This window comes from Lates calcarifer, linkage group LG21, assembly GCF_001640805.2.
Source record: "Lates calcarifer isolate ASB-BC8 linkage group LG21, TLL_Latcal_v3, whole genome shotgun sequence".
Classification (NCBI taxonomy): Eukaryota; Metazoa; Chordata; class Actinopteri; family Centropomidae; genus Lates; species Lates calcarifer.
In genome coordinates, this window is record NC_066853.1 from 6,831,694 (window position 1) to 6,975,872 (window position 144,179).

The 144,179-nt window shown below is 39.0% G+C and overlaps 3 protein-coding genes and 1 pseudogene across 6 annotated transcripts; all 4 read right to left on the minus strand.

Annotated features, from left to right (window-relative positions):
• Window positions 1-9,146: 9,146 nt before the first annotated feature.
• Window positions 9,147-14,796, minus strand: LOC108886338 (acetylcholinesterase-like; annotated as a pseudogene).
• A 2,979-nt stretch (window positions 14,797-17,775) lies between these two features.
• On the minus strand, window positions 17,776-49,584 carry LOC108886337 (acetylcholinesterase). 3 transcript variants are annotated; one of them, XM_051065400.1, is made up of 10 exons: window positions 49,580-49,584; window positions 24,673-24,981; window positions 22,512-22,746; window positions 22,163-22,295; window positions 21,908-22,059; window positions 20,579-20,759; window positions 20,125-20,435; window positions 19,199-19,408; window positions 18,955-19,112; window positions 17,776-18,395 (listed from the first exon to the last, which is right to left on the minus strand). In XM_051065400.1, exons 2-10 carry the CDS (start codon window positions 24,971-24,973, stop codon window positions 18,301-18,303), a joined length of 1,776 nt encoding a protein of 591 aa, XP_050921357.1. In that variant the 5' UTR covers window positions 24,974-24,981; window positions 49,580-49,584; the 3' UTR covers window positions 17,776-18,300. The 3 variants fall into 3 exon arrangements, with proteins under 3 accessions (XP_050921357.1, XP_050921356.1, XP_018536669.1); XM_051065399.1 differs by lacking the exon at window positions 49,580-49,584 and adding an exon at window positions 40,490-40,494; XM_018681153.2 differs by lacking the exon at window positions 49,580-49,584 and adding an exon at window positions 25,983-26,309.
• On the minus strand, window positions 26,941-49,235 carry LOC108886340 (acetylcholinesterase). Of its 2 annotated transcripts, XM_018681155.2 has the most exons (10): window positions 32,894-33,048; window positions 31,583-31,882; window positions 30,787-31,009; window positions 30,490-30,622; window positions 30,232-30,383; window positions 28,867-29,050; window positions 28,199-28,509; window positions 27,566-27,775; window positions 27,298-27,455; window positions 26,945-27,206 (listed from the first exon to the last, which is right to left on the minus strand). In XM_018681155.2, the coding sequence occupies exons 2-10, from the start codon at window positions 31,872-31,874 to the stop codon at window positions 27,184-27,186; spliced, it is 1,686 nt and encodes a 561-aa protein (XP_018536671.1). In that variant the 5' UTR covers window positions 31,875-31,882; window positions 32,894-33,048; the 3' UTR covers window positions 26,945-27,183. The 2 variants fall into 2 exon arrangements, with proteins under 2 accessions (XP_050921358.1, XP_018536671.1); XM_051065401.1 differs by lacking the exons at window positions 31,583-31,882; window positions 32,894-33,048 and adding an exon at window positions 48,929-49,235 and having other exon boundaries at window positions 26,941-27,206.
• Window positions 47,514-48,560, minus strand: LOC108886339 (cholinesterase). Its single transcript, XM_018681154.2, has 3 exons — window positions 48,260-48,560; window positions 47,840-47,972; window positions 47,514-47,731 (listed from the first exon to the last, which is right to left on the minus strand). Exons 1-3 carry the CDS (start codon window positions 48,463-48,465, stop codon window positions 47,576-47,578), a joined length of 495 nt encoding a protein of 164 aa, XP_018536670.2. The 5' UTR covers window positions 48,466-48,560; the 3' UTR covers window positions 47,514-47,575.
• Window positions 49,585-144,179: the final 94,595 nt, after the last annotated feature.

Consider the following 144,179-nt stretch of genomic DNA (forward strand, 5'->3'; position numbering starts at 1 on the left):
CGCAGTTATGATGGAATTAAAAGGGCAATGCTCAAACCTCAAAACAAATGAAAACAAATGCAGAAAATGTCATGGAAATATGGCATTTATGATAGTTTCATGTACTACAGGTTAGTCTCTTTACTGGTTCAGAATAACTTGTACAGTACCCTTCTTCTCGCCTAATGTTGGGAGAGGCTCCATATCCTCTCAGCTGTGGAAAAGTAAGAAAAACATGAATATAAAATGGTTTTATCAGAGCAATGTTTTCCCAGCTTATCTTTATCCTCCCAGAGTTAAGGGGGACTGGAGCCCACCCCAGCATAGAGCAAAAAGTTGGGTTCACCCAGGGCAAGTTGATAGTACAAGGGCAGATAGACAGACAGCAGTGAGTCAAAATATTATTATTGTATTACATCATTATCAGTTGAAATATTTCCTGGCAGTTTCTTTAATTAAATTATGTGTGTTATATTGTTTTCACTCTTACCTTTTTCTCTGTAAAGACCCTTTGAGACTTTTGTGTAAAGAAGAGATAAATTACCTATTTAGAAAATGAAAAGACTAAATAAGTGAAGCAAAGAGAACTAAGGATATAATTTAAATTACTTTGGTTGAGGACATATGCTCTAATCTCTCTACAAGATCACAGAGCTAATGTGACTGCATTGTTAGGGGGAAAAAATCAAAAAGGAAAGGGATACACTTAGTAACCAGACTTCATGCTGGCAGAACGTTACTGATATTCAAGAAAGGAGAGAGGCAGATGGAGACATAGCCCGCCATCGCTTACACATATAAGCTTGGTGCTAAAATTTCTGAGCATATGAGATGAGGGAGGCAGGGGAGGTGGAATATCACAGTTACTGTACTTTATACTGTATCTACTACACTGGAGATTAACAGATTAAACATAAAAGTTTACTTTAAAAAATCTAACTGCAATCTGTCAGTTACTGAAAAGGCGGTAACATTAATCATATCATGCATTAACTTATCATGGCTCAAACCCTAAGCTCTGCTACCAGACACTAGAGGCCACAGGGCTGATTACATCACATTCCAGAATATGAACTAATGGACAAGTATGGTAAATGTGCTCAATCTTTAATCAGGAAGCTGTCCTGCATATGGCCAGTCCACTGCTAGCAAATTATAAACAACTGTAATCTTCTCTATGGAGATGTTGTATTCACCACTTCATCCTGTATATGATGATTAATTCCTCCCTCACCTTCACTTGTCATTCAGCGACAATAGACAAGGACAGTCCATCCCTTTATCAGCGTATTCATCTCCTCTCAGCAAAACACACCTCTATCTGCTCTCATTGCACCAAAGCTGCAAAAAGGAAAAGAGGAAACCTACACTCCTTCAATGTGGGCAGATGGATGATTTCCACAAATAGAATTTACACAAAGCAAACCAATTTCAGATCTATAATATGGCACATGACTCCTATCCCAGAAATGACTCATCTCATTGTAACATCTTGCAGCATCCTCTTCCTCTCCTCTACTGAGCAAGCAGTTTGTCTTGTTTTTTTAAAGATAACACCTTGTTTCGCAACACACTGGAAGATAAACATTTGTTTTATCCTTGGTTCACCTCCATTTAAAATTACCACGCAGTTTACATGCAATGAACTTTGATTTCCTCAGCAGTTTGCACAGCAGACTGCAACAATCCAACATGGTAGAGTCTCTTAGCAGAGAATCATAGCAGTGTTAACATCGTCATCTGACGTCTGATTTGCCCTAAGTCCTCCATGTCTGTCCTGCAGTGCATTGAACCCACAGCATCTGCACATAGGAAATGTGTGTGTGTGTGTGTGTGTGCACGCGTATGTGTGTGTGGGCGTGTGTATGTGTGTGTGTGTGTGGCAGGTTTTCTGTCTTGTAGTGCTGTAGCCAGGCCTGTTAGTATGGACAGACAATCCAGGTACACTGACAGCTCTGGTGGACTGACAGTCACACCTCAGCGAAAATATGTTCTATCACCAATCCTACTTATTTCTGGGGTGAGGTACCACCAATAGATTTTATGTCTAAACCACTCTTTGAACAAGAGTTATTTACACTATGGAGTGTGTGGGAAACTCATTGAGGTTTTAATCCCCTGTGTGTGTGTGTGACTTGATGACCTCCCTGACACCGAGCCCTATTTGTTTGAATCAACATCTCATAGCATAACTAGGAGTGACACTAAAGGAAAAAGTTTATACTAATACAGTATTGTTTCTTCTACACAAAGGACACATACACATATTTTAGTATTTAGTCAGCTGCCAGTTCAGCACAATCCAGCCTGTGCTCTGCCTTTTTAAACTTTCAAGAAAGCATCAACAAAAACATGAACACACAGTAACTAAGCTGGCGATAATTTCAGAAAGCCTCCCTAAGGACTGGAAGAGAAAGAGGGATTCGAATCAAATAAACAGCTCTGACTGTATGTGGTCAGTTTTTAGATGTGAGCTGTAGAAGTGACGCATCCACCTTGGCCTAGTTACTCCATCCTCCAGACTGCAGAAGTCTACACAAAGCAAGCTTGATAGCTCTATTATACTGTGTGAGTATGCAGCCCACCACAGTGCTGCGATATTGTTCTGTATTTAAATTGTGAATGTCCCCAGCTGAGAGTGAATGAGCGTGAGAAGAAAGGAGTAACTGAGGTGATGGAGAAGTAGAAGTCAGGCAAATGAGATACTTCTGCTTTCAGACAGGGTTGTGTTTATTTGGTTTTTCACACCTAAAAATTATCCCTATGCCCTGTGATAAACCACACAGTGTGTGTAAAAAAATGACTTCAAAAAACATTTCCAGGACCTTTTTCAATTTCCATGGAATGATGCTATTATATTTCTCCGCTTCCACTCATCAGTAGCCTGATGAAAGCCGTCTGCCTCTTCTTGTATCATTCAGCGTCACCAAATCCCCTCTCATTTCGAAAGTCTTCAGTCTTTCATTACCCTCTCTGTGTGTCCCTTTATCATATTTTTTTCTCTCTTTCTTTCTCTTCCCAGACTTTTGTGTTTATTTTTCATGGTCTCCAGGAAAAGCATTCATTCTCCCTCTTTTTATCAATTGCATTTTATTCCTTTATCCTCAACAGGTTCTCCCCTCACTACGTCTGTCTGTTTCTCAATGCTTCTGTGTCTGAAACCCTCTTCAACTGCTGCTGTAGTCTCAAATCCTCTTCCAACACCTGCCATCATTTTTTGCTCTCCCACATCACTGCAGCCTATGTCCATCTTTTCCTATGCCTCCCTCTTTCTTTCTCTGTTTCTCTTTAGCTGTCTGAATTTGTCCTTCCCCTAATTACCTGTCTCATTTGAATGATGGGTGTCCGCGTCTCAACTGACAGCCGAGGTCAGACTCATTCTCACTTTGCCATGGTGTTAAATAGCATTTTCTGCTTAAACTCCGGAGGATGTCTGAAATGCCTCTTGCTATGGGATTAACCAGTTGCTTGTCATAGGCATGCCAGTCATGGGCGTGGCTTCAGAGTCCTAAAGAAACTCTTGAAGGTGATTCAGCTTTTTGATGAAAGATACAGGAGATGGGAGTGAATAGCTAGTCAAAGAAAAAGTAGGTTTCCATCTGTCCTGTAGAAGCTGTTTTGTAATTGTTTGTGGGGAAAGACTTGAAGTGTTTGATTATATGATCCAAGTTTTTAATAATATATGCGTATCTTAAATTATACATGTAAAATCACTTCTTCTTGCAAATGTTTTTGTTGTACATTTGTTGAAAAAAGTGGAAGTGAAAAACTTAGCCCCTGCATCCACCATGTTTTTATTCACTTTCCATTTGAGTTTCACAGTTGAAGATAACATTTCATCATTTTGTAGTCAGTCTAGTACGTGCTGTTTTTCTTGATTATGTGTGTTATGTAACTATTATCCTTTATATAAATACATGAATAAGTACATTAATAGCTGATTCTCATTTTGTGCATCTCTGTCTCTGCTTTCATTATTTCCTTCTGTTGGACCAGAAATTATCTATCGTTCCTCAGAACCAGCACACGTAACAGTGCAAGTATGCAACATCCCAACCTCCTCCCAAGTTTCCCAGAAAGACCATTTGGGATCTTACAGAAGTAACTGTAGAAGAGTTTGAAAAGGGCTGGTCTAAAAAACAAAACAGTGATTGTTGCAGTTTCCACAACAAAGTTACAAAGTGTTTTATTAATGTACATTTTCAGCATATTTCAACATACAGGAAACATCATAGAGTAGACACTTAACAACCATAAAATCAGTGCTAAAGGAGCAAAAATTAGAATCCCTCCTAAGAGGACTGCGATAACATAATGAAAAGGTCATGAAGTATTAAACAGTTATTAAAAAAGATGATACTCATTCTGCCAGCCTCTGCTCCAGCTGAGGGGCATGAATAGCAAATGCTCAGTGACCATCCATACTTAGGCATATTTTAGGAAACCCCTAAAGGGCCTTATTGAATGCAGACCACAATCACAAAGTAAAAAAAAGTGTAACAACTTCTAAATTCTCAAAAATTATCATTAAATTAAGTAAACCAAATCACTGAATTATATCATAAATTCAATTCCACAAGGACTAAGGGAGAGGGTGAAGATAGGCCTTATATGACAATTTGATCAATCCCTCTCCTGTAATGGCATGCCACTCTGCATTTCTTGTGCCCCTCAGTGTCAAAATCAACTTTAACTAATGATTATGATGAATATTGTCATTATTGATTAATTTTCAGATGATCTCATTTTGTCGGAAAAAGGCAGCAAATAGGGAAAAAAATGAACATGAATCAGTCCAATTAAATTGAATCAACCAATCAAATTGTGTCATGGAATATTTACAGTTTTCATTTTAAGGCAATGTTAGCTGATAGTGATCAAAATTGGAATTCAAAGGACATACATTTAACCTACTTTATTTGAAGTGTAGATACATTATATGGTATAGAATATATGAAGAGGTTAACCCTAACCTAATTCTGCTGGCAACCACGTGGGTGCAATGATATTAAGAAATATTGGGAAACACGTAAAAGTAAGAGACAGAAAAGGCTTGGCTTTTCAGTAAATAGTCAATGCTATCAGTGGCATTCCATTGAGAATTTAAATCTCAAGCAATTCTTCAGATGTCACTTCGAGTGGCTACCTTTTTTTAAGGATTGCAATGTTTTTGAAAACTCCCCGCATGTTTCTGCCTCATGTGAAACAAATGTTGCTAGTCTCTCACATCAAGCATTGTCATTATTTTGACAATGTGTCCGGCCTTGGCTATGCCTGGGGGTTGGTAATAGTAATTTCACATGACACACAGTGGGAGGTGTTGTTCTCTTAATTAATGAAGCTGTCGCTGTCATGCACATTAATCACAGCTCACCCCTGACATCTGTCTCAAAGTGTCATGTCGGAGAGCTAAACTGTGGCACTGACATGAGTCAAAACAATGAACCTCCTGCGATGCAGCTGTTCATCTTTCAAAAAAAAAAAACAAAAATAGTAATTTGGTAATGAAACTATAGTTTTTTCCAGGTTATCTGAGGTGCTGAGAGAAAGAGAAACATTTAAGTAAATACAGTGAGAGTTGTTCCGAGATAACATACAGCTGAAAACCCACATACACACACTGCTGTCATAAGCTGTGAAGAAAAACAGATCAAAACCCTGAATTCCATAAACAACAAAGGATATAATAGTGACTATAGTGATAATAGTGTGGTAGAATGTGTACAGACAGTTTCACTTCATAAAGAATAAGAACACTGGATGTTCTCACCTCTGTCACTATTCACTTTGTAGATGCAGTTTATAACTGTTAGCATATACTCACTCTCAGAATAACACCTATTAGCATCTACATCGTGTCAGTTTATGTTTTTATTTTTAGCCATGCTAGCTGTGTGTCAGTCAGTGCAACACTTCAATCCAGCCTGAAATATCTCTACAACAGCGGATTGGCACAAAATTAGCATTGTTAGTTAAATACCTGCTTTCTATGTTTTTAATCACACAGGTTTAGCCTAAGCCAGCACTATCTATGGTTTGTTTTTATTATATTTGCCCTAAGCCTACATTTTTGCTACTTGACTGGATCTTTTTTATGTCTCGTGGCAGCTGTAAAATGTTACAACAAAAATATTAATACTGTGCAGTTGAACTCATGATTCACATGTCAGTGAATCACCACTCAGGATTTGTAGCTTGAAAATATTTAGATTAGGTTTATTTATATTTATTTTGGTAAACACAGTGCATTTACAGCATGTAGTATTTCTCTACCTGAGCAGAAAAAGGCACTTCTGAATTCATCTCATTCATACAGTCGCGTGCACACTCATGCAGTGATGGCTTAGCCTGATCTACTGTTCTAGCTGAGCCACAGCTTTTCCATGATAGGAATAAAACTAAACATTTTCTGTACTGTTGTCAGAGAATATTGATAAAAGTGTTTTTTTGTGATTCTGGAAAGATCCAGTTTGTACTTAATATGAAAGCCCCCACCCAAGGTTGTAATCATATTAGGTAAGCCCCAAAAAATGCTGCAGTCTCAGGACTGTCAGTGACACTTCCCCTACTCTCCTTGTCCTACTGCGGCTCATGGCAAGCCACCAAAACATATGCAGCCAGGGACAACCCCCCCCCCGTCTAAGAGTAGTTAGACATCATTGCCAGTTAAAGAGCAAATTGAGGAAGGATTAAATAGTTGTCTACTTTTTAGTTAATTTCCAGATTTTCTTGATCTCTGTGGTCCTGACAAGAGAGGTGCATCCCCTTAACATCACCTCAACTTTCTTTCTCAATCTGGAGTCATACAACTGTCACTTTAAAAGATCACATACCAAAGAGCATTCTTAACTCATTGTATGTGAATGTGCATAGCTGTGTGTGTTTGTGTGTGGGTGTATTACTGTATATACGGTGGTGGTTTTGTTAGAGAAGTATAAAGATCCAAAGAGATCATGACAAAAATAAATTGCTTGGCATTTAACAAATCAGCTGAGGGCTCCAGACTGTAACCATTTAGTCACATTTTGTAACTATTTTTGGAGACAGTGCTACTGAATTTCATAACTAGGAACAACTTGCAAATATGTCCCCTCTTCTTGTGTCAGGTCCAGTGTTTACCATACGTTTATTTAACACTGACCTCAATATATTCATCTTCTATTTTATCATTTATGGTCACGCTGCTTCTCTGTCCTCTCTGGCCAGGGCAGACACACACACATGGAGCAATCAGCTGAGTAGAGTGACTGTGGTGAACACAGTGAACCACATAAAGTTAAGATAACTTGAGCTGATGACAACTACGCTTGTTACTCTGCAACAAAAAGGCCAAGAAGAACTTCATCAAACCACCTGTCGAAAAAATATATTTTCAGCTATTCTGTCCACAGTCTTCTTGTGTGTTTTTCCACAGAGTGCTGGTTAAGTTAATAGAGAATTGTTACGAAGATGCTTAAATAAAGCTGTCTGTGTCTGGTCTAGCTAATTATCTTAGTTTGCCACAAATCTTAAAATCAAGACAAACCAGCCCCACCCCTTTGTACCAGTGGTACCTGCAGACTTTGGAGGGAGGAGGACAGATGACTGGCTGATATCGAATGATGTCTGTGTTGTTCTTAATAAACTTCACTTTGTATTTTGATATCAGGAATATTTAACTGATATTTGAGATTTTCCAGCAAGATTTTGAGTTTATAGTGACTTTGCTGTTGTGAATATTACTGTTGCTGCTCTGCAAAGAGGATTTAGTTGTATTCAAATATAAATAAATTCTAATCCTGTTCTGTAATTCTTTTTTATGGTCATTTAAAAAATCCAGTTAATGAAAAAGAACTAGTAACGGTACGCTACAGCTGGTTAGTTGCTTTGACCTGACGTTGAGAGGATGAGCAAATCACAGTTCAAATCCCCCAAATATAAGCCTTGTTTAACCAGTATTATTTTTTGATTATTAGTTTTAATGGCACACATCATCATTTACAAAAATATATAGGATTACTTTTCCCTCATATTAAAGTGCAACTTAAATCATTCATGTTGATTTTAGTAATACTTTTTCCTTTAAAATAAAACAGCACATTTTTATTTCTATAAATTGTCTATTTATTACAAAACCATTTATCAAGATTTTTTTTTAAATAAATCCATTTGCTTTGCGAATTAAGTGGTGCTCCTAAAAATTTATTTTGGGAGCACTAGGGCTACTAGTGGAAAAACTTAGTCTGGAGCCCTGCAACTTAGCAGGAGAAAAAAACAAAACTTACTGCAGATACAGAACAAGAAGTTAGAGTCACATCGCAGCTGTTTGCAACTTCTCACAAATATATAAAAATACCCCTTCTCCTTCACATACACACTTTGTACCACATGCTCAAACAATGTAATTACTTTTGCACGCAAGGATTTTAAATAGCATTCAAGGTCATCCAAACAAAACAGTTCATTTCTCTCCAACATCTCATTAGCTTTTGTATCAACACTGACCTTTGCTTGGAGACACTGTTTATTATCACATTACTGTCTTCAGTGACAGAACAAGGAACAATAACACAGTATGCTAAACTATGAAGCAATTCTGATGGCAAGAATAAATATCATTGATGTTTTTTGTTGCCTAGTGTCTTGTGTATGACGGGACTGAATGGTGATAGGTCACAGATTTTCACCCTTAAGCTAAGTGATACACTGACCACTGCACATCTCAGAAAATGTCTCTGTTAACAGAAAGTTAAATGGAGAAGAAATTACAGTAAACTGGTGATTATGCACCTTCAGGTGAACCACAGTATTTCTTTCAAAATCAGATTTTTTTTAAACTTTTTTTTTTCAAGTATGTTTTATTGAATAGGAATAACATAATGTAATATGAGAAGACACAGTGTACATTTGTTGTGTACAAAGATAAAAAAAACAAAACCAAACAGTTGTCATGGTACATAAAAGTAACTTTATTAATTTATTTAATACCACAGTGCATAGTGCATTTCTATTTTTTTCAAGCAAAATTTTTTCACGCATATATTATACACTTATAAGAGGGCACTGGTGTTACATGGTTGCCATTGTTTATATAAAATAAGATTTAACATGCAAAACATGTGATTAGTTTCTAAAATAGATGACATCCAGATTAATGCAAGATTAATATACCCAAGCTGTAACAATTATCCACCCAGTACCAACTACAATATGTAAATGCTGCACATTAGTAATAATGGTTGAGTAATATCATAAACATCTTCTACTGCTGAATTAAATATGGTAAAAATCCATTCATTTGAAAGGATGACTAACGCAGTTATCAAATAAATTGTTTACAATAGTAGTAAGACCAAGTTTTGTTCATTCATTCCACTATCCACCACTTGTTTATGTAAAATGTATGAAAGATTGGTGTCTTCGCTCTAGTAAAGCAGGAAAACAGTGACCAGTAAAATGAGCAGGAATTTGTAATCACAGCGTATAATCCAATTCGCATTTACACAAGCCTGGAGATCATCTGTGGAGAAAGAGACAGACAGAGAGACTTTTAGTTTGTTATTTTGCACTAAGGATTGTTTAATGTAAGCTGCTGTGTGTGTTTGTGTGTGTGTGTGTGTGTGTGTGTGTTTTTCAATAAAATGAATCTAAAAACATATACTGTTTTGCATGGTCAACAACAGTAGTGGACATAACTTACATGGTGCGAGGGTCATGGGTCATTGTGGATCAAGTGTATGACAAATTGTAGACAATGCTTTGTATGTTACCAATTCTACATGTGCAAATATGCAGATGTGTGGTTTGTGTGTGTGACTAATGAGCTCAGTGGAGAGGTGTATGAGTATTATTCACCCTTTCTGTGATCAGTGTTCAGTGAAGTAATGACTGACCCTCCTCTCCTCCCACTCAGACCTCCAGAACTGTGGTGGAGTGGAGGGTGAGCAAGTCTGGATACAGATCTCCTCCACAGGCTAAACAAGGCCAACTGCCTCCCTAGCAGAGCCTGACTCAATGCCTCCCACCACAGACAACTATATAACGCGTGTGTGTTAATGTGTTTGTGAGGGTTGATTGGATGAATACATAGATAGATAGATAGAGTTTGTCTGTGTCTAACCTGAGGCTTTCTGTATATTTGGTAGTAATTTGGTCCAGAGGTGACACTCATGAGCCTTCAACTTCGTCTTCTTCTCTGAAGCATTGACGCTCAGAGTCAGATACTCCTGTTTCTCAGCACTGTGCAAGGGCCATTCAACTCCTTCAATCCCCGGATTCCTGTAAAAAAGAAAAGCCAGTTGAGACAATTCAGTTGTGACATGGTACTCACACTGTTTGAGTGATTAAATTACATTTTATGATTATACGTACCCTGTTTTGGCAAAGTTGGTCCAGTGTTTGATCATCCTCTTGCTCATGGCCAGTTCATTTGCCTGGTATCCCAGGGATGGAATCAGAGGCATTCCAAAGACAAATTCAATCTCATAGCCGTGCATAACACCCATCCATTCTGGCCAAGGGTTGATGGTTGACCGATGCTCAAAGAAATAAAAGTAAAGTTTACCACCATGGTATGAGTATCTGGAAAAGAAATGGTACTGGTAATGGTAATACTGAGCATTTGCTAGAGCACAGAAGCTAGAATAGTTTAGTGCTGTGCTGCTGAAACTCCGTCATAATTCAACTAGCTCTTGTTCAGCAGTTACTGGTGCAGAAGGACACTGCAACCCCACTGACACAACCCCTTGCATTTCTTCAATGCATAGGTGTTTTAACTCTGAATGTCAAATTACAACCAGATAAAGATAACATTTTATCTTATTTTTTAAAATGATATTTTATCTGAATAAATGATCTGTTAGTTTACTACCATGATAAAAAACTTTTGGGTTTTTAACTGTTTTTTAACTTTTGTTGTCTAACCTTGTGAATATAAATGAAACCACAAAAATATGAGTTGTTCCTTACTTTTGAGCAAACTCCAGCACAGGACAGAAAAAGTACTTTCCTCCAACCACACCAGCCAGGAAATCACGGTTTTTCATGCTGTTGTTCTCATCTGCCCAATCAGTGTACAGGAAAGTGGCTGCATCTCTTGATATGTTACTTGCATCTGGCATTGAAATGGCCAATCCTTGCATATACTGATCCCTGCTGATGAGACTCTCGCCTGTGATGTTAAATCCAGGAGCTCCATACAATAGGAAGTAGGTGCCTTCATCTCTGTTTAAGCCCATCAGAATATCTTTCTTTGGGAGGTTACCCTTAATCAGCATGTCCTGCAGGAAAAAAGATGATTTGGTGTTTGAGGAGATGTTTTTCAAATGAGTGTTCATGAGTACAAGATAGGACTGCAAAATTTTTGTCTTGGGCTTAATAATGCTGCTGTAAGTACCCAGTGAGCACAGTTTTGATGAAAGTTGCAGATTGTCAGACCTCGACTCCTACAAGTTACATCATATAAATATTATGTCAACTATATTTCAGTGTATGTTTTCAAGTATGAAAGGTTTCCAAGTGGGGAAATGTACTATTTAAAAATGCTATTGTAATGGCAGGCAATCCAACTCTATATATAGAGAGTTGAGAAATCTTCTAAATTGTCTGACTCAGAGGTGAGATTGTAAAAATGTGCAAATATATAGACATACCGCAGGTAACTCTGGCACAAAGTCTCCATCAACAACAGGGACGAAGGGTGAGCCTAAGATTGAAGCCTTTGTGAAAACATAAAACTGCTGCAATACGATATCATCAGCACTAGCCTTCTGAAGACAAGCTTCCATTTCAGCTGGATCAGTGGAACACCCCACATTCTTCGCCAGTCTCTTGGCCCTGGATATTGACAAAGAAAGTGAGCAAGGCGATGAGCAAAAAACAGGATAAAGAGAGAGAGAGGGGAAGAGCAATGAGGGAGACCAATTAAAATAAGGGAGGGTGCTATTATTATTGAAGAAAGTGCTCTTCAATACTAATAGCAAGTCAAGGTATGGAAGCGAGGAATGACAGAATGATAGGACAATGGGACAGCAAGGGTCAGAGGGAGAGATGGCTGTGGATGAAAGAATGTGAGCCAGGGCAAAAGTGAACCAATATGTTTGGAATATTTGATCAAGCACAAGATTTTGGTCAAATTTAGGATATCTGTACCAAATTACTTAGCATACAATAGCTGTGAAGACATTTCACTCAAAATCACAAATGTCACCTTTGTCGTGGTGCTAGTTTGGAAGTTTCAGGGGACTGACGAAGATAGGCTACATCATCCGAGAACCTCGACATCTGTACAAATATTTGTGCCATGCAGGTTTTACAGAGACCACTGAGACTGCTCTGGTGAAACCACTGGATGCTGCTGTCAAACTGGTGCAGGTTTTCTTTTCTGTCTTTATTTCTTGAATCTATGATATAAGGCTTGCAGTGCAGTGAATATCATCAGTTTCAACTTCAATGGCTCCAGTCAACAGGGTGGAAGTGTTGTCCTTTTCATATGTATGCCTTTTGCCTTGCCTTGTTCAGCGCTGTCTTTTGTATCACTTAATTAATTGAGAAATGCAGACATGTGACTTGTCAAACTTGTCAAACCATCAACTGAAAATCTGATAAGAAATGTTCAGTATGAACGACACGTCTCTTCCTGCTCCAGGCCTCTGTGTCTTTTAAATTTAGAGGTTTCTGGACAGGTGATAGTAAGACCTGTATCTGCCTGATAAATATGAGTCATTTAGCCCTGTGTCCGCCATAAGTGAGGGATCCCTCTTGATGGCTAACTTGCATGCCACATCCAGAATATTCATCTACCATTCTGGCAAAAGCTCAAGATTTACCTAGGTTTTGAAAACAAGGGAGTCAAATCTAAATTGTGACACAGCAGACAGAACAGGTATGTTACCTGTTCTGCCTGAGGTAAGGCATGTGTACTCAGACAAGGAGTAACCAGAGTAATCAGCAGATAATCTAGGTATTGGTGACATGTAGGAAAACAAGAAAAGTAATGGCAAGAATGCTAAGGCTACTTAGCATTAAGGCTGCTAAGGCTACTTAGATGATCTGAGTAATTATATCTTTTTTTCCTTAATTTCTTTTTTCCTTGAATCTATGTGTAAAATTTAATGGCAATAAAAGTTGTTGAAATACTTGAGTCTGGACCAAGTGGAGGACAGACAGACAGACATATAAATAAGTGAAAACTCAACATGAAAAATGTATATACATGTGTACACACTACCTGGCCCAGGTCTCTTTATTGCTGATTGTGCCCCAGGGTGCATTAGGAGCTCCACTCTCCATTATAGCCCTTTGGAAATACTCCTGGCTCCCAGGGGACAGCACTTGGAAGCCCACAGATCCAGACCCAGCACTCTCCCCAAATATAGTCACCTGTAACAAAAGAAAATCAAAACCTCACAGCTTGTTTCAATTATTCGTTTTAACAATTTAAAAAATCTAAATTCCTGATTTTAGAAAGAAGACAAAAACACTTTACCTTTGAAGGATCACCTCCAAAAGCAGCAATATTTTTGGATACCCACTTGAGGGCCAACTGCTGGTCCTTTAGACCTGCATTTCCTGGGATGTTCTTGTTGTCAGGAAGGGACAAGAAACCAAAAGCTCCGAGTCTGTCAGTGTTGATCAAATGAAGGAGGAAAGATGTTGACAGCATTTAACTGAAGATAAATTCCACATTGACTTAATCTCATAGATTCAACAGTAATCTAAATGGGTAAAAAGAAGGATATTGTATATACAGCTTTCAAACCAACTACCATTTTTTTAGTTCTTACCTGTAATTCATTGACACTACAATAACATTTTCAGTTTGAGTCAGGAAGCGGCCATCATAAAGGTCCAGAGAGGCGGTTCCTCCAGTGAATCCACCTCCATAGATCCAGACCATTACAGGAAGTGGTGGATTTGTTTTATTGGCAGTTGGGGTCCAGACGTTTAGGTACAGACAGTCCTCACTCACAGGAGTGTTTGGGTCCCACATCACTGCACCCTTGAACCCTGGCAAGAATAATCGTATAAATTATTGTCAACAGAGACTGACTGGGACTGCATTCTGGCAGCACATAAATACTTTTATCCCTGTTTCTATAGATCTTCAGAGGTTAACAGAATTTCTGAGTTCTGTAATAAGTTAAATTTCAGCTTCACTGTGACAATTCATTAAGCAAGAACAGGGCATTTTGTGACCGTCTCTGAGCCTCCCTTCTGATTGGCTGACTATTTTCTAAGTGACAAACAGCTAGGCTAACTATAGGTAATGGATTTGAGCCTACTGTAGCTTGTTAAAACTCACTGGTAAATGCAAATGTTGACAGCCACTGCTGAGTAATTTTGTTATCACAAAATAAATAAATAACTGAACTGAACTCTTTTGGGCCCATATAGTCCCAGTGAGTCATCAAGTACTGGCTGACTTTTTTGCAGGAATTTAACTCTCTAACACCCACCTGAATATTTCACAGTACACTGTATATGTGGGAATGCATTTGCATGCATATATACAGTGGTAGACATTACATGCATTGTTTTCATCCATGTAAACATGTATCTTACCTGGATAGATTACATCTTTCATCTGGTAGCAGCTATTTCCAAATTTGGTGGCATTTTTCACGCCTTCCCATGCCTCTGCTGGCTCTGGAGCTCTGAATCTCAATTCTCCGACAGGTGGTTTTCCAAAAGGAATTCCAAGAAATGCCCTAACCTCACCATCTAACACTGAAATTGTCTTCCCCTTGAACTTTCCCAGTCTCAGTAGTGATTACAAGGTCATCTTGAGTGGCAGGTGATGCAGTCAGGAAATGAAGCATCAGAAGAAGAATGGTGAAGTGTCTACGTGCCGCCATTGCAAAACCTGGGGAGAGAAAAACATGTGCACACAAATGTTTTACTATTACACTCAATGTAGCTTGTTAGATCAAAACATTACATTAAAAAATTAATAATATAATAACTGAATAAGAATGGCAAAGTGTCTATGTGGAGAGCAAATCCTGGGGAGAGAAAAATGTGAACACAAATACTTTACTATTATTCTTTATGTTTTCAAATGTAGCTTGTTAGATTGAAACGGTACATTAAATAATTAATAATATAATACCTGACTTCTCTAGCAAACCACACATCCTTAACTCTGTATTATCATTGACAATTGTACCTCATAGTGGTTTTGTAATCTCAAGCTTTTACAATACAGCACTGCAGGTGCTGACATCTTCACTTCCCTTTAACTACATTAAACTCATTAGCTCATACTTTCCATTTTGTTTCTATTTTGCATTTTCTGTACATACATCTGACCTATCTTTTCCTTCAGTAAAGAATTTTAGTGCTTTCATAACCACTAATATGACTTTTATTTTGTCCCAAGTCAGTTTAGGGTGCTGTCAAAAAAGAAAAGAAAAAGATAAGTATATGACATCATGTCCTTTTTTAGGGTTCATGGACGTGGGTTCCAGCATCAGAGACCAGGATTAGTTGGTTAAATAAATTACTTTTACTGTACAAAAAATAATTAGACTCAGGAGCATTCAGGCATTCAGTTGAGGAAAGTACTAGCATGTATGTACGAGCACACCTGTGCTTCATAAGTGCCATGTTGTAAACCAGTTGGTTTTACTGCAGTCACCTGTAGCAAAGTAAATTGTGAAATCAAATCTAATATACAAAGCGATACAACAGAGAAGTGCGTGTGTGTGTGAAAGACAGAGGGAGAGATTGAGGGTCATTCCCACGACAAGTGTGTCACTTAAGAAGCGTCTTATTGTAATCCTAAGGTATTTGGAAATATTATGGTCATTACCAGTGTGACAAGCCATTGACAACTGACTTGTGAAGTTGCTTTACTTTCTAAAGACACAGAATAAACAAATCTCAAATCTTCAAGAGTCAAAGCCGTGCACAACTGAATAATGCAGAGACGCACCCGGAGATTGATGCAGTCAACTTCAAAGAATTCATGTTCTAATGTTGAATCTAACAGGATAACTTTATCTTTTTAAAAAAAAGAAAAAGAAAAAAAAACTTCCCTGGTGTCTTACCTTACAAGTTGGCGGTTTGTGTCTGTATGGAGTGGCTGAGGACACAGCAGTGATGGAGGTGAAGTGAAGGAGAGGACTCAGAATCCTTCTTTCTGCTAGGCTAGCCCTGCCCGACGCCCACTACTACTACTGCTGCCTCTGCAGTGTCTTTACTATATTGTATAGGCTTCAAGGTGTAGCCTATTAGGAAGACTATAGACAGGTCACATGATCTGCAGTATCTGTCCAGGAATGAGTGGTGGAAGACATACACAGACTTAAGCAAAATTAATTACAAGTAAATTGAGTGTACTTTCACTGTCACATTCAGTCAGTCTTACTTTTGTAGATTTTTTTTTGGTATGTTGAGTACTTAAAGTAAGAGTTCTGGAGAAAATATTCCATGCAACTGTTATTATTGTACATTACTTCTTTACATTGTTAACACTGATGCATCAAAGTGTAGAGGTATTTTGCAGCAGTGTTGTATTGGACTAGGTTAAGGTAGAACAAGTATAAACTTCTTTAACTAGTTATTTTCCCAAGAAGCTACAAGATCATGATCATGCTTTTTTCTCTGAAAAGTAACTAGTAACTATAGCCGTTGTTAAATATAGTGGAGTACAAAGTACAATATTTTCCTTTGAAGTGTATTAGAGTAGAAGAACACAGTAGCATAAAACAGAAATACTCAAGTAAAGTACCTCAAAACTGCACTTTAATTACCTTTAGTTCCAGCAATGAATTACTGAGCATTCACTGCCTCTCTCCAGGTCAACTCAGTAGGACACACAGATGACTGGCACAGAGCCAGAGACAGTCATAGTATAGCTGGTAGTCCTAGACCATTATATTCTGGTCAATAACCAAGCACAACCAAGAAAATTATGCAGAGTTGAAAACAGGGGTGCATTTTGCATCATATACAGTGATCGGTTTTAGAACAGAGATGCATGGTTTTGCAGAGACGCAGATTTGCATGTCCCACATACCAACTCTATCTCGTAGAAATTCTCCTCATACACATGCAAATCTGTATTGCAAGAAAAATATTTCAGTTTGAATTACATTTTTTAACATCATAAAAAGAAAACATATTTAATGAACACATCTCCATATCATATCACTTGACCTCAATTTCAGGAGATGCATTCTTCAGTTTATCTTTCATTCTATCACATTTCCTGTCGTATCAATAATTTAAGTTTAGGAACTTTATATTTCTGAGTGAAATAATTTGTGTTGCAGCAGCATGGTGGCACGTATGTAAAAAGTAAATTACTACCACTAAACACAACTTTCAGTCGGTATGTTTAACAGCCCATGAACCTAACTGCACGTTTACGTGATGCTTTCTGTTGCCTAGTATCGTCTGTGTGACAGGACTGACTGATGACAGGTCACAGATTTCACCTTAAGCTAAATGATAGAGCACTGACCACTGCACATCTTAGAAAATGTCTCTGTTAACAGAAAGTGAAATGAATTCCAGCAAACTGTTGATTATGGACCCTCAGTTAAAGCATAGTATTATTGTCAAAATCACATTTTTTCTTGGATTTTTCTACTGCTGATTTTTAAGAAAGATTTAATTTATTTTTAATACTCTAGATAAAAACTGAAATACCCCATTGTTATCCCCTGTTCATACAAACTAGAAATAATGAGTCCATTTGCATCATAGAAGAAGTAACAGGAAGAGTTTGTGTGTGTGTGTGTGTGTGTGTGTGTGTGTGTGTGCGCGTGTGTGTGTTTGCTTGCGTCTAACAGACAAATATAAAATCAGCTGTCATGGTACATAAAAATAACTTTATTGAATTATTTAATACCACAGTGTAAATCAACCTTATATTCACATCTTAAGTACAGTTTTGAGGGACTTGAGTATTTCCATTTTATGCTACTTTATACTTCCATTACATGTTAATGTGAAATATTTATACTTCACCATATTTACTTATAAGGGGCACTGTTACTGGTTGCTTTTTAAAATAAGATTTAACATGCAAAACATGTGATTAGTTTCTAAAATAGATGCATCAGTACAGATTAATATACCCAAGCTGTAACAATTATCCACCCAGTACCCAACTACAATATGTAAATGCTGCACATTAGTAATAATGGTTGAGTAATATAATAAACATCTTCTGCTGCTGAATTCAATATGGTAAAAATCCATTCATCTGAAAAGATGACTAATGCAGTTATCAAATAAATTGTTTACAATAGTAGTAAAGACCAAATTTAGTTCATTCGTTCCACTATCCACCACTTGTTTATGTAAAATGTATGAAAGATTGGTGTCTTCGCTCTAGTAAAGCAGGAAAACATTGACCAGTAAAATGAGCAGGAATTTGTAATCACAGCGTATAATCCAATTCGCATTTACGCAAGCCTGGAGATCATCTGTGGAGAAAGAGACAGACAGAGAGACTTTTAGTTTGTTATTTTGCACTAAGGATTGTTTTATGTAAGCTGGTGTTTGTGTATGTGTGTGTGTGTTTCAATAAACTGAATCTAAAAACATATACTATTTTACATGATCAGTCTTAATAGAGACAGCAGTAGAGGATATAAATTACATGGTATGAGGGTCATGGGTCATTGTGGATCAAGTGTATGACAAATTGTAGACAATGCTTTGTATGTTACCAATTCTACATGTGCAAATATGTAGATGTGTGGTTTGTGTGTGTGACTAATGAGCTCAGTGGAGAGGTGTATGAGTATTATTCACCCTTTCTGTGATCAGTGTTCAGTGAAGTAATGACTGACCCTCCTCTCCTCCCACTCAGACCTCCAGAACTGTGGTGGAGTGGAGGGGGAGCAAGTCTGGATACAGATCTCCTCCCTGCCTCCCTAGCAGAGCCTGACTCAATGCCTCCCACCACAGAAAGCTATGTAACATGTGTATGTGTTTGTGTGTGACAGATAGATGGATAGATGTAGTTTGTGTGTATCTAACCTGAAGCTCTCTGTAGATTTGGTAGTAATTTGGTCCAGAGATGACACTCGTGAGCCTTCAACATTGTCTTTTTTTGTGGAGGGTAGGTGTTCAGAGTGACATAGTGCTGTTGGTCAGGGGTGAATGCAGGCCAGTTGGCTCCATCAATTTTCAGATTCCTGCCAAAAAGAAAAGCCAGTCAAGATAATTAAGCGGTGTCATGACAGTCCTAACACAGTTTGAGCGACTTTCTTTTTATGCGTACCCTGTTCGGGCAAAGTTGGTCCAGTGTTTCATAATTTTCTTGGTCATGTTCACTTCACTGTTTGTGTATCCCAGGGAAGAATTCAAAGGCATTCCAAAGACAAATTCAATCTCATAGCCGTGCATAACACCCATCCATTCTGGCCAAGGGTTGACAGATGACTGATGGTCAAAGAAATATATGAAAGTCTTAGCACCATGTTGTGAGTACCTGGAAAAGAAATGGACAATATTGATCTATTTTTTTTTACTACTCTATGTATGTTTAATTAGAAAAAAATCAAACACAAGCATACTGTATGTATTGAAATATCAAAACAAAAGAAAAGAGTTGACTGCATTGACACATCAAGGGTTCTAATGCAGAGGGCTCTGGCAAAAAGAAAAAGAAAATGTTTGGTCACCTAGCAAGAACAACAGTGTGTGTGTGTGTGTGTGTGTGTGTGTGTGTCGCAAGTATGCAATGTGCAGGACAGTGCAAACTATTTCTTAAAGACAGCAAACAAGGCCAAGCATATAGAGAAGTCAGACATCCTCGACATTGTAATGGCCTGAAGAAATAAGCTTTTTCATAGTCTCTCTGTGTTGAACTTGTGGCAACTTCTGGCAGGATTTTGCTAGAGCACAGAAGGTAGTCTAGTGCTGGGGTGCTGAGGATCCTTCATAATCGCACTGGCTGTAGTTCTACACTTTCTGTTGCAGAAGAACATCACCACCCCACCGATTCAACCTCCTGCATGCCAAGTTTAACCAGATAAAAGCTAAAATTATCTTTTTTTAAAAGATCATTTATCTGAATTAATTTAATACTATAACACAAAACCTTTATAGGTTTTTAGAAAAACGAAACCCTTGATCCACTTCAAGGATTGAAACTTTTTAAGTGTAAATTAAATCACATCATTAAAATTCAGAATTGCTTTTTACCTTTGAGCAAACTCCAACACAGGACAAACAAACAGCTGGTCTCCAACCAGACTACCTAGGAAATCCCGGTTTTTCGTTGTGTTATCCTTATCTGCCCAGTCAGTGTACTGGAAAATGGCCATTTCTCTTGTGATGTTACTTGCATCTGCCATTGAAAGGGCCACTCCTTGCAGATACTGATCCCTGGTGATGAGACTCTGACCAGTGATGTTAAATCCAGGTGCTCCATACAATAGAAAGTAGGTTCCTTCATCTTTGTTTAAGCCAAGGAGCACGTCTTTCTTTGGAAGTTTACTGGAACTCAAAAGTATCTGCAGGGTAAAAAGAGATGATTTGGTGTTTATGATGCAAGGAGATATGATACTCCAGTGTATAAAAGAACAATATGAGACTGCAACAAAAACTTTTGTTTTGAGGTACCTAACGAGCAAAATGTACAAACACATACACCTACTTCAGGTTTATCTGGTAGGAAGTCCCCATCAACAACAGGGATGAACGGTATGGCTAAGATTGACTGTGATAGAACATCAAATTGCTTCAATGCGATGTCTCCAGCATTAGCCTTCTGCAGACAAGCTTCCATTTCAGCTGGATTAGTGGAACACCCCAGTGATGTCGCCAGCTTCTTGGCCCTGAATATTGACAAAGAAAGGGAGCAAGGCAATGAGCAAAAGAAGGGATAAGGAGGAATGTGAGAAAGAGGAGAACTGGAGCAAAAATTTCAGGGGACTGCTGGAATTTTAAGGATTTATTTAGAATTATCTGGGAGCCATGATGGATGTGTGAATGCAGATTTTATGGAGACCACTGAAACAACTCTGATGAAACCACTGGATGCTGCTCTCAAATTGGTGCAGGTTGTCTTTTCTGTCTTTCTTTACTGAATCTACAGCTCCAGCCAACAGTGTCCTTTTCATATGTATGCCTTTTGCCTTGCCTTGCAGAACTGTGACTTCTGTCAAACCATAAACTGAAAATGTGAACACAAATGTTGAGAATGTTCAGAAAGAACAAAGGTCTTAAGAATGACAGGCTGACTCTTTCTCTTGCTCCAGGCTTCTGTGTCTTTTAAATTTAGGAGTTTCTGGTCAGGCGATTGTCAGACTTGTATCTGCATGAAAGCAGGGAGTCAAATTTGAATTGTGACACAGCAGGTAGAACAGGTATGTTATTGAGGTAAGGTATGTGTACTCAGGCAAGGAGTAAAGCCTGGAACACACTAAAAGATTTTCTTCCTACCCAACTAAGAAAATGTGAGAGACCACACACATGATGGCAAATAATGTCAGTATAGTATGGCACACCTCACACAGATTCTGTCCACTGACAAATAGAGTCTGGACTCTAAAATCTCGAAATCAACTCTTTTTGTTATTTACTTTTAGTTTCAGAACTTCCTTAAATTAACTTACAATTACTGCAGCAATCATGGTCTTAATTTTATGCAACTGAGAAAGTGAGAGCTGTTTTTCATTAATGGCTGTATCCTTTGATGAATTAACTCACATATGTTCATTGTGCTTTTACGTATATGCTGATAAAAGAGAGTGATAATAAATAGAGGGGAGGACATCCAGGACAGCTAGCAAGATCTTGATATCCCCTGATGACTTTGATGAAATACACTGTTACTGGGGCCAACAGGGCCATCCTCTGAGGACCATGAGTATATGTGTAAAATGTGGCAAGTTGTTGAAATATTTCAGTCTGGACCAAGTGGAGGACAGACACACATATAAATAAGTGAAGTGAAGGAGAAAAATATAGCTATGCACACTACCTGGCCCAGGACTCTTTATTGCTGATTGTGCTCCAGGGTGCATTAGGAGCTCCACTCTCCATTATAGCCCTTTGGAAATAATTCTGGCTCCCAGGGGACAGCACGTGGAAGCCCACAGATCCTGACCCAGCGCTCTCCCCAAATATAGTCACCTGGAAACAAAAGAAAAAACTCCACAACTTGTTTTAATTATTTGCTTAAATAATTTTAAAAATCTCAGTTCCTGATTTTAGATAGAAGACAAAAACACTTTACCTTTGAAGGATCACCTCCAAAAGCAGCAATATTTTTGGATACCCACTTGAGGGCCAACTGCTGGTCCTTTAGACCTGCATTTCCTGGGACGTTCTTGTTGTCAGGAAGGGACAGGAAACCAAAAGCACCGAGTCTGTCAGTGTTGATCACATGACAGAGGAAAGATGTTGACAGCATTTAACTGAAGATAAATTCCACATTGACTTAATCTCATAGATTCAGCTGTAATCTAATGAGTAAAAAGAAGGTTATTGTATATACAGCTTTCAAGCCAACTACCATTTTTTATGAGTGGGCAAGAATCCACTGCTGCACATATTTTATATTTCCAGCTTACATCAGTTATTACCTGTAATTCATTGACACTACAACAACATTTTCAGTTTGAGTCAGGAAGCGGCCATCATAAAGGTCCAGAGAGGCGGTTCCTCCAGTGAATCCACCTCCATAGATCCAGACAAGGACAGGTGCCAGTGCTGAGGGCTGGGACTGAGATTTATTGGCACGCGGAGACCAGACATTTAGATACAGACAGTCCTCACTCAGAGGAGTGTTTGGATTCCACATCTCTGCACCTTTGAACCCTGGTGAGAGTAACCATATTAATCATTGTTAGAATAGATTGACTGGGACAGCATTCTAGCACTTGATGACTATGTCTACAGCAAATTAATTAAACAAATCCCTGGTTTGTTTTTCTTTTAAATGATCACTGCTTTGTCAGTCTAACATCAGTGCCTGCTTTTCGCATGTATTTGTGCCGTCATATCTATATTTGGGGTATATTTTTGGCACTTGCTCTATACACATGCCTGGCACTGACTGTAGCTGACTTCCAAACAACCTCTGACAGGTGGCTGTGTATCCGTGGTCCAGCCACACATCATGCCTTGGGTGGGGCAATAGGCCTCTATCAAATTCAGTTTGTGGGTGTAGATGTGAGTATGTGTTTGACATGGTGTTATATAACAGCCATCTCCACTGAAACACCTATCTTGAGGCAGTACATTGGCCTTTTAGGGTCATCTTTCATTCAACTTGTACTTATATGGACTCTTTTGGTGTCTTGTCATGCTTTGGTTAACTTCAAGGTCCCATAATTTACAATTTTCCCATGTTCTATTTGAAGTTTTGATATCCGTAAGAAGATATAGCTGTGGCTTTAAGTAAACCATCACAATGTAGTTTTATATCTCATTTCTCATGTTTCTCTGTGGGTCTCTACCAAGAACAGGGCATTTTGTGTCTATCTCTGAGCCTCTTCTGATTGGCTGATAGTTTTCTGAGTGACACAGCTAGGCCACCCATAGGTAATGGATTTGAGCCTACTGTAATTTGGTAAAAGTCACTTGTAAATACAAATGGCGATGGCCACTGCTGAGGAAAATGTTGTGATATATTGGTGAATTAACCATTTGTTGTTGTCTTGTGAAATTAAAGACAACAACAACAGAAAAAAAGGATGGTGGGTCAGGGTGGGCGGTGCTTGGGACATAGCTGATAGCTCAGGGCTGTGATTAAATTGTGACATCACAAAGTTACGGCAAATGACAGCTCATTTAGAGGCATTGTTTCTAACTATGGGTGGTTTACATTTCTCTGTGGATTGAGCATTTTGATACTTTCACAGTATTTATATAGCACCTAGACCTGCCTGTCTCTGTCCCCATAGATCTTTCGATGGTAACATAATTTATGAGCTCTGCAATAAGTTCTGCTTTGTTATGACACTTTTTTACAAGCAATATTTTGTGACTAGATATTAGTGGAATTAACTTATATAACTTAAATAGCTCTCAAACATTTACATAAGCAGTAAATAAATAAAGCCCTGACTTTTCTTTCAGTTATCACTGACATGCAGAAACAGTCTAGCATCGCCTACATGCCTACTGCCTACTGTTCAAATGTAACTGTGTTGTCATATCTAAATTTGGAGTATGTTTTGGTCATTTGCTCTGTATATATTCCTGACACTGGTGGTAGCTGGATTCCAAACAACCCCTGACAGGTGGCCATGTCTATAAATAGCTATGTATCCATGACCCAGCCCCAAACAGTGTCTTGGGTGTGAGAATAGGCCGGTATTAAATTCAATTTGTGTATGCATTTTTATGAATGTGTTTAAGAAGACATATCTTTGTTGACCTGCTTTATAATCAAAAATAGACAGTTTAGTACAATTAACTCATTCTGAGGTTTATGCCTGATAAAATTCTGATGACCTTTCTTACCATTCATGGCACTCACATGTTTATGCACACTGTACCACACCCTACTCTGTGCTCAGACTACACCAATATGATGAAATTGCGGTACTTGTTACTCAGTATTAAGTGATTAACAGTTACATAAGGAGTCACTTGAAGTCAAATCACTGACACCTCCGGACACCCACCTAAATATTGCACAGTACATAGTATATGTGAGGATGCATCTGCATGCATGTATACAGTGGTATACATTACATGTATATGCACTGTGTCCATCCATGTAAACATGTATCTTACCTGAATAGAATGTATCTGGGATCTGGTAGCAGCTGTTTCCAAATTTGGTGGCATTTTTCACCCCTTCCCATGCCTCTGCCGGCTCCGGAGCTCTGAATCTTAATTCTCCGACAGGTGGTTTTCCAAAAGGAATTCCAAGAAATGCCCTAACCTCACCACCCAGCACTGAAATTATCTTCCCTTGGACTTTCCCAGTCTCAGTAGTGATTACAAGGTCATCTTGAGTGGCGGGTGACGCAGTCAGGAAATGAAGCATCAGAAGAAGAACAGAGAAGTGTCTATGTGGAGAAACTGCTGCCATTGCAAATCCTGAGGAGAGAACACAAAAACACACACACTTTATCATTATTCATTATGTATTCAAATGTAGCTTGTTAATTTGAAACAGTACATTAATAGCATCAATACCTGATTTCTCTAGCACACCACACACCCTTAACTCTACTTTATCACTGAGGAGTTCTACCTCATACTGGTTTTGCAATTTCAAGCTTTTATAATACAGCACTGTGGGTGCTGACACCTTCAATTCCCTTTAACTACATTAAACTTATTGGCTTATACTTGACATTTTGTTTCTGTTGGATTTTCTGTGCATACATTTTGTTCTATCTTTTCCTTCAGTAAAGAATTTCAGTGCTTTCATAACCACTGATATGAACACGTGTTTTCAAAAGGTCAGTTTAGGGTGCTGTCTAAAAAGAACAAAGTTTACTATAAATGTATGACAGCAGTCATGTCCTTGTTCAAGCATCAGGGACCAGGATTAGTTGGTTATTTAATTTACTTTTAATGTACAAGAATCAGGAGCATTCAGGCATTCATTTGTACCAGCATGTATGTGCATGTAATACTGTGCTTCATATGTACCATACAGTGAACCAACTGGTTTTACTGCAGTCACCTATAGCAAAGCAAATTGTGAAATCAAATCCAATTTACGAAGCGATACAACAGAGTAGCGCACGCTTCTGTGTGAGAGACAGAGGGAGAGATTGATGGTCATTCCCGCGACAAGTGTGTCACTTCTGAAGCGTCTTATTATAATCTTCCGATATTTGGAAATATAACGGTCGTTACCAGTGTGACGAGCAATTGACAGCTGACTCGCGAAGGCGCTTTACATTCTAAAGACACAGACTAAACAAATCTCAAATCTTCCAGAGTCGAAGCCGTGCACAGCTGAATAATGAGACCCATGCACCCAGAGATTCATGCAAACGACTTCAAAAAAGACATGCTCTAATGCTGAATCTAACAACATAACTTTGTCCTAGAAAAAGAAAAAAAAAACTTTCCCGCCGTCTTACCTTGCAAGTTGTGTCTGTATGGAGTAGATGAGGACACAGCAGTGATGACGGTGAAGGTGAAGGAGTGGATTCAAAATCCCCCTGTCTGCTGGGCTAGCCTTGTCCGACGCCCACTACTACTACTACTACTGTTGCCGCTGCAGTGCCATACCCATGTTATATAGACTTCAAGACTTAGCGTATTAGAAAGACTATAAACAGATCACATGATCCCCAATGTCTGTCTGGGAATCAGTGGCTGAAGATAAACGCAGACATAAGCAAAAGTACTGAAATACAAGTTAACTGAGTGTACTTTCACTGTCGCATTCAAAGTCTTACTTTTGTCTGTCAAAGCGGTGCATGTTGTATGCCTACTTTCTCCTTCACATACACACTTTGTACCAGATGCTCAAACAATGTAATTACTTTTGCACCCAAGGATTTTAAATAGCATTCAAGGTCATCCAAAGCAGTTTATTTCTCTCCAACATCTCATTAGCTTTTTGTATCAACACTGACCTTTGCTTCAAGACAATGTTTATTATCGCATTACTGTCGACAGAATGAGGAACGATAACACATTATGCCAAACTGTGGAACCCTTCACATGGCAAGAATAAATATCATTCAGCAAGTACCAAAGGCAGCTATGAGATTGTTTTCCACTGACTCTACAAATAAATTACGGTTATAGGATGCTTTCTGTTGCCTAGTATTGTGTGTGTATGACAGGGCTGAGTGGTGATAACTCACATATTTTAACCCAAAGTTAAGTGATTCCAGTGAACTGCTGATTATGCACCTTCACACTTCTGTCAAAATCAGATTTTCTCTTGGATTTCTCTTTTGCTGATTTTGTGAAAATCAATTTTTTTTAATTCTCTAAATAAACACTGAAATACCCTTTTGTTATCCCCTATTCATATAAACCAGAAATAATGAGCCCATGTATAACATAGAGGCAACAAGACAACAATAATACTTAATATAACATCACTTTATTGATTCCTTTAATAACCCAGTGTAAATCAATTACTGATCAAAATAAGATAAAGTTTGATGCATCATTACAGACTAATATACCCATCAGTATTAGCAAGCTGTTGAAATTATCTACCCAACATAAAAGTACTGCTTACATGTTAATGCATTAGTAATAATGGTGAAGTAATCCAGCATCCTCAGCCACTGAACTCAATAAGGCAAAAGTCAATTTAAGTTATTGACAAGCCTGGAGATCATCTGTGGAGAAAGAGAAAGACAGAGAGACTTTTATTTTGTTATCTTCCACAAAGGATTGTTGAATTTAATCTGGAGTTTGTGTGTATCTAACCTGAGACATTCTGTACATTTGGTAGCAATTTGGTCCAGAGACGGCACTCGTGAGCCTTCAACTTCATCTTTTTCTCTGAAGCATTGACGCTCAGAGTCAGATACTCCTGTTTCTCAGCACTGTGCAAGGGCCATTCAACTCCTTCAATACCCGGATTCCTGACAAAAAGAAAGGCTAGTCAAGACAATTCGTGTCATTCCTTCAATTTGTGTCATGAGGCTCCTCACACTGTTTGAGTGATTAGATGACATTTTATGATTATGCATACCCTGTTTTGGCAAAGTTGGTCCAGTGTTTGATCATCCTCTTGCTCATGGCCAATTCATTTGCCTGGTATCCCAGGGATGGAATCAGAGGCATTCCAAAGACAAATTCAATCTCATAGCCATGCATAACACCCATCCATTCTGGCCAAGGGTTGATGGTTGACCGATGCTCAAAGAAATAAAAGTAAAGTTTACCACCATGGTATGAGTACCTGGAAAAGAAATGGACAATACTGAGCATTTGAAAGAGCACAGAAGATAGATAGATGACTTTATTCATCTCTGAAGGGAAATTCGGTAAGCTGGAATGGTCTAGTGCTGTGCTGTGCTGTGCTGTGCTCCATCATAATTCCAGTAGCTCTGGTTTTGCAAATACTGGTGCAGGAGGACAACATGACCCACTGATACAGCCCCTTGCATTTCTTTAATGCATGGGTGTTTTAACTCTGAATGACAAATTACAACCAGATAAAGATAAAATTTTGTCTTAAATTGTTTATCTAAATAAACTACCCCTTAGTTTACTACCACGATACAAGACGTTTCTGGTTTCAAGGATTGGATTTTAACTTCTGTGGTCATTCCTTTTAAGTGTAAATCAAATCACATCATTAAAATTCTGAGTTGTTCCTTACTTTTGAGCAAACTCCAGCACAGGACAGAAAAAGTACTTTCCTCCAACCACACCAGCCAGGAAATCACGGTTTTTCATGCTGTTGTTCTCATCTGCCCAATCAGTGTACTGGAAAATGGCTGCAGCTCTTGAGACATTACTCGCATCTGGCATTGAAATGGCCAATCCTTGCAAATACTGATCCCTGCTGATGAGACTCTCGCCTGTGATGTTAAATCCAGGAGCTCCATACAATAGGAAGTAGGTGCCTTCATCTCTGTTTAATCCCATCAGAATATCTTTCTTTGGGAGGTTACCCTTAATCAGCATATCCTGCAGGAAAAAAAGATGATTTGGTGTTTGAGGAGATGGTTTTCAAATTATTGTTTATAAGTAACAGATGGGACTGCAACATTTTTGTCTTGAGCTTAATAATGCTGCTGTAAGTACCCAGTGAGCACAGTTTTGATGAAAGGCTGAAACTAGGCTACAGCTGGTTGAAGTTGAAGATTGTCAGACGTCAACTTCTACAGGTTACATCATATAAATATTATGTCAACTATATTTCAATGTATGTTTTCATGTATGAAAGGTTTCAAAGTAGGGAAATGTACTAAGAGTTGAGAAGTCTCTTCTAAATTGTCTGACAAAGAGGTGAGATTGTAAAAATGTGCAAACATATAAACATACCGCAGGTAACTCTGGCACAAAGTCTCCATCAACAACAGGGACGAAGGGTGAGCCTAAGATTGAAGCCTTTGTGAAAACATAAAACTGCTGCAATACGATATCATCAGCACTAGCCTTCTGAAGACAAGCTTCCATTTCAGCTGGATCAGTGGAACACCCCACATTCTTCGCCAGCCTCGCGGCCCTGGATATTGACAAAGAAAGTGAGCAAGGCGATGAGCAAAAAACAGGATAAGGAGAGAGAGAGAGGGGAAGAGCAATGAGGGAGACCAATTAAAATAAGGGAGGGTGCTATTATTATTGAAGAAAGTGCTCTTCAATACTAATAGCAAGACAAGGTATGGAAGCGAGGAATGACAGAATGATAGGATGATGGGATAGCAAGGGTCAGAGGGAGAGATGGCTGTGAATGAAAGAATGCAAGTCATCTGTACAAATATTTGTGCCATGCAGGTTTTACAGAGACCACTGAGACTGCTCTGGTGAAACCACTGGATGCTGCTGTCAAACTGGTGCAGGTTTTCTTTTCTGTCTTTATTTCTTGAATCTATGATATAAGGCTTGCAGTGCAGTGAATATCATCAGTTTCAACTTCAATGGCTCCAGTCAACAGGGTGGAGGTGTTGTCTTTTTCTTATGCATGCCTTTTGCCTTGTCTTGTTCAGCGCTGTCTTTTGTATCACTTAATTAATTGAGAAATGCAGACATGTGACTTCTGTCAAACCATCAACTGAAAATCTGATAAGAAATGTTCAGTATGAACGACACGTCTCTTCCTGCTCCAGGCCTCTGTGTCTTTTAAATTTAGAGGTTTCTGGACAGGTGATAGTAAGACCTGTATCTGCCTGATAAATATGAGTCATTTAGCCCTGTGTCCGCCATAAGTGAGGGATCCCTCTTGATGGCTAACTTGTATGCCACATCCAGAATATTCATCTACCATTCTGGCAAAAGCTCAAGATTTACCTAGGTTTTGAAAACAGGGAGTCAAATCTAAATTGTGACACAGCAGACAGAACAGGTATGTTACCTGTTCTGTCTGAGGTAAGGCATGTGTACTCAGACAAGGAGTAACCAGAGTAATCAGCAGATAATCTAGGTATGGTGACAGGTAGGAAAACAAGAAAAGTAATTGTAAGAATGCTAAGGCTACTTAGCATTAAGGCTGCTAAGGCTACTTAGATGATCTGAGTAATTATATCTTTTTTTCCTTAATTTCTTTTTTCCTTGAATCTATGTGTAAAATTTAATGGCAATAAAAGTTGTTGAAATACTTGAGTCTGGACCAAGTGGAGGACAGACAGTCAGACATATAAATAAGTAAAGACTCAACATGAAAAATGTATATACATGTGTACACACTACCTGGCCCAGGTCTCTTTATTGCTGATTGTGCCCCAGGGTGCATTAGGAGCTCCACTCTCCATTATAGCCCTTTGGAAATACTCCTGGCTCCCAGGGGACAGCACTTGGAAGCCCACAGATCCAGACCCAGCACTCTCCCCAAATATAGTCACCTGTAACAAAAGAAAATCAAAACCTCACAGCTTGTTTCAATTATTCGTTTTAACAATTTAAAAAATCTAAATTCCTGATTTTAGAAAGAAGACAAAAACACTTTACCTTTGAAGGATCACCTCCAAAAGCAGCAATATTTTTGGATACCCACTTGAGGGCCAACTGCTGGTCCTTTAGACCTGCATTTCCTGGGACGTTCTTGTTGTCAGGAAGGGACAGGAAACCAAAAGCACCGAGTCTGTCAGTGTTGATGACATGAAAGGAAAGATGTTGACAGCATTTAACTGAAGATAAATTCCACATTGACTTAATCTCATAGATTCGACAGTAATCTAAATGGGTAAAAAGAAGGATATTGTATATACAGCTTTCAAACCAACTACCATTTTTTTTAGTTCTTACCTGTAATTCATTGACACTACAATAACATTTTCAGTTTGAGTCAGGAAGCGGCCATCATAAAGGTCCAGAGAGGCGGTTCCTCCAGTGAATCCACCTCCATAGATCCAGACCATTACAGGAAGTGGTGGATTTGTTTTATTGGCAGTTGGGGTCCAGACGTTTAGGTACAGACAGTCCTCACTCACAGGAGTGTTTGGGTCCCACATCACTGCACCCTTGAACCCTGGCAAGAATAATTGTATAAATTATTGTCAACAGAGACTGACTGGGACTGCATTCTGGCAGCACATAAATACTTTTATCCCTGTTTCTATAGATCTTCAGAGGTTAACAGAATTTCTGAGTTCTGTAATAAGTTAAATTTCAGCTTCACTGTGACAATTCATTAAGCAAGAACAGGGAGTTTTGTGACCGTCTCTGAGCCTCCCTTCTGATTGGCTGACTATTTTCTAAGTGACACACAGCTAGGCCAACTATAGGTAATGGATTTGAGCCTACTGGTAAAACTCACTGGTAAATGCAAATGTTAATGGTCACTGCTGAGTAATTTTGTTATAACAAAATAAATAAATAATTGAACTGAACTCCATACTCCATATACTCCCAGTGAGTCATCATGCACTGGCAGATTTCTTTACAGACAAAACTTAAAGAAACTTTTTTGCAGGAATTTAACTCTCTAACATCCACCTGAATATTTCACAGTACATAGTATATGTGGGAATGCATCTGCCTAAATATGTACAGTGGTAGACATTACATGCATTGTTTTCATCCATGTAAACATGTATCTTACCTGGATAGATTACATCTTTCATCTGGTAACAGCTATTTCCAAATTTGGTGGCATCTTTCACGCCTTCCCATGCCTCTGCCGGCTCTGGAGCTCTGAATCTCAATTCTCCGACAGGTGGTTTTCCAAAAGGAATTCCAAGAAATGCCCTAACCTCACCATCCAGCACTGAAATCATCTTCCCCTGAACTTTCCCAGTCTCAGTAGTGATTACAAGGTCATCTTGAGTGGCAGGTGATACAGTCAAGAAATGAAGTATGAGAAGAAGTAGGGTGTAGTGTCTATGTGCCGCCATTGCAAATCCTGAGGAGAGAACACAAAAACACAATCATTATTCTTTATGTATTCAAATTTGGCTTGTTAGATTGAAACTGTGCATTAAATAATTAATGATATAATACCTGATTTTTCCAATTCACCACACATCATTAACTCCACTTTATCACTGAGAAGTTTTATCTCATACTGGTTTTGTAGTTTCAAGCTTTTACAGTACAGCACTAACACCTTCAATTCCCTTTAACTAAATTAAAAGCATTGGCTCATACTTTCCACTTTGGTTTATGTTGCACATTCTGTACATACATTTGACCTATCTTTTGCTTCAGTTAAGTATTTTAGTGCTTTCATAACCACTAATATGAAGATTTTTTTTGGCCCAAGTCAGTTTAGGGTGCTGTCTAAAAAGAACAGTTTACTATAAATGTATGACAGCAGTCATGTCCTTTTTTAGGGTTCATGGAACTGGGTTCAAGCATCAAGGACCAGAATTAGTTGGTTAGATAAATTACTTTTACTGTACAGGAAACAATTCGAATCAGCAGCATTCAGTTGAGGAAAGTACTAGCATGTATGTACATGTAATACTGTGCTTCAAAATTACGATGTAGTAAACTAACTGGTATTGCTGCAGTCACCTGTAGCAAAGTAAATTGTGAAATCAAATCTAATATACAAGGCGATACAACAGAGAAGTGCACGCGTGTGTGAGAGACAGAGGGAGAGATTGAGGGTGATTTCCGCGACAAATGTGTCACGTTTCTTATTACAATCTCCAGATATTTGGAAATATAACGGCCGTTACCAGTGTGACGAGCAATTGACGGCCGATTCGCGAAGACACAGACTAAACAAATCAAATCTTCCAGAGTTAAATAGGAGACGCAAGCACCCAGAGACTGATGCAGCGGACTTCAAAAATATAATATATATAATATAATTATATTATATATATATATATATATATATATATATATATATATATATATATATATAAAGAAAAAAAAAGAAAAAAAAACTTCCCTGGTGTCTTACCTTACAAGTTGGCGGTTTGTGTCTGTATGGAGTGGCTGAGGACACAGCAGTGATGGAGGTGAAGTGAAGGAGAGGACTCAGAATCCTTCTTTCTGCTAGGCTAGCCCTGTCCGACGCCCACTACTACTACTACTACTATTGTTGCTTCTGCGGTGTCTTTACTATATTGCATAGGCTTTAAGACGTAGCCTATTAGGAACACTATAGACAGGTCACATGACCCGCAATGTATGTCCAGGAATGAGTGGTGGAAGATATACGACTTAAGCAAAAGTATTGAAGTACAAGTAAATTTACTTGCATTGTCGCATTCAAAGCCTTACTTTACTTTACTTTATTTTACTACTATTGTACATTACTTTCTTAGATTGTTAATACTGATGTGTCAGTGTTAAGACGTTTTCCTGCAGTGTTGTACTAGGTTTAAGCTTTTAATTTTTTTTTTTTTCCCAATGGTTACAAGATTATGAAAGGATTAATGGGGGAGGAAAAATGAAAAATGCATAGTTGAAAACAGTAGTGCGTTTTGCATTGGACACAGTGATTGGTTTATTTAGAACAGGTTTTGCAGAGATACAGGTCTGCAGGTCCCACATACCAACCATATTTATTTGCAGTTCTCCTAATACACTTGCAAATTTGTTTTGCAAGAAAAATATTTCCATCTTGGTTGTGTTTTTTAACAACATTAGTAGAAAACATTTTTGATGAATATATCTCCACATCATATCACTTGACCTGAATTTCAGGAGCTGCATTCTCCAATTAATCTTTCACTCCTTCCTATCACTAATTTTAAATTTAGGAACTTGATATTTCCAAGCAATGTGCGTTTCCTCACATTGCTCAGGAAATTGAATACTGCAGCAGCATGGTGGCATGTATGTAGAATGTTAATTACTACCACTAAATTCAACTTTCTGTCTGTATGTGAGAACAGCTCATAAAACTAAAACTACAGATGTTTTCTGTTGCCTAGTATCATGTGTGTATGACAGGACAGACTGGGTCTTTTCAACCTGAGCTAAGTGACCACTGACTACTGCACATACATCTTATAAAATTTCTCTGTTTAGATAAAATGAAATGCAGAAGAAAATTTCAGTGAACTATTTATCATGTACCTCACCAGTTAAACCACAGGATTACTATCAAAATCAGATTATGTCTTGGATGTCTCTTCTGCAGATTAAAAAAAATATACTGTCAAGTATGTTTTAATAAACTTTAAACATCAAACATTTCTTTAATGCAGTCAACATTCCCATTAAAAAAACAACACATGTACAACAAGTAATAGTTAACATAAATGAACAAAAGAGGAGAATAGACTCTTATTCAATCCTCCTTCTATCCCTATTGCTCTGTATATAACATGTGACAATAAAGGTTGCGATGGAAAAAAAAAAAAAAAACAAAAGGTGAAAAGTAATAACTGACAGTCATTTCCACAAGGAATGTCCTCTAAGGGTTTTTCCTTAGGTAACAGACAAGGGGCAGCCAAGTCCCATGAAAGTGTGACTCTCTATTCCTCAGAACAAACCTTATTTTCTCAAGAATATCAGAGAGTGCTTTAAGAAGAATTTTGTCAGGAACCTCTCTATCCTGGGACAGAGAGCAAAGCTATGGAGGAAATTTCTTACATTGCATTTGTCATGCTATGGGGTTATATCTGGAAACAACTTGTGAAGTTTTGATTTGGAGTAATCACGTCTGTTGATAACACAGGATTGAATAGACAGTGTCTTGAGTTGATAGAACAAGCATTAACCTCTTTAAGGCTCTCTTCCCAAGTCTCCTCTGGGATCTGTGTTCCAGTTCATCTTCCCATGCTGTTTTGATTGCTATCAGAGAGGGGAACAACAGATTGTAGTGAGTAATACAAGTGTGATACTTTCTATTAGACCCTGTATTCTGAAAATGCACCTGTCAAGAGCTGAGGGTGAGGCCCCTTCAAAAGAGGATGAATAGGTGCGGGCATAGTTTCTGATTTACAGAAACCTTACTCTTTGGGAGTTTATATATTTCTTGCAACTTAGCAAAAGAGGCAAAAGCTCCACTCAAGTAAAGGTCACCAAATGTGTAGATACCCAACACTTTCCATTGTAAGAGTCCATTATCAAGATGGGATGATGGGAAGGAAGGGTTCCCAGCCAAATGGATTAGGAAAGAAAATGAAATAATCCCAAAATGTATCTTAATTTGCTTCCAGATTCATACTGGACCATACTATGTATAATGACACTTCCACGATGGAAAGATTTGTCTGTATCACCATGCCCAAACTATGTGGGCAACATTGCTCCCAATCCAGCTGCGGCCACTGAGGGACCTTGGCTGAGTTATCCAACCACATTGAAATTATTGTGAGGAGAGGATGACAGAATCAAGCATTTTTTTAAAAGGATTTTGGCAAGAATACAGGGAGGCATTGGAAGAGGCACAGTCGTTGGGTACGGAATTTCATTTTAATCGTGTTAATCCTGCCAATCAAAGAAATAGCGAGCGATCTGCAAAATTGAAGAGGGAGCCACAAGAGGGCAATTGTTAGCTTTGAAAAGAGAGGAAAATTCTTTAGTGATCTGAATCCCAAGATAGTTGAATGACTAATTGGAAATTTTAAATAGTAATTGCTGTAGAGAAAGGTCCTTTAACCCCACAGGCATCAGCTCACTTTTGGTCCAGTTAACCATATAACCAAAGAAGGTTCCAAATAGGTTTATTTGATCGAAAATTATGGCTAGCCTGATAAACAACACAATCTTGTCTGTGTGCACTTTAAATGCAACTGACATGCCTGCTTTGTTATTCCTTGTTCATACAAACTGGAAATAATGAGCCCATGTAGAAGAATTAACAACAAGAGGCCATCATAATGCTTAAAATCACTTTATTGATTTGTTTAATACGCCAGTGTAAATCAATTACTGATCAAATAAAATAAAATATGATGCACCATTACAGATTAATATACCAAACAGAATTAGCAAGATGTTGAAATTATTCACCCAACATTAAAGTACTGCTTACATGTTAATTAGTAATAAGGGTTTGGTAATACAACATCTTCAGCCGCTGAATTCAATATGGGAAAAGTCAATTTTAAGCTACTGACAAGCCTGGAGATCATCTGTGGAGAAAGAGATAGACAGAGAGACTTTTATTTTGTAATCTTGCACAAAGAATTGTTGAATGTAACTTCTGTGTGTCTACATTTGTGTGTGCATTTATGTTGTTAGTTGGATTTTTTTGTCATCTTATCCTGTCACTTTTAAGTATGTTACATAGTGTTATCTGTACAGAGGAAGAGTCATTGTGGATCAAGAGAATGACAAATTGTAGACAGTGTTTTGTATGATACCACCAATTCTACATGTGCAAATGAGCAGATGCGTGGTTTGTATGTGTGTGTGTGAATAGTGAGCTCAGTGAGAGGTATATTATTCACCGTGTGTGATCAGTGTTCAGAAACAAAACCTCCTAACACATAAAACTATATAACGGGCATGTCTGTGTGTGTTTGTATGAGATAGATGGTTGGATGGATAGATAGATAGTGTTTGTGTATCTAACCTGAGACACCCTGTACATTTGGTAGCAATTTGGTCCAGAGGTGACACTCGTGAGCCTTCAGCATCTTCTTCTTCTCTGAGGGGTTGACGCTCAGAGTCAGATACTCCTGTTCATCAGCGCTGTGCAAGGGCCATTCAACTCCTTCAATCCCTGGATTCCTGGCAAAAAGAAAGGCCAGTCAAGACAATTCAGCTGTGTTATGAGGGTCCTCACACAGATTGAGAGACTGACATTTTATGATTATACGTACCCTGTTTTGGCAAAGTTGGTCCAGTGTTTGATCATCCTCTTGCTCATGGCCAGTTCCTCCTCCTGGTATCCCAGGGATGGAATCAGAGGCATTCCAAAGACAAATTCAATCTCATAGCCGTGCATAACACCCATCCATTCTGGCCAAGGGTTGATGGTTGACCGATGCTCAAAGAAATAAAAGTAAAGGTTACCACCATGGTATGAGTACCTGGAAAAGAAATGGACAATACTGAGCATTTGAAAGAGCACAGAAGCTGGAATAGTCTAGTGCTGTGGTGCTGAACATCCGTCATAATTCCAGTAGCTTTGGTTTTACAAATACTGGTGCAGGAGGACAACACAATCCTGTTGACACAACCCCTTGCATTTCTTCAATGCATGGGTGTTTTAACTCTGAATGTCAAATTACAACCAGATAAAGATTAAATTCTATCATATTTTTAAAAATGATCTTTTATCTGAATAAATTACCATGATAAAAACCTTTCTGGTTTCAAGTATTTTAACTAGGATTTTAACTATATTCCTTGTAAGTATAAATCAAATCACATCATTAAAATTCTGAGTTGTTCCTTACTTTTGAGCAAACTCCAGCACAGGACAGAAAAAGTACTTTCCTCCAACCACTCCAGCCAGGAAATCACGGTTTTTCATGCTGTTGTTCTCATCTGCCCAGTCAGTGTACTGGAAAATGGCTGTAGCTCTAGAGACGTCACTTGCATCTGGCATTGAAATGGTCACTCCTTGCATATACTGATCCCTGCTGATGAGACTCTCGCCTGTGATGTTAAATCCAGGAGCTCCATACAATAGGAAGTAGGTGCCTTCATCTCTGTTTAAGCCCATCAGAATATCTTTCTTTGGGAGGTGTCCCTTATTCAACATATCCTGCAGGAAAAAAGATGATTTGATGTTTGAGGTGATGTTTTTCAAATGAGTGTTTATGAGTACAAGATAGGACTGCAAAATTTTTGTCTTGAGCTTAATAATGTAGCCAGTGAGCACAGTTTTGATGAAAGGCTGAAACTAAGCTACAGCTGGTTGTAAGCAACTATATATAGCAAGTTGAGAAATCTTTTCTAAATTGTCTGACTCAGAGGTGAGATTGTAAAAATGTGCAAACATATAAACATACCGCAGGTAACTCTGGCACAAAGTCTCCATCAACAACAGGGACGAAGGGTGAGCCTAAGATTGAAGCCTTTGTGAAAACATAAAACTGCTGCAATACGATATCATCAGCACTAGCCTTCTGAAGACAAGCTTCCATTTCAGCTGGATCAGTGGAACACCCCACATTCTTCGCCAGCCTCGCGGCCCTGGATATTGACAAAGAAAGTGAGCAAGGCGATGAGCAAAAAACAGGATAAGGAGAAATGTGAGAGAGACAAAAGGAAGTGCTCTTCAATAATAATAGCAAAATGAGGTATGGAGCACAAGATCTATGTCAAATTTACTAGGACAAGGCTAGAGCAAACGTTTCAGGGGACTGCTGAAGTCATAAGGATAGGCTACATCATCTGGGAACCTTGAAAATTTGTGCCACGTAGATTTTACAGAGACCACTGAAACTGCTCTGATGAAAGCACTGGATGCAGCTCTCAAACTGGTGCGGGTTTTCATTTGTCTTTCTTTTTTTCTTGAATGTATGTGTAAACCTTCATGGCAGGAAAAGTTGTTGAAGTATTTCAGTCTGGACCAAGTGGTGGAAAGACAGACGGACAGACATATAACGAAGTAAAGACTCAAAGTGAAAAATACATGTGTAAACGCTACCTGGCCCAGTTCTCTTCATGGCTCATTGTGCCCCAGGGTGCGTTAGGAGCACCACTCTCCATTATAGCCCTTTGGAAATACTCCTGGCTCCCAGGGGACAAAACTTGGAAACCCACAGATCCAGACCCAGCGCTCTCCCCAAATATAGTCACCTGGAAACAAAAGCAAATCAAAACCTCACAGCTTGTTTCAATTATTTGTTTTAACCATTTAAAAAAATCTAAATTCCTGCATTTTAGATAGAAGACAACAACACTTTACCTGTGAAGGATCACCTCCAAAAGCAGCAATATTTTTGGATACCCACTTGAGGGCCAACTGCTGGTCCTTTAGACCTGCATTTCCTGGGACGTTCTTGTTGTCAGGAAGGGACAGGAAACCAAAAGCACCGATTCTGTCATTGTTGATCACATGAAAGAGGAAAGATGTTGACAGCATTTAACTGAAGATAAATTCCACATCGACTGAATCTCATTGATTCAACTGTAATCTAAAGGAGTAAAAAGAAGGTTATTGTATATACAGCGTTCAAACTAACAATCATTTTTTATGATTGGGCAAGGATCCAGTGCCAATGGATCCTAGGCTAGAGGAGAAATTCACCTTCCTGTGTTTCTAGTTACAGTTACTCTAAAAACTCATTGAGAGTATTTTATATTTTCATCTTACTTAAACTCTTACCTGTAATTCATTGACACTACAATAACATTTTCAGTTTGAGTCAGGAAGCGGCCATCATAAAGGTCCAGAGAGGCGGTTCCTCCAGTGAATCCACCTCCATAGATCCAGACCATTACAGGAAGTGGTGGATTTGTTTTATCGACAGTTGGGGTCCAAACGTTTAGGTACAGACAGTCCTCACTCACAAGAGTGTTTGGGTCCCACATCACTGCACCCTTGAACCCTGGCAAGAATAATTGTATAAATTATTGTCAACAGGGACTGACTGGGACTGCATTCTGGCAGCACATAAATACTTTTATTCCTGTTCCTATAGATGTTTAGAGGTTGACAGAATTTCTGAGTTCTGCAATAAGCTACATTTCAGCTTTGCTGTGACAATTCATTAAGCAAGGACAGGGAGTTTTGTGACTGTCTCTGAGCCTCCCTTCTGATCGGCTGACTATTTTCTAAGTGACACACAGCTAGGCCAACTATAGGTAATGGATTTGAGCCTACTGGTAAAACTCACTGGTAAATGCAAATGTTGACAGCCACTGCTGAGTAATCGTGTTTTCACAAAATAAATAAGTACTTTTCCAGTACGTAGTACATGTGTGGATGCATCTGCATACAGTGGTGTACATTTCATGTATGCCTTGTGTCTATCCATTTAAACATGTATCTTACCTGGATAGATTACATCTTTCATCTGGTAGCAGCTATTTCCAAATTCTGTGGCATCTTTCACGCCTTCCCATGCCTCTGCTGGCTCTGGAGCTCTGAATCTCAATTCTCCGACAGGTGGCTTTCCAAAAGGAATTCCAAGAAATGCCCTAACCTCACCATCCAGCACTGAAACTGTCTTCCCCTGAACTTTCCCAGTCTCAGTAGTGATTACAAGGTCATCTACAGGGGCAGGTGATGCAGTCAGGAAATGAAGCATCAGAAGAAGAATGGTGAAGTGTCTACGTGCCGCCATTGCAAATCCTGGGGAGAGGAAAAACGTGCACACAAACGTTTTACTATTATTCTCTATGCACTCAATGTAGCTTGTTAGATCGAAATATTACATTAAAAAATTAATAACATAATAACTGGTTTCCGACTTGCAGGTTGGTTTTACTGCATTTTCTTTTAGCAAAGTAAATTGTGAAGAATGGCGTGAGAGAGAGAGAGAGATAGAGCGAGGGTCACAGTCGTGCACAGCTGAATAACAAGGAGATGAACGCAACCAGAGATCCATGCAAGAGACTAAAAAAAGACATGTTCTAATGTCAAATCTATCTATCTGTATTTAAAAAAGAAAAGGAAAAAAAAATGCTGGCGTCTTACCTTGCAAGTTGGCAATTTGTGTCTGTATGGAGTAGATGAGGACACAGCAGTGATGAAGGTGAAGGAGTGGACTCAGAATCCCTCTTTCTGCTGGGCTAGCCCACCACAACTACTTCTGCTGCCACATCAGTGTGATATATATACTGTATAGGCTTTAAGACGTACCTATTGGAACAGACGATAGACAGGTCACATGATCTGCAATGTTTGTCCAGGAATCAGTGATGAAAGATGTACACAGACCTTTGACTTAAGCATATGTTCTCAACTGCAAATGAATTGAGTATATTTACATTGTGGCATACAAAATCCTACTTAAGCAGAAATACAACTGAAAGCTAAAAATAAAAGCTGCAATTTTTATTATTGTAAATTACTTCATTAGATGTTAATACTAATGCATCAAAGTATACAGGCATTTTACTACAGCATTGTACTGTACTGGGTTAAGGTGAATCAAATTCAAACTCATTCAACCAGTTGATATGTAAATGTATCAGAGTAGAAGTAAAGAGAAGTAAAGAGAACTAAAACAGAAATCCTCAAGTATAGGGTCATCTAAACTGTTCTCTAGGTACTTTCCACCTTTCTGTCTACTCATATACTATAACAAAATATGTTTTGCTAGAAAAAAAAAAGGCCATCCAAGTTAGGTTTCTTAACAATATAATGAGAAAATATTTTTAATGAACACATCACCATATCATGTAAGTTGACATCAATTTCAGGAGATGCATTCTCCAGTTATTTTTTAGCCAGGACCTCCAGTGTTTGGATCAAGTAGCTAGTAAAAAACATAATGTGACTAAGTAAGGCCACAGGCCACAGGTGTTATTTCAGTATGTCAGATACACATTTGATCTACATTTGTTAAATACAGTATAGGACCAGGACTGATCAGAATCAGGGCCAAAAAACTTCATCGGGACATAAACAAAAGCCGATTGTTGCAGCCCTCCACACACGTTCCACGTTCAGTTTAACTTAAAACAAAAACCAATTGTGGAAGCCCACCACACCTTCTACATTTCAGTTTTACTTTAAACAAAAGCCAATTGTTGCTGCTCCTCACACACCTTCCACACACCTTCCAAATTCAGTTTAACTTAAAACAAAAGCCAATTGTTGAAGCCCACCACACACCCTCCACATTTATCATTTTAAAAATGTACCAGGACCTGAGGGTAATGTGTGGAAACGTACTGCTCTGGAATTGAAATACTTTGTGTTGCACTTGTATAGCGGCATATATGTAGCATGTAAATTGCTACCACTGAACATGAGTTGGAGTCTGTATGCGTGAACAGCCCAAAAACCCACGTGTTGTATGCCCATGCCTAACCCTACCCCGACCCCCTCCCTCTGACCTTTGTGCATTATGAAAACTTTTCATTTCATTAAATAAATAAATAAATAAATAAATAAATGTTGCCATGAAACATATTTCATGCCAATCCAAGTTCCATTTCCTGGTAATCGATCTTTCTCTCTTTCTTTCTCTTATTTGTGTTATTGTGTTGCTGTGACTAAAGGTTGTTTTGGCACTGGGCTCCTGGCTGACAATGACCTGCAAATGTCGCCCAACAGTACTTCTTAACAATTAATTAAAATAATTTTTTTGTCACTTTGATGACTGTGCATATTTATCTGTAATCAATGTTGTGGCTTGACCTTTCCACTAGGTGAAGCTCCGGACCCAAGTAGGTAGCTCATGTAATTTGGCCGTGAGCATGTTACGTAGAATGTATCAGGGAGCCAGCAGCTGGTGGCTAGCGGTTTCTAAAAGTTTAATAAAGTCAAAGTTTAAAACATGTTTGTGGACAGTTTTAAAACTGCTTTCATTTAGTAATTATCACCACAATACCAATGTGAAAAACACAAAAACAATTATTGTTCTGTATGTATTTAAATGTAGCTCGTTAGATTGAATCCGTACATTAAATAATTAATAATATAATAAATTATTTCTGCAATTCACCACACATCATTAACTCCACTTTATCACTGAGAAGTTCTAACTCATACTGATTTTACAATGTCAAGCTTTTACAATACAATACTGCAGGTGCCGACACCTTCAATTCCCTACATGCTGCCATATATGAAGCTCATACATTGCGGCATTTATGTAAAATGTAAATTACTACTATGAAACACAACCCTCCGTCTGTATGTGTGAACAGCTCATAAGCCTAACTACAGATGTTTTCTGTTGCCCAGTATCACGTGTGTATGACAGGACTGACTGGTGATAGGTCTCATATTTTCAACTCTTTATCATGTACCTTCAGTTAAACCACAGGATTTTTATCAAAATCAGATTATGCCTTGGATATCTCCACTGCTGATTTTTACATTTCACATGTACAACAAGTAATAGTTAACATAAATGAACACAAGAGGAGAATACACTCTTATTAAACCCTCCTTCCATCCCTACTGCTATGTATATAATATGTGAAGGATAAAGGTTGTGATGGAAAATAAAAAACAAAAGGTGAAAAGTAATAATTGACATTCGCACAAGGAAAGTCCTCTAAGGGTTTTTCCTTAGGTAACAGACAAGGGGCAGCCAAGCCCCCTGAAACTGTGACTCTTTGTTCCTCAGAGCAAACCTTATTTTCTCAAGGCGGGAGGTGTTTACTTTGAACCATAGCTTAAAAGTGAAAGCCTCCTTCTTCCTTAATATCAAATTTAGTTTTTTGGCTGTAATTAGACTATAGGAAAGAAGTTGCCTTTGTGCTCTCCAGAGATGGAATCTGAAGGTCCCAGTACAATTAAGACAGGATCAGGTTTAATGTGGAGTTTAAGAATATCAGAGAGTACTATAAAGTGTTTTGTCAAGAACCTCCCTATCCTGGGACAGAGAGCAAAGCTATGGAGGAAATTTGCTTCTGTTGCAAATTGCATTTGTCACACTATGGGGTTATATCTGGAAACATCTTGTGAAGTTTTGATTTGAAGTAATGATGTCTTTGGATAACACAGGATTGAATAAGACAGTGTCTTGAGTTGATAGAACAAGCATTAACCTCTTCAAAGGCTCTCTTCCCAGGTCTCCTGTGGGATCTGTGTTCCAGTTCATCTTCCCATGTTGTTTTGATTGCTATCAGAGAGGGGAACAACAGATTGTAGTGAGTAATACAAGTGTGATACTTTTCTTTTAGAACCTGTATTCTGAAAATGCACCTGTCAAGAGCTGAGGGTGAGGCCCCTTCAAAAGAGGATGAATAGGTGCGGGCATAGTTTCTGATTTGCAGAAACCTTACTCTTTGAAAGTTTATATATTTCTTGCAACTTAGCAAAAGAGGCAAAGGTTCCACTCAAGTAAAGGTCACCAAATGTGTAGATACCCAACACTTTCCATTGTAAGAGTCCATTATCAAGCTGGGATGGTGGGAGGGAAGGGTTCCCATGTGACTTGTCAGTTGACCCGTCCTTTCTCCAAAATCCAAAATTTTTCCGGACCGCTGATTTACTGTCCAGAGGGGAGACAATATCATCTTTAGCTAATTTCTAGCCGCTTGCCATGACGCCACTCGTATCTTGTTTGGAGGTGTGCGTGCTCAGATGGAGAAAGACGTGCTGGGGAATTTCAAAATAATAACAAATTATTATATTGTGAGGGACTGTGATGTTATGTTAGTGTTGGGTTAGTGAAGAAATGCTGTTCAGACTGTTAAGTTGCTCTTAAGTTTGGGGTTTTTCTTTTTTTGTCAGAGTTGGCTACACAATAGCCCACAGAAGCCTGTGTTATTGCACTTAATAAAAGTTGTGATGAAACCAGGTGACGCCCCCTGCACTCTTTTGGCGAGGGACATTACAATATGTTTGAGTAATCTATGTTTCATTTGGGATTGATACTATTGGATCGTTGGTCATTGAATCGATGTATTGATAAGATAATCCTTTATTAGTCCCACAATGGGGAAATTTACATCAGTTTACATTGATGTAGATCGATGTATTGTTACACCCCTAATAGTTACCTTTTAAAAGAGGAAAGGAAAAGGAAAGTTCTTTAGTGATCTGAATTCCAAGATAGGTGAATGACTAATTGGAAAGTTTAAATGGTAATTGTTGTATTAGAGAAAGGTCCTTTTTAACCCCACAGGCATCAGCTCACTTTTGGGCCGATTAACCCTGTAACCAAAGAAGGTTCCAAACAGGTTTATTTGATCTAAAATGGAGGGTAGACTAAATTGGGGGTTGGTAATAAACAACACAACGTTGTCTGCGTACAGTTTCAAATCTAATTTTCACCCATTTTTAATACTCTAAATTAACACTGACATGCCCGCTTTGTTATCCCTTGTTCATACAAACTAGAAATAATGAGCCCATGTAGAGGAAGTAACAACAAGAGGCCATCATAATGCTTAAAATCACTTTATTGATTCATTTAATACCCCAGAGTAAATCAATTACTGATCAAATAAGATAAAATATGATGCACCATTACAGATTAACATAGCCAACAGAATTAGCAAACTGTTGAAATTATCCACCCAACATTAAAGTACTGCTTACATGTTAATGCATTAGTAACAGTTTGGTAATACAACATCTTCAGCCGCTGAATTCAATATGGGAAAAGTCCATTTTAAGTTACTGACAAGCCTGGAGATCATCTGTGGAGAAAGAGATAGACAGAGAGACTTTTATTTTGTAATCTTGTACAAGGAATTGTTGAATGTAACTTGTGTGTGTACATTTGTATGTGCATTTATGTTGTTAGTTGGATTTTTTTGTCATCTTATCCTGTCACTTTTAAGTATGTTACATAGTGTTATCTGAGTCATTGTGGATCAAGAGAATGACAAATTGTAGACAGTGTTTTGTATGATACCACCAATTCTACATGTGCAAATGTGCAGATGTGTGGTTTATATGGGTGTGTGAATAATGAGCTCAGTGGAGAGGTGTATTATTCATCCTGTGTGTGATCAGTGTTCAGAAACAAAACCTCTTAACACAAAAAACTATATAACGTGCATGTCTGTGTGTGTTTGTATGAGATAGATGGTTGGATGGATAGATAGATAGTGTTTGTGTATCTAACCTGAGACACCCTGTACATTTGGTAGCAATTTGGTCCAGAGGTGACACTCGTGAGCCTTCAGCATCTTCTTCTTCTCTGAGGGGTTGACGCTCAGAGTCAGATACTCCTGTTCATCAGCGCTGTGCAAGGGCCATTCAACTCCTTCAATCCCTGGATTCCTGGCAAAAAGAAAGGCCAGTCAAGACAATTCAGCTGTGTCATGAGGGTCCTCACACAGATTGAGAGACTGACATTTTATGATTATACGTACCCTGTTTTGGCAAAGTTGGTCCAGTGTTTGATCATCCTCTTGCTCATGGCCAGTTCCTCCTCCTGGTATCCCAGGGATGGAATCAGAGGCATTCCAAAGACAAATTCAATCTCATAGCCGTGCATAACACCCATCCATTCTGGCCAAGGGTTGATGGTTGACCGATGCTCAAAGAAATAAAAGTAAAGGTTACCACCATGGTATGAGTACCTGGAAAAGAAATGGACAATACTGAGCATTTGAAAGAGCACAGAAGCTGGAATAGTCTAGTGCTGTGGTGCTGAACATCCGTCATAATTCCAGTAGCTTTGGTTTTACAAATACTGGTGCAGGAGGACAACACAATCCTGTTGACACAACCCCTTGCATTTCTTCAATGCATGGGTGTTTTAACTCTGAATGTCAAATTACAACCAGATAAAGATTAAATTCTATCATATTTTTAAAAATGATCTCTTATCTGAATAAATTACCATGATAAAAACCTTTCTGGTTTCAAGTATTTTAACTAGGATTTTAACTATATTCCTTGTAAGTATAAATCAAATCACATCATTAAAATTCTGAGTTGTTCCTTACTTTTGAGCAAACTCCAGCACAGGACAGAAAAAGTACTTTCCTCCAACCACTCCAGCCAGGAAATCACGGTTTTTCATGCTGTTGTTCTCATCTGCCCAATCAGTGTACTGGAAAATGGCTGTAGCTCTAGAGACGTCACTTGCATCTGGCATTGAAATGGTCACTCCTTGCATATACTGATCCCTGCTGATGAGACTCTCGCCTGTGATGTTAAATCCAGGAGCTCCATACAATAGGAAGTAGGTGCCTTCATCTCTGTTTAAGCCCATCAGAATATCTTTCTTTGGGAGGTGTCCCTTATTCAGCATATCCTGCAGGAAAAAAGATGATTTGATGTTTGAGGTGATGTTTTTCAAATGAGTGTTTATGAGTACAAGATAGGACTGCAAAATTTTTGTCTTGAGCTTAATAATGTAGCCAGTGAGCACAGTTTTGATGAAAGGCTGAAACTAAGCTACAGCTGGTTGTAAGCAACTATATATAGCAAGTTGAGAAATCTTTTCTAAATTGTCTGACTCAGAGGTGAGATTGTAAAAATGTGCAAACATATAAACATACCGCAGGTAACTCTGGCACAAAGTCTCCATCAACAACAGGGACGAAGGGTGAGCCTAAGATTGAAGCCTTTGTGAAAACATAAAACTGCTGCAATAGGATATCATCAGCACTAGCCTTCTGAAGACAAGCTTCCATTTCAGCTGGATCAGTGGAACACCCCACATTCTTCGCCAGCCTCGCGGCCCTGGATATTGACAAAGAAAGTGAGCAAGGCGATGAGCAAAAAACAGGATAAGGAGAAATGTGAGAGAGACAAAAGGAAGTGCTCTTCAATAATAATAGCAAAATGAGGTATGGAGCATAAGATCTATGTCAAATTTACCAGGACAAGGCTAGAGCAAACGTTTCAGGGGACTGCTGAAGTCATAAGGATAGGCTACATCATCTGGGAACCTTGAAAATTTGTGCCACGCAGATTTTACAGAGACCACTGAAACTGCTCTGATGAAAGCACTGGATGCTGCTCTCAAACTGGTGCGGGTTTTCATTTGTCTTTCTTTTTTTCTTGAATGTATGTGTAAACCTTCATGGCAGGAAAAGTTGTTGAAGTATTTCAGTCTGGACCAAGTGGTGGAAAGACAGACGGACAGACATATAACGAAGTAAAGACTCAAAGTGAAAAATACATGTGTACACGCTACCTGGCCCAGTTCTCTTCATGGCTCATTGTGCCCCAGGGTGCGTTAGGAGCACCACTCTCCATTATAGCCCTTTGGAAATACTCCTGGCTCCCAGGGGACAACACTTGGAAACCCACAGATCCAGACCCAGCGCTCTCCCCAAATATAGTCACCTGGAAACAAAAGCAAATCAAAACCTCACAGCTTGTTTCAATTATTTGTTTTAACCATTTAAAAAAATCAAATTTCCTGATTTTAGATAGAAGACAACAACACTTTACCTGTGAAGGATCACCTCCAAAAGCAGCAATATTTTTGGATACCCACTTGAGGGCCAACTGCTGGTCCTTTAGACCTGCATTTCCTGGGACGTTCTTGTTGTCAGGAAGGGACAGGAAACCAAAAGCACCGATTCTGTCATTGTTGATCACATGAAAGAGGAAAGATGTTGACAGCATTTAACTGAAGATAAATTCCACATCGACTGAATCTCATTGATTCAACTGTAATCTAAAGGAGTAAAAAGAAGGTTATTGTATATACAGCGTTCAAACTAACAATCATTTTTTATGATTGGGCAAGGATCCAGTGCCAATGGATCCTAGGCTAGAGGAGAAATTCACCTTCCTGTGTTTCTAGTTACAGTTACTCTAAAAACTCATTGAGAGTATTTTATATTTTCATCTTACTTAAACTCTTACCTGTAATTCATTGACACTACAATAACATTTTCAGTTTGAGTCAAGAAGCGGCCATCATAAAGGTCCAGAGAGGCGGTTCCTCCAGTGAATCCACCTCCATAGATCCAGACCATTACAGGAAGTGGTGGATTTGTTTTATCGACAGTTGGGGTCCAAACGTTTAGGTACAGACAGTCCTCACTCACAAGAGTGTTTGGGTCCCACATCACTGCACCCTTGAACCCTGGCAAGAATAATTGTATAAATTATTGTCAACAGGGACTGACTGGGACTGCATTCTGGCAGCACATAAATACTTTTATTCCTGTTCCTATAGATGTTTAGAGGTTGACAGAATTTCTGAGTTCTGCAATAAGCTACATTTCAGCTTTGCTGTGACAATTCATTAAGCAAGGACAGGGAGTTTTGTGACTGTCTCTGAGCCTCCCTTCTGATCGGCTGACTATTTTCTAAGTGACACACAGCTAGGCCAACTATAGGTAATGGATTTGAGCCTACTGGTAAAACTCACTGGTAAATGCAAATGTTGACAGCCACTGCTGAGTAATCGTGTTTTCACAAAATAAATAAGTACTTTTCCAGTATGTAGTACATGTGTGGATGCATCCGCATACAGCGGTGTACATTTCATGTATGCCTTGTGTCTATCCATTTAAACATGTATCTTACCTGGATAGATTACATCTTTCATCTGGTAGCAGCTATTTCCAAATTCTGTGGCATCTTTCACGCCTTCCCATGCCTCTGCTGGCTCTGGAGCTCTGAATCTCAATTCTCCAACAGGTGGCTTTCCAAAAGGAATTCCAAGAAATGCCCTAACCTCACCATCCAGCACTGAAACTGTCTTCCCCTGAACTTTCCCAGTCTCAGTAGTGATTACAAGGTCATCTACAGGGGCAGGTGATGCAGTCAGGAAATGAAGCATCAGAAGAAGAATGGTGAAGTGTCTACGTGCCGCCATTGCAAATCCTGGGGAGAGGAAAAACATGTGCATACAAACGTTTTACTATTATTCTCTATGCACTCAATATAGCTTGTTAGACCGGAATATTACATTAAAAAATTAATAACATAATAACTGATTTCCAACTTGCAGGTTGGTTTTACTGCATTTTCTTTTAGCAAAGTAAATTGTGAAGAATGGCGTGAGAGAGAGAGAGAGATAGAGCGAGGGTCACAATCGTGCACAGCTGAATAACAAGGAGATGAACACAGGCAGAGATCCATGCAAGAGACTAAAAAAAGACATGTTCTAATGTCAAATCTAACAGGATAATGGTATTTTAAAAAGAAAAGGAAAAAAAAATACTGGCGTCTTACCTTGCAAGTTGGCAATTTGTGTCTGTATGGAGTAGATGAGGACACAGCAGTGATGAAGGTGAAGGAGTGGACTCAGAATCCCTCTTTCTGCTGGGCTAGCCCACCACAACTACTTCTGCTGCCACATCAGTGTGATATATATACTGTATAGGCTTCAAGACGTACCCTATTGGAACAGACGATAGACAGGTCACATGATCTGCAATGTTTGTCCAGGAATCAGTGATGAAAGATGTACACAGACCTTTGACTTAAGTATATGTTCTCAACTGCAAATGAATTGAGTATATTTGCATTGTGGCATTCAAAATCCTACTTAAGTAGAAATACAACTGAAAGCTAAGAATAAAAGCTGCAATTATTATTATTGTAAATTACTTCATTAGATGTTAATACTAATGCATCAAAGTATACAGGCATTTTACTACAGCATTGTACTGTACTGGGTTAAGGTGGAACAAATTCAAACTCATTCAACCAGTTGATATGTAAATGTATTAGAGTACAGAGTTGCATAAAACAGAAACCCTCAAGTATATGGGTCATCTAAACTGTTCTTTAGGTACTTTCCACCTTTCTGTCTACTCATATACTATAACAAAATATTTTTTGCCAGAAAAAAAAAATGGCCATCCTAAGTTAGGTTTCTTAACAATATAATGAGAAAATATTTTTAATGAACACATCACCATGTCATGTAAGTTGACATCAATTTCAAGAGATGCATTCTCCAGTTATTTTTTAGCCAGGACCTCCAGTGTTTGGATCAAGTAGCTAGTAAAAAACATAATGTGACTAAGTAAGGCCACAGCTGATTGTTGCGTTCAGTTTAACTTAAAACAAAAGCCAATTGTGGAAGCCCACCACACCTTCCACATCAGTTTTACTTTAAACAAAAGCCAATTGTCGCTGCTCCTCACACACCTTCCACACACCTTCCAAATTCAGTTTAACTTAAAACAAAAGCCAATTGTTGAAGCCCACCACACACCTTCTACATTCATCATTTTAAAAACGCACCGCAACCTGAGGGTAATGTGTGGAAATGTACTGCTCTGGAATTGAAATACTTTGTGTTGCACTTGTATAGCTGCATATATGTAGCATGTAAATTAGCTGCCACTGAACATGACTTGGAGTCTGTATGTGTGAACAGCCCAAAAACCCACGTGTTGTATGCCAGTGCCTACTCCGACCTACTCCCTATGACCTTTGTGCATTATGAAAACATACCATGTCATTTATTTTTCAAAAAAATGTTGCCTCAAAACAAGTTCCATTTCCTGGTAATCAATCTTTCTCTCTTTCTTTTTCTTAAAAGGTTGTTTTGGCACTGGGCTCCTGGCTGACAAATGACCTGCAAATGTCGCCCAACATAAATTATTAACAATTAATTAGAATGACTTTTTTGTTACTTTGATGACTGTGCATATTTATCTATAATCAGTGGTGCAGCGTGACCTTTCCACTTGGTGGAGCTACAGAGTAATAGGTAACTTGTGTAATTTGGCTGTGAGCATGTAACATGGAATATATCAGAGAGCCAACAGCTGATGGCTAGCGGTTTCTAAAAGTTTAATAAAGTATTTTTTTGTGGACAATTTTAAAACTGCTTTCACACAGCAATTATCACCACAATACCCCAGCGATGTATATGCATATGTTTTCGTCACCTTCAGAGGGTAAAGCTTATCTAATAAGGAATCTATCAAGGAAGTTATCTATAAAGAAAGCAGCACTAATAATAGTAATGACAATTTATGTGTTCATATATTTGTATTTGTTTATTTATTTTGGGTCAGAGAGCTCTGATGGAGCACAGGGCTGATCAGGTGCTTTAATGTGTACAGCATAACATTTTGTTAATGAAGTGTGTGTTTAGATTGTAGACTATCAGCATTTGTGGGAAATCCAGAAAGTGAATAGGCTACATGAAATCTATACCACTTATTGTGTTGAATTGTTAGATAAAGTTTTCTTGTTTCATCCATGTATCATCTGGCATCTACACCAATAGGGCCCATACAACTGGTTCCATAGTGCAGAAATCATGGCAACTATAAAGTTAATTGCAGTGCAGTCTCACGGCAGATGAAACAACAGCAACAAAGGCTTAGTCTTGAACATATACATATACAACATAATATTCAATAGTGAATAGTAAACTTCAGCAATAAAATAATTGCACACTATGTACAAAACAATTATAACACTTAAAATTATCAATATCCAACAATTAGATTTTTTTTAAGCCAGATTCTTTTTTTTTGCTAATTTTTAAAAGGACAGCATGGCAAGTGCATAAAGACATAGTTTCAGAGAAATGTTTTTATGATTTACAGGGACTTACAACGCTTGTTGGGGCTTTTCTTACACTTAGTAGTCATAGAGTTGTCAACCTGAGTGGCTCTTCCGCTCCCGTGTGCAGACACATACGTAAGAGTTTTGAATTTGTTTTCTTTGCTTTTCTTGGGAGGGTTAGAGGTCCCGTTGGCGGGGCGGGCCGCCCTGCCAAGACAATGGTAAGGAAACACTGCCTACAGAGGAAAGAGCACCCCTCGGCAGGTTGATAAGGACTGTATGCAGCACTTTTACATCACCATTTCACGTTTCTGCAGTTATATATGATTTACATGAGAGTTACAACTGAAATTTATATATACACATGTTTACAACATAACAATAACAAAATGATTTTTTAAATTTAACTTGAAGGGAAATCCAGGTTTAGTAATCGAATTTAGCAATACATTTTCTATCATGATCTCCATAGAAGTTGAAGAAGTTGATTTGGCCTGCTGACAGACACAGTCTTGTTCCTCCTCATTATACCACTTCCTGTTTCTGTCCCTTGTTTCTTTCTCACACTACTGTGTGCTTATTCTATCTATGGCTTTTCTGTCATCTTTGCTTTTCTTTTCCACTTATCTGGAGGCCAAAGCTTGAGAGAAAAGTAAACTTTTCTGTGGAATTTTTAGGGCTGTGTGAATAAATGTGTATGAGTTTGTCTGTGCTGGCTCTATGTGTGTGTGTGTGTGTGTGTGTGTGTGTGTGTATGTGAGATGCTGCAGCCTATGTATGTTTGTTTATGTGTGTGAGAAGTGTGTGAGAAGTGAATTGCTTGTGCATGTATGTGTGTTTGTGTGCATGTATTCACGTTATTTATAGTATGATAATGTGCAATTGGATTAGCAATAAACAAAGCCTTACTGGGACTCTGATGCAGTGCCTAGGAACAACACATGCAGACTGAGGCACACAGGCTGAAGTCTACCTGATTAATATTTTGTTGTGTGGTACATGCTGAGCCCAGACCATCAATGACTGCCTATAGCACTGAAAACACACACTCTAAATCTAGAATGCAGACGTTCAACACGTAAAGTATCATGTAATGAAGATGACATTTATATTACAGCAAAACATCTACTATGCTCTTATACCACAAGAAAATCAACAAGAAAACTATGCTACTAAATGTTTATATGATATGGATTCTCCCTCCACAAGTAGTTCTCCCTTATAAATACATGTAGTTGTAGTTGCACTTTACTTTAAAATCACCTATATATGTATATATGCGTGTGTTTGTGTGTGTGTGTGTGTGTGTGTGTGTGTGTGTGTGTGTGTGTGTTTGTGGGTGTGTGTGTGTGTGTGTGTGAAAGAAACCCCCTTTCCCAGGCAATAGATGTTGCCATAAATAAGTAATGTCAAAAACACAGGAAAATATTTAACCCCATTCCCTGTGCAAGGACCTGCTCTCCTTTTTCTGTCTCCTTTTTTCTGTCATTCTTTCTCTCTCTTCTCTGTGTCTCCATCTTTTGACATAGCAGCCAGCTGTGACAGGGGACATCAGCCCAAGAGAAAGGGGACCATGGGAGGGCTGACTCTTTAGAGTCACATACAGCTTTGCAGGACGGATGCACAGACAGAGGTGGGGAGACAGCACAGTCTTTGTCCTAACTGCACACCATCAGGGATTAGGCGGTTAAAGGCAGAAATGATAGGGATTTGATGGGAACCTTTGAAAGAGTGCTTCTGTCTCTTATTCCAAAACAGGCTCGGGAAAGGAATGCAACCTCCCAAACACGCACACACACGCCCACAACCACACACCCACACACGTAAACACAGACACTCAGACAAGTTAATTTCACCCATGCCCTTTTAATGTCAATCTGCTGTTATGAAGGCAGGGATAAGCAGTTAAAAAAAAGAAAAAAGAAAGGGAAAAAAGCATGTGTATAAGCTTGAAGCAATGAGATAGTAAATATCCAATCATGGTGTCACAGAGAGGGATATTGGTTTATGTCATGCTTTTTCTGTCTCTATTTTATTTGAATTAGAGTTTGTGTATGTGTGTGTGTGTGTGTTTGTGTGTGTGTGTGTGTGTGTCTGTCTGTCTGTCTGTCTGTCTGTCTCTCTGTCCAACCATCCACCCGTCCACACATTTGTGTATGGAGTTACTTGAAGCTAGAGCTTTTAGAGGTACTTAAATCTTCTACTCGAGCATCAAAGATATATTTATATGTCACAACTGACTCCTCAGTTCCCCTCGGCCCCTGAGTTCTCCCTATTTGTATCTCATTCCTACTTCCTTTGTTCCTTTCCAGAACAATAACTTGTGATGCCTCATTTCATTGTCTCTGCCTACTTTACCTGCGTTTTGACTGTCTTACCTTCCCATAAGTCTTTGTAACCCATTGAAAAAATTAAATTGCTGAACTACATCAACCCCACATCTGGCCTCTGCATTTGGGTTCTATCTCCTTTGTTTTTGTTACCCTACTAGGACCAATATTCATGTACATTATATATATATACACTATAAATGTCAAAAACAGTGCTTGGTAGTTATGCAAGAACAACAAGGCAGAGTTTAAAAACTCATTGCTGTGTATTATTATTTTTTTTTAATTCTGCACCTTATGAGCAAATAAAATGGTCACACTAGACCCTCAAAAGCTGAGAAACCAATGAAATGTAAATAAAAAAAAGAACCAGCTCAGACAATTACATTTCAGACTGTTTTTATCAAGACAGGGTTCTTGATTAGCAATGATAACAACAATAGTCGGAAACAGGAAAGTTTACTCGAAAAATCTCAAATTATAGGACTGGAATTCCTTGACTTCCTTGATCAGCACCACCACATCCTCTCTCTGATTTCTGACAGTAAATGGTTAGTTACACTGTGGTGTATATCAGACATGACATGTACAGATACATGTGAATACACACACTTAGACCAGATTGACCAGTCAAAGGCCTGGCTTCCTTTAACCTTCACAGGTAATTGAGCACTTGTCCTTCACTGACATAAGTTTCCCTAATTGGTAGAACAGAAATAGACTGAGAACAAAGACAGAGCTGGTGGAGGTGTGTTGAGGAATGTTACTTAAAAGCTGGTGAACTGAGAAACAGAGGGAGGGGGGTAATGAATGTGAGGCAGTTGGTTAACAGTTTGCAGAACACACCACTCTAACTAGATAAGTCAGTAAATGGAGTCTGGAATGAAGACTGACAAGGTCGAATTGGACAGAGTGGGACTAACAGTAAATCTACATTACCATCTCCCTGTTGGCAGTCACTCTATCTATCTTCTTTTTGGTGGCCTACCAGTATATTTTAGATATTCAGATACAGTGCAGTGGCTGGGCTCAGGATACTTAACTGTGCAATGCAAGCAGGTATTTGCAGCCAAAAATCACTGCAAAATATACATTTTTTACATTGGCCAGACAGCCAAAACATTATGCTGCTACTGGCGTAAGGATGCACATGCCTTTGCCATTGTATCAACTGGATCCATTTAGCTACAGAGCTGCTGTCAGAGTGGGCATTAAGACTTGAAGCCTAAAATGATGGTGCAGGTCTAGCTAACATGGATAAACATAGTGTTACTCAGAGCAATCAAGACTCATTGACTTGCAACTGAATTTTGTTTTACCTCTGCAATGCAAGCTACAAACAGCAAGGTTCTTAGCAATTAGTATCACATTCAATTTCCACAAAATCATCCTTTCTAAGTCCAATTAGGCAAGGTGCATACTTGGTGATGTCAGTTTCCTAATCTTAAATATGAGCTCTGTTTGGACTCCTAAACACATTCCTAGCTGTGGAAATCTTCTATCTTGACTTTTTCCTGGCTGTAGTTTTAAATCACTGAGGAAAAGCAGAGAAACCCTCTAATGTGAACCCATTATTTTAGAAAAAGAATTCCAACAGGCTCAAATAGGCTTTAACCGCCTATATGCTTTGTCAAGTTGGCTTGGTTGCATAGGACTGCTCAACTATTTCCCCTAAGAGGAGAAACTGATTGCTGAGTGCTCTGTCTTAGAAAGCTGCATTTGTGAATGATGGTTGAACCTTCTGCATTTTTAAAAATCCCTACCAACCAGTTAGAACAGGATATTTAGGTCAAATGAGTGTCCACTTAACTGTATTACTGTATGTAATATCTGGGTAATTAAGTCTTTAATACCCGAAAAATGATATACAGTCATCTCCCACTGCTACTTGAGGCTATCGTGGCCTTTCTTCTAACCAGAAGACTCTTCTTTTTTTGTCTCCATGCAATCATGCATGACATCATGTTACAAAATAATAGGTCACATTCTTGGCTAATGGCCACATCCATATTTGGGTCAGACTTGACTCCTCAGAGTGAGTCAACATGGTCCTCATGCATGTCACAGACAGATTACCAGGGATTTAGCGTGTTTATGCGACAGTATGCTGGTGGCTGAAAGGTTAGAGAAGTTTGAGTGTAACATAACTGCAGGGTAGCAAGTGGACAAGAGTTTACTCTGTGTGTGTGTGTGTGTGTGTGTGTGTGTGCGTGTGCGTGCACGTGTGTTTGTATGTGTGTGGGCATGTGCGTGAGAGGGAGAGAAAGAGGAAGAAACAGGATGATAGATTATACAACCATTTCAATGGTATAAAATTTCATTTGAAATCCTACTTCCAATTCAATCTTGATAAAACACTCAAGTGTCTTGCGACCCATTTAGTGTCCCATTGCTCCCATACCTACCCCAAACTCACTCTGTCTTTCTTACTTGCACAAATATATACACACTCTCTCACTCATGTGCACGCATGCACACACAGAAGGGTCTTATCAAGCTGCTGTGTGTCTGTAGTGCTGTTTTTATATTGCAGCCATATTTCATTTTGGCCTACTTTCTTTAAATTGCCTATGGGGTTTTGTATGGGGAGAGGAACCATCACATTTATATATGAGATTGAAGGAAAAGAAAGAGAGGTGGGAGACTTGTTTATGTTCTTATTCATTTTCTTTGCCTCCTTCTTACTCTCTGTGTGCTGTCCTTCTTTCCCATTGTGTTTCATTTCCTTTACTCCCTCTCTATTTCTCTCTATCTTTAACACATCTCCCTCTTTGCCTGTCTCTCCCCAAGCATGTGCTGTTATGCAAAGTAGCTTTAATTACAGTTAGAACTCACAGGTGAAATGGGGAATGATGCATGGGAACAGAGAAGCAAAGGGGAGGAAGAGAGAGGAAAGGGAAGATGGGGTACACTCCCTGGATGTTAAGTTTTCTATTGTATGAACATACTTTAAAGTGGAGGGCCAAGTTAAATTTAAAAGAAAAAGTCTTTGACTTAAAATTGAAAATCTGAAGAAAAAAAAAACCAGGATGTGATACATGAATAATGACTTGGTAGCTAGTATCCCCCTCTGTCTATTTCAACATGTATATTTCATAAAATGCCATTTCTTTCACTGCTGTTCATCACATTACTACTTGAGTTGTGCAGAAAGTATGAAATTGCTCCCTCCTCAACAGTCTATTTGCTTTCCTGCTCTTGCATCACAAATTTGAAAATGTTTAATGTGACTTTTGTGCTGTAACAAATGGCAACTTACTGGAAACATAGATCATGTCCACCACAGAGCGTATGTGAAAGAGAGAGACAGAAAGACAGATTCTAATCATTTTGATTCATTTTGAGGTTGACACTTTGACTTTTGATTGATTTTACTGAGAGAAAAAAAGACATTCGCACAAACACAAAGGAGTACACATATACACAGACACAGTCTGTTCCTAAAACACACAAACGCTCAAACATTCATGAACATAATGTCTCTTGCTGGTGACTTTCAATTTGTTGCAGTAAAAAAGAGTCATTTTAAAATCACTCTGGCCTTTGACACAGTAGATTGCATACAGACTGTATGTCTCTGCATGGTGTGTGTGTGTGTGTGTGTAAAATATAGTCTTTTCCATGCATGTTTATTCAAATGATGAAACCAAATTAAAACAACATACATCTCTAGTCCAAGCTAGACATCAGTGAGAACAGGCTGCAGGTTAATGCAAATCAAAGTACAGTTGTTTGGTTGTGAAATTAAAATGAAGCTGTATTCATTTCCAATCTTATCAACTCCTAATGAAAACCACTGAAGCCACAAATTGTCACATGCTCCTGACATGCCAAGCATAGTTAGTTTTGTATAGTGTGTGTGTGTGCGTGTGTGTGTGTGTGTGTGTTGTGTCTGTGTCTGTGTTTGTGTGCATAAGTGTGTGTGTGCATATGCAAGTGTGGTTATGCAAGCCATGCAACTTTTGTCACTATTAGCTGTTCCATGTTTTAATAAGATTTGTGCTTAGCTACTCAGCAACTCACCAGTGATCCAGTCCAACTAAGAATAGAATAGATCTTTATTATCACTGTTTCAAAACAATGAAACACCATTTGGCAGCTCCTGGAATGACAGCACAGATAAAATATAAAATGATATAATAATGATATAAAATAAAATAAGACAAAATTAAATACAAATAATGTATATAAAAATAGAAATTAGATTAAAATAAAATACAATAGACATTAACACTACACAATGAGGTAGTATATACAGTGGTTATAGAGCAAAAAAGTGTCCTGAGTGACTATGATTACATAGATATTGCATTATCATCAGTGCTGATGTTTTGACAATCTTGAACTCTCTCCTTTATGTTATAGCTTAAACATAAAGAATGAATTAAGATATAACAACTGACAATGTTTAATTAATAACTTTCAGAAGTCTGTTATAACAAGGTCTCGGAGAACTCTGCATAAAACCTGGCTAAATACACTCCATATTGGCTTGGAAAATGTGTTTGTCCTGCCTGTGGTTAACTGTTCAAACCATCATCTTGCCATCACAGTGATCAGTTGACAGATGTCAAGAAGGCAGGTCTTGTGTGGCATGAGCCTGTCAGAGGGGGGGCACCAAGGGAGAAAAAAGAAGACAGGAGAACAGCTTGCTGCTGATAGCAGGTAATTTTTGTGGGGACCATGGTGAATGATGAGTGATGACCCTTATCCTGGAGGTATTTGGTTTTTTCTGTCTGTTTGTTGACCTGGATGAACTGAAGCCAATGACAAGCTTAGTGCACGGTTGGCAACATAAGAGAAGGACCAAGTCGCAACTGTTGAGAGTCAGACTCTCTGGGGTTCAGGCAGACACGCATCTTTTCTTGTTCGTGGCAACCAAGGCAGGATAGGCTGTGGCCTTTTGGTAGCTGGTGTAGCCATAAAGATTTGAAAGTCAGACTGAAAGTGAGGCAGATTCTTGCCTTGTGTCATTTCCACAATTTTGCCTAATGGACCATTTGTCAGGATGTTTATTCATCCCAGTTAGCTAAAAGATCCAGTGTACTCATTATGAACTCCAGTTATTCCTGTTATTTCGCCTCTCCCCTTTTATCTCTCGTCTCTGTACATTTATGAAGCAGATCATAAAGCTCCTGGATATGCACATTTTTTTTTGCTCAAGTTGAAACATTTTTAACTTGTACAGACACATCCTCACATCAGGTTGTGCTGCCCCAGGTGAATTCAAGCCCAATCAACTTGTTTGTTTGAACATGCACTAAAGCTTTGTGGAAGTTAGTTCCCACGGACCTAACAGGCAATCATTTTATCAGTACTGCCTGACACTGTACATATTCCTGGGCATGGCATTCTAAAATGTTGAACGGCAGTGTGGTGAGATCCCCCACTTTGTTTGTTTGGAAAGTCACTGTTTTTTCATGGTCATAATTAAAAGAGACAATGCTGACTACTGGTTTGAAACATAAAACGAGAAGTTGTCTCCTGTGTTAAAGTCCAATGTTGATGACCCATCTGTCCACCCCAACCTCTTCCTACTTTGGACTTCCTATTGTCACAATTTCTACAACTACTAGAGGGCTTTGAATGTGAACATGTCATTTTAGGGCATGTGAAAAGCCAGCTGTCATAGAGATTAACAAGACACAATTATAATTTGAATATGATGACACTGGCACACCCAATCAGACACTCTCTCCTGGAGGGCATTCATAGTGTACAGTTGTAGAAACACTTTGTGTACACAAAATTGACAAACTAAGTTGTTTAAAGACTAAGAAGACTCTTGTGAGAGATGTTAAAACACTGTTTTGTCTCACCTCCACACACCTGCTGTGTTGCTGTGTGAAGTGATTGTGATTGTTGCCTTCATAAAGTTGTAGGAACACATTACACTCTGATACCACTAAATGGACAGCATTGCATTAAATGCTGACAGCGTGTGTCACCAAACACAATCAAGGGGCATTTTACTCAAGGAGGGTGCACAGACAGGCAAAGGTTTGAGAAGTTTAAACCATTAAAGGAAATATCCAACTCATTTCCAAAAACAAAGACATTCCTCTTTCAGAAGAATTAATTCTTTTTGAAGAATCTGAAGAATGTTTTCATATCTTTCTTTATTTTTCCAGTGTCCTCTTGCTATGCTAATGAGATAACAGCTTTGTAGTGGAGACAGTATTTAATAGTGTCTAATGTATGTGAATGTGTTATGTGTGTGTAGATGTAGCAGAGAAATACAAAATTTGTGTAATTCAGCCTATGTTTATGTGTGTATGTGTGTGGAAATGAATTGTGTTTGTGTTTCTTTTCCCTTTAACAGCACTGGCCCAACAGCACAGTAGTAGGGCTGGTTAAATCTGGTCACTCAGCAGGACTCTATTAATTAGACACCAGAGAGGGATCAGGGCTCACCAGTAGCTGCTAAAGCTTCAGCTGTCTGGAGGTAAATAAGTAAGAAAAAGGCAGAAAGACAGGGAGAGAAGGAATAAGAAAAAAAAATAAAAGGGAGAAAGAGATGAAGTTAAGAGAGGCAAGGAGTGTATGAGGGGTTGAGATCAAGCTGTGTGGGACATACAGTACAGTCAAATGTGACAGGGAGAGCAAAGCTAAGAAAGGGTGTAACCAGTGGAAAGACAAAAAACAACAAGAGAGGATGGAGAAGAGAAGAGGGAGCGTTCAGTGTGGATTTGGTCTGAGAAAGTTTACACAGTTTGTCAGAAAGTAAAAGTATAAAATGAAAAGCTACTTACTACATCTCAAAAAAATACATGAAAATAAGGCAACAGCAAAGTAATGTACTGAAACCTGAATACCTAAGTCCATTAAGGATTGATTAAAGTGATGTTGCCTAAGGTAAAATGATTCAGAAATATATAGCTAGTAGGATCACTTCAGGACTTGGCAAAAATGTGCATTAATGATGAGACAGATGCAGACTCAGATGGATTTATAAAACAGAGATTTATTATACATATCAGCCTTAGTTTGTAAAACAACATACCGTGGAGCTGAGAAATATAATGCTGGCTAATGAAAGTCTTGTAAAATATCAAATAGCCCTCTGAATCATACATTAAAATATAACAGTATTAAACAGAGTAGACATTCATTATGAAGTAGAGCCAATCTTAAAAAGTCCACCAGTAGAAATACAGCTTTCTCCTTAAATAGCCTCTCAGTAGCAGAGTGATATGTCTTTTCTGGTGGATTTGATAATATAATTCATCACAGGGAAGAATTATGGAAAAGTACATTTCAGGCATTTGACCACTGGTGCAAAGAAAACTGGCATTAGTATCAGACAACATGATGTGTTCTGGTCTGTTGGTTTGAAATCAATTTTAGTGGAATTAAACAACTTATCAGAGTATAAAAACAACAGTGAGCATTTTGTGAGTTCTGGCATTTAAAACTTCTCAGTTATGGTTAGAATAAGAATAATTGTAGTGATGGATGAATTAACGGCAAGATCACCCTCTGGGGTTATGGACATGATGGCCATTGTTACGAGACAGAATGTGATGGTGGTCCACCCCTATCTCCTCCCTAAAAGGCTCTGCCAACCCTACCTCCAGAGAACAACACTGATAAATACAAGGCATTGGCCTGACCATTTAGAAAAACTTGGGATTCAGTGTCTTCCCTAAATAGGACAACCACAGTGGGTTAGAAAAATCATCCAATATGACTGTAATTCCTTTAGATACTACACCAGGATGTGCAGTAGTATATTATCACACTACATATTATTTTCCTACTTAGTAAGTACAGTCATTATTTCCATTACCAAAAAATGTTACTTGTCAGGAGAATATGAACATAGGTTGTTTGAAAAAACAACCAATGTTGTCATTTTCCTGGTGAAGACAGTTTGTAAAAAGAAGTGCTAGAGCAGGAAGGTAGAATCGAGGGACATGTTGTGCCACAGACAGAGGAAATGCATTTTACACACAAGATAAGATATTTAAAAAAAGATTATTACCAATATTATTTTTTGTGCCTTCACATTGGCCCAGGTTGAATGTGCAGCTATGCACATACACATAAGTGCACACACTCACTGCCGTTTCCGAACATTTTCTTTGAGTATTTGTAAAGTCATTTGTAACTCCCCCAGTATTAGTGAGGACATGTGGAGTGAGAATCATAGGGGGAAAGCCTGTCTTGCAGTGACAGCACTTTTCAGCACAATAACAGCTCTGTGCAAGATGCCAAAATGCATGGCTATATAATGTGTCTTCATTTTAAAGTCCATAGAAATGTATATGAAGAATGGCAATATGGAAGGAGAATGTCTTTCTGGTGCAAATGAGGATTTTATTTTTTCTTATTTTGGAAGAAGGACTGCTCTGTGCAATTCTGCAAACTTGCTGCTAATTAAATTCACTGGCTGGCTCATTCCTCCTATTACATCTCCAATTTTCTGACCTTGAAATCATTGCTCTTCGTCACCTTCCTGTGACACAAATAGGAATAAAATTAACCATCCAACAGTCATACACACACATCCTTGCGCACCTATCTCTGTGGGGAAACACCATTTACATAATGCATTCCCTAATCCCTACCCTTAGCCATCACAACTACATACCTAACCCTAACCCTTACCCTAACCTAAACCTAAACCTAAAACTGATTCTGACCCTAACCCCGAAATGTCTGTGAAGATTGTCAGTCATGTGTTAGACACAGTGTGGCACTTGTGCCAGTGGGCTGAGTCTATATAGGCCAGCCCTGTTTGTTCATTCTCTCTCTCCATCCTGCTGCAGCAGCACCTTTGGTGGTGCTCTGTATTTGGCTTGTCATTTTCTCCTGGTTGTGTGCATTATTATGTTTGGTGTTTGAGCCACCAGTAACACATGGTTATCCAAGAAAAGTTGAATTGTGAGCAATTGAACTTGGTTGTAGATACTTGAAGACATTTCACTTCACATTTCGTGGTGATGGCCTCTTTCACCCCTTGTTCAAACTACCTGTCCTCCCTGTCAAAAATATGTACATTGTTGTCATCCCTTATCCTTCAGCTGTAAACTGCTGAGTCTTGACTATAGGACTTTCCCTGAGCCAGGTGTTTGTTTAATGGTTGTTGACGTTAGAGGAGTGAACGCTTCTGTGTTGTGCAATGTGCTAGAGATAACTCCTTAACCAAATCTTAACCCTCAAACACCCATTTAAACATGTGGTGTCTAGCATTTTGGTCCCTATGAAACTGTTAGAAGGAACATAAAGAAAAAAACTAAAACTAATTCTAACCGTAAGCCTTAAACGTCTGTGAAAATTCTCAGTCGTCCAACTGATCTACAACCAAGTCCAACTGGACTACAGTAGATACTTGAAGACCTCATGGTCTGACAGTGGGCTTCTGATTTTTGGATTTTGAACAGACACACATACACACACACGCACACACACACACGCACACACGCACACACACACACACACACACACACATCCTTGTGCACGTCACTGATATGATGCATTCCCTAGCCCCTTGCCTTAAACATAACAACTGAATGCCTAACCCTAACCCTTATCCTAACTGCTAATTCTGATAAACAGGACTTAAACCAGTGTAGTGCAGTTTCTTTAACTCCAATTAAATTGTCCAATCTCCCCTTCACTTCAATTCACTTCCTGAGTTCTGACTGATTCGTGGGGAGACCCATGTGTTTGAACTCTGTGGGGATCACGACCATTTATATTGTTGTGTTCAGCTTTTTACATTCAAATGAAGCTAAGTGTCTTACGTTTCCTGGGAAAGGATGGAAGGACAGCATTGTGGGTGGGGGATAGGTGGATGTCATAGACCTCCTCTGCTGAGGGATCATTTCACTACTTTGATGTTGATGGCCTCTTTCACCCCTTGTTCAAACTACCTGTTCTCCCTGTCAAAAATATGTACATTGTTGTCATCGAAGAGTGTTCCTTATCTCTCAGCTAAACTGCTGAGTCTATAGGAGTTTCCCTGAGCCAGGTGTTTGTTCAATGGTTGTTGACGTTAGAGGAGTGAACACTTCTGTGCTGAGCGATGTGTTTGGGATAACTCCTTAACCAAATCTTAACCCTCAAACACCCATATAAATATGTGGTGTCTAGCGTGTTGGTCCCTATGAAACTGTTAGAAGGAACAGAAAGAAAAAACTTAAAACTAATTCTAACCATAAGCCTTAAATGGCTGTGAAAATTCTCAGTCATCCAACTGATCTACAACCAAGTCCAACTGTACTACAAAAGATACTTGAAGACATCATGGCCTCCTTTACTCTTCTTTCAAACTACCTGTCCTCCCTATGTAAAATATGTATATTGTCATCAAAGGTGTGACTCTTATCCTTCAGCTGTGGGTAAACTGCTCAGTCTTGACTTAAGGAGTTGGCTTTCCTGTGTTGAGCTATACATATGTTTATTGTTGTTTACAGTAAAGGAGTTGGCCCTCCTGTGTTGAGCTATGTGTTTAGGCCAACTCCTAAACCATGTCCTAACCTTAACCCTGAACACAACCATTTGAACTTGTGGGATCCAGCATTTTGGTCTATGACATTGTCAGACTCCATAAGTATAGTTAAGGCTCCCCACAAATATACTGCACAGACACACACACACACACACACACACACACACACAAACAAACAATTACAAAGGTTGTATAAGATGACCCAAGAACTGATTTCTATTCTGCAGCTGAATGTGTGTGTTTCCTTGTAATATGTACATTACAAGTGTAAAACCAATAACATGCACACATACGTATTAAGTACACTCTTGATTAATTAATTTTGAATTCATGATTGATTTTGTTTAGACTGAAACTTCATTCTCTAATTGCTTCAGCAAACTCTAAAAGTCATTTCATATTTCAGGCAAATATTGAATCAACTCTATTGTTATAATTTTTTATTCATTTTTTTTATTGAGGCTTGCCTTGTTGCAAATAAAATTATCAATATGGTAACCTTGCTGTGCTCACTCGCTCAAAATATGAACTCTGCTTAAATCAATGGGAATCTTTGAAAAAAGTGTTCCTGAGTGGCAATGAAGGATAAAAAGTCTGTCTCAGACACGGACAATGAGCTGATCATTTGCATTCAAATTAATTTACATTCTCCTTATAAGTCAATTGTGATGGCAGAGTTTGTATGTCCTTGTGACACTAGGGGGTTGTTTTCAGGGAAACTGGCAAGTGAGAGGCCAGACTGAGAGGAATTCAGAGACCCTTATTCTTAGGTTTTACTGGGAAAGAATGACATCACCTGAATCAGGAAAACTAAAAGCTATTCTGACTCTGGCCTTGGAGGAGAGCTTTTGGTTGATGTTGTTGTTTGTGCTTGTGTTCATGGGGCCTAGTCATGCTCAACTAAAAGAAACAAAATGAGGCCATTGCCATGTGGGCTTACCACTTGAAATGAAAGGTGTAGGGGCCCAGGTGAAGACAGTGGCCTTGGCAGAATGACTCCTGGATTTGTATGCTGGCTATTGGGCAGTGGAATGTCACATTATTGGTGGAGAAAGAATTGAAGTTAGAGTTGGGAGTTGAGGTATGTAGGGATATTCACAATCTACTGGGTAAGTGCCACTGTCCAAGATGGATGAGGGAATGAGAGGTGACCGTTGCTTGGTAGCCGATGCAGTGTTTGCACTTGATGCAGGCTTTGTAAAGAAGGCATAGCCTAAAAGTTATCATGTCGAGTTACCTCTCAATACTGTATGTTCCAACATTTCCTGTGGTTATTAGCTGTGGGAAGAAGACTGAAGCAGTGAGGACTAGTAGCCAAAATAATCTTCCATAGGAGATTGCCTGAGTTTATCATTAGGAACACAGTGAAGAGCTCACATATCCAGAAAAAATCAGAGAACAGCTGCTTATTTGTGTTTAAAGGAGGCCTCTCAGGATGCATCCCTGTGGAGGTGTCCCAGTCACACTAAACTGGGAGGATGGAACTCTCCCATGTTTACTATATACTCTATTGGCTACATCTACAGCCAGTAAGTCTGGCTCCAGACTGAGAAATTACGTGACAGATAGAACAGTTACTTACATGTTACACAAGATAAGTTACTATTCAAAAGGAACTCATCCAATTCACCACAGATACTCTACACATCAGCAGTATCAAATAATACATATTAAACTCAGGAGTTTTCTTATGTGTGTGCTGCTGTGTGTAATTCTGCTTGAAGATGTGTGTAAGGGCTCATGTACGAGTGTATGTGTGTTAAGGCGTGTGTATATAGATCCCATTGGCAGCATTGGTACCCTGACTATGAGCTAATAGACCTATCAAGCAGCCCCCCCAGGTCATACAAGGCTGTGTAATTGAACCATTGAGGATTTTCCACTAACCTGTAACTACTATTTCTCTCTCTCTCTCTTGCTCTCGCACATACATACACACACATACATACAGCACTTTCAGCCCTGTGGCCCCAAACACACAGCCACTCCAGCTGCTTTGTGGGTAAGGGCTTTTCTTCACACATCCCATCATTCCATTTGCCAATTCTCTATCTACCCACAACCCCATGTACAATATTCCTTTAAATCCCTTAACTTTGCTCCTCCTTTCTCCTGACCTCAAATTTTGCCAACATCATTTTGAGCACATTGTCCTAATAGACACATACTTCTCTCATTGTTTCATAGCCATCTCTTGTACCATACTGTATTATCCTCACTGTTAAACACTCCCTTAATGCTTTTTTTTCTTTTATGTATTTTTATATAAAACTGGTGGCTAAATCACCATCAAAGTATACCATAATAGACTATAGGGTTTTTTCCAGCAAACTTAAAATAGTGAAACAGTGAAACTCCTCTGGTATCTAGCTGCAGTTAGGCTTACATGCTTTTAAACCACAACATTGTCACTATTTGTGAAGGAACCTCTGGGGTAGCAAAGGTTGTCATGTCTGAATAACTGCAGTGAATAGGTACCATGAGGACAACTTTTAAATAATATGTTATCTTGTATTTGCTCTTCTACATATTATGTTTTTATAATGGATTTTTAAATAAAAGAGGGAGGCAGGTATATTATTTAAATCAGACCCTGTCAGTGCATGTTATATTTACACATGACTGTGGCTATTTATATTGCTATTATCATTAATTTCACCACGTATACCTGGGTGATTGGTGAAGTTATTTTAAAGTAATATAAGAGTTCCTAAATTGTTTAACTTTTTATATTTATTTTTTGCCCATTTTCCTAATCAGTTTAGAGTATCAGTTAATTTTACTCTCAAAGCTGTTAGTTGAGTTTTATGCTATCCTAACTTTTTCAACCATACCATGCAGTTGCACTGTCCAACCAGTGAGAGTTGCTACTGCAGCAAAGAGTATAAAACTGTCCATGCTCAACCAAGTACCAAGCACTGCAGGGAATCAAACCTCACTTGCACACACACACTGAGTTTTCTATTTAAGTAATTTAAAAATAACAGATGCAAGATTAAAGATGACAGGTCACTACATGTTTAAGTGTTTTGTACTGAGTGTAATTACCCTACATCCCAATATTATCATATTTAAAACCATGATTTAAAATGTCATAATCTGCTAATCACTGACCACTTAAAATTAGCTCATAGCCAGTTATCAGCATCAGGCATACGACCCCTGCTGTATATTGTCTGTTTGTGTATGTGAGTGAATGTGCATGAAGAAGGCACACTTTGTGGCCAGACAGCACACACACATACACATACTTACAGACACAGGGACATGGCCACAGGAGTATTTTGCATATCATTGATATTCCACTTAGCTGCAGAGACAGCAGCATCCATTGCCCACTGTAGTAAATACCCAACAAAGCAATTAGTAGATAACAATAACTTCTGAAATATTTCCAGTGAGCAGGATATGATCCCCCTGGACTTAAAGTTGCAGTTGTATAATAGGAGTGCAGTGATTTGGGAAATAAAACAGTACCTCTTAATTTTATCAACACTGACTCCACAGGGGTTTCTTAACATGAGACATTACAAATTTCTACACACCAAACACTGAGCGAAATATAATTTTTACACGCCAGTATGGTGAATTGTGTGTACACTTTGGCCTATTGAGTGTCTCAAATGTTCTTTGAAGCCAAGATATTTGAACAAGTTATTATTTTTTTTTGTTTGAGCCTTTGCTTGTAGGAGTAGGGTTAGAATGCATTTGGTTCCACATGGGATATGGATCCATGCTGCTTTGGCATCTACAAATCCACTGTGTTCGTCTGCAAAGAACATCTCGCCCTCTCTTTTTTTTGGTGAAGCTGAACTCCCCCTGAGTGATGAAGTCCACTGCTGAGACCATTGGTGTTGAGCTTACACCTCCTGGCCCTCACCACCAGAACTGTCTGTAAGAGGGTGCCTACAGGCTTCAAACCAGCTTGTTAAGTTTCACTGTCTGAAACTTAACAAGCTCTGGGAATGTGCGGAGGCAGAGTGGCAAGAGCCTCTCTGTGTCAGAGCCCATATCTAGGGTTTGCAAACTTCACTAGAGTGAAGGGGAACAGTGTTGTCCAATTCCAGGGCACTGCTTGACTCTGACTGCTTGGTACCTGGTTCTGTTAAATGGTTGAGGAATAAGGGATCTACTCCCTGTGAAGGACAAGGAGTTGGTATAATGTTAGATACTAAACTATACCATACATTCTGGCAGTCCAGTGCTGCTAGGTGTTTTCCATCAACAGCAATGATATATGAGCCCCCCTTGTCAGCCAGTTTTTTTGAGTGTCCCACTTAACAATCTTAAAAAAGGCTCCCAACATGTCTGACTATTCATCTTAACCTTCTAGAGGAAGTCCAAGGACCAACCATCCATTGTTTTGCCACTGATGATAAGACACGTTCATTTAATGACTCCTACTGCAATAGGTTTCAAACCTTTAGACCTTAAACATTATATTCAAAATCAGCTCTGATACTGATTGCATAGTGCCAACAGTCAAAAACAGTAGTGATGAAGTGTGGTGTCTAGATATTTCTACCATCAGCTGTCAGATTGACAGAACAAATACCTTCTTGGTTTGTCGTGTGATGATTGACATTGCATGAATCTCACTGTGCCAGTCTTACATTTGTGGTTTGTAGTCCCAAGATTTGTCTCCTAATCTTATACAGTTATCCCCATTTTAGAGGGTAATTTCTGTTTAAAACCAACCTGGTCTGGCTTCTCAGCCCTCCTCCTAGCCTGGGTGGAAAACATGGTGGATGTTTGGTCAACAGGCATTTATAATAAGGATACAACATTGATTTAATGATGATTAAATATTTAAATATTCAACATTCTTGTATGAAAGGGGCTCATTCCTACTTCTATAAGATGAGGCCTCTACTACACGAAAGTGCAGCCCACATGGGGTTCAGTATGCTCATTGGCTGAGTACTTAAATACATAATTGAGTGATGGATGAGTACAGCCTATAGATTAGAGCAGTCACCCTGTCATTATAGATGAAGAGTTACTATGTGTAACTATGACTTAATTTAACTTGAATTTTCATCAAGTTGTACTCCCTGAGCTGTAAACTTTATGCACTCAAAATTAGTCAGCATCCCTCTACCTATTTTCATGACTCCTTCTCTATATATGCTGCAGTGTTAACTGACTTGTCCTCAGAATGACCCGTGATGTCAATATCCCTGCCGTGTCTTCACCTTTATCTGCCTTTTGGCATCCAGTTAGGCCTCACCTCATTATGACCTCCGTGACATGACCCAGGCACAGTCACCAACAGCATGCAGCTCACTTCATTATAAATGGATGTAACCCAAAATAAAAACTCATTTGGAGAGTCTAGTTCTTTTCATGCTCTGTGGCACTATTGTTTTATGGGGTCAGCTAATCTGGCACATTTAGAGATGAGCAATTATCCCATGCTCAGCCTGTGTCGAACTTGGAGGAGAAAGAGAATAAAGAGAGGGTCACAATAGGCCAAGTTATTTCTCGTGAGGTCATTGGGTCACTTGTTGACATTAAATGTGGATCAGAGAATATCTAATGTGTGAGGTGCACTCAGCTTATGACAAATGCACCAGACCACTTGTGAAAATATTGTTTCAGTTCAGATCTGTCTGATTTGTCTCTTTCTGTCAGTGTTCGGATTACAGTTTTTATGAGATGCAAGATACATATATATATATACAGTAAATGTTTCCTTCCTCACACATACTTCCATAGCCCAGTGAAGGAGAGAACTGTGTGTGTTGTGTCTGGCTTTGTGTGTGCGTGTGGCAAGTAGGAGACAGACAGGCCAATTACCCTGCAGTGGCACTCTAAGCCTGATCCCCTAGCAGATGGGTCACAGGGTGGTGGGCTAACCCAGGCTTGGCGCACACCAAGCAGGACGTAGAAGTGCTCTTTGCACTCTTGTTCTGTCACTGAAGCCCACTCTGGAACAACAAGGTCAGACACCCTGTCCTCTTAATCTGCTGTAGAGGTAACCAAGGGCGTGTCAAAACACCTTAACACATCCCACACATATACATCATCTATGGACTGATGTATGTACATGCACATGTACACACAAAGATACAGGGACACACACACATTCACACACAACCTGGGAAAAATAATTTACCTACCAGCACACACAAACAGAAACAAATCCATCTCATGGTAGCACGTCTGTAGTAAATGCCCTGTTTGTCTGTCTGTTCATTTCTTAATCTCTTCCTCTCTCTCTCTCTCTCTCTCTATTTCTCACACACAGACACTCACACACACACACACACACACACACACACACACACACACACACACACATACACAGCCCTTTGTGAGCAGCATGCTAAATTTGTCTTTTAACTTTACCATTGCCTTATATCCTTCAGCCATGTTCTCACCAGTCCACTCTCCTCCACACTTTCCCTCATTCACCTCTCTCCTTGCTCCCACTCCTTCCCTTTGTCACTCCTTCCCCCCTCATTCTTATGTGCATTTTCTCTTCCTCTTTCTGGTTCTTCCATCTCTCTTTTCTCTGGAAGCATGAGTAAGAGGAACAAATGGGAGAGGAGAGGGATACAGTCTTTGGGATTTGAATGTATGCCAGTCTACTTATCCTTTGGTTTGTGATGTGCTGTGTGAGTGTTCCTAGTTCTCAATCTATCCGTGGGTGTGTTTGCTTTTGTTTGTTACTGCCTGCCTTTACTGTTCTACGTCACTTTTGGGAGACCAGCAGGCCTAAAGCAGCTGCCTGCTGAGGCCCAGAGGCACTTTGAGCCAAACATAGAAACATGCAGAGCAACAAGGCAATCACACACCATTTGTCCCTTACTTCCCAACAAGGTTAGAGCTATTATAAAAAAATTAAATAAATAAAGACAAAGATCGCTTGCGGCCCTGTGCCCACACAAAAGGGAATGGTTTTATATTTTGTCCTTTTTTTGATTGAAAACAAGTGTGTTTCCTTGCCAAGCATTTTCTTCTGGGCAAACCCAGTGTACCAGATTGTAATTGACTATGTTGCCCTCCACTATCCCTGACTTACAGGGGCAGTAACTACCTCAGGAGTCAGTAATAGAGTCTATGACTGTGACATACTATGGATACCATGTGTCTTTCCCCTTGGCAGTTACAGTAGACTTCCTGCTAGGTTTGCCTGTACACACCTGTGTCTGCCACCTCAACAGCCGCTTCACCCTTCATTTAATCCTTAATCTACATCACAACAAAACAACTGAAACATGTGATTGCATATTTGCAGACAATCCATGGAAATGGATTGAAAAATAATTACAAGCACAGTAATGCATGTGCATTTATAGCTACATTCTTTCTCACCTGTAATTTTTGCTCCATATTTTGCAGTGGATCATGATTATTCATTCTGCACTAATCACTGGTTAACATCAGTATTCATCCACATCCATTTTCCATACGTATTTATCCTATGCAGAGCACACACTAGGCCAGAGGCAGGTTAGAAGATGGACAGGTCGCTATTCTATCACATGAATAACACATATTCAGTCAACCCTTCACTCTTGCAGGTCAATTTAGAGACTCCCAGTCACCTGGTATTCACATTTTGGACAAGTTAGAGGACAACTAGAGCACCCAGAGTGACACAGGGACTAAACGCAAAGTTTACACAGAAAAGCCCCATTCGGATTCAAAAGATCTGCTGTGGTGTGACAGTGTTAATCAGTGAACCACCATGCTGCCACATTATTATTCATATTATCCATCTTTATAAAACCTGGAGCAAAATATGCCCTCTTACTCAGATTTAGGAGTGGAGGACATACTGTACGTATTACTCATATGCATATGGTTCATACTGTACATATTACCACTTCAGATATCAGGCATGATATGTTAGATCAGGAAATGTCAAATAGAAGTCCCACCATCTCTAGATTAGAACATTCAATCAAAGAGCTGTCAAAATTGTGGCAATGTGCACATGTGTACACACGCACCAAAACATTGCAATCAGCAAACACACCAAGCATCTCTGCCCTGTCGTCTACACAAACAGAGTCTGTCTAGGCATATGTGCCACATTGAGCTGATACTATAATTAGCTACCTAATCATAATCATTGTTACATTTCTCTCGTTCACTTCCTGTGCAGGGGGAAATCTCAGTCCAATTTACATCATTAAAGTAATTGCCCAACACTTGCTAATGTACCAGTTAATGCCAACTTGTGCCAATCTAGCCTCCCTGCTAGCTCTCATTAGCCATGATTAGCTACTGATGCTAACTGAGCAAAGCAGTGGGAGACACATCAAGATTTGCATTCTAGATCATTAAAAAATATGCTCTAATACACAGCACATGTGAAACCTTATGGGTGGGTGGAATGAGGGTGGGGTGTGAGTGGTGGGGGTTGGGGGGGTCTCAGTCATCACTGATAAGTGTATTTACAGAAATCATCTTTTCTACTTTCTAGAACTCATTTGGCAATTGTTCAGAATATATTAAAGTGAAATGTCACATATCGTATCGTGAAACTCATCCCAGTTTACATTTTGTTGGTTGTTTGAGTGATACTTCATAGTGATAAACTTCAAAATCTTTATATGTTGATGACAAGGTGAATGCATGAATAGTTTTGGTCTCTTTGAGGCAACATCTTAGGGGGAGGATGTTTCAAAACACCCAGCCACTGAACTAGAGCACAACACCTGACTGCAGATTCCTGAAAGAAAAAAACAAAGCAAGGAGATGAGGGAGAGAAAGACACATCTAACAACAAAACAATGGGACATTACAGTTCTGAACAATCTACTGCATATTGACACAGTTTCAAGGTAACTGACTATCCAAGGAGTGAAGATAATTTAATGTCATGAACACTTGCAAACTGTGAGTGGACAGTGTGTGTTGCTTTAAAAAATGTACTTGAGCTCCCTAGTTATTGCTGCTAATTACTGAGTCAGGCAGTCTTTATGGCATTGTAAAGCACAAAGGTAAACTTGTATATGTCACTTAGATTCAGTAGAATTAATTACATAGCTATATATTCATAAATATACCCACTGGTATCACACCTAGTGCACACAGTCATACACATAAACCTTTACTGTTTACTGGTATAAGCAACTTCAGAAGGTGTAATCATAAATTTATGAAACGTATTCATTTCAAAATGTGCAGAGATTGAATATGAGCTCTGGACTTATGTTTTAAAGCATTTATTTCATCACAACTTTATTAGTATGTATTAAGGCTGAAGGAATTTCCTGCTAGTGACATTTCCATTGTTTTCCCCTTAAACTGAAAACTATCCTACACAGCACCAGCACACCACTTGTTTAAGCTATTTTTCCCAGTAGATACCAGAAATAACTTTGAGTAACTCCACAACAGATAGACACAGTGTTGGGTTAATAAGAGAGCTAAGGAGGTTCTCTGGGGTGGTGTCTGTCTCTCTGTGTGTCTCTCTGTTTAGAAAAAATCAGACATCGGAAAGAGACAGAACGACAGAGAGAGCTGATAATGCCATCTTGCGTAGGTCAGGGGAGAGAGTGGGAGGGAGACCCTAACCCTGAATGTCTATTTGGAGAAACAAGTGCTCCGCTTGCGGTCAATTAACCCTAAGGGCTATTATTGTGTGTGGCCAGTTGAAACACACACGCACTCTCTCACTCACTCACGCACAGAGAGAGAGAGAAAGGGAGAGGACCTCTGGAACTAGGAAGAGAGTAATTTACTGAAGACAGGCCTAACCCCTTCGCCCTCATGCTGTCATTCTGTTTAACAGCAGCTGGCAGGGAAACACAAATGCACACACACACACACACACACAACCATTCTGTCCTTCTTGGATCTTTCTTTATCTTTTCTTCTTTTGCAAACCCTAAAGAAACATGCAGACACAAATCTTGGTTTTTGTCTTCTTGAATATGATTTGACCTCAACTTGCCCTTGCAAAGATCTTACAATGACCTGCAGCATTTCAAAGTAAAAAACAAATCTAGGTGTATAGTTAGATCCCTTGTGACATATTCATGCAATGTTTTCATGAATGTAAAAAGCATAAAAATGTTCATGCATTATTCCAACATGGTTACCTTTATTGCAAGCAAAACTGTGAAATTTGAGCAGTATTTTTTAGGTATGTTGTCTTAGTGAAGTGCTGGAAAAGTACTTGATGAAAAATCAACACTTGCAGAGATATTTCACAGTGTTGGACAGACTGGCACACTCAATCACTGGCTATCATGACTAAGAGGTAGGTTCAGTGATTAAATGCAGACACTGTTCTGTTTCAGTAAGTTGTCATTTATTGAACAATTCAAAGCTATTAATGGAAATCAGAAAGGGCTATCTCCTGAACGATGCATAGATTCTTTTTTCCTTGTACCTTTATCTCCCTTTGTGTATCTACTGTCTCTCTTTGTTGCTTATTTGGATTTAGCCGTCTTTATTTAGCTACAGAGATGAAGGTGAGTTTTGTGGCTATACAGAAGTGACATAGGAGGGGAGAGCAAGAGACAGTGGTAGAAGAGTGAATGTAAAGAGAGCTCTAGAGAGAGGCATACAGTATTCATTTTCCTGCCATAACCCATTGTCTCCCCTCGCTGACCTCTGGAACAGCGACTCTCATAAAGGCTGCATATATTTACAGTATGTGAGCAGGGCCTTTTAAATGTCAGCACTCCTCCCTGATTTATGAGTTGAGGTTTTTAACCCTCACTTGCATGTGTATGTGTAGGTGTTTATTCAGGCATGCTTGTGTAATTCTATGCTTGTGTTTTTATTTACATGTATATTTTAAGTCTATGCCCGGATGCAGTGTTGCTGTGTATGTGTGTGTGTCAACTGTGACCTTGAACGGCCGGCATATCACTGTTTAAGCACGCATGGCCGTGCTCACCTTTGCTATAATCTACAGTTTTACTCTGTGTGTGGCCAGGCACAGAAGACTGGGCAGAAAATTGTACGTGTATTTCTGTGTGTGTGTGTGTGTGTGTGTGTGTGTGTGTGTGTGTGTGTGTGTGTGTGTGTGTGTGTGTGTGGGCAGCTTGGTGGACAGACTGAGAGAATAAAAAGTGTATTTATCAGATTTATTGTGTGGTACTCACTGTGTCACTGTGTAGAGCCAAGTACTCTAATACCCCCACCATAATAAAATTGTAGACATCATAAACTAGAATTTGCAATGTTCTATAAAAACCATAAATTGAACATGCAGTTCCTGTTGTCAAAATATGAACACACCTCCACAAGTGATGTTACCGCATCTGATGCCAACTCTAGTGAGATATTATGACAAACCTAAGTGTCAGGTATTGATGTAGCCTGGTGTTGCCATAGTTTGTCAATGTGTGTACAGGCAGCAGATGCTGTCTCCATGAAGATCCAAGTCTGGCTCTAATGAGCAACACACCCTAATTGATTACAATCAGCACCAATGAGACAAATCAACCCACCACAACCTCACCTCCAACCCGGTTTCCTCCCTCTGGCTGCTTTGAATCCTTTCCCAGTAAACAAAAGTAGAAAAGGGAGGCAGGAGCAGTGAGCAGGTGGAGACAATGGAGAGAGAAAGGTGCGCAGATGGAAAGAGAATGAGGGGAAAAAGCTAATGAGAAAAGGATCATCACTAGGGAAACGCACATGGTAGGATAAAGAGCAACTGGGGACAATATTTCAAGCTTGGATTACGTCGGTTTCATTTTGGCAGCCACCTCCATAAAGTATGCACAAACTGAAAAAGAAGATGACAGGCTGAGACAACAGACAAGTTCAGAAGAGGGAGGAGAGACAGATGGAGTTATCCAGTGACTGACAACAGTGCATTTAAACATAAAAAAATGTTTCAGAAATAAAGAGACATCATTAAAAGAGGAAAGAAATGTTTGCATGAGAGAGATAAAGCAAAAAGTGCAAAGGGGCTATAACAAGGCTTAGGTGTTCAACTATTGTCCCACAACATTAAACTCTGATATGGCTGCAGTGAAAATGGAGAAAAGTAACAGTGAAGCTTACCTCTTCACCCTCCTCCTTCAGTCTCCCTTTCTTCCTTGATCACCTCCTCCTCCACCTCTCTTTGATTCATTCTATTTCTGTAACTTTCCATGTCAGCGTGCTGCATGTGCTGACACATGGTTCTTTGAAAGACACTCTTCCCAGCATCCTAGTGTAAACATGATGAATGTGTGTGTGTGAGAGAGAGAAAGAGAGAGATCATTTCACCCCCCTCAGTGTAAAATGCATGGCTGCTCCTGATTTAAATGAAATGAAGACAATGACACCAGGCACACGCATGCCCCCACGCATGCACAAACACATTAGATGCGTTGTAGCTTTCAATAAAGCGAGCATCATTGGCACAGCATTTTATAAGCTGACTTAGTCATCATGTTTGTGTCAATCCTAGTCTACATTTTTTTTCTTCAAGTCTTTTCTCTGGCATGCTTATAGAGAGACTCAATAGCTGTGTTCTCATTTCCCTGAGGTGAGGAAGTGTGGGGATCCTGTGATCACAATAGAATTCAACCTGACATATTATTTTGACTCATTTGAATCATTTATCTTTTATTTTCGTACGTCTTATTAGGTTTGACAAAGCTAACCACATCCACATCCGCTAAATGCGGTTTGTCATACAAATATGTAGCTGCTTGTACATTGCTTGTAAATCTAGTTTTTCTCTGTCACGTTTAAAAAAAGCATTTCTTCCCACATATGTAATCACATTCTGCCTTCCTCATTTCCACTTTTGCCTCCACTTACCATTCTTGGGTTGTCCTCAGTGCGGCTGTAATTCCTACCTGGATCCTCAGCAGACTCCACAGAGAATCTGGGGAGAGACTTTGATGTAGTTGACAACTCAGTAATGAGGATGTTTATATTCATCTGACCTGGGACCCCATTATGAAATAAGGAAACTGTGGGTCATGTTTGTTGATATCATTCAGCTATGCCACTACTGTTGATTAATGGACAGGTTCGCTGCCAACATTTGCATTTAACATTCAAAAGGTTCAAGCTTAGAGTGGAGAAAATGATCTATATCTAATCCCCCTCCTGGCAGAACTCACTATCAGGGAGTTTTAGGACGACTTCCCATCTTCTCTAATCATCACTTTCCTTCCTTTATGGCATTCCCTCTTCTCCCCAGGTCTTTATCTGCTTGGGTTCTCTAAGTCTCTCACATAACAAATCTGATTTATGACACTCTTGCTCTTTTTCCTCTCCACAGTTTGCTTTGCCATATTTTCTCTCCCCATTGTGTTGTGTTAATAGGAGATGAGTAAACGATGTTTTGATAGTCTTGATAGCAGACTAAACAACCCCCCACATACATATGCACAAGTTCTGGTTAGGATAAGGTTGTGACGATGACGTGTTGCCTCGTGCTTTGTGTCATGTTGACAGGCACTGGCTTTAAGTCTCCCATTTCTGTCCCATATCCAATCTCGTGCATCGCCGCTACTCTATTCTGCCAGCAGAATCATAATGCACTCTGTCACCTTGTAAGTAAACTGGTCTTACCATTCGACACATTCACCAGCATACAATTTCACATTGTGTATTGTCGGAACCAAAATGTAGCAGTTGAGCGAGTTTGGGTTTGTGTGACCGTATGGCTGTTAGTGTGTATAATGAATGTGTGTAAGTCTTGCACCCCATGCTCCATAGAGATTACTTGGTATAGCACATTTTCTCTTTGAAACATATCCAGTAAGGGACATCTGTGCTGGATAAAATAAGAAGCTGAAATAAAACACTATGAGTCATGTGACAAAGTAACAAGAAAACAAGCACGGGAGGAAAAGTGGAGAAATTATATTGCAGTCTGTTTATTGTAAATGGGCAGGCAGCATTTTATGTTTTATCCTGTGTTGTCCACTCAGTTTGTGTTGAAGAAATTGAAGATATTGAGTCACTGCAGACACCACAACAGAACATACTGTATACTGTAAGAGGCCGCTTGTAGTTCACTGACTTAAGTTTACGCATTAGCATTTTTTTTTGGCTTTTTTTTTGGGGGGGGGGGCTTTTTTATATCTGTGTGCATCTTTTTACATCTTATAATTTATTTATTTTTGCTTTGCTCTAAAGCAGACAGCATAGCACACAGCCACAGTAGTTAAAAATACACAGGCCATGGTTTCACAGTTACTGTGTTTGTGCCCTCTGCTACAGACCAGATACGTACCAAATGAACTTAATTAACAAAGTTGCTATCAAACTAGAGACCTCTGGAGAGAAAGAGGCCTCCTTGGTATAGGCAAAGGTTGTTAATAATGGTACAGACTGTGGCTGTTTTTTAAAGTCAGGGAGGAAGAGCAGGCAGCTGGGTTGAGTGAAGACCCTGACTTGCTCTCTCAACAGATATAAGTTAAATTGGCCATAGAACAGAAGGAATTCATTATCATAATCACTAACATCTATGGGGTCATACTTGAACAAGAGAAGCATGCTCCAAATTATCCAACTAATTCCAAGGCAAAGAAGGCATGCTTTCAAGCAACTCAAGCAAACATGTACATACACAAACACACACAGCTGCTTGGGTTTAGCTGCTCAGCAAGATACCATAAGTACAATAAACAATATAACACTGAGCAGAAACTGCTTATCATCTTACAATAACCTGAAGGACATGAGAAGAAACATGACTACCAATTAGGTTTTTATCTCTCATGTCTGTTGCTCTTTTTTTCATCTTCCTTTTTGATCATAATAAGATGTTCAGTAATGCAAGAGTAACTTCTCAACCCCAGCTATATTAGAAGGTGCTAATTTGTGTTCTCAAATGAAAATAATACCCCTGACATGGGCAGCAAATTACTGAGAACAGCTGTTTAATCTGCACAATGTATTGAGTGTATGTTGTGCTGCTTCTGAGATCTGGAAGTCTTCTCACATTTTAAGCCATCTGTGGTTTTGCTCTAATACAATATAAAGTTTCGATCACAGATTGGTCTCTACTAATACAAGAAAATGCACCACAAAGTGTTGATATGGTCACTCAAATATGCTTTAGTAAGCAGATGGTGTTTTATTTTTAAGCTGAATTTACAATTTTGGTGATGTTGTAAGCAAAGTTACCAGATTTATCATGCATAAAGACATGTCTTGACAGGTCTGTAGAGGAGAAATACTCATACAATGTGCAGTGACACTTAATAAACCATTTATTTTGCCACTTGCTAAGCTATAATTCCTCGACCCTTTGTGGACGAAATATTGTGACAGGAACCGTTCTAGGTAGAGGGATGATTTCCAACTTGTGGCCATGCATGCTTAACTACCGCTGCTCTCGATAAGCCTGCCTGATACAACTCATAAGAAACCCAGCTGACAGTGTCACTGTATTCTTGTCACAAAGGAATCTACCAGCAATAAGAGCTTGATCATAATTAACTGGCAGTTTACCGAATGATGTCACACTGCTTTGCAGCAAAAGTTGAGCCAGGTTCTGATTTTTTTTGCTTGACTACCCTGCATTTGTTTTGCTGCAGGCCTCTGTATCCGTACTTCTGCTGTGCCAACAGGGTAGCCTCATTTAAATAATTTAACACAGTGCTGCTGTCTGTCCGAACTCAGCCTTCAGGAGGGGAACATGGTGGTTCTTGCCGCCATTCATTTCTTTAGGCCTATGGCGATTTTTCCCTAGTCTTAACCAAGAAGTTTAAGTTACCTGAACTCAGCCAGAAGTTAACCATAGAGCCAGTTTTGTCATTTAGAGATAAGAGCTTGTTTCTGTTGTATCTAATTACCACCTTAATGTTTTGCAAGTCTACAGGGATTCCATCAAACACCAAATGTTGTCATTAAAGTGATAAGTGGCTTGTGTGCAAAAACACACACTCTGATTGCTCATCACAGCTTTCACAATATATAAGAATACAGCACACAAAGTTTCATACAAATGAAGCACTAATCACCATAACAGTAGTTTCAAATATTCAATGGCAGCTATTGAATGAGGCAAGTGCCAATATGTGAAACTTTATTTGAGTTAGAATTTCTCTTCTATCTGAAGCTGGGTAAAAGAGAGACTGATGGTTGGTAAAACTGTCACAGGCATGTGGTTTATACTGTGTGACAGTTCAGGTGATGTTAATTCTATCTCTCTAAGAGCTGAATTCATTAAGAATCAATCAAGAGATGAAGGAGAAAATATATTCTTACAAGCACTTCTATCCTTTTTTTCAGTCCTCTCTCCTTTTACCTAAATCCTTCACCACATTGTGCTCTCTAGATTTTACATGGACTTTTTTTGGACAGGATTCAACACATCATATGTCTTACATCAAGTGTTCATGGGCGAAGTGTGTGCTTGTGTGTGTGCAATCGTCTCTCCCTCTGTGTGCATGTACATGGGTTATGTCTGTGTGTGTGTTTGTGCGCCCACGTCTGGAGAGGCATCTGAGAGCTCTTCACCCCTGCGAACACTCTCCATGTGTCAAAATCAAGGATGTGAGTTGTTTCCCCTCCCCGATATCCCTGGTGAGTTTGGCTCCATCATGAGGCTATCACACTGGAGAGCTTTGTAGAGAGGGGTCATTAGCACTGGCTAGCAAACATATGCATATGCCTCCTCTCACGTATTCAGTGCCATCAAATTTACATGCCATAATGAGATTCTTGATAATATGACATAGCAAGATTATTTTCCTGATGTATGAGAGGGCATGGCTGGATTTTAGTTTCAAGGACTTTGTTTTCATTACCAGTGTTTTTTGTTATGGTGTTTGATCTCAGCTACTTTAATGGAGATATTGTATCTCTGCAGTGTAGGGATGTGAATCTATATTGGGTGCTAGTATGTGCTTAAGTGTAAATCCTGTTGTGTAGTCTGAAAACAGAGACCACCTTAAAAAACGTTCTTATATACATAATTCCTATGTCAAACCTTTCTGTCTGAAGTTTTCTTTCAGCGGTCTATCTTTCTATCTTATTAAACAATTTTTTGCCATTAATAATTTTTCAAATATATTGAATTTTGAATAAATGTCTCGAGTTCTCCCTTTAGTGTCCACAAATATGTGACTACTGCAAAGATGTTTGCAAGTAGAAACGCTGACGGGAAAAGGAGAAGTTGGAGTAAAATGAATAAAAGATGGTCAGAAAGCCCAGACTGACTTCACAGAATATCCCAACTTTCACTTTAATTTAGATCAAACTATTCTTTATTTACTCAGATTTCTGCATGCCCTAAAAAGTCCACTTAATCAATTTAGTGCAACAGAGACCTTGTCTGACAAGTTTAATTCCTTTTGTACACAGATCAAAGGAATTTAAACCACAAATGCTGCAGAATGTGACTAAAGCTGGCAAGTGAGAGGTAAAAAAAAAAAAGAAAAAAAAAAAGAACTGGAATGAAAAGAAAACAGATGGGACAAGAAAGAGGACGATGAGAAGCAAATGTGATAAAATAAATCATGACCATCGTGACGTTGAAAGTGTACATCGCTCCCTTTTATTTCATAAAGTGCCAAAAATTCTATTGCTGCATTGCCTTAATCCAGATGATAATCTGTGCCAGTCATGGAGATCACACAGATGCAAGAGCACCAACATGGCCCCCAACTTCCCCACCAACCCACAAATACAAACACTGATGAAATTACCCATTTCTTACATCTGGCAGAGCTTTGATTTTTATTTGCCCAAAGGCAACAAAGGTTTTTAATACATGCATCTTTCAATCCTGACAATATATCTTTCAAGCTGGTCATAGTAAATACCCCACCCCACATTCCCATTCCCTCTTGCCCCCCCACACCCCACCCTCCCATTCCCTCCTGCCCCATCCTCTCTAGCTCCACGAGCACCTATCACTACAGCTGAGCGACACCAGCAGGCAATTACTGCCAGGTGAGAGTGTGACACTTTTCACAAATCACTTAGCTGAGAGATTGCTTTTCTATATCCAGCCTGAGATTGTGTCTGGAGGAAAAAAAAAAGAAAAAGAAAACTGCACGAACACACAAGAGCTCCAACTTGTCTACACACGTTTGCAACTACATGTATGCCCACATACACTGTACATGCATACACATGTACATGAGATACTGAACAAGGTGTGCAGTCAAAAATACATGTAGCAAAGCAAGGATATGTGCTCCAGGCTGGAGGGGCCTATCAGCTTCTGACATGTTTCACTGCATATGCACGTCATTCTTGTAGGTTTTTGGAGCACTGGCATAAGCAGCAGTTTAAGTCCTTGTGTTTTCACACTTAGAGAGCTGAATGTACGTCATGGTAGCATTTTAAATCAACAATAAAGGATTGTATTTAAATAAAAGCAAAATCCAAAACAACTGTTTTGGATGATGTTCATTTGCCACCTCATATTCTGCACCAAAGACATACCAAACATGTTACTCAGTGCTGCGTCATTTCTTTATTTTTCAAGCAGCTGATTTTTTTCAGTAGCTGAGTGTCGCTGTGAGGTTGAAGGTTGAAGCCTCATTCAGAACACAGCAGATACCTCAGGGCATTCTTTTGATCTTTCCAGAAAAACTTGGCTCTAAAATGGTGGGATCCTCCAGCCAGCCTCAGGCAGCCCTGATTAAAACGCCCCCAGATGCCCAACGAAAGACTCACTGTCTGGGATGATTCAGCTATCCACAAGTCAAAACCTCTACGATTTTCAATTTTCACCATCTCAATCATTTCACAGCCCAACTAATACTACTACAAATAATACCTGCTTCATTGTCTTAATTAATTCTGACTCAAATAAAGAAGCAATTTGCTGTCAGTCTTCACTTTCTTTTACACATATTGCTAAATGGCCTCATTCACTTTCTCCTATCACACTCTATGGTATTGTTTTATTCAAATCTCACCCTTAAACAGCAGACACAACCAGTCAGCGAACACTTTTATAAAGTGATGGCTTTCTTTCTTTTTTTCACTCCTCCTGTGATATGTGTTATTGTTTTTTATTTTTTCATCTCTAGCACCTATCAACTCACAATCATCTCCTCCTGCCACAACCCACCCCACCCGCTCCCCGCCCTCTGCTTTCCTCTTAACTCATGTCTCTCATCTTTGGGCTGTTTTCATCCCCACCCCTTCACGTCCAGCCCAACATCCCCTGAGGGCCCCTTGCTGAATTCTGGTAGAGATTGAAAGCAGGAGCTATGGGGAACTGACGTTCCCTTTCAATATTTAATATTTTAACATTTAATCCAAAGCACTGCCATGTGCGCCCTCTTTCTCTGTTTCTCTTTCTGTCTGTTCAAGCTCAGTACAGACTCCAGCCACTTGTGCTCGCATGCGCTTGCTGACTCTGTGTTTTGTGAAATGACAAGACAATGCTCTCATTCTTTCTTGCTCTTTCCATGTAGCATACAGCTCCTATTCCAACCACTAGCTGTTTATCTTGTTTAACAAAGACTAAAAATTGAATGGGCACATTTCAAAGTATGAAAAGTCCATTTTAGATGTTGAGAAGTGAAACCACAGATTGTGTGGTAGAGCCAAGAGGTGAAGAAAGGTGACAGCTCTGTGACAGCAATCAGAAATCTGCCAGCTTTTTCACATCCAATGTTACAGCTAGCTTCAGTACGTACTGCAAGTAATCGCTCATCAAAACTAAATTATAAAAGAAGCTGATTTGAGTGAGTGTTAGCATTTGGGGTCATCATGACTGAAAGTTACTGCGTAATAGTAGTCTCAAAACCTTTTCTGATAAGCTCAAATACCCCTTCATTACCACGACCTATCGTGTTTCAAATATGTCCATTTAAAATGGATTTAAATGTAATGTTACGTAAATGTAATGTTACAGTGTTTTTTCATGCAGTTGACCTGTCACTATTGAGATCAGTACTGTACCACTTGGAATATCAGAAGCAGGACATTTCAACATCACTTTTAGCTAACTCTATTTGTATTTTGGTATGAAGATTTGGTCTTTGGTTCAATATGGGCGATGTAGGCAGGCTTTATAATTGATATAGGTCCAGGTGTAAACACATATCCTACACCCCCACCCCCACCTGGCCATTATGAATAAACCAGCAAACATGACTTAAAGTTATTGGAAGAGTTTCAGTTTCAGCTATTTTATTACCTGGTTGTTATGAGCAGTAATTGATAAGTTGGTGGCCTAGAAGGAGATGAGTTAAACAGATCTCTTTACATGCATGTGCAGTTAAATTCTGAGTGATTATTCAGCCAGTTTGAAGTTAACAGGTTTTGTGGTATCTGTTTTGGGTAATTGAATTTTTCTATATATATATTTTTTAAGATAATCACTACTTAGGGGTAAAGTAGGTTGTTTGGATGGTTGGGAGAGAGGGATTACAGTTCATTACCAATGCCACCCACTCTCTAGCACACTTGCTGGCATTTAATAAAGGAAGACCGGGAGAGAGAGAAGAAAAATCATATAAGTAGTGAGAAGAATTATGTGAAGGAGGCAAATAAGAAAAGGTTGAAAGGAGAGGACAAGTGGACGTCCTTCATTTGAATTTGAGAGCAGAGCGCCACCCTGAGATTTCCTTCGCACTGATCACTTTGGGTTCTGGCACTTGATTTAATTCAGTTGATGCCAAAAAAATGGCACAAGTGGAGGAAACAAATTTGCATGGGTTCTTCCTCAGCGCCAAACAGTTCTAGTTAAGGTTTTCTCATTATTCTCAGCATTCAGCTCACAACCAAAAGAAGTGATTCTTGTCCTAAGTCTTGCTTGAATCATTATAGTCTTAGAAGTGAGAGAGAAGTGAGTGTCTTCTTAGTAAGAAAGCTAATTTTCAGCTCCCTAGTATTGTCCATGTACAGTGCTTAATCTGCATAAGAGCAGCTATAAGCAAGGATGAAAATGAAAGGATGAGTTGGTGCATGTTGCATTTCTATTCTGATTTGAAGTTTATCCTCTGTGGTGCTGGGTGCAAAATTATAACAGCTAAAAAAAGGAAAGGTATTAGAGTTTTTACACTTTTGCACTTTTACACTTTATTGATTTTCTCTGCCACAGTAAGTGCTTTTCAGAGGTGACTGGAGCAGATCTCCTAAAGACTGGGACAAAATCAGGCCAGACAGACCAAAAGTTGAATGTAGGTCTCATGCATATATGGGCAATTCAGGGTCTCCAGTCCATTCTCCAGTCCACTGGTGAAACTAATGTGATGACAGGGAAAACATGTAAACTCCACACGGAAAGAGCTCCGCCATTACACTTCAAAATGCAGTAATGATAATAAATATAAGATACTTAATTAATGTAACTAATTTAATTTATTCTGTGAAGACATGTCATTTGTACTGGCTCTACTATCTGCTCTGTGTCAGCAAGTGTAAAACATACAGCTGCTAAACTGATCAAAAAGTAAGACATTTAACTGGATGAGAGATTTATTCCAACATATGATATTTTTATTGTAACCATACTTTAAAATTAAATTATATCATCATCTGGAGCTGCTGATGGGTGGTTATAGCTCACAGTTGTCACAGCATGTTTGTTTGTTGCTATTTCTTCAATCTCTCATGTTGCAGTTGCGTCTCGAAATGTAATAGCCATGTTTATGTTCATGGGGATGGGTCATCTAATATTAACTGCTCATTAGTGTGATTAAATACACTCATATCACCGCTACTTCCCACTATAAATGCACACCTTGAATTGTAAAACACACAAACATAACCAGCCTCGGAAAAACATCAACATGTTTATTCCTTGCATGAAGTTCCAAATAAAATCTGTGTCCAAGGTCAATCCCCTCTGGTGTCTTTCACATATCTATCCCCCTGCTCTTTAGCCAGGCAGGCTCCCGCTGTTGTGGTGTGTTTGTCCGTTAATCTCCCAGTATGCTGACAGTTAACTGTCTGCCTGAGATCCTAATGCATCATCTCTGTGTGGGGCTGGGACTGACACAGCCAGTTAGGATACCTTTTAATCACTACAGTAAAAAGTTACTGCAGGAGCCACAAACAGAAAGGCTTCTCTAAAACATTTATCACTGAAAACCTGATTTGTCAGTTTAGTTTGCTCTGTTTTAGAGTTTTTTCTGCAGTAATCACATACAGTAGCTTGTCTGTGATTGTTTGTGAGATGAGTTTGTGCTCAGAGAACATTTCACTGCAGGCTAATGTGGCTACACCAAAAGAGACACTGTTCATCGGTATGCACGGTAAACTTCCAGCACCTCACCAATATAATTCTTTAAATGTTATTTACTTCTGTCGTATTTGGTGATTACTTCAGTGAGCCTCTTGCGGTGGCATGCATGTCAGCGCAATGCTGATGAATTTATCTGCACAAGTGTGAGCATCTGTGTGTGTGTGTGACTCAGCGGGAAGTGGAGGTTATTTCGATGTAGCGGTGTTCATTTTTTCCCATAACACCCTTCAGCAGCTCCAGCCCATATTGACTTCCCAGACTCATCTATTCTCATTTATGAAATGATGTCAAAACTCCATGGCAACCACTCTACCAGTAGCCCTGGGCTTCCTAACCAGAAAGAGGCAGGAAACAGGAGTACCATATGCACGCGCACACACGCACACACACGCACACACACAGACACACACAGACACAACACCATTAAACTGTAACACTGATGGTGTGCGACCAGTGTGTCATAGTCAGTTTTCTTTATATGAGGGATTACTGTTGAAACACTACAGAAGAGGAGAACAGAATATGACAAACATCACAGAGCAACAGTTCTATGGTACATACTGTATTCATCTTTCCATATATACATGCCACAGCTGGTTAGATTTCCATCTGAGTTATGTGTGGCAACACATAGCTCCTTTTCTGTACTTTTCAGGGAGATTTAAACTGTGTTTCAATTATTTGGCTATTCTAAGCAATCTTGCCACATGTACCACCATACTTAATTATGTAGCTGAATTATATTTGGTGCAACTATTTTTTATAACATTACTAAACAAATCAGGTATAATAAAAAGTTTTCCATTAGCGCTGCTATCTTCAAAACTTGATCTGTATTATTATATTTGTATTCTCATGAGGAAAAACCAAGGGGTTCTTTCAACACCCTCCCCTCTCACATTTATTTTGAGCCTGCTACTCTCCTGTGTGTGTCAACGAAGTCAACACATAACACAATTAACAAGTTAAAGCTCGAAAACATCTGAGCATATTCCTCCCTGATAGCACAACTATTTATTTTCTCTCCATATCTTACAGCCTTTGAAGGCTTGTAAATATTCTCCATTACATTCCTGTTGTAATTAATGAAACATCGTAATTAAGGGGTGTAAACACCAAGACATGGTTTGATATGGAAACAAGGAAATCATATTTGCATTTATGTGCAGTTATTTTTCTCCTTTCACTGTGGTTTCTTCTTCATATCACAGCCCTGTGTTTTGTGTGTGTGTGTGTGTGTTTTCATCTCTGGGAAAATATGAAAAATATGATGTGGAGAAAAAAATATTAATATGTTAAAAACCTTATTACAGTAATCAGCAAGGCGGAGTTGGGGACAATTTCCCCAACGAATGATTTGCATAATTCAATTTCTAGTACACTATCAAAACCCAGAATGCGTTTAATGCCTTAGCAAAAATAGTAATATATTTAAGTTACTGAAATAAAATTATATTTTACCCCCCTTTGCCCTTTCTGCTGTTGCCACAGTGTTTGTTAGGGAAGCGTTTTCCACTGTGCTGCTAATGATAAATCCCAGTTAAGGTGGACTCATTTCAACTAAGCTAATTAACAAAATCTTTTTTTCCCCCCTTACTTCTGCCAAAGTTATTAATTATCCCTCTTGAAAAATTGCTGTCATTAAGTAGTAATCCAGTCTCTGTCTCCAAGTCCAGAGTCAAAACAAGGACAGGTAATGTTTAATAGCCAACCTTCATCCCACTGTTGAGATTAAATCATACTGTACCTGGAAGGCTACATAATTTAGTTGGGCGAGTGTTCCTTATCTTTGTTTTTCTGGATTTTCTTTGTTTTTCAGACCACAACCATTACTGAAAGAAAGCATAGAGTGATTTTAACTGTCATTTGGGCATCAGAGTTTTTGACAGGTAATCATTTACTTTAGAGAACAATGTTTGGTTGGAAACCTTCAGTGATTTGATATATGGGAAAGTCAACTGGACCAAAACAATGTACTCTCTCATCACACGCTGTATGTCAGAGTCTTTGTTACACTGCAGGTTAGAGACTGCACAAAGTCGGACTAGCAAATCAGCTAATTACAGGACTTGCTGGGTTAGTGATAAAATATCTCTCACCAGTAGCTGTTTATAATTTTAGGATGAGCAGGTTCCAGTATGTTCTACTGTAGGCTGGGTCTCGTCACTCTTTTGGCAGGTGGTCCATGATATGGCAAAATGACCTGTGCAGTATTGATCTCTGAGTTATAAAACTTGTTTGGGCATCAAACAAATAATATAATTAGTAGAAACGTACTGTCAGGGTCTGTGGATGTTTTAGGATAAACTTAATCAAACATAGATAGATAGATTTTTTCCATCAGTGTGAATTCTCCTTCATACTTTGTCCCACATTACATAATTTATCACCTTTCACTATCTGGCATTAACATAAAAAAAACAAGTAAACGTTATCAACTGCCTTTGCTTTCTCCAACTCCTTCCATGTGCAGACATGATGATAGCTGTGTGATTTAATTCAGTCTCCCTCTGAAGCTGTGATGGAGCAACGTACCAAGGAACAGTTATTGAGGATTACTGACCATTTCAACACTGAAACTAGGGGAATTTGTTTTGAAGCAAAGACTGAAAAATATCCTTGAGGATAGTCAATTGATGTGGGGGTTCTGGCAAATGAGAAATGGTAGTATTTACCAGCTACATCGCAATCGTCTGCGGCTGCTCTACCTTTTGAATGGCAAAGAGCCACTGATCCTGCAGATGGAACATATAAAGTTGAAACTTTACAAAGACTTAAAAGCTAGAGTTAAATTAAAAGCAACACTACCAATTGCATTTAATAAAGAAGAAAATGTTTGTATATTGGTTTCAGTATATTGGTTATTTCATGATGTTGCAGCCAGATTCCATTTGTCCATTATCTATACTGCTTATTCTCAAGGGTCATGGGAGAATGGCCAATATGTACAAAACTAAAAATGTTTCATTGTTTTTGCTTCTATGCTGTGTGTGAATAATTACTCCTATTACCTACAGCATAGCTCACTTCTTGCTCAGACTACCCATCATGCTCATATCACTCTCCAGACTGCAACATCCTCAATCATTTTTACAGTTTTATTTTTCCTATTTTATCCTTTCATCTCTGTTGATCAGCCTCTCCTCCCACATTTTCTGTAATGTATCGAAGGCTTCAAAGCTGATGACCCAGTGGCAGTTGTGAGGATTAAAGTCCTACTAGTGAGTTGTGTGTATCTGTGCATATTTGTCTATGCATTGCATCTATAAATGTGTGTGTGTGTGTGCACATGCATGCATGTGTGGGTGCGGGTGCATGTGTGTGTGTGTGTGTGTGTGCACGACCAGTGTAAGCCATTGGGGGATTAGACTGTTATTGATCCAAGACGGACACAGTATTTACTGGGATAACTTGCAAAGCCCCGTCATCATAACTGTCTGAGACAGCCGTCCAACCTAATGAAAGCACTTCCCAAATGTCAAGTGGTTAACACTAAGCTGTAAGGCAGCCATATCAACACACACACACACACACACACACACACACACACACACTCACCGAGCTATTAGAGTAATTGTAACTCCCTGAGAGGTAGTCGCTTTATCTTAAGTCATCAACCCATGGAATTATGCACATGTAGACACACAGATACACACACACACTTGAAAGCTGTGCACTCTGATTGTGAGCATAATCTAACATCTGAGAACAGAGAACAGAGGAGGACGTAACAGTTAAATAACATTAACTCAGTTGTCTACTGCTGGATAGTTTTGATCACAATAGGCTGCCCATGTTGAATCTTGAGTTGTCCAGTGCTGTGGATGATTGCCAGTCATACCATGGACATCTTTTCCTGCCCTAATGTGTGAAAAAGTGTACAGCAAAAGGCTAATGGGAATTGGTAATTAGGTTTAGACGTGATGGACGGGTGATGGAAAAGCTATTGATCCCCAAAATATTTAAGTTTCATTCTTTATGAACCATGAATGTATGTACCAAATTCCATGGCAATCCAGTCAACAGTTCTGGAGATGTTTGACTAACCATTGACACCAAAAGACCACTGAGTATTACTGCCAGTGACTGTGGCTACACACTGCAGTCCTTATATGAAAGAATGGTACAAGGAAAAGAAAAGTAAGTAGAACTTCCAGTTCTGTAGTTTGCTTTGGTTTAGGCATGAATAGTGCTTGGTCAGGCTTAGGAGAAGATCATGTTTTTGATTTTCCTTCTTCACTCCCATCATAATTACTACAGCCACTAGAGGTCATCTAACATTAAAATGTAACTTGATTTACTAAGCTGCTCACAGAGGGGTCTCAGCTTCACTCAACGTCATGTTTATGTGTTGTCAATTTCCTGGACAAATTGTTTTTATCCCATATTATCATGCTGTGTGCATTGTCCCTCAACCATTTCCACAGAGATGAATTATTTTCCATTAGTGAGGAGGCAGACTGTTGGTCAGAGTGACCTGTAATACAAACACACATATGAAAAAGAAAAAGCTGTTTCCAAGTAAATAACAACTAACTAAAACTGAAAACATTTGCATAATTCTCCACACAAGGGCAACTTCTTTTTGGAAAAGGATCTGCCCAACTTCTTGCTGATGCTTTGCCTGTATCATAATGGTGACTTAGGTCATATTGTACATTGCCAGTGCCAGGCTAACTCACGCTTTTCTTTATTGTTTTTGGAGTGTTTTCATCAGGTGGTGACAGCAGCTTTATATTTCTAAAAAACACAAGAAAAAAAGAGTGCAAACAAGTTTCCCTTTCCTTTTATGGCCCACATATTTCATTCTGTGCCATGCTTTGACCCCTGCCCACTCACCCATCTAAAATGTTACCAAGGCAGTCCTCTGTTGTTCTCACAATTCATTATTTTACTCTGTTTCAAAGAGAATTGAAAATTAACTTCTAGTTCCATTCAAAGAACATCAAACACTTACTCTACAGTGTGATTACAAATTATCTACTTTCAATTCTCTACCTTGCACCAGCAAATTTATCTTTTTAATATATTACATTCTCCATACTATAAACATTATGCGCCTCTGTACTCAGGTGTCATGTTGGATAAGGGGGACTTACATTTGGGCAATCAAAGAGGCCCAATCATTTCCTGAGAAACTCATTTGCTGTGATCAGTCTTCCATTGCTGCCTCCTCTTTGCTTCCACATGTGTTTACAGAATTTGGTGGAGCGCTTTCCATGGCCCATCACAATTAGGAGAGGAAAGGAAGGAAAATCCTGCACTGACCCCCCAGAGATGGTGTGTGCAGAGAAAGGGAATGAAAGGCAAATTGAAATGATTTCAATGCTTATTATTATTGTTCTGATTGTAGTGTTTGCTGTATTTTGCTGTATTATAATGCCATAGTCATTTTTTTTTTTTTTGTCTTTCTTTTTTGCTTTGAAAGCACCCGTTTTTTTGTTAATTGCCTTGGCATCACTCAGGCAGAGCCTTGCCAATAAAGCACCTTGAAATTGAAAAGTGAATTGGAACTGAATGGAGGGAGGAGATTCTCTCTCTCCGTCCCTCTTTTTTTCTGCAGCTGGTAAGGCAGGATTAGGCTTGGCACAGAAAGAGACAAAAGGGAGCATGCATACGTGCGTGTGTGTGTGTGTGTGTGTGTGTTTGGACGTGTGTTTGTGTCTGTGTGTGTAGGTGTGTGTTTATGAGCCAGCACAGTCCTGGAGTCAGGGTAGCAAGGTTTTTAGGGGACTCAATTAGTTCAGCCCAAACACAAATCCAGAATCTTCTGCATTCCAGGTCTATCTGGGATGTGGCGGGAAAAACACTAAAGCTCTGCCCGCAACACAGAAAACCTCAAAGTCCCTCTCCGGTCCTGCTTATCCTCGAGAATCCCTGCACACTGGGGGACTAAAGGGGAGCCGATCACAGCTGGAATCCCATGATCAGCCACCATTCTGGGTCTTCTGATGTCGCTCTGGTTTGTTCCGGGTGAAAGGCGATTTGGCCCAGTGTCTGCTGGTGTTGGGTTTATGTGAATTGTGTTTGCAGAAATAAAAGGGCCGTAGTTTGTATTACACACATGGTGAGTAGAGAGTTAGCAAATAGGCCATCACTTTTTGTACATAATTATGAATGCAATGCAAGTCATTAAACTAGTATTTTTGGCTAGAAGCAGTCGAGTCTGCAGCTTTGGACAGGTTTTTACTGGCAGTGATTTGAAGGTACATTTGCACAACTAGTATCCACTGTTGAAGGCAGTTTTGAGTATCTCTATAGCTACAGCTGGTGTACAGACAAGGATGAGGGGCAGAGGCGGTGAGGAGGAAAGCAATCTGTCTGACAGACTCACTGAGGGAGGACAGGAAGTGTGATCCAGATCTACACTAACTAGCTAGCTGATAAAATCAGACCATACAGTGTCTGAATTAGATGTGTTGCTCCTGAAATACAACGTCAGGTGCTGTGTAAAATTGGGTCGAAATGATCTAGCGCAGTGTTCTGGCACCTTTAGTTGACAAATGTATGAATATGACTGAGTTCCTTTTTTTGTATGCTGCAGTGTTGCCTTCCCTCCAGCTTGTTTACTCTCTCAACAAATCAGAAAATAATGACACCGCAGAGCCCCATCCTATCCATACACATTGTATTTTCTCATCGAAATCGACACACGCACTCACACAAACCTTGCTACAGATGAATGTCTGCAGCTACATGACATGCCATACATACAGAAAGAGCACAGCTGTGTTTGACTACCTGTAAGTTGTCTGGCTGCAGGGTTCATTTAATATTAAGTATCTTCATAGTACTGTCATGGTATCCTGATATAAAGCCACTCACTAGCTGAACTTAGCTAGTAGCTGTCACTTTTACCATCTTAGCTATTTACATTATTTACATGCTGCTTATAATACTAAGTTAAAACTTAAGGGTAATGAACTTCTTTGTGGTGATGCATCGTGGGTATTGTTGTAAGTAGCAGTCATCAATATGGATTCAAGAGATGATAACGATGATTGTGTTAAGCATCACTTGCCAACCTCCAATTTCACACTATGCTTAGCGGCTAGAAGGCATCTGATTCAGTGGCTTCAGTGGGAAAGGAGCAAGACCAGCAGCATAGCACAGAACAGCAGCAGGCCAGACCCAAACTCACAACATGAACCAATTTGGCAAATACTTAAGGGTAGCACTTTCCCCTGCTGAAACACAAAACAGCCTTCCCCACTTTACAAATCCTAACCTGACAGCTTGACTACAGTCCATGGGTATCATTGTCAGTCCATTTTGATATTTAACAACAGAATAGACAAGTCAATCACCCCCCACCCCACACACACACACAAAAAAAAAGTCTTATCACTCACCCTGTATGCTATCTAGCCATACAGATAGATTTGGTTTTATATGCTTAAGTTTTTAGACTTTGTTCCCTCACTAGCATAATGCAGATGAATTAGTGTTCTGTCTGTGCTGCTCAAAATGAAAAACTCAACAGCAATCTGCTTTTTCTAGGAACAATGCCCTTTTTACTCAGGATTATTAAACTTCACTGTCAACAGTTTTCACCAGAACTATTTTCTTGGCAGAAAGTAATTCCACACAAAGGAAATGTGGCATATATCAACCCAGTCTCCTCAGATTTTTACAACTAACTGCATTACAACTGCTCTGAAAGTATAACAGTAAACAAAACTTCCTATACACAGCCAGTATTAGCGTTCAGGTGCGGGTTGGTCACAAGAACATCTTTAGTGACTTTAAAGTCACAGTGTCATTTCAGTGTGGGGTGGTTAATTTAGATTTGAAATGTGAAAAATGTATTATCATTTTTTGGTTTGTTTTAGTGCAAAGAATTCAGAATTCATGTTTCACATCACCAGTTCAATCTTACTAAAGTTGTACATTTGCACATTTAATGCCAGTGTGTTGTAACACTGTTAGATTACTGTTAGCTATTTGACACCGTTCACTAGAAAACAACATCAGATATGAAGATTCATAAACAAGTTGACACACTCCATTAAACACAGCAGATGCAGTAAACATGACATAAGTTCTAGAAACATGGCGTCAACTGGAAGTCCAAAAAGTTTTGTTTTGGGACTCTATGAGTTTCACTGAGTGAGTTTTGTTAAGATGAATACAGAGAAAGGGAGGGCTGGTGTGCATCAGTTTTTCTGTGTTTGGGGGGCTCAAGAGTTGAGTGTAGAGAGATAGAAAGAGCTAGTCCTGGCTCTGGGTCTTACCTTAATCCTATCCACACATTTTTCAAAGCGCTTCTCCAAGACGCCCAAAGAAGCAGAGGGGCATCCTTTTGTCAAAGGCAGATTAACCTTATATAAACAGGTTTCAGAAAGGAGGAGAAAGGGCTGAACCGGGCAAGGATGGTGGTGGTGGGGGTAATGTTTTCAAATAACTTTGAAACTTTGAGTGAAATGAAAGATGAGTGAAATGAAAGAAAAATAAAATGATAGATAGAGTGACAAAGCTGGATGGAGAGGAAAGATTGAAAGACAGGACAGTTTTGATTGGGGGTAAGGAAGGGAGAGAGACAGAGAAAGAGAGAGCTTTGGTTTGATTGGGATTGCAGCCAGCAGAGCAGCTCAGAAGAGTAAGCTGCTTCCAGATGAGTGAAAGGAATCACACACATGCGCACACGCACACACACTCATGGGCATAGGCAATGAAAGGGACTGTGTGAGAGGACATAACAACAGTCATGTTTTAGTCACACAGCAATTCAAAATGCCGGCAGTTCACCACGACCACTGAACTCTGCTGGACTTGAAAAGTGTCCAGGATAAAAAATTAAGTAACTTAGACTGTGGCTGCTATGTGTGATGATCAGGAGTTTTGATCAGCACACTATCTGTTTAAAAGATATTAGCACTGTAAACTCAAACATGCAAGGCTGTTCGTATTCAGTCAATACAATGTGACTAATTTCTTTTACCACAAGTCTTACCACTGGGTCAAATTAAATTTAATGAGCACTTGTACTAAGTTGTTTCTATGAACAAAGCTCTAAATGTCAACTTTCATTACCATTTTGCTTCCTCACTACTGTGGTGAACCCCTGCACAAAACCAAATGGTTCCTGGATAAGGTCCACACTGGCTACGGGAGAGTGTCCTCCGGTAAAAAGATAACCTCACAGGTTGCCTGTGCAAGCATCTTATTATGACCCATAGTAATGTTTTACTGTTAGGTGACCTTTAGCAGCTGTAGTAATTATGATGGGAGCAAAGTAGAACATTAGGTGATGTAGTATCCAAAATTGTGGACTCTCACACAGGAGACTTCTCTCTAACCTTGAAGATATACTTTCCCAAAGCTCTTTTCCACAACTTTAATCATGTTTACTATTGTCACTGTGATGATGAACGTCCAATTTGCCTTCTGCTCGTTGGTGCCTACTCGTCTAATTGTTGTTACCGCGGCACGGACATGTAAACAAGATAATGTTGACCTCTTTTGGTGGAGGTTAACCACCTCCCTCAGCCTCAAACCCCTGTTCAAAGCTGACATGTTCCATCATCTTCCAACAAATTCTCAGAAAGACAGCAAACATGTTGAAGTATTAGAGTGTTTTGTGATCAATAGCCTAACTATAATGCCATTACAGAATTCCAAATTGTTTTACACTGGTGGTTTCTGAAAAGAAAAAGAAAAAAAAAACATAAAGCACTACTACATAATAAGTTACTAGCCAGCACTGATTGCTGCTACTTTTTATACAGAACACAGTTAAACTTTTATGTGTTCTCTTAAATCATTTTTGCAATGTTTTCTTCTGGAAAGATATAGGGAATAGTTGTGTGGCAATTATTGCACGTTGTTGAGCTGGCAAGTGAGCAATGCTTAAGTACAAGGTCTGCAACTCTCAGGGCTGGGGGTGAGCATTATTTCCAACCTAAAGTGGTCTCTGTGTTAGTTTTAAATGACTGTGTCAGCTGGGGTCCTGCCCTCAGGACACAATAACTCCAAATGTGAAACTCATTGAACTGGATAAAGGAAGTTGATGCCATTCCCCACTGTGCACAGGTTCAGATATATATATATATATATATATATATACATATATATATACATATATATATATATATATATGTACACATACACACACACACACACACAGTAAAAGTCTACATGTGCCAGGAAGAGTCATGGTGACGTATATGGATGGAGTTCATCTTGCAGGCAGTGATGAAGTGAAATGAATAGGAAAGATAATTCCCAGGAAAAGGTCATCGGCTCTTGGATTTCAGGAAAATGAGAAGGATGTGAGATTAGAGTATACACAAACACACACTCACACACACATAGAGACAGGAAAGACTGTTGTGGGGACTCTTCTTGCAATTCGCCACGCTTCTGGGCAGCGGCGTTCTATAATTGATTTAAACACACAGAGGCAATTACTTTAATTCCATCCATCATGTGCTATGGGAGCTCCAATAGCCCATTAGTGCTGTCATATATTTACTCTTTAATGGTGTGTTCATAAAAACACAATGTAAATTCATTTTTCTGTGACACAGCCCTTCTTTCATTCCCACACATTGTCTGACTCTTTTTGATGTTCACTTTTTCTATTGTTTTATTCATTCACTTATTCCCCATTTCTCTCCATTTCACTTTTTTTTCTCTGTTCAATCTCTTTTTATATCTGTCAGCACTGGAGTGCAATTCCACCTTTCTTTCTCTTTCCTTGTCTCTTTGTATCTCTCACACTCTCTCTTTATTCATCTCAGTCCATCTGTCTAATAACCATCGAGCACAGATGAGTTCATTCATATTAAATCACACTCTTGCCCACCTGCAGTGCCTCACTCAAGAATGTCAAGTCTCTGTTGCACCATTGACTCAACTCAAACTAAAGTAACAAAGCCACTTTATATTGTTATTGAAAGAATAAAGAATATGTGCTTGTTTCTGTTTCAGAAGATTCAGTACACAAGGAAACTGCTGTTTGTTAGCTTTTTTGAGATTTCCCTTTATCCATCCCACGCACATTAGGGTGATCCAAACATGTTGGTTAACTGCCAAATCATTTGTGTCTCTGTATATGTGCAGATACAAATGTGTTTGTGCATGAGTAGTGTGTTTCTTCTCCCTGTGTGTATCCCTGCTTCCATTAAATATGTTATAACTCACATTAGAGCTGTGCTAATTAACAAACATAAATACTGCTTTCTTTCCTCGTCTTGTCTTTTTTTTTCTATCTTGCACTGTCATTGTGCAGCAGGGAGGGTAAGAGTTTGACAGCCGAGCAGAATCTTCAACCAGAGACGGCGTTGAAAAGAAGAGAGGCACACAGACAGGCTAGATCAAGAGTGATGAGAAAAGCAGACAGAAGTCATGAACGTAAATTCCTAGGGTGAGAAACAAAAAGCGCAACAGCATGCCCTATTCCTTGTAGTAAAGATGGATGGAGCAAGGGGGGGAGAGAGGGAGGAACAGAGGAGGATGACTGATGTGAAAGGTCTGTGGCTTGCTGAAGTATTCATGAGAGGAGCAGGAAGAGGAAAGTGGAGGGGAGTGAGAGCCAGGTATTGTTTTTTCTTTTTCAATTGTAGAAAGAAGAAGATTCATTCACCAAATGGGCATGAATGAAAATTCCAGGCTGGAAAAAATGGAAATATTTTGGGAATGGGTTTGTTTGTGTGCATGTGCAATATGAAAAAGGGTGTTGCTAATTTAAAATTTTCACATTTCCCAATGTAAATTACAATATGTAATGCATGACAGTAAACAAGAGTAAATTAAGGAAGAACACAGGGAGGTAACACTGGAATATTTATCACTGTTCATTTGATAAAGAGCAGCCACGGCCTTATGATGCAGCTTAACAACTGGAAAATGTTAGAACCAAAAGTCCATTCATTTTCTGCATAGACAGTACTAGGGTGAGTGACAGCAGGAGCACCTCCAGAGCTAGAAAGGGAATAAAACCCTCAAATCCCAACTGTGGTCCAGTATGCAACTTATATAAGTGTAATGCAGAAACTTGAAGCCTCCGGTGGACTGAAAATTTACTTTTCAATGAAAAGAGAGACAGAAATGTAAAAGTATTTTTGCTTTAGTTTAAATCAGTTCTTCTTAGGATTCTTGGGTAAATCACAGAATTCTTCTCTAAAACAGCTGAGGGTCAGAAGTATTGTTTTGGAGTGATTTACATACCAAACTGATGTTAAAAAAAACAAACAAAAAAAAACATGATTTGTCAGGATTAATCTACGATAAATACGTAGGACGTAATTAAAAGTATATAAAACATCAATTTACAGTGGAAAAAATATTTGGACCTCTATCCAGTCATCTCTGTTTTCTTGCCTATCCACCTTTATGTATACACACATAATGAACTGTGATCTTGAACTTTCTCCTCTCTTCTCCCAATCATTGCCTTGACAGCTATGGCCAAGGCTGTTACATGTGACCTCTAACTTCTCTCAAACTCATGATTTTTTCTAACCATGTTCTTCTTATATCTGACTTTCTCTCTCTCTCTGTTTTGGCACAGGCATGATTGCTTTTGAGACATTGAGAGCTGTTTGTAAATGCTGACTGATAAGCACACCGGTGTATATGTGTGTATCAGTATGGGCTGTCTATATTTCAGCGTTGTAACCTCTTCTTTTTATCCTCTCGTTCTCTTGGCCTTGTTTTATTCATTCAGCCTCAGGGTGATGATAAGAGCAGCAACAAGAGCAACACACGCACACATACACAGTGAGGGAGAGAAAATGATACACACACATATACAGAATACGCAGAGAAGTGTGCATACTCACAAATGCAAATAGACATACACAAACACACACTAACAGATCGAAACACCGAAAGCAACAGAGGAAGTGAGAGACATTGTTGAAATAGAGAGAGAGAGAGAGAGCACAGCAGGGACATAAGTTAAAACTCCACGGCCATGACTGACCTTAAAGAAAGTGGAAATGTGTTGCACAAGTGAAAAATTAGAAGCCTGCGTCTGCGTAATTAAACCTAGCTGAGCATCCAGCTGAAGCACAACTTCAGAAACTAGTCCCTTGCACAACATGCACACAAACACACGCTCACATTATTAGCATGAAGGACTGACACACATTTGTATAATTCATTGGTAATGGGGGAACAAGGAATGGGCATGAAAAATTAATTTCCAGCCACTACATTGGTTAAATAAAAAAGGATTTGTTAGACGTTGGTAAACAGAGAGAGTGTTCAAAGAGGCATCATGATTTCTCTTTAAGTGTTTTGGTGTGTGTGTGTGTGTATGTGTGTATGTATTGGTGGTAGAGACCAGGAGGAAATGCAAGAATGAGGCTGCTCCCCTTTTTTAGCACATTTGATTAAAACTGTCTTGATATTAGAGGATGTAATGGAAAAGCAATAATAACTTATTCAAGCGTCCGCTTAGTTTGTATGTCTGTGTGTTTGTGTTTGAGTGAGAACACACTAAATAAAACCACCTTGCTTCTACTATCAGCACCATGGACAGTGCTACAGGGATCAACATTATAGTATTCCTTCTGCTTTTCATAGGAATATTAGAGCAAGGTAATAACCTGTTCTCCAGTCAGATGCCAAATTGGGATTGCCACAGGTTTACTGAATATATTAAGTTCTTTGATTTCCAATTAAAAGACCATTTTGGCAATCCTCTGTGTGGCCTAAAGTTTCAAATAAAGTAATAATACTTTCAGTTTGGGATTAGAAGAGAAACAGAGTTGGCTATGGCTGTGATAAGCTCCATGAAGCTACTGGCAAGAGCCACTACAGATAAGAAAGAGTAATATGAGACACGGCCAGTGAAAATTTTACCCATTCCTATTGCTTTTAAAGCAATTCCATGCCAAGCACAGTACTACAACTGATACCGAAAAGAGTTTGGCAAATGCCACTGCTTCTCTATTTCTCTGTCACTTCACAGCCTGCTTAGGGCTATATTGTGAAAAATCAGCTGAGGAAATATAAGGGTGGTGAGGGGAGTTTTGGAAGTTTTTTTTTTTTTTTTTTTTTTTTAGCTTTTCTTTTGAACAGTAAAAAAAAGATTACAAAGATGCTGATAAAATCTGTAGTTTGCTTTTAGCCTCAGTAGTTCTCTACCATGTTATATGCCAGACTGTATTTGACTGCTTTACCCAGGTTAATCCAATTACATTTTAATACCATACAAAGAATCACCCTTCATGGTAATAACACTCAGGAGCATATTCTCATACACCTCTCATTATTCAATACTTTATCCTCACTCCTGCTTTTTCTTCTTGCTCTTGTGTCTGTACAAGAGTCACAGTCGTTGTAATGTGCTGTAATCACATTTTGGTAATTGGGAATTCAAGGGGGTCGTTATGGAACAATACGGGGTACTGGAGGTTGTCGATGACTGAGGCACATTCAAGTTTTTGCACTCCTGTGCTTCCCCTTCCCCCAGTCCATCTCTCTTTCTTGTTCTTACTCCCTGCCTCCCTCTCTCCCTTGTTCCCTTCCTCTGACTCTATCACAGCCTGGTCTCCATTGTGCTGATAGATTATAATGATCTTTAATTAGATCTAAATATAACGATAGGCGCTCACTGTCATCAGTGCCTCTCTCTGTGAAGACTGGCTATCATTAGGAAGGGTAATAAGGAGCGAAGAAAAGAGGTGAAGAAAGACTGGGGGAGGGTTGGGAGGAGAGGGGGGTAGAGGAGAAAAGGAGAGAAAGAAAGCAGTTTAAAAAAAAGGGACAGGCGGAAATGAAAATTGGAGTTGGAAAAGGTGATTGGGGAGATTCAAGCAACTTCAAGAAACTTGGAGCAATTTACGCCAAAGAGGTTTTATGGATGTTCAACAGATCTATCATTCAGCACATCAGCAGTCTGTTAGCCAGTTTTTTTCTTCTTCTCTCTACCAAACTCCTTATTAAAGTGTTCCTCTCTTTTCTCATTTCATAGTATACAAAATCCTTTGCATTTAATGTAATTTAGCTGTTTTTAATGTATTTATGTTCTCCCTTTAGCCAAGAAATCAACACCTTGGACTCATCCTCATGACTATGCCTAATACTAAAGTGGTGCATGCCATCATTTTTATCAGTATGAGGTGATGATGATTGTCATTTCTTGGATTCAAACAAGTCATTGATCTGTGGCCTTAATCCAACATTTCATGCTCAGTTTATGATCACTCCAAACTGCTTATGTTATGTTATGCTTCCAGCTTTCTCGTCATGATGTCCATTTCAGTCCTAGACATATTAGGTCTCCATCCTTGTGGTTCATTTGACAACAGAACTTTTCCATCATAGCATATGTCTTAACTTGAAAAGGCTTCGAAGCATGTGAGATGATTTTGGCATATTTTATCGGGATCTCCTGGGTAGCATCCTGAGCTACCCTAGAGGGCTCCATTAGCATGTAAAGGAACTTGTAACATGTATTACAGGGTCTGCAGCTACTGTATTTTACATGATAGTTTAATTGATATCCTTAATGAATCTCCTGCGTGCTCCTTGAATTTCCTAGACGCCCATAGTATACTGAACACCTAACCCTTTTGTACCTAATCAACATTTTATTGGTGCTGCACTCACTAAATCTGAATGTCGCACAGAACTGAGCTGAGTGTGAAGATGAAGCTCTCAGTTTACAAGTTGATTTATGATCCAATCCTAACATGTGGTTATGAGTTTTGAGTGCTCACCAAATAACTGAGATTGCAGATACATATCCAGAAGGAGCTTTGTGTAAAACTGCTGCTCCTTTGAGTTGAAAGAAGCAAGTTTGGGGAATTTAAGTATCTGATCCACAAACCTCCAAGTATCTGGAATCCCAGTGGAGTTAGAGAATGTGGTTGACACTTACTGCTTCATGCACATACTGTTAAAAAGTAAAATATTTGGATGGTTATACACAAACATGGTGTCTTAGCACTAGTGGCTCTTTTGACTCTTTTAAAATGAGCTGGACCGAAGGTAAATTCGGACCATTTCTGATTTGTAGTTTAGTCACATCAAGAACAAAAACTATACAGTGGAAGAGGATAATATTTAAATAGAGGTAATATACTGATGAGTACTGGTTGAGCCCTCTGCACAATCAAGTTGCTGTAGTTCCATAATTGCTAAACCACTATTTCTTTATTCCACATATTTGATGTCAACCATTTCATGTCACCAAATATGTACAGTTACAAAGACTATATACTGTACAAAAAAGGGATTTTATAGCCTAGTCTCCTTTAAAGGAGAAACAGACATCCAGAGGGAAGTAAGCAGGACATTTATCTAGACTAGACATCTTGTATTATGACTAATTGGTAAGTTCTTTATCTCAGGAGTTTGGTGAGTGTGTTCATTTCATTATCGTTACAGATGGTCTGTGAGAACACTTGTGTCTGGGTATCATCAGGCAAAGAACAAATACAAATCAAGATGATTCATCCCTCCTATTCCTCTCTTCCTTTTGCCTCAACTCATCTTCTCCTCCGCCCTCTCTCTGTCATCTCGTCATCTCAAAATCAATATGTCAGTGTTACCCTGTGCATTTCTTTTTTTTTTATTCTGGCTCCTTTCGATACCTCAACCTTTTTTTCTGTCAAACACAAACACTCTTTTTTTGTCAGCGGAATGGTTGGATTAGCAGAATTGACCTTGTCTCCCTAATCACATAGGGAGTGTTGTTGTGTTGTTGTGGCCCAATGGTTCGCTATCATCAGACAGATATGAAGTCACTCATCAAGATGCCCGCATTTTGTCCATGAGCTACCACCATATGATAGACAGTGTCTTTGAGAAAACACCACAGCCAACTCTATAATTTTCTCTGCTTGTGAATGTCAGATGAATACAGTTTTTGTTTCTTATAAACACTTGACTTTGTCATCATCTCTGCTATTTTGTGTCTTTCTCTGCTTCTCTCCCTCACTCCTTGTGGTGTCTCACTTTCTCTATGTATCTTAGACTCTGCTCCCCATAATGCCTCTCTGACTATAAATACTGGTTCATACAAAATTTTGAACCATAGATAGCACCACAGGGAGACAAATACAAAACACAAGAGGCACCAAAGGGTATAAAAATGTAAAAATGTCAGCATAACTTTGATATGTTTATCAGCCCCAGAGAATTCTAGTTTGTTTTGTCCAGAATGACTCATCATATACTTTCCTTGCTTATGTTTCAAACATTTCAAGACACACACACACAATTACGTCACATCCCACTGTTAGTGAACACACATGAAGTACTGGACCTGCCATGTTTATGTGTATTGTTTCTCATCTGAGGTGCATGTACAGTATATAATCCCCACTGTGCACTGGATCCATGCTGCCAGACACATATATGGTACAGTATGGTATAGCCTATAATATTGCAGGGAAAAGCACAACAATATATGCATATCCATGCACATACAAACATACATTCCACAGCTTGCTTATTTGTAACACAGTAGAGAATCAAATCGCAAGGGAGCAATAGAGGTGATGTGAGGTGCTGCAGTGAATTCTGGGAAAGTCCCCTGTTATTTCTTTGTTGGATTAATGGCAGCCCTTTGCCCAATACCTTTGTGTATTATTTGTATAGGGTGAGGGTGTGCGTGTATATGTTTGTGTGTGTGTATGTTCCAACATGTGAACCTGTTTGTTTCAGTGTAAATCATATTATTGTATGTGCACAGTATAATCTCATATAGCATTGTGTGTAAAACATGTAGTTTCAGTACAGTCATATGAAGATAGTTTAGAGTATAAAAGTGTAGCAATATTGAACAGCGCTTGTCTTGCTGTGTCCATATGCTACACTTACTGTGCCTGTGTGTTTTGAGATATTTTCCTTATTGTTGATAATAAATTGTATATTCCCATGTGCCTGTCTTCTCCTAATGTGTTTTTGTTGCTTGTGTTTGTATGTGAGTACGGCTCAGAGGGGGAAAAAAACATAAGATTGTAAATGAGAGGCAGTAGGGTGCACTAACAATGTTTGATAAGACCTGGGGTTCCAAATGATCGCTCCTCTGTCTTTCCCTTTCCCTTCTCCTCTCCTGATCTCCTACATCACCTCTCCTCCACTCCCTCCCACTGCTTCCTCCCCAAACCACGTTGCTTTGGGTAATTTACCAGCAGCAGGATATGCCTTCGAGCTCTCAGTCACAAACAGATAAAGACATGAATGCAGACACACAAATACACACATACACAATTTCTTCAAATTAGACACAATGTTCCCAGCTCAACTCTCAAAAATACTTAAGAAAGTTTTCTGCATAAACTTCCTCTCGTTTTGGGGAGTCAGAGTGCAGGAGAAGGTTCCTGTTAGGTTCGAATGCACATGGAGAAGGGCAGCTGGAAAGCTTTGCCTTTTCTAAAAGCTAAAGTTTCTACAAACAGACAAAAAGCTTACTCTACGAGTAATGGAAATGCTTACTGTGCAGAGAGGCATAAAAAATGTAAATAAACCTATCCCCCACAAACATACACACAGACATGCTTGTATACACACAAATACACCTAGGCACACAAACGTAAGAACGCTCATACACGTACATACACACAGTTATATATCCAGTGCATTAATCTTCTCCTTTGTTGCAGGAAAGAGGAAAAAATGAGAAGTAGTAAAAAAGAGCATATGTTCGTTGATTTCCTTTTTTTTAATTTCCTCTGTGTCAGGCTGTCCCTGATGAGGTTATGACTTCATTAAAATAGAACTAAGATCATAAGCTAGACTCACAAATTATGAGTCAGCATTAATGCAAAAAGTTGCACTGAGTTTAGTGATAGTGTTTTTAAAAATCAAATAAATAAATAAAGTTCATGTGTGCAAGCATGCACATTAGGTACTGCCATTTAAATGTACTATTTTGCGTTTGGATTTGGGTGTGCACATGTGTTATATGAATGTATGTGCGGGGGGAGTGTTATGGAATATGTTTCCCGGTGCCTGCTTGTGTTTGTGGGTTTGAGTGTGAATGTATCAGCAAGGATAATTACACATCAAAAACAGCCTGACCTAATGGGGAGGGGTCCTGATTGAGAGTGTCGCTCTCGTTAATGAACTCACTTTTATGTTCATAAGTCAGCTCTCTTTTGATGACTGTTTGAAGCCGTCCTCAGATGTACCCCAAACACCAGTGCTGATATTAATGCATAAAAGTAACTGTACTGTAATCACATTTTTGGTGAGTTAGTTTCTAGTTAGCAGTCTCATACTCTTACCGAAAAAAATGTAACAGCTGTTACTTGTGTTATTACCTCAGTCCTCTTTAACCACTTCACTAATGGAATGATTCATCTTGTCTTACCCTTCCTTTAAAGAGGTACTCTGACTGTTTAGTATTACACTTGTATAAAGTTGGAGGACTTGCAAAAGAAATATGTTCTTCAAAGTCCACATCCCAAATTTGCAATGCAGGCTTTGTGGTGAAAAGCTGTAGTCCCCAAGTCCCCAGTTTTATTTTCATATCTGTAGGTCATTGGTTCTTTTGCTTATGAGAACACTGTTTTTGCCATAGTGATTCAAAGATCTTCTTTGTTCACACACAGATATTGGTAAAAAAAAAATAAATAAATAGGTCCAACTGGGCACAATATGTGGAGGTAAAACAGAAAGTGAGTGCACCTGTTTTCAATCTATAACAGGCTAACTGGCTAAAAACCATACTATACTCATGCTCTCTGTTGACTCAGAGGGATTGATCATGTTGCATGCTTTGCAACTCTGTTTGCATTGCAACTATGCTGCTCCTGTCACTCATTCCTATCTAGCACATGCATTTGATGCCTGCAAACATTGCAAGCAAACATTTGATGCCTGGCTGATTTGTCATGCTCGAATGCCTTGTTTTGAGCCAGTTTAGGAATCTCTAGAAGCACTGCGGTCCACCTAACTAACCCACTTTAGAGCTCCCCTCTGGCAACAAAGTCCACTCAATCAAAAAGGCTTTGTCAAGGAAATACTGTGATTGTGTTTGAACAATGCTTCCTGCTGCTGCTGTTGCTGCTGGCATGCCGTGATTTTAAGCAAACAGTTCATAATAAACAGTGTTACTCATTAAAATTGTCCCTTTAAACCTGGAAACCAGTGTTTTTCTGAACACTACATCTTAAGCACTGTTTCCTCATTAGACCTTTGTATTTCATCACATGCAGTGACATCTCGAATCCTTTGAGAATGCCAAAAGATCAAGTTTCCATGGCTCCACTTGACATCAAGCTAAGCATTTGAATCAAACAGTTTTGCTCTCATCTTCTGGCAATATAAAAAATGATAGTCATTTATGTATGAAAATATGCATCTTTGTAAGTGGCTTGCTTGACCTCAGGTTTTGTTAAGTTGTTGAAGTGTTTGTGTGTGTTGAGGTAAATACATTCAGTGGTTCTAATTTTAACTTTATAGCAAGATAGTCCTCAGTATTTATCACACTCAGCTTTGTATGCATTTCAGGAAGGTTCCTTTTAGGTACTTTAGGTACTCCTGCATGTACCTAAAGGGAACCTTTAAACTGTGTTGCTTCCTGTTGTTTGCCACATGTTCATTTGAGGTTAGCCAGCATGCTTGCTTAGGTTACACCTATAATTACTGTTTTGCCATTCCAAGTAAATTTGTAATAAGCTTGTGTTAGATAACTAGAGTATTGACATGGTAGTTGTGGTGTTGAGGATTTCCCACTGTTACTAAAAATCCAGAACGAATCTCCTCAGAATTGTATATGCAATATGATTCATTTGGCAGTACCCTTAAATGCAGATTTATACCTCTGTATAAAAGAAGATGCCAAGATATTCAGGCTCAATTGGCCAATTCAACACATCTGCCTCAAGGGCAATAACATCATGTTTTATTCTTTTGTGCATACTCTACTTACTAGTGACTTCATATGCTTTTCTTGTAATAACATCCAAATGGAAAATATAATTTATTGCCCTATTCACATTTCGCTTTGCCAAACTAGCTCCAGTGGGAATAGCAACATGGCTGTTGTCACATATGTTACTAAGTGAATCCTCCTGTCCCCTGTGGTATGTAAAACTGCTATGAACTCCCTCCATTTTGCCCTATTCTTGGAAACACCTTAAGCCTCACTCTCATAAGTTCATACTGACTGGCTCATCAGTCACTGTTCTGCACCAGGCCACTTGTGGTCCTCTGAGTTTTCTTTTGCTTGGATGAGACCATCTCACTGCAAGCTCACAGTTGCTCCTGTGTTTCAGTGATGAGTTTGGTCAGGGTTAGGCACAAAACAACGTAAAGTCATGGTATGGGTGAATAAGTGTTTTTTAGGTTAGGGGACCTAGTTACAGTGATGTCCAATAGAATAAACTTAACCTTTCCGAACCTTGGTTTTTTGGCTGTATTTCTTAGATATTGAGGTGTACAGAGCCTTGCAGTGAAATTAAAGCAGAGCCTGAGTCTGCTGCATGGCAAGCTGAATGTCTCTGCCACTGCAGAGGTGCTTTAAGATGCAATTCCTCTAATCGCCAATTAATGTTGGCTCTGAAAGTCCTCTGTCTTTATGAAGAAAAGGGGAACCCCCCCAACTTGTGGTCATACAATGTCAAATTCTTTTTCCCACAAGACAGTTTCTCAATGGCTAATTCACCTTCCAAAGTATGTCATTTTGTCAAGGGTTGCATCAAGAGGATATTAAACCTTAAAGAAAGTGTGTTTACCTTGATTTACTCAGGCTATCAGACTCTGCAACAGCAGTGGCTGCTCAGTAGACCCAACCCCTGCTCCCCTCAGGCTCCACCACACTGGCCAAATTCAGATTTTCTGGCTTTTAACAACTGCCAAGAGGGCAGCAAGCAGTAGACCCAACTGCAAGCTTCAAAGCACCTCTTCACACAAAGCAATGAGTGATGTCACAGAGCTATGTCCGTGTCATTATGTTTATGGTTTCCTCTAGTCTTGGTTATTCAGAGAAATAGAACTGGTAATGAACAGAAGCACAGTGGGGTTTGGTGGTAGAGGAGTATGTGTGTGTGTGTGTGTGTGTGTGTGTGTGTCTGTGTGTCTCTCTCTCTCCCTCATAATCATCGCCTACTCTGTCTCATTGACCTGGCACAGTGCAGAGAGAGCCCAGAGCACAGTGTGAGTCATACCAGCTGATCCAGGGTCTGCATTTAATCCCATGCTCCATTGCACTGAAAAAGGAGCAGTGCCTCACTGATCTGACCTGAGATCTGCACAGTCACAACACTGTCTTTACAATCAGTGGAGCCATACAATAATGTGATTATATTACAATCAGGATATTTCATAATTATACGGTAAAGCCCTTTTATGTAACCTAAGGGAGAGTAACTTTAATTTAATAGAAAATACCTTGAATGACATTCAGAACTCACAAATCAAGCTGCAATCCAACACACAGGATCAGAATGTGTGTTTATTTCTGTGTGTACTGTGTGCTCCTGTACAGCTGCCTCTGTTATAGACTAAAGTCAATTTTCCTCTTCAATAAAAGGGGAAGAGAAGTTTCTGTGCTCTATGATCTAGTTTATCTGTTTTTTTTTCCTTCACAATCCTTTTCCAGTTCTCTTTTTACTTTATCACACTGACAGTTACTTGCAACATTTCCATTTAAGGAGTAAACTAGTTGTCCACTAGTTGTATCTGTGGATGTTTGTGTTTGTGTGTATGGTGTGTATTTGTACACATCTGTAGCTGTGTGTTAACGGGTGCATATGAGTTAGCAGTGCCTATGCTCTGACATAGGAAAATGACACAAAAACCATCTTTTCTTAAAACCATCTCTACTGTACCTCTGTTACCATGGTAACTGTTTCCAGATCTAGGATAGTCCTGTCTCCTCCTTTGTCACTATTACACCCCTCACACTTCATAATCTCTATTTCCCCGCTTCTTTAACTGTTTTGCAGCATCTTGGCACTAACAACTGTTACTAGAGGAGAGCGTATGTGCAGGTGTGAGTGTGTGTCAGTGTTTTATTTTATTTTATTTATTTATTTATTTTTTGAGGGTATCCCTCTATTTATGCAGTTCAGTGTCAGTAAAATTTGAAATCCACCATCAGCTCTTTGACATAAAGCTGCACCCACACACACATAGACAGGCACTCTGAGAAACTTCTACTTGAGGTGATGTAGTGTCTTGTAGTTTCCATGGTAACATCTAGGGAGCGAATCCAGGAGGAGGGCCAACATAACAAAAGGGAACACTGCCCCCCCACGACTAGTGAGAGGAGGAAAATGGAAGGACAGAAAGAGATAGAAAGAAAGAAAAAGCAGCTGACAGACAGAGAGAGAGAGAGAGAGAGAGATGCCGCGTCCGAATGAGCACAAGAGCTGCTCCAAGCCTGAAAGAAAGAATGACACTCCAACATATGTACTCTCTCTGTCCTCAACCATGACTCCAGAGTTTATAATGAATGAACAGAATATAACCTTGAGCCCTGGGCCTGCATCCTCCACTGTGTACTCTTGTAGTCTTAGTATCGTGATCGATCACTTTGTTTCAAAGCCTGCAGGAATACTGGTGAACTCTGTTGCGTAGTGGAAAATCCTCCCTTCAGTTCTCCAAGGTACGTCTTGCCTTACTGCTTTGATGTTTTTTTTCTTTCCACTGTTCCCACAGGCAAGAGACCCGTCAATGTCTCCATTGTAAACTACACCTTTAAACCTTAGAGAAATTCGCTAAAAGTGCTGATCAAAACTAAAGCAGATTGCAGAAACAGCCTCTTAGTAGGAATTCCCTCTGCTTACCATTCTGTTTACAATTATACATTTGAAGAAAAAATAACAACAGCAACACGTGAATGTCTTCAGTACTCAGTAGCCCTGTGGCTGACCATTTTTTGTAATACAAACTGTAAAAAGTCAAAAGGTCAAAAATGATTGACTGCAAATAATTAAGGCCAAATTCATATTAACAGTGAATGTAAACAATGTCACACGCTAAAAAAACTTTAAACACTACAGACAGAGTTGTCAAAAGTTCTGGTATGATTTAAAAATATCTAAATAAAACATCAAGCACAGTTGATGGAGAGAATGAGCAGTATAATGTTTTCTCAATATTTTTCCTCACAGAAGATAGAAGTGCAATAACTGACTAAAGGTCAGCACCTGTTTGGAGACATCTGATGCGTCACAAGCTTCTGAAATTGTAATATGAGTCATATCCACATAGGCCTTCTTCTTATTATCTATTTTACATGCACTTTAAAAATGTGTAAAGCAAAAACCAGATAAGTAAAAATATGTCTTTTGGTGTTTACAGCAAAGTCAGTCACACTTGAGAGTAACACCTTTGAAAGAGCATCTTACCCAGTAAAGAAAGCACATTTTGAGAGGTGTGAAAACTGGATGATGTTGTTGGTGAGAGAACATATGGTGTGTTTAAGTTAGACTCAACCTGTTACTGAGAAGGGAGAAGCTGTTAACCACATGCCCACTCATATACACAAAGAAACAGTAGAGTGCTTAGAGGAAAGTTCCAGCATTAGGAGTGTGTGACTCTTGGTGCCACTAGTTAACCTCTTAACACAGGTGATGACTCTCCTTTGCATGTGCATGTCTTATGTGTGTACCTGTGTTGGTGTTTCTGTGTGTCAGTGAGAGCATACAGACATAGTATACACACACACACACACACACACACATACACATGCTGTCTTTGACACAGATGCACGTGCAACGTTGCAAAACCAGCTAATTGAAGTGGACATGAGAAAAGCAAAAGCTGTCGTAGCTAATTGAGACAAATGAAGCCGGTGGTGATCAAGGGATAAGCGGCCTGTTTCAATGTCACTCCAACAAAGAGAGAGGGAAGGTAGACAGGGAGCCAGAGCACAGAAACACAACATATTACACATGACCCACACACTGTCTCAATGTCACAGAGCCTAAACTCATACCATACTTGTTTGATAATGTGTTGGAGCAGTATTGTACTTTAATGGCACATGCTTGAGTCATTTTGTCATGTCATATAATTATACCATATAATTATCATGATAATAATAATTAATATAATATCATTTAGTATGCCAATTCTTATAGTGTTCACTATAGGAGCTCAAATTTAGAGAAATTATCAGAAATCCTCCTGATTTAAGCTAAAGGATTAGCATTTGGTAAGCGGTAAATTAAGTCCCAACGTTGCATATATTTTGTAAAGTGGTCCTTTTGATGGTGTGATGTGGTTTAAATCGACTTTTAAATGTATGTAACGAACAGAAGATTTCTGCAGGAACCATTTCTTCACTTATTTTTGTGGACAGGGTCTACATTTGTGTAACATTGGCATGCTCTTTTACAAGGTCATAATACCTGCTCATTTTTTAATTTAAAAATCTTTTTTGTACCCTCTGCTTTCAGTTTGATTTACTCATCAAACTCTCTCTAAACAATGTCCTTTTACCGTCTTTTACTGTCTTCCCTCAAAATCCAGCTCTAAGTTGACAAAAAATGCTGACATGCAATGTTTTTATTTACAGCTAGAATTCTTAGAGGCAGTGAGGGAAAGTCATCTTTGTAGTAAGAATAGAAATGTAACCTAATTTTTTCATTATACATTTCATTATCATAGTGGCCAATTTCTTCAACATTTCTCATTAGCTCAAATAAATTGCTTAAATCAACACATGCACCATTCTGCTGCCAGAAACTGAAAGGTATGGCCATGTGCACTTACCTATATACGGTATACATATCTTCAGAGGCACTTGAACAGAAGAGTACACACACTGAAGTAAACCAGTCCCCTCTCCTGAGATGGTTGATGCAAAATATTTTGCATTTCGACAACAACAGACTTCTATATTCCTGATTCAGATTTTCAGCATGTGTAACTTTTAATCACTAACCTTTACATATCTACTATTTTAGATAAATCATTTGTAAATAGTTTCTTCAAAAAACATTCCCATGATTCTGCAACCCTGAGATAGTCATTAGCTCTAGTGAACACTCCACAGCCTTAATATGCCTAATTGCTCTGCATTTATAGGTGGGATATAAATGAGGCATTCAGCAACACAATAACTAATGCATTTGACCCTACTGGTCAATAGTCATACGTCAGGTTGATGTCAGTGGGAGACTCTAATTAGGCTACAACACCATCCCAATAGACAATCTATAGCTACAGTATCTATCACAGGATAGAGAGGAGAGAGGAAGGAGAAGAATTGGACAAAAGAGAAAGAAAGAAATACAGGAATGAAATCTGACATGGGACAGAGATGCGTCACTGCATGAGCCACTTTTTTTTTTTTTTTTTTTCACAGAGAGAGAGATAATCATATCAAATTTGATGACTGTAGAAGAGATGAGAGAGACAGCCAACAGGGAAGGGACAACATGACATAAACAAAGAAATAAAAACAAGAAGAATGTGGGAGGAGGGACAAATTATATGAGCTGTGAAAGGGGAAGAAAGAAAGACAAGAAGATCACTTGAAAGTGAAGGGATGTTGGAGTTACACTTAAAGCTCTGCAATCTCTCGCCCCTTCCCTGCGTCTCTCTCACCGTCTTGTCTTTCCGTCCACCTCTCCGCCCCTTAATGTGCAAGAACAGATGTGGTAACATCTTCCACTACATTAGATCAGGAATGATTTCTAGCTGTACGCTGGTGTCAGATGGTAACACTATTCATAGACAGCTTTAAATAAAAGGAGATCAGTTATTCAATTCAAGAGGAGAACTCGATACGGAGAAATAGAAATGCAGTTTCCCATAACTGTGAGTGTATATGCGTGTTCACGTGTGTATCTGTGTGCAGAGATGTGGGTGGCTCTTTGTTGCATAAAGGTGTGTGAGTATATAAATGTCAAAGGGTTGCTTTTGCGAACGTGCCTGTTGTTGTATGACTGACTTTTGAAGAGCATACATTATATCTCTGCTTTTATGCAAATGAATGTTTGCTTGCATGTATCTGCTTATGCAAATGTGTGTGCATGCATGTGTGTGTGTGTGTGTGTGTGTGTTCATTTATTAGCTCACACAGTCACCCACTCCTTTTTTTAAAAATAGCAGTCTCTTGGCTGAGGCTGTCAGCAGCAATGAGAAAATAAGGAGTTCCATTCTGGAGGTAGCAGCCTTCATGATACAATAAGGATACGGTGGCTGAGGGAACACACACACACACACACACACACACAGACAATTACTTTAAATGGATGCAGCTGTAGTCACTGTAAAAGGCGAGGTTAGTTGGTAGATTTTAACTAAACTACTACATTAATATTTAGAGTGTTATTTACATTGACTTTTTACATATTGCCATTTATTACTTTTGCCTGGATGCTTCACCCCACAGGGTATTCTGTAATAAACACTGGAGTAGTGAAACAGGACAGATAGTGTTTTTCTGCTATGGCTACCAATGAAATGGTTCAACTTGATTACGCACTGTTGATAATAAACAATAGGAAGTCCCCTTTAGAAGATGTGCAGATCCTTAACAGTGCTATGGCCAAGCCACCACCCTCCCCTTATCTCTCTAGCTCTTTTTCCTGTTGCATTAAGTAGCTGATCCCAATCTAGTACTCTGATCCATTTTTCAAGTAAAATCTGTATTCTCCTTGAGAGAGAGAGAAGTGAGAGGAGAGAATGTGCACAAAGAAACACTGCAAAAGAAAGAAAACAAGAAAGAAACAAAGCAGTATGAGTGAGAAGGGCCCGGTCTCTCCCAATTCTTGCTGCTCTGCAGAAGCGTGGAGCGTGGCTGGCACAGTAGTTTATTATTTCAGAAGTTTCCAGCTTGGTATTTTCATGTTTTCAGACAGGATTTCCTCTACCAGAATTCCCTGAGTGACAATGTTGAAAGCCTGTGGGTCTTTCCCTCACAATCTTCACTCAAGATGTTCAGTGTTTTTCTTATCATTTTTTCTTTTCATTTCTCAGGAAGACACACAAAAATACACACACTACAGTTCCACTTATTACATTACACGTTTATCTCATGACCCATTAAATACAACTCACCCAGAGATCACACGCCACCGGGCAGCAAGACAAAAATAATAGCAAGGCAGTACCCATCTCAGTCCCATGGAAACATTCCTGGTACTTCTGCAGGTCCACCAACAGCATTAAAAAGTCACATTGATTACAATGCTTTTCAAGCACAGCCAAAGCCAGTATGTGGAGAATGGCTGGATGCCAGCCACGCCAGTACCTGTTGATAGCAAAATGAGGGTCATCATTGTCCCTCTCTTGGCAATTAGCTAATTAGCTATGCATAGCTAATTAGCTCGAGTGCTACTCCAGTAAATCTATTGTGTTAAAGGCAAAGAGGGTAAAAAGTATAATGGTGGTCAGCTATATTGTTTCCTTACCGTTAGAAAAGGCAATGAGTTTGTTTACTGCCATTGATAAGGTGTAAAAACAAACTCTACTGCACCATCACTGGTTTTACAAGGCATTTAAATTCTTCCTCCATCAGCAGACAGTTCATACATTTACATTCAACTCAGCAGCTTAAGAGTACAAGTGACATTTTAAAAGTTATACAATTGTTCCTTTTAGACTGAAGAGTGTAATATATTAAGCGGCTTAGAGCTCACAATGGCTTTTCATTGGGTTAAAGTAACACAGATCCATTCATTCCTGTTCTTTGATTTAAAATTCATATGTGCAACAAAGAGTAATGGTGTGAACTACATATTTTGTGTAGTAGCTCATTCCAGTTTGATAGTCAGTGGAACTGTCACTGTAAACTGACTTTAATGTGCACTTTTTAATCCTCCAGCATATGTCAGCACCTGATAGCCACACACTGCATTATGTAGGGCATTTTTCCCTCTTTGTTCTGTTTTATTGACTTTATACCTCCAAGTTGCCCTCTGTTCATATCCACAAGTAAACAGCAGTTGGCCGCATGTGTTATATTGTCTGTCCATTCCCTCTACATTCTCTCTGGTTGTTGTCCCCACCATGACCTCCTTCTCCTCTTCTCCTTCTCGTTCCCTCTATCTATTTTCTCTCTTCTTACTGCCACATTCTTCTTGACTCCCTAGCTTCATCCTTGTCCAACCATCCTGCTCTCCATCTCCTCTCCCTCCTTCCCTCTCTCGCTCCATCATCCTTGCCTCTCATTCAGAGGAGAAGCAGCACCAGCCAAATTGATTTTGCTGCTGTGCTGAGGAGCCCCATCAACTCACAGATTGGGTTTCCCGCTTACCCTCTCCCTCTGGTCCTCTGCATTTCTTTCTTTCTCTCTCACTGTTGCTTCCACTTTTCTGTCTCATCCCCATGTCCTCTCTCCTTGCCTTCTGTCTCTCATCTGTCCTCCCCGAACTTCCTTCTGCTGTGCTATGTCCCTGTCTTTCTCTCACACATTTCCTCTGTTCCTATCTTTGAATAAGCACAGCTATTTGTCAACTACAGCAGAGGTAAGTGAGTACTGAGAAAACATGTGCAGCTTCATGATCCTGATAATACAGTGCTTTACACAATGTATGATTGCATTGTGTTACAAAGTGAGACAGAGAAGGAATGAGAAAATGTGTTCATGCAAGGACACGCATCTCATCATATGTACAATACACAGTGCATGGGACGGTCTAATAATTGCTATGTGTCCTTTGTGTATACAATGAGTGTGTTTCATATATGCAGTTTTGTTCCCATATTGCCATTGTATGCATGTTTTGGTACTGAGTGACATCAACAATTAGCTTAGCCCCAGTGACCACAGCATTCCCATCCTCACTGTAGAGCTCCTTCCTTCAGTGAGCAAAATACTGGTGATTCCTGAACGTAACCTAATGTTAGCAAGCAAGGTAAAAAGATTCATCATGTGGATTCATCTTTGGAGTTTCTAGGGTGTGCATTTGTCATTATAACATTTCTCACACCCTCTGCCCTGTGACAAGCTAACAAATACTGGACCGATCTGGCAAAACAAATGCAGAGAGACCAAAATGATTTTAACCCCCGGTAAGACAGTGAACAAGCTGACCTTGCAATTGTTCAAAAATAATGGAGCATTACTGGAATTAGTAACTGAAGTGCAGGCTTCAGTTTTATGTGTGCAACTTGATTATGTATTGAGCTCTGAGGTCTGCCAAAACTCACATGACCTACAACTCAATACTAGGGATGCACTGATACCACGTATTTTCAAGCCAGTTACAAGTACAAGTACTTACATTTGAGTACTTGCCGATACAGAGTACCGATATGAGTACTTACTAATGCCATTACACTTCGTACATTTACTTGAAAACGTGTTTTATTTTCATCAGATATTGTTTCATTCTCTGGCTGTAAGAAATGTGTGTGTAACTGACCCTAACCCTCTTTGAACTTGGCGTCGTGTTGGTTTTTTAGATGTTTTATCAGATTGTTTGCGTTGAAAGTACTCACTTTTGTCCCTCTTCTTTGTAGAGCATAATTTGCAGTCTGTTTTACTTTTGTCACCATCATCCACTTTGAAATACCTCCACACTGCTGACATTGCTCCGCCTTGCCCCCAATTAGCACCTGACCGCCCAACTGAATGTCACGCTGCCGTAAGGTGGTATCAGGTGCTGTGGTATCGGGACACTTACGAATACGAGTACGAGTACAGGAACAGGGTATCGGACAGATAGCCGATGCTGGTATCGGTATCAGTGTATCTCTAGTCAGTACTGACTACAACCTGTATAGACACACACATGGAGCAGTGAACCTGCTTAGGCTACACCTCCTGTGTAGACACTTTGTTACTTTCCACCTTGCTACATATAGGGCACACTGGATGTTGGCATAGGATATGATTTGTGACCTCCAGAATAATCAGATATACGTTTGATTCCTTGGGATACTGGGTTGTTTGTAACATAGTTGATGCTCCCTATTATACATCACCATTAAACTATAAAAAAACAGGCTAATGGCTAGAGCTGGGCAGTGTTTAGAGTATGGCCCTTCGAAACAATTAGCAGTAGCAGCAACCATAAATAATATGCATGTAAATAAATACCTTGATTATAGAGTGGTTCTCTACAGGGAAAGTAGCCTCGTTACACCGTTATTAGCTGTAACAGCTTTCCAAAATGATGCAGGTATAATCACTGGAAGTAAACCAATTTATCCGAGGCTTGGCTGGCCTACCCGTGTATGTCTGTCTCTGTGAAAATGTTCCATCACACATGCTTCCCTATAAATAGTCAGCTGCGCAGATGTGCTTCATAAACAGATCATAGCAGGTGATCTAGAGTGATGAATGACTTTCCAGGAAAAATAATCCTACAGTGTAAGTGAACAGCTTGCTCTGATCTCATCTCATTGCTGCTCAGTTGTCCTCCATATGACTCATGTTTCTGCGTGGGTCACACAGAGTAATGGAGAGCTCTTTTGAGTGTTAAACCTGATTTGTGGGTTTAACAGGAGCATGCTCAGAGTCACGAGAGGTTTTCAGATATTCTGACACATGCTTGAGAAGTGTGATAAATCAAAGCAACAGCACAGCAACATGAACACAAGAGCAACGACATGATAAGCAAATAAAACTAGATGTGGTTGTGGGTATCTTTATACTGTATAGAGTGGGGAAGTTCATACATATAAAGTAAAATGTGTTGTGAGATTTTTGTTTACTATGTGTATTTGTGTATTAATTCATGACTAAAGGACGGTTGCCTTAAGGTGTTCTTAGAACTATCCAGCTGACTGCATGAAGTAGAGCAGTCACTTGGCATTGGAATAATAACATATACAATAAGTGAAATTAATATTTAGGTGCAAAAGTTAGTGCTGGCTCAAAATGAACGACCAAGCTTTGGGGCTCAACTGATTCATTCAAGTACCATACTCAGACATTAGACTTAGTGCTTGTTAGTCTGTTAGCCTGTGGATATTACTCCTGATTCCTGCAGCCTGCAGACTTTGGCGACAGTTGCAGTTTAATTAAGTTACAAAACTTTAATGCCTGTTAGTGTTAATAATTATTTTGCATATTGATTTAAATACTTCTATAGTCTACTGGTTATTTGTTTTTCTGCGACTGTCATGATACAGCATATACAAAATGCTAGAGTTTTGTTTATTGTTGTAAAAATACACATGTAGTGTTAACACAATTATCACAGTCAGTTAAGTAAAAGCACTTCTTGATTTCAAAAGTTATCAGTTTTATCCTGCTGCTTAATATTTTAGACTAATGCTACATATAGAGATCGGCAGCCAGTACAAGGGGAAGGAGGGAAAAACACTGGAACCTCTCTGCGCTAGCCAATATAATGCAACTTATCTACCTCTGGGACCTAAGTCAGAGGTGTGTTCTGGAAAATACAAGTGCAATCTAAAGTGAAAGTGTTTTGTGTATTCATGTGCCTCTGTGTGTGTGTTTGTGTGTGTGTGTGTGTGTGTGTGTGTGTGTTTGCGAGCCTCACAAAGTCTGAAGCATGTGGGTGTTTTCCCGTTATTGGATTACATCCAGCCTCATGCTACTAACCAAATTTCTGCTCCACTTATTATTGACTGAAGAAAGAACAGGAAAGGAGTGTAGAAAATAACAGGAGCAAGATAGATAAGACGGGGATGTGTGTGGAAAAGTGAATAAAGGAAAGTCAAAAAATAGACAATCTGACACGAACTAGGCTAGCTGCCAAAGACAAAAAGTAGATTTGGAGATTGATTTTTGTGAAGATCTTTTTTTATTGAGATACCTGTGACATAATAACAACACACACACACTGCAGTCATCCCTGTGTTCTCAGTGGATGAGCTGATCAAGTACATCATTATCTTAGCCATGCACAGTGTTTATTGATAGGAGAGAAGCAGCTTTTCCACTCTCTAGGTGGTCAAAATTGCCTAATATGGTGCACTGTTCTACTGATAAAGAGAATAGTTCAAATGATATGAACATTTATTTTGTACATAGAATCTCTGTTATTGCTTAAAGTATAACAGGAACAGCTCCAGTTGAAAAGCTGAAGTAATACTGTAGCTACTGTAGTACAAAACTATCATTACTGGACATGCATATAACTATAATACAGTACAATATAAACATAGTGCAATAACATAGATATTATCCACTCACTGCCATACCAAAGAGGTTTAATTTATGCCCATTAAACCACAAGCCTGGAACTGTGTCCTCCGCACTACCTTTAAGTACTGGAGTCAGTTTGTCTGAATTATTTTCTCTCTATACCACAGAGGTATTGTATACACACACACACACACACACAATCACTTAGTATGTAACAGAACCACACCCACAGGTGTGATCAGAGACTGTTCTCCCAAGGATGACAGCGCCCTCTAGTGGCTGTAGTTATGACGGGTGTAAAGGTGAGGGTCAGGTAATGGTATTTTAAAAAGTCAGATCGCAGTGTGCTTCAGTGAGTCATTCTAGAATCATAATGAGTTTTTCATTGTTTCCTGCTCTTTCTTTAGGTTTGATACTCTTATCCTCATCAGTGCCACAATCCGAAGTGAGATCAAGTGCCTCGTTCAAAGTTTGTCATTTACTCATACTGCTACCCCAGAATAACGTGAGCGAGATATAGTAGAGGTGCCTTATTCATAGACCAAAGTTCTGAGAACAAATGAGTGTAGTGCTGAGTCATGTTGTGGCTGGACACGATATTGTATTTGTTCGTGCAACTCGTGCAATTTTGTGTCATTTTCACGTGGGAAGAAGTGAATATATTAGAGTGTGGGAAGGTTAGATGTTGCAGTTGTGGTGTGAATGTGTGGGCGTGGTGGTGTCTAAGTATGTGTGTATGTGAGTGTGTGTGTGTGTGTTCCAATATTCTTCTTGTATTGTGTTGTGTTTTCTGTGATTAGCAGATGTACAGATCTTGAACTGATGGGCATACTGTCTTCCTGGCAACGTGTCTGCTGACTGATTAAAGTGTAAAGATAAATAAATAAATAAACTAATTAGTAGACAAAAAAAGCATTTGTAGAGAGGGGACTGAAAGGAATGTGCGATGGATTAAATCTGATTTTCTCTCTGATTTGATTAAGTCTCTCCCAGCAATTTTCTTGCACATGCATCACTTCTTCTCTATGTCAAAGCTGGGGTTATGTAATACCCATATGCTGTAACACGTACCTTTTACACCACATTTGCTGCTTTTCCTTGCCTTTCTTTCTTGTTTACTTGCTTCAGTGCTTGTCTCAACTACTCGACCTATTCCACCTGCTGTCCTCTGGTCAATAATCACTTCTGAGTGCCAGTGACATTTTACTGGCTCATTCGCCATACATAAAAGTAAGACATAAAGCAGCAAAGGAAAGACAGGAACAAAAAAGAAGAAAAGGGGTTGGGGGAACCATTGTGTGGCATCAGCACACAACAAGTGACCTTTTATAGCGACTACCGACTCTTCTTAGATCTGCGCCTTGTGAGAGGATTGAGACAGTGTTTGATCTTTTAAACACTCAGACGTCGCAGACAGTGGTGTAATTACAAGACAGCTGAAGCACAGGCAGGGGCCATTGATCAGGAACAAGGACAAAAAACACACAATCTCTCTCACACACACACACACGCATAAAACACACATAGTCCAATTATTCATGCAATTTTGAAAAAAAGCAAAGAAAAATCAAAAGTTCAGGCTTGCTATAGATGTTCAGCGATTATATACTATAAATGAACCTGGACATAAGACATTATGTCCCATTTAGAGACTGTGGAATATTTAAGTTATATGTCAATGTTAGTTTGTATCTGTATCAGTCATAATAATAATACATCCCAATTTTTGCACTGACTTTGTGTTTCGTATCTTACATATGTCTTACATATGTCTAACAAATTCATCTGATTCCAGTGATAAATAAATTAGATGGACAGTGGTTGCCTACAGGTTAGAGATTTTTAAATGTTAGATTTTCTTCAGGTGTTTTGACATGCAAGGAGTAAATAAAAATCTAAGGAGGCCGATGATGTGGTATACACACATGCTGTGTGTTGCTTAGTCCTTCACCTATGACTAGATAGCAGGGAAATGCATTGGAATGGAGAGACACGCATAAAGAAGTGCTGATTTACAGTCCAATTTCCCGACACATCTCTGTGTCACCAGTTGAACTCCCCGTGAGGAAATTCGAAACAGTGGGAACAGCGTCAACACTGGCTGTTAATTTTCTGTCAAGTGGCCTGGGAAAGGTGTGTGTGTGTCTGTGTGTGTGTATCAATATCATTTTCTTTCCTGATCTGGTTTGAAACTAATTCTTCAACTTCTTACAGCATGCATTTGGCAAAAGGCAGGGAAACACCTCCGGCAGGTTTCCACTCAAAGATGGAGGTGCAGATACATAGTAATCAAACAGAAACTGTGCAACAGGACACTGGAAGTGTAACTGCATTTTTTTATGATGTGAATATCAACTGCAGTAAATTTGTAAAGATACTGAATACATTATGTTTGTGGCTTTTTACAGTTTTTATCTGTGCATTAATACATCAATAGTTATTCATCCCACTAATGAAAAAAAATGAAAAAGTAAAGAAAACCACACACACACACACACATTTCCACAATCCTGCTATTCCCATAGCAAAAGAACCAGCTTAATGAAACATTTAAATCAAAAGGGCACTGCAAAGATAGTGGGATAAGAATAGATGGTAGTAAAATTGTAATAAAACAGCAGGGTAAAAGACATCTCCCTAAACCAACAAAAATAAGCCTCATAGCAATGTTTTTAAAAAATTAACAGCGCTATTGATTTTGTTGACATGAGCTCCTCAGGAGAGGAGTTTGAAAGCCTCAAGCCGCAGAAGGCAAAAGCTTGGTCTCTGTCGTCAAAGGATCTGAGGCTGCATGCCAGCTCACATGGGTAAAACGTCTACAGTATTGCTTAAGGCTAGACCTCACTGATTGTTTGCTTTCAGGTTGAATGGGAAAAACTTGAGTCACTTCTGAACCTCACAGGTAACAAATGCAAAAATTGCATTTGTTGAATTCTGTCATTTCAGTCAGTTTATGGCTTACATGTGTTTTTTGAAACAGCCGGAGATATGAAATGGGTTTTTGATTGATTTCAGGAAAAAAGACAGCTGCAGTTTTCCACATGGGCACAAAAGCATAAATGACTTTCTCCAGATAACTAAAAATGTGAAAATAATAATAATTATAATTATAATAATGATGCTCACAGAAGACACTCAAGACATCAGAAGTCGTCTGCTTACAGTATAATGTGTACAAATACAAAGTTTGTGTTTTTCATTTCAAGTACTTGTCAAAATTTCTCAATTTTAATTGAGAAAGCATGAAATATTACTCACTGTCTCATCCTCAAATAAACAGATGTAATCACTTAGTCACTCATTAACTTTCTGGAAGATTTTCAGGACTCCAATTTTGACAGTCCAATTTGCAAAGTTATTTAGAAGGGTGTTTTTTGAAGAAGAAGAACACATGGCTGCTTGATACTCTACACGAAAACAAGTGGCAAATAAATCTTAAGTGAAAGGACATTTAATTCATAATTTAACTAACCCCGAAGGGGGAAAAAAAAGGAAAACACAAACACACAATATCAAGCCCATTTTAAAACAATGTAAAATGTTATTCATTGGGTGGCTCATGTTGCCTAAGAGTGAACAGACTGTAGGACACTGATATCGGCAGTAAAAACATGTCGGCAGGCATTAGACTGCCCTCGTTAAGCACAAAACTCATTATGGCATGCCTCGCTCCCCTGCTGAAAGAAAGAGTGAGCATTTCCTTCCATTTGGAGGGAAAAAAATAAAACAGTAGTTAGCCTTTTCTATCTGTATCTCCCAGAAAGGTTTGGTTGTCTGGGACCCATGTGTGGAGGGAGATAAAGCCGAGAAGGGATAGTAATACAGCGCAGTTATTTAAGAGGCCGTAATGATATTCATTAATTTAGATTCATTTCAACTTCCATCTGGAGAGAGAGAGAGAGAAAAAGAGAGAGAGAGAGAGCAAGACAGTCGTTGGATGTAAGATTCAGAAGACTGGGATATGGAGGTTTTAGCTGGGGGTCAGAAAGTTAAGCTGGAGTCACAGAACTCAGACAAGAAAAGTAAATACTGAAAAAGGAGTCAATCAACTGCACTGTCTTTTCTCTCCAATAGAGTTTTTGGAGGTTGAACTGCTTTCTGTTGGGAAAGTATGATTTTGTATGCTGTGCAACTAAAAGACACCATCAGGCATTGGCAAAGTGCATGCATTTACAGAAGCAGAATACATAAGTATATATAAGTATTTCATATTCATTCAAAAATGTATGGATTCCACTTTTCATCTCTTTGACTTTCAGATAGAAAGATTTTTCTATGTATGTCCTGTCTGCAAATCCATCGAAATCCTACAGCCAACATGTTGTCCAGGGAGAGGTGAACAATTTCACAGCGCAATGCAGAAAATCAGTATATTAAAGCAATCAACTGGCTTTTCTGTTCACCAAACTATGGCAACAACTAACAAAACACACATATGACACACAGATGCACAGAACTGGTTACATGTTATTAAACCTGCAGGGCCACATTTTTGGCCACTTTCGCCCTGATGAGTTAATGTTGAATAATCACTTTACTTTTACTTTTGTATGTATGTATGTAGCTGGTCTACTATATCCACCCGCTAGACACTAAGGTTGTCTGTCTGGGGTCTGGTGCTGGACAAGTAGCATAAAATGGGTTTGTTGTAGCTTTTCCCTGAAAACATCTCACTGCTGCATCTGAAAACAACATTGATGAGATTGAATTGAATGTATAGTTCTCTGTTGGTTTGTCACCATGACCCTTTGATATTGTAAATAGTCATTTTATCCATTGTTATTACAAAAATATAGATTATTGCCAACTACTGTATATTCCATGCCTTCTTCTTTTGTAGATGTGTCCGAAATATGAGAGTGCTTATTAGTATTTGTTACAGTGACTCTGCAGCTGCCTAGTCTCCATCAGAAATTGCATTGTCAGGCTGCAATCAGAATCAGTATTCATTGGTTGTTACAGACAACATATGGTCCTCTTCACCCTGGAGAACTGTTGGCAGATTTCCTTCTTAGACTGGACAAATTAAGTGAAATTATCACCCAAGAAGTTTTAGCAAGGTGGCTTTTGCTGAAGCCACTTTAATAACACAACCTGAAGTCTGTTCTGTATTGTTTTTTTTTTCAATCTTGGGCTCTATGCCAGTGAGGTGGGACATTAAAAAATGTTCAGTGTTGTATGTGTCACCATGTGGTACCAGTTCATCATAATGACAGAATGCTTTGGAGGTTTTGGCATGATGGTGCCTGTGTTTGACTGTAATGCTGCATCTTCCAAATGGAATTGGTGCCAGGATGCATAATTGCTCTATTCCTCTGTTTATATGATCATCTGTAGTTTAACACAGTGATCCAAATCTGTAGGGTTTTGTTCCTCAGTATCTGTTTCTCCTATGTCAGCCATGAGTGAACCCATCTGGTGCCCGCACAATCAAAAGGTCTGACATATTCTGAGAAAGGAGGGTTTAAGCGTCTGGGTGAAGCTGAGTGGGCTCTCAAAGTGAAAAGTCACTGCCACAGACTCTTGTGAGCCTAACCTTGGTTTGTCTTGTCTTTACAGTGGACAGCAACAACAGTGACTCCAAGTTGACTTGCTTGCAAAGTATATTCTGTACATTGGCATAGTTGGTATATTTTGTATGGCTCTTGTTACTCTTCTTCTTGGCTTCACCTGGCACTTTTAAAATTTTCATTTTAATTTTTTAAAAAATCTTTATTTATATTTGATGCTGCTGTAACAAAGTAACTTCCTGTCAAGGATCATCCTATTCTATTCTATTCTATTCTATTCTATTCTAAAAGCAAGAAACAAACTCTTTGGCATCTGTTGCTCTATCTCGTGGTGCCTCTAGGGTTCTTTTCTGAGCCTTGTTTTGTTTGCTTTAGATTTTGTTCCCCGGATGACATAATCAGTCATTTTGAAGGCAAATGTTATCACTGCTATGGAGGTGACATTCAGTCGAATCTGTTATTTTAGCCTCAATATGTCGAGAAAGCAGTGGTTTTACAAATTCCATCAGGAATCATAAGGCCAATCATTTCCTGCAGCTAATGTTTTTTTATACATATTCAGCCTATTGTCAGATGTTGGTGGTATTTTTTACCAGTCCTTGACATTTCTATTTAACCATTTATTGAAAGGTGGTGTATAGATAAATATCGCTTACTGGTCTTATTTTATTAGGGCTTTTTCCTTTGGTTTGCAACCAGGTTCAACATCAATTGCAGCAGCCTAAAAATCCCATGTGCCCACATATATTATATATACAGGAGAGTGTTACAATACCTTTAACCTGAGTCTGGGTGCCAACTGATATGGACCCAGCACCCAACATCCCTCTAAATCTTTCTCCATTGCAACATCAAAAAGACTCATGTACAACATGCATGCATATTTTTGCATGGCCAACTGGGGAAAACAAGTTGTAAATATTTTTTTTTGTTGTTGTTGTTTTTGTTTTTGTTTTTTTTAAGTCAAATTTAGTAATGAAAACCAAGGAATTTGAATGGTATTGGTACCAACTACCAAATTTTCATCCCCTCTAGGTTCTGTTCCCTCAGGATGTTGTCTTAGTTCTTAAAACATGAAGAAATGTAGAGGGTCATAAGGTTCATTAAATATGGTGCAGCAAGACCATGTAATATTTTATACAAAAGGAAGAGCAATCTTAAAACACTCCTAGCATGAATTGAATACCAGTGCAGGGAGGCCCAGGCTGGAGTAATGTGTTCAAATTCATGAGCCCTCATTAGAATCTGCCCTGCAGTGTTTTGAACACAGTGGAGCTTTTTCAACACGGAAGTGCTTAAGCCAGAGAGAGGGACATTGCAAGAACCAGTGGGAAAAGAGGAAAGGTTAATAAAAAAAATGAGATAACTGAAATAGGGACTTAACTGTAGAATGTTGAGCTAGGCAATGTGGCACTTCCTCAAGTGAGGTTATCATTATAATTCTGCACAACTGAAGGTGTAAAACATAAAAGGAATGTTTCTTTACTGTGTGTTTTGTAGGCAATGTAATCACTGGCTGTACTGGGTTCAGAGGAAACTTATTTTTGGAATGAATGAAGCACTAAATTTATTAACAGCAGCAGAGTTGCTTGGACGTGGTTGGGGTGGATAGTGGGGAAAAAATAGTGTCTCCACTGTCACACTAGAGACTTGGTTTCAATTCTGAAGTCCCATCTGTGGTTAGGTTTAGACAACAAAAGTGCTTGAGTTAAGATTAGGGATTCAATATTGTGGTTTTGGTTAAATGTAAATAGACACATTGTGTCTGAAGTCACTGTGAACTTTTTTCTGCATTAAACTACAGTCATTTCCTAACCTTAACCAACTCCTGGAGTGCCTAAAAATAACCATAAAAACATTTAATAATCCTGTCATCACTACAGATGGATATTGTACTGTAAGCTGGCACATTCTGACAGAACACAAATGTTATATGTGAATATTTTATATACATTCAGTATCAGTGTGTTTGAAACATGCTGAATACTTATATTAGCAACATATCCTCATTTTAATAGGAAACATAATCTAATCACAGTTACTACAAAATGTATTTGATGTTGCAGTTTAGTTGTATAGAGTTTTAGAAAGGGTTGGCTCATATGTGTTTTCAGTATTTTTGTGTTAATCGATGAGCCCATTCCCTAATATTCACAACTGCATTAGACCAGCATTCCCTCCAAGTATCCAATCAGCATGAAGTTCCCAAAGTGGAAAACAAGTCAATGCTGCGTGGCACACATGTTGCTGGAGTGCATACAGTATTCACAAATTCAGCCTTATACACAGGATAATTACAACATAAATCACTGTAAGCTTTTAAATAATATGCAATGTACAAAGCAACAGAGGACCTGTTTTATGAACAGACTTTAAGCATTAGTAAGTGAGCAATGGTTTCACATAGCACTACTAGAGTTGACTCAGCAGCAGGGGGCAGGGCATGTTTACTGATTGCTTGGATCCCATTTCACACTTAATATCCAGCGGTATTACTATCTGCTTTTGTTAATTGATGCAATTTTTACATAGTGTTTATATCATTGTGCTCTTTGTTTACTATGAAAAAGCAAGCATCTACCATGTAATTATTTCATCTGCCTCTCTGGGCATTTATTCAAGTTCATTTATTGTTAGAAATAGAATAATTAGAGCACTTGGAGACATTAGGAGACCCATGGAATCACTTTAGATACTTGGTATGTAAAGAAAATTATGATAATTGTTTTTGACAACAGAAAGGGAAAACTAGTACCCATATTGTTGAGGTATATAAAAAATAACTGGGGTCAGTAGGTCCAAATGACCGTATTTGGAGGTGTTTTAAGAGACAATCTCATTTAACACTTAAAGAAAGGCCTGATATTACTGCATGAAAATATGCCACTCAAGAAAAACAGCATAGGCATTGTGAGGGTGATTATTTTATCTACGTTAGCAGTAGTCCCCAAGGGATGGCAATGTAACATAAACATAAATATCTCAACAGTTGTTATGGATTGTGGTATAATTGTGAATCCTAATGACTTAAATGATCTCCTGACTTCCAACACCACGGTTTTGTGTCAGATGTCTTTATAGCTTTTGGATGGATTGCCATGAAATATGGTTCAGATCCCCAGAGAACCTCAAGGAGGATATCATGGTCCCCAGAGGATGAATCCTACTGAGTTTGGGAATGCTCGCATATCTGGCAGAAAGGTTTTCTTAAGTCGAAAACTCAGGGAAAAGACAATTTAATAACAATTAGAATATTCTAATCAGCCTCAGCTATGCTTTGTATTCAGTGTTAATTAGCAAATGATAGCAAGCTAATGTAAGACACAAGAACTGTGACTTTGGTAAACATGTACCTGCTAAAAATCAGCATTTTAGCACTTTCATTTTGAGAATAGAATTGTGGAATGCTTATGTTGGCATTTAGCTCAAAGTACATCTGTGCTTACTGTAAGTACAGTCTCAGGGGCAGAGCATGCTGTACATGTTGTAATACTTGTAGGTCATTGGACAAATGCTGTATTTGAACGAACATCTCTATTTTACTTTGTACTATTTCAACTACATAGACTGAATTTGGCTTTATCCAGCTGTGGAACATGATAAATGTAAACATCATAAACACTTTATGTTTGTAGCATTAAAAAGAAACACATATAAAACAATTTTTTTCTTCAGTTTGGTCAATGTGAACATGCAGTTATTAAAACTGTCCCTCTATATCCTCCTTTGTTATCCAGAGGGATTAGGAGGTCAACAGTTAAAAGCTTGAGAATGTAAGAAAAAAAAATCCACCATCCAACCTTGTTAGCATAAAAAGTATTCAACATCTGGAATCACTCTTTGCTACTTCAAATTATTATTATTTTGATGACAGAAAAAAAATGTACATTTTGCAAAGCAGCACATTTCCAAAAAATGATATATTGTTTTGACATGAAACCTTTCATACAGATTTTGTACAAGTGACATCTTCAAGTTGAAATTATAGAGCATACAATGTACTGCAGAACATTAATGTCATAGCTGATAAGAGCTTTCAGACCAGAAGAAGTGGTGAAAAGGGCAACTGAGTTCAACATGAGTTCAACAGGAATTGCGAATGTGCATTCTCAGTGTGTACCTTTGTGTTTTTTATGTTTGAGTTCCATGTTTCGGTATGTAAGGGCTCATTCATAAATGAAATTACCTCAAGCTCTTTGATTGCTGTATTTTTATTTAATCCCTCTATTTCAATGTGTGTGATGACTGTGTGTTTGCTCTTGCTGAGCCACTACCTCTGATTCCCTCCTCATCTATGGTCTGTGGCTCAAAAGCAGCATAACTGCAATTATTGATGAGGTTCACTTATCAATAATTCAGCCATACATCTGATTAGCCAATAGGATTGATGATGGAGCCCTGCACTGAATCCTCACACATCAATCCTCTACTTGGCCCTGGGCTGTTGTTATCTCTCCCTCCCATGTCTGTCTGCCTTTACTTTCTTTGTTTCTGTCATTCTCTATGTTGCTACCCTTCTTTCTATCTCAGCGTTCTTTGTTATATGCGCCTTTCTCTGTGAGCATATTTCTTTACCTGCCTCTCTCCCTCTAATGTTTCTTCTTCTATCTGTTCAGTCACTCTACATTACAGATATCCCACTGTCTCACTTTATTGTCTTGGAAGGTTTATGCAAGGCTTTGGCACATGTGTAACTGGCTGACACTTGATCCTGAGAGAGCCCCACTGACATCAACAGGTGGCAAATGTCACTCTAGCCAGAGGACAGGTGGGAACAACAGGAAAGGGATGGAGGTGACACTGCAGGGGTTGGTTGTACTGTATGTGTTTGTGTCACAGGAGAGACAGAAGGACAGGGAGAGTGAGAGAGACTAAGTCAGTAGGTATTCGGATGGAACAGAGAGCCTTTTCCAGGACAGCAGGGATCGATACCGCACACTGTTTGCACTCACAACCCCCATGAGCACAGTGGAGGCCCAAGAAGTAAAGTGTGTGTAAATTTGTGCATGGGTGAATCTCTCACCCCCTTCTCTCAGTCTGTGTTTTGTGTACTTGATGTTGTGCGAGCAAGTGTGTATGTCTGCGTCTGCAGGGCAGTGTCGAGAGACCGAGCAGCAGAGAAGGGAGGGAAGAGAACTTGCCAGCAAAGAGCCAAAGTGTTAATTACTTATCGATCCAATTTGGCAGATGACTCCCTAAAAAGGCAGAGGGCAGCTCAGTGCACAGCTCAAAAGGAGAGAGAGGAGACAATCTACCATTCAAAAGTCCCTCGGACTCTCATCTCTGCCTCACTAAATGTTTACTACCAATTCCTGGCCTCTGAGCCATGCCTGGCTGCACTGACTACCGCCTCCTTATCACTTCCCAGCTATCTGACTCCTCTCTTCTCTCTGTTTAACTCTTGTTCCACATTGCCTGCTTTCATTCTATCCTTCACATCTCATCTACGTCCTCTCACCTCTCACTTTTTCTCTCCCTCCCCTTTCTCTTTCTCCAATCCTCAGCAAATCAGTGTATTTATCAGTGGTCATACTGTAGAATTTGTATCCTAAATCTCTCAGTCAGTCAGTCCCAGTTTTCATTCTTGTTGCTTTACTGCATCACTCACATTCCCCCTCTTTTCTCCATCATCTTTCTCTGTTTCTGTCTTGTTCATTCTCTGTTAGTTTTGCTGTTCATTTTGCTCTCCTCTCACCCCCTTAACTAAATCCCCTGCCAGCAAGAAATGGCTTTCTGCTGTAAAGGTTGGTTGTTCTTGTTTTGTTTTGCTTATAATTCTATTCTATTTTATTCTATTCTAGTTTATTCTGAAGCAGCACCCAGCTATCAACTGAATACCATCTCTCTATTCTTGTCTTTAGCCCTCCTTTTTTTACAGGAATACTGCCCATATAATATGAGCCATGACACATATTGTAGCTTAAATACTTTTATTACATTCAAATTAATAATTTTGTATAGGATAGATTCATATTGAGAGACAAAGCTGTGGTGAAAAACAGGAGGATCTTTATCAGACACAGTGATTTGTTTTATTCTCTTTTAAGTAACTCTTAAAATGTTTACAATTTGTCATTGAAATTCAGCATAGATAGAGCTGCACAAATTTATATGCACTATTTATTTTCAAGTAATGAAACAAGGTGCTTAAAAAGTATTAATGCATGCAAAATAGATTTTTACCTTTAGGTTGAAACTCAGTAAGCAGAAATGCACAACAAAACAATTGATATGTATATCACCCTTCTCTTCCACCGATGAAGTTCCCTTTTAGAATGAAAAATTCTGGATTCATATTCATTGAGTTCACTTTTGTAAAATTAATTACTGTATATATCTTGCAAATAGTCAGTAATGAAAGGACTTATAAGTACAGACAATACCCTGATAAATGATAAGCAGAAAATGATAAATGGATATTTCTTCCCTTGAACAGCCAATAAAAGCTGAAGGTCAGTTATTATTAGGCAAGAAGTTTAAGGTTGTTTTTCACTCTAGGAATGAGGCTTGGTGAAAAGCATGACTGCTATGGCCATGCAAAGGCCCAGTGATTGCTACTTTGATCCCTGAGCGTTCTAATATGTGTTCTCTGAGTTATGCTAGTTGAGCTGGGCACTTCAGGTAACCAAAACTGCTTGTTTATGGATAGGTGAAGATGACAGTTATGATGATCATGACATGGTTTAAATGGGAACTTTTTTTTATCCTTTATATGTAGATAGCTGCTTGCATTTAGCACTTTACAGTATGTTAGCATTGTCTACAAGCTGTAAACAAAATTTCAACAAGAAAGGAGAAGTTTGTAAAATACACACTTTTGTGGTGAGATCCACTGAAAAAGTGGTGGAGAAGAAAAGAGAAGTATATGGTCCAGATCTAAAAGATGTGGACTAGGCATGACGGTAGAAGAGAGTGAGAAGACCATACTTCTTTCACTTCTTTTTTATTATCTCTCCACATTTTTTTCCTCATACTCAGCACTTTCAGCACTTCAGGGAGCATGAACCAGAGCCTCTGGGACTCAGCCCTTTTGCCTGGGTCATACATACATGCTGAGCTGCTCGGATGGACAGTACATTCAAGTACACCAGTCCATTTGGTGTGCACACTTTCTGAAGCACACACAGTTTACACTATGGAGAAAATGGTTGTGAACATTATTTATCTTGACTATGACTTTCCTGTGTGTGTGTGTGTTATCCTGTCATCACCTGAAACTACCACTTACAGTTTTGCGGTGTGCGTGTATATGTGTGTTTCTTTCTGTGGACCTACGTTTATGTGCCATGGTGCTCTATGTGTATGTGCATGTGCATTTGTTTCCGTCTGTCCCTAAATACACACCTGTGTGCTTGTTGTACCTCTGTGCTTTTGTATGTGTTTGTGTGTGTGTGTGTGTGTGTGTGTGTGTGTGTTGGCAGTCGGGTGCATTACCCTGTCAGAGTCCAGAGCCTGGCTCATATCTTACCTCTAACAGCCAGATAGGAAAACCACTCCACTTTTGATTTGAGGCGAGAAAAGTGGTTTAGCACACCTCTCTCATATATCTCACCTTCTCCTTGTCCTCCCTCTCCTCCCGCACTCCCTTTTTTACTTTTATTTGTCAATTTCCTCTCATCCTTGCTTGGCTGTCAGTAGGGCTGGAGTCTGAAGTACCTGTGGCTCAGGCTTCATTTCAACTTAGTTTGCAGTAGCTAATATGTTTTGAGATAAACACAATGCCAGCCATATTACACTTTCCACTGACAACGTGTTTAATTTATTTTCCATACAATGTCTTCTTTTTAAATACAATATTTTCTGTATTTACCAAAATGACAAGTACTTGGATATATCTTGATGGGTGAGTAAGGACAGCACGATTGGGAAAATACCAAGAATGTCAGCCCAGTCTCCTTATGAGTTATTGTAGTGTCGGAAAATACATGTTACCTTTCACTAAGCAAAAAGAAAAATACAGACCTTCCCCCCACCACCTCCACCGTCACTGGTATGTTAGTTCCATTTGGTGCAGGGATATTAACAAAAAATATCATCATCAGAGCTAAAGATGACATGGTTTCATCAATCATCAATCATCATGAGTGCTTCATTCATTGACTGCAAAGCCTGAGTCACTTCTGTTCCTTGGTCTCTATGTAATTGGATTCAGATGTGCACAAATAAGAACTAATGTTTCAACCAAACAAATAATGATCATGTTTTCTGGGAATAAACAGTGATACTTAGACTTTAATGATAATGAGACTCTAGTAAATAATGTGTTTATATAGCATTCAGTAATTGTATTTGTAAATACCACAACAAACCAGAGGACTGCATCCTGAGGAGGATACAGTAATGATTCTCTGTAGGGTTGATATAGTGTGGGATTCTTCATTATTATTTTGTTTTTATGTAGTTTTCATTTTTACTTCCATTTATTTTCTGTTATTTTTCAGTAGGGGTAGTTTTAATTGCTTTGGTGTATTTAGTTTTAGATTTTTACTGCTTTGGTAGGGGTGATAGCTCAGAACAGGTGTTTTTGTTCAACTTCAATAAGCACTGTGTAACACAATTAACAATAATTCTACATTGCTTTAATTCTAACCTTCACTCTCACTCTCACACCCACCAAGTCACACATAGATGCACTAAATTTCTAATTTCCTGCAATCAAATACAGTATTTAATTAACTGCATCACACCCAGCAAACTAGATGCACTGTAGACAGTAAATGAACAGTTGTTATTTGAAAATATCCACATCAAGCTACACCAGTACTGTCAAAAACATTGCAACAATGGTTAAAAGCTGTTGCGTCATGTGTCATTCTTGTTTATGTTCTTCGACCTTATGTTTTCTTGTCATGATGATGGGGTTACAACCGATTTCTAAGACAGATGCTGTAGACTGATATTAGATATATAGATTATGAATTATATATTAATATAATATAGTAGTTATTATAAGGAAAGTACAAGTAACTAAACACCATTACCATGCAATAATGCCATACGACACATCATTTAACATCTGCTTTCAGCTTTTAAATTGAACTGATACTAACTACTTTCAGGACATCACTTCAGTTTACACTGCCAGCTCCTTAAATTACTCACGATACACTTCAACTAACATTTCAACTCTTGCACTTCAACTCGTTTCATCACTTCTCCTTCAACTCCACTTAAGCCTCACTCATCATTTAAACTGAAACCTGAACTCCATTCAGCTCAACCTGGCACATCAGCTTTTAGTAATTCTGTTTCAAGTGTCACTGCGATTTCAGACACAAATTCATTTTCTTTAATATGTTGAACTTTGTCTATTATTAAGATATTTCAAACGACTCAGCATGTTAAGACAATGAAACAGTTTCAGATGTTTCAACTACAAGCACTCAAACATTGTCTCCAAAATATTAAGCCTTTCTTTAGTTGACAGTTTTCATATCTGAAACCAGGATTATGGGACAGAAAAGGGAAAATAGTATAAACACACTGTAATATACATATAATGATAGATTTCACAATACATAATATATAAAATCAATATTCAACTTATTTCAGAAGTTAACAGCTCCACCTTACATCATTATAAATTTGACTCTCAGTGGTGAATGGAAGTTTCTTTTTTCAATAATAAATAAATTCACACACATAACAAGATTTGTTCTGGAAATGTGCATTTTCATTATCAGTGGGGTGGACATTTATTTCTGTGGTGACTGTTCCCATCCTTGGTCCACCTCTGGATTTGTGCCTGAGCAGACATGCAGTCATGGAGTAAACCATTAGGTATGATTTCTCTAATACATAAATGCATGAACCTATTTCATGAGTAGTGCAAATATTCCAGATAGAACTTGCAGAATCTGGTTCTCTTGGATTGTTTGGAGGACTCAAGATGCTGTTTGTTTGTCAGTTTCTGTAGTGTTTGCCTGTGGCACATGTGACAGACTGTGACTCTGTGTGTACTCTCTGCTCTCCACTCTATCGTCAGTATAAATATTCATCTTGCAGTGTACCTATTAGATATATGAGATGCGCTGGCCTTAGCCAGCCATCTTCATTAGTGTTATCATGCCTGGCTTTCACCAGTCAACTGTCCCCTTCACTCTCCCTCCCCATTCTCTGTCCCTTACTTCCACCACCCCTGTGAGGACAAGAAGCTTGATAACAAATTGCTGTAATAAAAGAGATTATTAAAGAGTGCTTCATGTTTTAGAATATAGCAGTGGGTTATTTTTCTAGGAAATAATCTGTTATTCTCCTCTCTCTTTTGGCTTCTGTTCCCCTCGTCTTTGTCTCTCCATTGGCCTGCCTCTGTCTATTTCTCATTGCCGTTGTAGGTTTTATGGGTCTGAATGTTGATGACAGCCGGGACTGTGGCGGAGGGCCAAGAGCAGGGAGGGATGAGGAGATGAAGGAGAGGAGGAAAAGATCGAGGGAGGGGCAGAGAGGGGCAGAGATTTGCAAACAAATTTAATAACTAGCCTGCAGAATGGAATCACTTTGCTAGCTTTAGAATTGCTCACCTCCCTGAAAGTGAGTGAGAAGGAGTGAGAGAGCGACATATTGAAAAGAGAGAGGGGTGGGGATGGGGAGGGGAGATGCTGTATTAAAGGACTGGAGAAAATTTGAAACGTGTCACATCAATTTCAGCCACTGCAGTTATCAGGGTGTTTGGTTTACACCTGAATACTTCAGTGAAAAGGAGAGTAAAAGCCAGGGAAGAAAGAGAGACAGGGAGAGAGAGATGGAAAGTGAGAATTAGAGAAAGGGAGAAGGTGGCAAAAAAGAACATGGAGGGCACGGAGAGCAGAAGGCTGAGACTGAGACAGAGGGGAAGGAAAAGCTAAATGCAAGCATATTAAAATATTCAAGCAGTTCTCCTTTTCGTGAGAACATGAAACTGAAGAGAAAGTCTAATCAAAATATGATGATGATGAGTATAATTTAAACTATTGGATTCTTCTAATTTGGGAAGAGCAACATTTTTGAACAAAATAAAAACCTAATCAGCCAACATCTTGTTCAAAGGGGTCTTAAATAAGCGTCATTATCAGTGATCAGTGAGTTCTCAAAATCATTATGACAGTCATTGTCGTAGTAGCAGTATCAAGGGCTCAGTGTGATGCCTTATGCTGCAGCATCAAAAGAATGAGGCTGTAATCAGTGTTTTTTAGAGAGTAACTGCCATTCAAACCCTGGGGACTGTGTGTGTGTGTGTGTGTGTGTGTGTGTATTCTCTCTATTTTTTCTCTTTTCTCTATTTTCTTTATTTCATGCAATTACATACATTAAGGACAGACTGTCAGTAGGAGCATTTGGGCTTGAATGTGTTGCTGTCGGCGAGCCTACATCAAAGTTTTTACATGAGAGTGTTACTTATTCCTGAGCTCAACCCATATCACAACCTATAACCTTTTAAGCACAAGATCTCTCTTTTAAATCTGGTGCCTCAGGTTACCTTATACCATCCAAAGTTTCTTCCTCTCTGGAGCTCAGATTACCATGGTTACAGAGGGAATCTGAATTACAAAAAAATTGTAAATACATTTCATTCATTTCATAATTTGACAGCAACAGAACAAGTGAGACAGTTTCTAAATTATTATTTATCTATTTTTGAACAACTGTAAAAATTGAATTAAAGGGGGTTGGTAGTTTGGTTGGAATGTTCAGAACAAAGTTGAAAATCTTGTTTTTACTAAGCTCCAGAAGTTTAAAGTCTTGCCCTGATGTACGTGTTAACACCATGGGGTGCCCCTGTTGCTGAATGGTTGGGGTGCATACCACATGGGCTTAAGTGCTCTAAGCAGCTGGTCCCCAGATCAACTCCCAGTTTGGCCTGAACCTTTACTGTGTGTCATTCCCCAGCTTTCTCTCCCTGTTTCCTGTCTCATCTCCACTGTTCTATCAAAATAAAGGTGAAACAACACCCCCCCCCCCGAAAAAAAAAAAAAAAAAGTTAACACCATAACCCAGTACACACAACATTTAGGCAGCAATAGAACATATATCATTTATCATTTATTTATAGTCGTGAATTTGAAAAAGTTTCTCTCTGGATATATGCTCCTGTCATTAAGTGTTTGGTTTGTTATTGGTACTTACTGGTCTTTATTTACCAAATAATCCACATCTCCACTGAATGAGATCAATTAAGTGAAAATGAAGCCAGCTGAGAGAGTCAGATTTGTCAAATAAAGTTTATTATTTTTGTAGCCAAAAATCACAAATTTTCTCAGTGTGATCCCAGTTTAAATTAATTTAGCTTGAAATGTGGCTTTAGTCTGTTACTACTATATCTCTGTCCAGTAATCTGGCCCTCAGAGTTTTTCATAACACTTTGCAAAATTTGCCCTACAGACAGCTTATGTCCAACCCAAAAGGATTTGGGGATTCTGGGATTTACTGTTTCTGTAAAACTTTCCTGTCTTGTCAAAAGTGATTTACAAAAATAAAACTAGATTTGATATGATAAATGTGTAAGTAGGGCAGAGGAGCTATCAAGAGCCATTAATTCACAGGCTGGTGAATGAGCATTTTACAGAGACAATTTATCTTCGCTCCCAACAAACATATTAGGTAGAAATCACATTACTTGTAATGGTGTATTTTGTCTGAAAATACAATAAATGTCAAGAATAATAGTGCACTCTTCAAAAAAACAGAACATGTATTCCTTTCAGCTCTCCACAGTAACTTCTCAGTGGTTGACGCATTGTATCCCCTTTGAACCCGTATGTGTGAATACACTGAAGGATATTATTTTCTTTGCTTTTGTTATGGTGAAACAAGTAGAGTAGTCAGTAGCATTTAGTTAAGAAGATGGGCTATCACAATAATTCTAAGACAAGGATAGTTTTACCACCAAACCTCAAAATATAACATTGAAACATGCAGAGTAGAGGTATGAATTTTATAAACAAACAGACAAAATGATGACTTTGATCAAATTTGTAAGTCAAACTTAAATTATACATGTGAATATACCATTAATTCATAAGGTTGAAAATGTTACTGACTGGACCTTTAATGAATCTGGAGGCTTGGACCATATCCTGGCCATAATTACCCAGAATCCTCAGTTATTTCCCAGCCTGTTTAATAACTCCCTCTTGTGTAACCACGAATAAAGATTATTTTATTGGCCCGGAATTGTGGCTGTTTGATTGGCTGGGAATGGGTGATAGTGTCTCCAGTCTGGTTAATTGCTGCTCTGAAATCATTTTAATAAGAACAAATGCCCTTGGTGGGTTACCCCCCCCCCCAACTCTCTCCTGCCAACACACACACACAGAGCGAAAGAGATTGAAATGTTCCCATTAATGAGATATTTAAGTGTCCCTTCTTTCTAATTATTCTTACTGATTACATGCAACAGTCATGGGTTAGCAAGGCTACCAAAAGTCTATTTACATGCCAACACACTCAGAGAGCAAGGAGCAATGGAGAATGGAGGAGTTGCTCCTCTGGGGTTCTTGCCAGACCTTCTGTCACTTTAATGAACAGATAATCTATGCATGATGTATACATTAAAGATTAGACTGGCACCTTCAGATACACATTAGTTTCTGTAACTAATGGGCAATCGATAACTAGTTTGCAAGAGTGACTTTTCATAGTCCCACTGGGGTGGATATACAGTATGTGCACATTCCATGCATGTTTGTCTTTCAGCATCTTGCATCCTGTCAAGTTGTTTTTGCAGTTGTGGTCCACTATTCATACCATAATTCATACCTATATGAAAATATCTTTGTGTGGAATTAACTTTGTCTAAGAAATATGCAGCAATGTGTGATCACCTAAAAATATTTTCAACTCAAAGCTTCATTGTAAAATACTGTATGGTAAACATGACGGATACAAAACAAATATTTAGCAGTATTATCTGTTCTAATACAGGTTTGGATCATATCTGTTTATTTACCAAGACCGAATTATTTCTACAGTTTTGTGACTGGTTAGACTATTAATCAGTTACTGTTTTTAAAATCTTAAAAATTAATATCTTTGGATGACAGATGAAGAACTGGACAGTGAGGACGACTAGCAGTAGCCATGATTCTGAGTAAAATGAAATCCTACTGAAAATCACACTTTATAAACACGGATACTGAATGACACAGAACAGAATAGATTAATCATTTCAAGTAAATTAAGCATGCTGAAAAAAGAAATGGACATAAATTGGAGGGAACTGATGTGTTGCATTTCTGAGATAAAAAGCAGTTGAGAGTGGATTGATGAGTCATGCAAATGTGGCTTTTTATTTTCTTTTGACTGTTAAGTCTTGCTTTTGTTTAGTAGCTGCACTCGACATTAAAGCTCCATTTAGCAATATTTTTATATTAACACTGAATTAAATGACCCCTCTGGAAATGAGAAGGCTGCTGCTACAAATGCTAATGACTCTGAAAATCAACTATGCAACTGTTGTGTTTTTCAGCTTTTATCCCATTATTTATGCATGTGTAAGTGGATGATTGTTTGCTAACCTGTTAGTCTTAACCACTTGATAAACTATTAGACTATCAGCGCTCTGTGACCACTGTAAGGATTTTAGATTTTTCTGTTCCCAGTTTTAAGCAACTTTGCTGATTTTGTTTAAGTCCTTACTTCCTTCTTTCCTTTGACTTTTTCTGAGGCCATTTATTTTACATACCTCGTACTGTGCTTTAATTCTTAGTGAGCTTTCATTTGAGTCAATAGAGCAGCAGTTCAGATTTTTGTGCCCCTTCTCTTCCTCTCTTTTTTTTCCCTTTTATTATAGTTTCCCTCTGTGTAAAGATCAATAGCACATGGACCTTTAATGGCACAGCACTATTGCTAGTTTTGCCATGTAAGAAACCGAAAATTACCTGCATTCAATTGAAAGACGGTGTTTGTGTTAGTTTGTGTATGTCTTTGCCTGAACTCTGCTGCTGAGTTTATTGACGGCACCTGATAACACTGCTGCTTCTCCTTTGTCAAAGGAGATGAGAGAAGAAAAAGCAAGTAATAGATATAGAGAGAATGAAAGAGGGCAGAGGAAAGAAACAGTACAAGCTCTTTTTTTGTATCCAATAACGATATGAGCCAAACAGTATACTCTGTACAGTTCATTTATAGACCTAATGACCTTTCCATCTGGGAAACATTGCCCATTTCTTCCTCCAAGTTGCTCAATAAACTTCAATACATGCAAAACATACAAACATATGACACAATGAGGCAGCCAATATCTGCACTGGAAATGTATTTTTAAAAATCAGCTGTGTGTGTATATGTGTTTGTGTGTGTGTTTGTATGCATGTGTACGTGTGTGTCCCTCCGAGAATAAACTGAACTGACTGACTGAACAAAGCCTTGTTGGGACCAAGGCAACATGACTAATCAGTCCTCCTGAGTGTAATCTCTCCTGAGAGCTCAAGTCTGCATAAAGTTATGGACTGAACCAACATGGTGGCTTAGCCATGGACTCTTGTCTTAGGACAATCCACCATGACTCCCCCACATTCAGACAAACACACACAAGATTTTTTTTTATCCTATCTAGGATATTTTTCATATTAAACACCTATATGACAACAGGTATTATTTTTATAAGAAAATCCCATTATTTTTGTCATCCCAGAAAACAGCTTATTTTGTGTCATCATCAACATTCTGGCAAAACAATGAGATTACAAAATCTCTCTCTTTTTCCTCTTTTCATTTTCCACCATGGTTAATCTTAATCAACACTATGCAAGGCTTAAGTCACGAGGTGAATCTAGCTCTAAGTGGTGACATTAATCACATTACTGAGCGGTATAATGACACATAAACACTATATACACATAATAAGTCAAGTGATGTATGTCTGGTGATCTCATTCAGCACTGAGGACCCTGCTTATTTATCACTACTAGATAATAAGCACTGTATGTAAATTATACCATTCATCACTGAGATCAATGTGACATTGATATTGATATTGTGTTTCTGCATCCATTCATGCTCTCCAAGAGTCTCGAGCTTATCAGATTTGTCTAAGTGATCTCTTGAAAGGCCATTGCAACGCAACGCTTCCTGGCTTTAAGTGTCTACAAATGGCTGTTACATCAAAATGTTGAAATCAGATTTCTCATGAACCATCCCATCCTCTGCACGCCTATTGGATTTTTTTTGTCTCTTTCAACTCAAGTATATCACATAGCTTCTGCTTTGTGTTTGTATAGCATCCATTTGGACCCAGTTGAGACGATGTGAATAAGCATTCCAGCTGATTCTCTGCGGGAACCAGCCTCTGTCCCGTCACGTTCCCCAGCTTTCTGGAGATTGATCGGTATCAGTCTCCAGCCTGACAGCTCCAGGATTAAATCTCATTTAGCAAACCTGACAATTTGAGAGTGAATGAAAAACAAGTGAGACAGACTGAAAGAGGGACAGAGATATAGAGGGCGTACGGTGGATGGGGTGGTGGAGAATGTGAAAGACAAAAATCTACACAGGGAAGGCAAGAGGTAGATCGGGAGGTGAGACTGAAGACCTTGGAGAAACCAGGATGACCCTGCTACAAGGGCTTCAAGCTTTGCTCAAGCACTACTTTATTTGAATGGAGCCAGGTTACACTGCGCCATAAAAAGGTATCAGAATAGTCTTAGAATGAATTTAAAACATAATACATACGTATTATACAGTAAAAACAGAAAAAAAAGGAAATACAATTAAAACAGACAAGACCCAGGGTTAAAACATAAAAAGATATTAAACCAGCCAACAAGGTAAAGGCAGGTTATACAAAGTGATAAAATGAGTTAAGCCATAAAGGTATACAATAAAAGTGCTGTTGTAATGAGGATGGGGAGACTATTATCAAGATAAGTATCACAGGAGGGAAATACTTTGAAATGAATAAGCAACTGCAGTCATGAGAATCTGTGCATGGACCGCTACCAAGAGCAAGAGAGTAGCTTACAATACTTCTGTAACCTAACATGATATGTTCATAGTATTATATGACTTATTCTACTATGTGTTTGGTTGCTAAATGTGCCCCTCTCTAATGGGAGAAGACCAGTCAGAGACATCTAGACCTGGACAAGGCAGTAGCACAGAAAGATACAAAATCAGTCAAACAGACACAACAATGCTGAAACAGACAAAAGAACAAAAGAGCAAAGAGCAAAGACAAATACCAGTGGAGTCATTTGCCACAGCATTAACAATAGTCTTAAATTTGGCTTGAGTTAACATCTACCTCAATTTAATTTCTTCCTGTGGGCTATTCCAAGCTTCCTTTCCCACCTGTGCACTATATCACAATAGGAACAAGCAGTATTTTGTATAATTGCAAAATGAACTCTTTGAGATTAGCTGACAAAGACGAGGTGAGAATGTATCCAGGATGGCTTGATAAATACAAAGACTCACATAACAAATGGGGAGAATAATCTGCAGTTGTCTGGATCTGTAGTTGTTTTGTTGACAATGAACGCTGAGTGTTAGAGAAACATCTGAAACAAATGCAAATCACATCTTGTGCATTTGAATTATTTTTGTGTAAAATCAGGACATGTTCAAATTTTGACTAACATTCACAATAAAGGCAGAGCAAAGGCTTTGCCCAAATTCAATAGAACAACTGGTTAACATTAATATGATGGCAGCCCTGGGCTGTTTTGAACATCCTGTGTACACTGTCTGCTAATAGGTGTTATTTGGGTCAGTTTGACCTCAAGCATAAAACATCAGGAAATATCAGTGTTTTGAATCTATCTGTGATTATTTTTATTTATAATAGCACAGTTGATGACCCTAGATTATCCTCTATACTTGCAAAATACTCTCATTCACTTTGTCCCTCCCCTGTCCCACTTTCCCACCCAAAGACACGCATACCCATAACACCAATAGGTTGGTACTGCTGGATGAGTTCTGACAGGCCTCTGTGTAAAGCACCAGCCAGATGGGAGCTTAGTGGCTGTGTGGGTCCACGCTGGCTTTGCTGTTTAGCTAATTCATTTACTGCAGCAAAACAACATCCTTGCAGAAAGACCCCTCTCAGAGAATTCATTTAACAACCCTTCCAAGTTAGTTCCAAGCTGTGGGACTATATGTAGCTCAGACTGGCTGTGTGTGTGTTTCTGTGTGTTTCCATGTGTGTGTTTGTGTGTGTGTGTGTGTGTGTGTGTGTGTGTGTGTGTGTGTGTATGAGTGTGTGCTCTGCATCAGCTCAGGTCCCTCTGGATTACTCATTAGCCTTGTCTGTGTGTGGTTTTAATTTTGTCCTCATGCTCATGATTCACCAAGCATACATACATACGCCGTCACAAAGGCACAAATAGTCAGACACTTGCAGTTTCGAAGTCGCCGAGCAACAGGCAGCTCGTTGGTCACCTCCCTCAGCAAAGTGGAGGACCCCCGCTGGGCCACTAGAGCATGCTGGGAGATTAAGCTGGCTTTCTATAAGAGTCAGAGCAGAAAATGGCCACCACCTACTCATTGCTATAAGAGGGCATGTGTACCTTTTTTTTTAGCTTTCACAGAGAACAGTAAAACCACAAATGTTTGAACTTAGTCACACTACGTTCTGATTTACTGAGAAACGTTGAAAACATCTTAGTTAAGGCTGAGTTACAATATGTATTTGTGAGCATATGCTTTATTGAACTGCTTTCCTGCAGGGACTACTATCATTAATGCAGTGAGGACTTACGATGTTTTATGCAATTCAATTGTGCATGCCTTCATCCTAAATTATTGTTTTAATTAAAGGGATGCAAGCAAAGCATCTAAAATGTGTGTTTGTAGATATGCTCCAAGCATAAATAACATAACCTGTCAGTGACAACAAGCCTTAATGCATATATTTGGACTTTTGAATACAGGCAAAATATCAGTATGTTGTTTCAGATGCACTCTTGTGTAAAACTAAGACTCTGAAATATATGAAGTAAACCAAGTCAGTTTTACACCTTGACTGCTGGCTGCATAGCAAGAGATATTTCTCCCCCTAGAGAT

Excerpts from the sequence above, each read along its gene's own strand:
- LOC108886337 (XM_051065400.1), bottom strand. The coding sequence starts at position 24,973 with ATGGCAGCAGTTTCTCCACATAGACACTTCTCTGTTCTTCTTCTGATG. Across the intron at positions 22,747-24,672 it reads CCCAGATACATTCTATTCAG|GGTTCAAAGGTGCAGAGATG; the intron begins GTAAGATACATG and ends TACTCTCACCAG. Across the intron at positions 19,409-20,124 it reads GTGTTGGAGTTTGCTCAAAG|GTACTCACAACATGGTGCTA; the intron begins GTAAAAAGCAAT and ends TTTCTTTTCCAG.
- LOC108886339 (XM_018681154.2), bottom strand. The coding sequence starts at position 48,465 with ATGTGGGACCCAAACACTCTTGTGAGTGAGGACTGTCTGTACCTAAAC. Across the intron at positions 47,973-48,259 it reads GTAGTGTCAATGAATTACAG|AATCGGTGCTTTTGGTTTCC; the intron begins GTAAGAGTTTAA and ends CAACAATGACAG. Across the intron at positions 47,732-47,839 it reads TTGGAGGTGATCCTTCACAG|GTGACTATATTTGGGGAGAG; the intron begins GTAAAGTGTTGT and ends TTTTGTTTCCAG.
- LOC108886340 (XM_051065401.1), bottom strand. The coding sequence starts at position 49,220 with ATGGCGGCACGTAGACACTTCACCATTCTTCTTCTGATGCTTCATTTC. Across the intron at positions 30,623-30,786 it reads GTAGTGTCAATGAATTACAG|ACTCGGTGCTTTTGGTTTCC; the intron begins GTAAGAACTAAA and ends CAACACTGACAG. Across the intron at positions 30,384-30,489 it reads TTGGAGGTGATCCTTCAAAG|GTGACTATATTTGGGGAGAG; the intron begins GTAAAGTGTTTT and ends CTTTTGTTACAG.